Source organism: Hemiscyllium ocellatum, chromosome 6, assembly GCF_020745735.1.
Source record: "Hemiscyllium ocellatum isolate sHemOce1 chromosome 6, sHemOce1.pat.X.cur, whole genome shotgun sequence".
Taxonomy (NCBI): domain Eukaryota; kingdom Metazoa; phylum Chordata; class Chondrichthyes; order Orectolobiformes; family Hemiscylliidae; genus Hemiscyllium; species Hemiscyllium ocellatum.
Window position 1 is genome coordinate 118,399,963 of NC_083406.1, and position 144,179 is coordinate 118,544,141.

At 44.4% G+C, this 144,179-nt stretch overlaps 1 protein-coding gene across 1 annotated transcript; it reads left to right on the forward strand.

Moving 5' to 3' along the window:
* The first annotated feature begins 12,836 nt into the window (after positions 1–12,836).
* gucy2f (guanylate cyclase 2F, retinal) lies at positions 12,837–91,824 on the forward strand. The gene is made up of 17 exons (XM_060827000.1): positions 12,837–13,491; positions 23,358–23,659; positions 31,136–31,490; positions 40,318–40,402; positions 43,768–43,864; positions 48,195–48,329; positions 50,564–50,644; positions 55,350–55,526; positions 60,546–60,702; positions 61,654–61,803; positions 66,799–66,947; positions 73,429–73,592; positions 74,209–74,401; positions 79,636–79,810; positions 83,332–83,430; positions 85,701–85,795; positions 91,735–91,824. The coding sequence occupies exons 1-17, from the start codon at positions 12,837–12,839 to the stop codon at positions 91,822–91,824; spliced, it is 3,159 nt and encodes a 1,052-aa protein (XP_060682983.1).
* The last annotated feature ends 52,355 nt before the right edge of the window (positions 91,825–144,179 follow it).

Sequence of the window (144,179 nt, forward strand, 5' to 3'; positions counted from 1 at the left end):
TGACCAGTGATATTCCATAGGGATTGGTTCGGGGTCCTCTCTGTTTGTCATTTATATAAATGATTTGGATGAGAATGCAGAAGGCACGGTTAGTAAGTTTGTGGACAGGACAAAAATTGGTGGCACAGTAGACAGTGGAGAAGGTCACCATATCCATGTTCAATTAACCAGGCTGTAAGAGATGGAAATGTCAAGAGTTGAAGATGTCCATCATAGAAAAGTATAAGATTTGATCAACAACTGATGCCTGAACTCACCTGGCGTATTTGGTAAATGTTAGATTGTGTGATATGGAAATAGTAAAGAATATGTTGTGATGACATTAAGTTTACAAAGGGATTTGATTAAGTGGGATCAATGGACTGAAAAATAGCAGATGGACTTCAATCTGGATAAATGCAACATATTACATTTTGGTGCAACAAACAGGGGTTAGGCTTATACAATTAATGCTAGAACCTTGGGTAGTGTTGTAGAACAGAAGGACCTCGGGGTTCAGGTATATAATTCTTTGAAGTTTGCGTCAAATGTAGATGGGGAGGTTAAAAAGACATTTTGCATGCTTGTCTTCATTGCTCAGTGTTTTGAGTTAAGGAATTGGGACATCATGTTGAGTTTGCATAGGATATTGATAAGGCCTCTTCTGGAATACTGTGTCCAGTTCTGATTGTCCAGTTATAGGAAGGATATTACCAAGTTGGAGAGGGTTCAGAAGAGATTTGCCAGGATGTTGCTGGGTATGGAGGTTTGAGTTGGAAAGCAAGACTGGATGGGATGGGACTTTTTTCACTGGAGTCTAGAAGGTTGTGAGTGATCTGATAAAAGTTTATTAAAATAATGAGGGGTATGGACGGAGTTAATGGTAGTTGTTTCCCTAGGATGGGGGATTGCAAGACTGGAGGCACATGTTTAAGGTAAATGGAGAGAGATTTTAAAAAGACATGAGAGCTAATTTCTTTACACAGAGGGGAGTTCACATTCGAAATGAACTTACTGAGAAAGTGATGGAGGTGGGCACAATTCCAATGTTTAAAAGACCTTTGGACAGGTACATGAATAGAAAAGGTTTGTAGAGATATGGGCCGGACCAGGCACATGGGATGAGTTTAGTTTGGGATTATGGTCAGCATGGACTGGCTGAATTGAAGGGTCTATATTTGTGCTGTAAGACTCTATGACTCTTTTCAAAAATTTATTCCCCAAGTGCTGAGCTTCTTATTTGCTGACACAACTCGTTTTTGGCAAACAAAACAATTATTTACTCCCTTCTGAGTTCCAGAGCCAACTCATCTCTCTTGGAATTAATTAAGGGAACAAAAGAACAGTCTAATTGTCAATGATTCATCAGCAATGATATAGTGCTGGGAAATGTTTAATAACCCCCAGAGGAAATGAGGCCAGTGCTTACGGCTACAAATCTTTAAATGAACATTAAATATCCATGTTCAATTAACCAGTTCCCAAGGAGTTGACTGAGTTTGAGAATATTTACATCAGGGCTGTAAGAGATGGAAATGTCAAGAGTTGAAGATGCCCATCATAGAAAAGTATAAGATTTGACCAACAATTGTCATTTGGCTTATTTGGTAAAAGTTAGATTCTGTGATATGGAAATAGTAAAGAATATGTAGTGGTGACATTAATAAACAACAATATAAGGACTAAATATCTCTTCATCCATGGGCTGTGAGTCTGGAACCATTTCTAGGCCAGACCAGGTAAGGATGGCAGATTTTGTTTGTTAAAGGACATTTTTGAGTTTGATGAGTTTTTAGGAGAATCTATGACAGTTTCATGGTCACTGTTACTTAGACCAGTCTTTAATGCTGAGTTATTTTTCAATTGAATTTAAATTATACCATTAGCTGTGTTGGGATTTGAACCAGTGTTCACAGGTCTTTAGGCTGATCTTCTGGATTACTAATCACTAATCCAGAACTGGAATGCAGTCTCACCATCAGAATTGGATTCAGTTCATAAAGGATCTGGAAATAAAGACTTAATTAACATCTGGAAACTATCAGATTGCTATTGAAACTCAATTGGTTGATTAGTACCTCTTTAGGGAAGGAAGCCTCCCATTCTAACACAGTCAAGGTCTCCATTTGACTCCAGCCCAACAACCACAATAGTATCTTAACTATCTCTAGCACCCTTATGAGCAATTCAAACTGCTCTCTGTAAGAGTTCAAGAAGGAAGGTGTGCCCTTATGCTCCTCAGAGTGATTTGGAATGGGTAATAACTGGCAGACTTGCCCGCAACACCTGCTTTCCAGGAATTAGGATAAAGAAGTAGATTTTTTAAATTCTATGTTGGAGATTCAGAACTACCTCATAATCTTGTTAAAACAACATTTAAGGCTCTTCATGACTCTTCAGATAATAAAGCAGTCTGAGCCCAGATATACTAAAACCGATAGAACACTCAGGCTATTGTTGTACACGTCAGTGTAACTGATAAGTAGCATTCATACCATGCAAGTGTCAGTCAATGACTCCCTCCAACAAGAATCCCACTGCATCCCTTTTGTCATTCAATGGCATAACCATCACCAAATTCCCCCAGCATCAATATCCTGGGAGTTAACATTGATCAACTTAATCAGAGCAGTTGGATACATGAATCAGTTCGGAACACTCTTACCTTTAGTCACAATATTTGAATCCCACTCAAGGCCTTGAATGCAAAAACCAAAGCAGGCACACCAATGCAGGACTGAGAGAGGGCTGCACGGTCAAAGTTGCTGTCTTTCAAATAGGACATTAGACTGAGATCCCGTCTGCCTACTTGGGTAGGTGGAAAAATCCAATGCCACTAATTTGAAAGAGAGCTGCAGAATTATTAATGGTGTCCTAATCAATGTTTACTTCTCAATTAACATCACACAAGATTATTGCTATTTGTGGAAGTTTGTTTCCACAAATTAGCTGCAACATTTTCTACCTTGCAACAGTGACTGCACATCAACAGATACTTCACTGGCTCAAACTGCATCTCCAAATCCAGCTTTGTTCATTGAATTTAGTTCAATAGCTGCTGTGATGGTGTTTGAACCATGTTCCTAGACCATTCTCTGGATTACGAACCCAGTAACATTACTACAATATAACCAAGAGGTTTGTTTTATAACAAATCGTTGAAATGCCTTTGGACGAATTCCGATATTAGCTTTAAACATGTTATTATTCATTCGTGGGATGTGGGCACCGTTAGCTGGGCTGGCACTTATTGCCCATCCCTAGCTGACCATGAGAAAGTGATGGTGAGCTGCCTTCTTGAACCACAGAAGTCCATGTACTGTGAGTTGACCTACAATGCCCCTAGGGAGGGAATTCCAAGATTTAGACCCAGCAACAATGAAGGAATGGCAATATATTTCCAAGTTAGGATGGTGAGTGACTTGGGGTGGAACTTGCAGGTGGTGATGTTCCCATGTATCTGTTGCATTTGTCCTTCTAGATGGAAGTGGTTGTGGGTTTGCTAAGTGCTGTCTGAGGAGCCTTGGTGAATTTCTGCAGTGCATCTTGTAGAGACTACACATTACTGCTACTGAGACTCGGTGATGCCAAACACGCAGGCTGCTTCTTCCTGGATAGTGCCAAGTTTCTTTGTATTGTTGGAGCTGCACCCTTCCAGGCTAATGGGGTGAATTCCATCACACTCCTGACTTTTGCCTTGTAGGTGATGACAGGCTTTGAAAAGTCAGGAAGTGAGTTACTCATTGCAGCCATAGTACAATAGAGCGGAATACAGTGTAGTTTCTGGTCAGTGGCACTGCCAGAATATTGATCACTGGGGGAATTCAGTGATGGTTATACCATTGGATACCAAGGGAGTGAATCTCTTGGTTAGATGGTTAGATTCTCTTTTGTTGGAGATGATCATTGCCTGCACCCATCTGGTTCAATTGCTAATTGCTACTTGTCAGTTCAAACCTGAATATAATCCTGTAGCATTTGAACGTGGTCTGCCACTATAAGTGAAGAGTTGCGAATGGTGCTCAGCATTGTGCAATCATCAGCAACATCCCCACTTCTGAACTTATGATTGAGGGAAGGTCATTTATGAAGCAGCTGAAGATAGTTGGGCCTAGAACGCTATCCTGAGGAAAGCCTGCAGGGATATCCTAGAGCTGAGAAATCTGATCCCAACAATCAGCCATCTTTATTTGTGCCAAGTATAACTCAGTAGTTGTTCGAAAAATCAGCTCCCACCACCTTCTCAATGGGAATTAAACATGGGCATGAAACAATAGCCTTCATGGTGACACCAACATCACCTGAATAAATAAAGTTATCCTTTAACATTGCAAAAAGAGGACATCCCATCATTGCCATGTTGCCATTTATGGGATCTTGCTGTGCATACACTGGTTGGCCCATTTCTGACAATACAATGGTGCTCATGTTTCAAAAATTCTTATTTGGCTATAAACTGCTTTCGACATCCTAAATTTGTGAAATGCAAAGATTTTTCTTTGCACCCGATGCTGGGGAGGTGCTGGGGAGAGATGTGCTAGTTGTTCTCAGCTTCTATCCAGCATTTTTATCTGTCTGTAACTGGCTGCATTCACTGGGCACTGGGGGATTGGTAGAGACAAGCAAGATTAGAATCAGAGTGTGGGATTATACAAAGAGGGAATTATACTCAACTGAAACTGGGCAAGAGGAGATTGTAGGAAGAGGGGTTGGAGTTAATTAACAAGAGCTTGCAGCTAAAGTCATCCATATTATATACGCAAGGTCATAATGGAAAATTGACTTAACTTAATGTTTGTATCTTGGAAACCAGTTTAAATTATTAAAGTTAGCAGTTCGAGGGGAGGCTGGATGCCTTTCTCCTGTGCTGTGCAGCTGGAATTGCACTGAGGGCCTGCTGGGCACCCCGTGGGAGACATTGAGGTTGAGTAAGTTAGTGCCACCAGGATTATATCTCCTGCTACCACGTTAACATGTAGCTAATCAACATGCTTACTCTCCACGGTCCAGGGGCATAGTGAGACTGCTGCTGTTAGCGTGCAGTTTATTAGCTGGTGTGTATGAGACACATACCTGAGCCTGTTATTGTTGTGTGGGTAGATTGACAGGTCAGTTAGTAACCTGCAGAGCTTGTGATAACATTGAGTTAATGAGCTGCTTCCTGTCATACTGACTGTGCTTGATCAATAATATCGTCTGCACTTTGCAGAAGGTGCAGAAGAATTTGTGCATGACTATAAGAAATCCAAAATAGACCACGCTGATCCGGAAGAGGAGAGACGGAAACTTGGAATTGAAAATAAGGGACTTGCATTTCTATAGAATCTTTCATGACCTGGTAATTCGTAAAGTGCTTTGCAACACATTCAAAGACATTGCGATCACTGAATCCCCACTATCAACATTATGTGTGCTAACCATTGGCCAGAAATTCAACTGTTTCCACGATTTAAAGACAATAGCTGCAAGAGTTTGTCAGAGGCTATGAATAAAAACAGAAAGTTGGATAAACTCAGCATATTTGGCAGAAATGGTGACGAAAGAAACAGTTAATGTTTCAAGTCCAGTCTCTTCAGAATACAAAGGAACCTTGCAGCAAGTAACTCACCTCCTGATTCCTCAAAGCCTGTCCATCATCTATGAGGTACAAGTCAGAAGTGAATGTAATATTCCTCAGAATATTCCTTAGAATTCGTACAGTGTAGAAACAGGCCATTCGGCCCATCCCACCTAGACCAAATGCCCTACCCTGTAATCCCACATCTCTCATAGCTAGTCCACCTGGCCTTGGCAAGGCACCCCAGACACTGTGGGCACTTCCACATGGCTGATCAACCAAACCTACACAACTTTGGACTGTGGGAGGAAACCCACGCAGACACAGTGACAAACTCCACACAGTCACCTGAGGCTGGAATTGAGCCTGGGTCCCTAGTGTTGTGAGGTCGCATGCTAACCACTGAGCCACCTCTCCACTTCACTTGTCTGGGTGAGTGCAGCTCCAATAACATTCATTCCTAGAACCATGCAGGACAAAACAGCTGGATTGATAGATACCACATCTACTCCCTCCACGACCAATACTTAGTATCAGCAGTGTGTATTATCTATAGGATGCACTGCAGAATTTCACAAAGGCTCCTTAGACAGCAGTTTCAAAACACATTAGTGCTACTATCTAGAAAGACAAGGACAGCAGATACATTGAAACTCCACCCCCTGCAAATTCCCCTCCAAGCCACTCACCATCCTGACTTCGAAATATATCACCGTTCCTTCACTGCGCTGGGCCCAAATCCTGGAATTCCTTCCCTAAGGGCATGGTGGGATAACCTACAACATATGGAATGGAGCAGTTAAAAAAAAACAGCTCACTACCGCCTTCTCCAGGACAAATAAGGATGAGCAATAAATGCTGGTCCAGCCAGAAAATCATACATTCCATAAATGAATAAAAAAAGTGTTGTAATGTGGGGAACATTAGGAAGTTTCGGACAGTAAAGTCTTATGAACAACAAGAGGAAATAACTGCAGCAATGATTTAATGATGTTGATCGCGGGATGAATGTTCAGACCGCTCTTTGCTCTACTTCCAAATAGTATCATGGAATCTTGTACATCATCTAAAAAAGCTTGAGAGTTTCACTTTATCATCACATCTGAAAGATACAGCTCCAACATCGAGGCAGGTAGATGTTAATCCAGGTTATTTGTTTAAATCTGTGGTGTGAAACTTGATTGCATGACTTTCTGATTCAGTGCACTCAACTGAGCCACTGGCCAATTGCTCATTTATCTCCTTATCATTTGTCAGAGATTGTTGTACATAAATTGAATTGCCTGAAAAGCAGCAATCACTGCATTTTAAGAGTACTCATTTAGCTGTAAGGCTCTTTGAATATCGTGTGGTGAATCCTTTAGATTAGATTAGACTTACAGTGTGGAAACAGGCCCTTCGGCCCAACAAGTCCACACCGACCCGCCGAAGCAAAACCCACCCATACCCCTACCTAACACTACGGGCAATTTTGCATGGCCAATTCACCTGACCCGCACATCTTTGGACTGTGGGAGGAAACCGGAGCACCCGGAGGAAACCCATGCAGACACGGGGAGAACGTGCAAACTCCACACAGTCTGTCGCCTGAGTCGGGAATTGAACCCGGGTCTCAGGCGCTGTGAGGCAGCAGTGCTAACCACTGTGCCACCATGCTGCCCGTGTATTTGGTACAATTGAATCATAAAGAAGGACTAGTCGTCCCATGGTTTTTACATAATTAGCCCCATTAGTGCATTGCCTAAATATTGACTTCAGCACTGACTCAGTGGCAAAAAGTAAAGGGCTTTTTAAAAAAAGAGTATTTTGTGACTAGAGAGCTTTTTTCATGGAGGTTTTGTGGGGCTCAGTACTAGATCTCCTGGTTCTTGTGGTCTATCTCAATGATTTGGATGTAAAAGTGGGATATGATCGAGAGATCATCATATGGATGCCACAAGAAGTAGCCATGTGGTTGATAGGGTGAGGATACTTGTAGACTGCAGGAAGATCAATGGACTGGTCAGGTGGTAGAAAAGTGCAAACAGTATTCAACCTGGAGAAGAGTGAGGTGTTATATTTGGGGAGGTCAGACCAAGCAAAGCAATGCACAATAAATTGGAGAACATTATGAGGCATGGAGCTAACTTTGGAGTGAATATCCATAAGTCCCTGAAGGGAGATAACATAATTAAGTAGGCATTAGGAATCATTTCCTTGATCAGCCAAGGTATAGAACTTAAAGAGTGGGGGGGGGGGGGGGGATGCTGGAACTCAATAAATCATTAATTAAAACATAACTTGAAGACTGTGTGCAGTCCTGGTCACCTCATTACTGAAATGTTACAATTACACTAACAAGGGTGCAGAGGAGATTGATGAACATATTGATAGGGATGGAAAAATATGAAGAAAGATCAGGCAGTCTGGAGAAAGTCTCCAAAACTAGGTGGTGCTGAGGAGAGATTTGATAAAGGAATACAAACTTGTGTGCAAGGTCTGGATAGGGCCGATGGGAATTTACTCCATCTACTAAACCATAGTAGATGGTTGGACCTTCCCAACTTTATCAATTTGCCTTGGCAGAGACCTCAATGACTATGAGGCATATGTTTAAAGTAGTTGGTGGTAAGATTAGAGGGGAGAAGTATTTTCACCCAGAGGGTTTTGGAGTTTTGAACTGACTGTGTGAAAGGGTGAGGGAGGCTGCTCAACTCATTGCACCATAACCTGCAGAGCAATAGACCAAGTACTGGGGAATGGGATGAGGTCCAGTGGTTTCTTTTTTGACCAGTGTAGACATGATGGGCCAAGCAGCCCCTTCCTGTGCTGGAAACTTTCTATGATTCTGTAATGAGCAGGTAATCTGGTTTTGTAATATTAACTAAGGGATGAATATTTGCAAGCTAGCAGAAACTCCAGGTGGCACGACCTTTATGCTTAACAATTAATAATGAAACCTCTTCTCACCAGCATTTCGCCATCCCCTTGAATTTCCACCTGTTTTCCACCTCCTCCCACCCCCTCCCACCCCCTCCCATCCCCTCCCATCCCCTCCCACCTCCTCCCACCTCCTCCCACCCCCTCCCACCCCCTCCCATCCCCTCCCATCCCCTCCCATCCCCTCCCACCTCCTCCCATCCCCTCCCACTCCCTCCCACCCCCTCCCACCCCCTCCCACCCCCTCCCACCTCCTCCCACTCCCTCCCATTCCCTCCCATCCCCTCCCACCTCCTCCCATCCCCTCCCACCCCTTCCCATCCCCTCCCACCCTCTCCCAACCCCTCCCATCCCCTCCCACCCCTCCCACTCCTTCCCACCCTCTCCCATCCCCTCCCACCCCCTCCCACTCCCTCCCACCCTCTCCCATCACCTCCCACTCCCTCCCACCCCCCTCCCACTCCTTCCCATCCCCTCCCACCCTCTCCCACCCCCTCCCATCCCCTCCCACCCCTCCCACCCCCTTCCATCCCCTCCCACCCTCTCCCATCCCCTCCCACCCCTCCCACTCCCTCCCACCCTCTCCCATCCCCTCCCACCCCCTCCCACTCCCTCCCACCCTCTCCCATCACCTCCCACTCCCTCCCACTCCCTCCCACCCTCTCCCATCCCCTCCCATCCCCTCCCATCCCCTCCCATCCCCTCCCACCCCCTCCCATTCCCTTTTCTGCTGTAAATGAATAACCGACTGTCAGAAATAAACAGAGCCCTTGTCTCTGCAAGAGGCAACTTGGAGATTGAGATTAATCTTGGCTTTCCCGCGGTATTCGAGAGTGTCCGTTTTAAACACGGACGTTGTGTCTGACCGGATTTTGATGAGAGAACTGCGGAACATTCAGGAAGGAAAGGGGCCAGAGAAAATCAACAGTCTTTAAACCATCCAGTGGACTGTGGCGTCCCAGCCGGACCTCAGGCCAAGTGAAGCTTGAAGAATTTAATTATCCTTATCTAAACAATACTGTAAATATACTGCTCTTCATCCGTGCGATCTGCAATATCCCCACTTCAGTGCAATTAATCTAACAAAAATGTAGTCAGAATTAACATATTCATGCTTCTAAAAAAGCTGTGGGTACAATCAGAAACTTTCTTCATCTGAATCCTATCTGAAAATCATCTGAATTTTAAGCTGAAAGCAGACCAACGACTATTACTAAGGAACCATGCGGGAACCATCAATAGTATTTACTCCCAAGCAAACAGCAACTTTTCCTCCGAGTCTCTAGTTCAAATTCCACTCTTCCCTCACGATACCTGGCTACGTCTCCAACTCCTAACTAGCTTCACCCCTCTTTCTCTCTCTCTCTCTCTCTGTCCGAAATGGCACCGCAATCGGATTAGTAGCTATTTTTAAAAAATACATTATCTCTCCAGAGTGGAGATTAGATCCGTCTCAGAACGCGCACAGGTCACTTTCGGCAGGTAATCGCGGGAAGAATCTCCAAGTAGCAGAGAGTGAGACAGGGTGGTGAAGGATTGAAATGCTTTCAAGAACTTTAAACAAGCGACTACCCTAAACACCAATTCTTCAAGTCGATCCACACCTCCCGCGTGGATTGCTGCAAGAGGGGAACGCGCTCACGTTGACCACAAGGGCCATGCTGGGGACTGTCCATGGTGCTGAAACACATATGCCGCTGCCCGCGGTGCTGAAATCAGAAAAGCCGAACAACAGTCGCATTGGGAATGTACAATTCATTTCGACAGCTCATGGAAAATGCTCTCTCCGAATAAATAGCGTCGAAGCTGATGGATTAGCCTTGGAGGCAAAAAAGATGTTTCTTTTCCTCGCTTAGTGGAGGAACCAAATCTAAATAGAAGCAGAACATGTATCTTGTTCGTTAAGGTGACATCAGTCGAAGTTGCATCATAAGGGATAGAGTGATAACACATTAATGAGGCTGATGACATTTTTGTTATATTTCATTTAATGTTGACTTTTTTTAAACCCATGGTTAAAACTGGGAGAAAGTGGCAGTCCTGCGCAGCTGCAACAAAAGTGTGAGACTAAGAAACTAGACTCTGCGCAACAATCCATCTCCACGGATTGGTAAGTTAATCCTTTGATAAGTGTAGCTGGAGGCAGCTTTTCCTGGTCTTTGTAACACAATTTGGTAAGTTGGATTGTTCAGGTCTCATCCATTTGTCTTTGTAATATTTATGGATCATTAGTAAAACATCTTCTGAATCGTTCAATAAAGCTGAGCTGAGATGCCCGAAACGTCAAATTTCCTGTTCCTAGGATGCTGCCTAACCTGCTGTGCTTTAACCAGCAACACATTTTCAGCTGTGATCTCCAGCATCTGCAGACCTCATTTTTTACCCAAAGCTTTATTAGTAACCACATTTCACCAATAATTATATCTCCTCCGAATTAAGAGTTTTATTAGAGCCATAGAGATATACAACATAGAAACAGATTCTTTGGTCCAACTCATCCATGCCAACCAGATATCCTAGATTAATCTCGTCCCATTTGTCAGCATTGGTCCATATCCTCCTAAACTCTTCCCACTGATATACCCACCCAGAGGCCTTTTACATGTTGTAATTGTACCACTTTCTCTGGCAGTTCATTCCATGCACATATCACCTTCTGCATGAAATATTTGCCCCTTAGATCCTTTTAAAATCTTTTCCCTCTCACCTTAAACCTATGCCCTTTACTTCTGGCATCTCCCACCCTGGAGAATAGACTTGACTATTCACCCTATTCATTCATAGTTTTATAAACCTCTATCAGGTCACTCCTCAGTCTCTGCTGCTGCAGGGAAAATAGCCTCAGCTTATTATGCCTCTTCATATAGCTCAAACCCTCCAATCCTGGCAATATCCTTGTATATCCTTCCTGAATCCTTTCAGAGTTTGTTACATTTTTCAAAACACCAGTAATCTATTGGAGCACTTGGGCAAATGTCTGACAGCCCAGGATTGAACAAAAGTATGACTTTATTAAGAAGCTTTAAATATGGCACAACAATTTCATTTCAGAAACTGAAGCTTTTTGTATCAAAAACACTAGAGTTTCTACACAAGATTTAAATGTGAACGTTTTTGATATAATATTGATTTACAGATCAAAATATCTCTATTGAATAGACATTGATCTTTATTACCGCCTTGTTGACTGATGTAGGATGAGCTGTGCTGATAGATTTGACCGAGGTTAGAAGCAGGTCATCTATATTGGACCTAAGTATGCCCCAGTCTCCATTTACACCTCTCCCACGTCACATTATCAATTAGCCAAGTAATTTCAAAGTCTCTTGTCTTTATTTTTAAGTACATACATTCCTCTTGTTGAAAATCATAAAACATCATTTTTTGGGGATATTATATTACCAGCTGATTGCAATGTCTTCAAGGTGACTTAACAGCTATAAATACATATAATCCATACCTTTATTATCCACAGCAATGTGCCTTATGTCTTCGCTCACTGCTCTTAATTGATTTGCATGGAACAAGGTTATATTAATTAGTATTTGTCACCCTACTCTTTTGGATGTGCTGCTGTTTACTTTCCATCCATCTATTGTTCTGTATTGACTATTTGGCTAAAATTCAAACTTTAGTCGGATTAAACAGACATTGGATTTCTTCTCATTTTTTGGATATCTTGTAATCCATTGGCATCGCTGCAAATTTCCTCTGAATATCATGGTTGTTTGGAACAGAATTGGAGAATTTGGTGCCCTTATCCATTGATCAAACAGTGTGTTATATTGTCATCAGTTATCAAGTCAGCCAATGGTTGAAATTATGTTTAAACGAAGATCTGATAGTTCACATCTAGACATGATTGTATTTTGAAGGTCAAAGTTAGGTTTCAAAATTTGACCTAAGTTTCAAAATTTCAAAATCAGTCTCTTATATTGTAGTCCTAAAGCTCTCACCTAAAATGCCATTGAGGCTGATGGGTCAATTGAAGATTTCAAAACTGATTTTGGTAGATTATTGTGAGGTAAGTGTATTAAGAGATTTCCAGGACTTCACCCTCGACCCTTAAGCTCAGATCAGCTATGAACTAGTTGAATATTGGCACAATTTTGAGAAACTCTTGTTGCTATGTAATCACTGATCAATGGATTACAGTAACATCAGGTATAATGATATTAAATGCATCTTTTTTGATTCAAATATGTTACTCATTTCTTCAGGGGCAGAGGTCACTATTCTTCGTGAATGAATCCGCCTTGTTTACGATCCAGCTCTAAATGCTTCCAGGAAAATGCTGAGTCCCTGTTGGACAATAACAGGTTGTCTACTGGAGTTCATTAATTGTCCTCAATGCTACCACACACCAAAGCAAAGGTTCTTTATGAAGTTAAAGTTTTTTCCATCATTATGGTGGTTACTACTGGGCTCATTAGTGTTTCCTCACTGTGCGCACACTTTAGTTTTCAAAGTTGGTGTTGTTGGACCATGGAACTGTGACCCAATTTTTTCCAAGGCTCTTCCAGGTATGGCAGCCAAGCTGGCAGTTGATCGAATTAACAAACATAGTTCCTTACACAACAGGTATAAGCTCGAACATGTGGTGCTTCAGGATGATTGCCAGACTTCAAAGGCACTCAGTAACTTTGTGGAGTTTGAAGAATATGCGTCTATCTTTTTGGGTCCAGTGAACCCAGGCTATTGTGAGGCAGCTTCACTTTTGGGCAAGAACTGGAATAAGGGAATCTTTTCATGGGCCTGTGTTAACTTTCAACTCGATAATGCCAACAGCTACCCTACGTTTGTGAGGACCTTACAATCACCTGTCAGGGTTTTGTTTAGTGTGATGAAGCATTTTCTCTGGGCTCATATTGGTATCGTATCTTCAAATGAAAATATCTGGGTAGACACTGCCAACAAAGTATCCAACGCTCTCAGGTACAATGGACTTCCAATTGGAATTGTCACCTCGATGGGATTCACTGACGAAGATATGATGAAAACCTTAACAAAGATTAAAAATGTTCCTGACCTTCGAAGTAAGTTTCTGTTAAGGAGAAGTTCCTTGGCCATATGTAACTATGTGTATGTCTCTATTCATTGATGAATCAGGTAACACATGAAAAGAGTATAAGACATACTGCTTCAAATTTGCTTAATTTCTACTTAATAATAGACAGCTCATTGGTTCAAATCAAAGAATGCAAAATATACTCGCAAGTATAACACTATTAATTATTGCAGCGTTATTCATGTTTTTGATTGTGCAAAGGCATGTAGGTGTCAACTTTTACATACGCTCACACACATACATACAGACACAGACATAAAAACAGAAGTAGTCTTGAAACAATTTTCGTACAGATTGGAAAAGAGGCTCCAATATAATCACAAAGAATATCAATCTAAATATCCAAACACTTCTGAAGTAAAGAGCGTTCAAACCAAGCAAACATGTTCATGGTCCACAGCCCACAGTGTTCCCTGACTTGCTGTATGCATTTGGTAGAAGACCATAAGATCATAAGACATAGGAGCAGAAATTAGTCCATTTGGCCCATTGGGTCTGCTCTGCCATTTGATCATGGTTGAGAGGTTTTTCGATCCAATTTTCCACCTGCTCCCTGTAACCTTTGATCCCTTGGCAATCAAGAGCATATCTATCTCTGTTTTAAATATATTCAATGACCTACCCTTCACAGCCTTCTGTGGCAATGAATTCCACAGATTCCCCACTGTTTGGCTAAAGAAGTTTCTCCTTATCTTCATTCTAAAGGGTCTTCCTTTTACTCTAAGGCAGTGCCCTTGGTTCTCATCTCTCTTACTAACGGAAACATCTTCCCAACATCCACTCTGTCCAGGCCATTCAGTATTCTTTAAGTTTCAATCAGATCCCACTCATTCTTTCAAATTCCATTGAATACAGTTCCAGAGTCCTCAAACGTTACTGGACTATGTACAACACACACCTCAAGTCCTCGAACAAAATATCATCAGCAATAACTTTACAAAATCCTGCAAAATTCACTGGCAGGATAGATGCTCCAACATCCCCTACATTGGTTAATATCAAACAGATGTTATTGGGTGGTCTATTTTTTGTTTACATTCCTGACTGAACTCTCCTAAATCAAAGTCTCTGCTTTGAGCTTTACAAAGATATTGCAAAGATTGGAAGGTTTAAACTATAGGGAGAGGCTGAATAGACTGGGGCTGTTTTCCCTGGAGTGTCAGAGGTTAAGCAGTGACCTTATAGAGGTTTATAAAATCATGAAGGGCATGGATAGGTGAGTAGCCAAGCTTTTTTTTCCTGGGGTAAGGGAGTCCAAAACTAGAGGGCATAGGTTTAGGGTGAGAGGGGAAAGATTTAAAAGGGACTTAAGAGGCAACTTTTCCACACAGAGGGTGGTGCGTGTATGGAATGAACTGCCAGACGAAGTGGTGGAGGCTGGTACAGTTACAGCATTTAAAAGGCATCTGGATGGGTATATGATAGGAGGAGTTTAAGGGATATGGATGAAATGCTAGCAAATGAGACTAGATTAATTTAGGATATCTTGTAATTATGGATGAGTTGGACTGCAGAGACTATGCTATAAATCTTTATGACTCAGTTAGAGGATTTGAGCTACAGGGAGAGGCTGAACAGGCTGGGGCTGTATTCCCTGGAGCGTCAGAGGCTGAGTGGTGACCTTAGACTTAGACTTAGACTTAGACTTACAGTGTGGAAACAGGCCCTTCGGCCCAACAAGTCCACACCGACCCGCCGAAGCGCAACCCACCCATACCCCTACAATTACCCCTTACCTAACACTACGGGCAATTTAGCTTGGCCAATTCACCTGACCCGCACATCTTTGAACTGTGGGAGGAAACCGGAGCACCCGGAGGAAACCCACGCAGACACGGGGAGAACGTGCAAACTCCACACAGTCAGTCGCCTGAGTCGGGAATTGAACCCGGGTCTACAGGCGCTGTGAGGCAGCAGTGCTAACCACTGTGCCACCGTGCCACCTTATAGAGCTTTACAAAATTATGAGGATCATGGGTAGGGTAAATAGGCAAAATATTTGGGTAAATAGGTAAAATCATGAAGGGCATGGATAGATGAGTAGCTAAGCTTTTTTTTCCTGGAGTAGGGGAGTCCAGAACTAGAGGGCATAGGTTTAGGGTGAGAGGGGAAAGATATAAAAGAGACCTATGGGGCAATCTTTTCACACAGAGGGTGGTGTGTGTATGAAATGAGCTGCCAGAGGAAATGGTGGAGGCAGGTACAATTGCAACATTTAAGAGGCATTTTGATGGGTATATGAGTAGGAAGGGTTTGGAGGGATATGGGCCGGGTGCTGGCAGGTGGGACTAGACTGGGTTGGGATATCTGGTCAGCATGGACGGGTTGGACCGAATGGTCTGTTTCCATGCTGTACATCTCTATGACTCTATGACTGTATGACTCTGTATCTCTCTGGCAAGCACTTACTGGGAGTGCAGAGGAAACACTTGATGATGTCCTCAAAACCTCCCTGGTCAAATACAACATTTCCACTGAATTATGGAATTTCCTAGCCACGACTACTCATGAAGAAGTAGCTGTGAAGGTGCCAGCCATTCCAAGCAACTCCAAAAGGCCTAGCCCAGGCGGAGGCCAAATGCATGTGGAGGCTGAGCGCAGGTGGAGGCTGAGCGCAGGTGGAGGCTGAGTGTAGGTGGAGGCCGAGTGCAGTTGGAAGCCCAGGCCCATGTGGAGGCCCAGGTGCAGATGGAGGCCAGGTGCAGGTGGAGGCCGAGTGCAGGTGGAGGCCCAGGTGCAGGTGGAGGCCGAGTGCAGGTGGAGGCCAGGTGCAGGTGGAGGCCAGGTGCAGGTGGAGGCCGAGTGCAGGTGGAGTCCAGGTGCAGGTGGAGGCCAGGTGCAGGTGGAGGCCGAGTGCAGGTGGAGGCCCAGGTGCAGGTGAAGGCCCAGGTGCAGGTGGAGGCCAGTGCAGGTGGAGGCCGAGTGCAGGTGGAGGCCCAGGTGCAGGTGAATGCCCAGGTGCAGGTGAAGGCCCAGGTGCAGGTGGAGGCCAGGTGCAGGTAGAGGCCCAGGTGCAGGTGGAGGCCCAGGTGCAGGTGGAGGCCAGTGCAGGTGGAGACCCAGGTGCAGGTAGAGGCCGAGTGCAGGTGGAGGCCCAGGTGCGGGTGGAGGCTGAGTGCAGATGGAGGCCGGGTGCAGGTGGAGGCCCAGGTGCAGGTGGAGGCCCAGGTGCAGGTGAAGGCCCAGGTGCAGGTGAAGGCCCAGGTGCAGGTGGAGGCCAGGTGCAGGTAGAAGCCCAGGTGCAGGTGGAGGCCCAGGTGCAGGTGGAGGCCCAGGTGCGGGTGGAGGCTGAGTGCAGATGGAGGCCGGGTGCAGGTGGAGGCTGAGTGCAGGTGGAGACTCAGGCACAGGTGGAGGCCCAGGTGCAGGTGGAGGCTGAGTGCAGGTGGAGGCCCAGACCCAGGTGGAGGCCGAGTGCAGGTGGAGGCCCAGGTGCAGGTGAAGGCTGAGTGCAGGTGGAGGCCGAGTGCAGGCGGAGGCCCAGGTGCAGTTGGAGGTCCAGGTGCGGGTGGAGGCTGAGTGCAGGTGGAGGCCGAGTGCAGGCGGAGGCCCAGGTGCAGTTGGAGGTCCAGGTGCGTGTGGAGGCTGAGTGCAGGTGGAGACCCAGACCCAGGTGGAGGCCCAGGTGCAGGTGGAGGCTGAGTGCAGATGGAGGCCGAGTGCAGGTGGAGGCCGAGTGCAGGTGGAGGCCCAGGTGCAGGTGGAGGCCCAGGTGCAGGTGGAGGCTGAGTGCAGATGGAGGCCGAGTGCAGGTGGAGGCCCAGGTGCAGGTGGAGGCCCAGGTGCAGGTGGAGGCCCAGGTGCAGGTGGAGGCCCAGACCCAGGTGGAGGCCGAGTGCAGAAAACCGAAGGAGCCTATGAAAACGCAAATGGCTCTCACAACCAATAAAGGTAAAGCCATCACAGTATTAGTCTTTCATTACAGAGAGACAACTGGTTGTGCCGTGAGTTTAACCTGATTGTCACCACACCACGGGAAAGGGGCAAGGTTGAGAAGGTGAGATTGTTGTGGTGACCTCAACTAGTGTGTGCTTTTCCAGCACCACTCTAATCCTGACTCTAATCTCCAACATCTGCAGTACCCATTTCCGCCCATGCTTTTGAAGTCACTCTGCTGCAAATCAGCCAACTGAGCTAGGTGAGGCCCAGTGGGGAAACACAGTGGTGATGAAAGATGAGTAATACATAATTATTAATTTTGGAACTTGGATTTTTAAAATGCAATGGATTTTAGTTAGCTCTAATAGATAGTTGCTAAAGGTCAAATACATTAGCATATGACTTCAGCCAACTGCTGAGCAGACCCATATGTTGTTAATGGATAAAATGTCCCTCCGAGTAGAGAACCACTTTATCCCAGTTTGGGGGAATCAGTCACCACAGCAGAAGTTGCTTCTAGCCAGTGGAGTTTCTAAGCCAGGAGAGTCAGAAATTATGTGACATAAAAAAAGGTTCAGCAATTTCAGGGACTCCAGGGAAAGACATCAGGAAGCACCAGTTAAGTACAAATTAAAAAGCAGCGAGATGGTAATATTTGTCTGAGGTTGAGTCTCTGTAATAGATGGTGTTGGGCATCAGATCGAAGCTTTGTTTTAATTTTGTATTCAGCTCTTTCCAACGGCCTTCCACACACGTGTAGCTCTGTTCATTTATTTCTTCATTTGTGTAATAAACTTAGGTCCTGTTGTTAAGGGATGTTTGCAGGTTCATGTGAATATCTTTCAATAAGTATGTACTGTGTTAACCATCTGCAAAATATTAAGTATTTAATCTATGAACCAGACTGATTCCTGGGATGGCAGGGTTGACATATGAAGAGAGGTTGACTCAGTTAGGATTATATTCACTGGAAGAAAATGAATTTTTCAGGAAGGGCTTATGCCCGAAATGACAATTCTCTTTCTCCTTGGATGCTGCTGACCTGCTGTGCTTTTCCATTGCCACACTCTCTTATATTCATTGGAGTTCAGAAGAAACCTGTTAAATTCTAAAACAACTAAAGAGGCTAAATGCAGAAAGGATGTGCTTGAGGGTGGTGGAGTCTAGAACTAGGGGTCACGGCCAAAGGATACAGGGAAAATATTTTGGGACTGAGATGATGAGAAATTTCTTCCTCCAGAGAGTAAATTTGCTCCCACAGAAAGCAATTGAAGTCAAAACATTTTATGAATTCAAGAAAGAGTTGGGTATAACACTTGAGGATTAAGGGATTAAATGAAATGGGGAAAAGAGGGAACAGGCTAGTGGACTGGGCGATCAGACACGATCGTAATGAATGATGGAGATGCCTCAAAGGGCCGAATGGCCTACTCTTGCTCCTATTTTCTTTGTTTCTATGAAGAGTAAGTGAGGTCTGCAGATGCTGGAGATCAGGGCTGAAAATGTGTTGCTGGAAAAGCACAGCAGGTCAGGCAGCATCCAAGGAACAGGAAATTCGACGTTTTGGGCATAAATCCTGATGAAGAGCTTATGCCCGAAACGTCGAATTTCCTGTTCCTTGGATGCTGCCTGACCTGCTGTGCTTTTCCAGCAACACATTTTCAGCTTTGTTTCTATGAAGCCAGGTTTCATTCTGCAATCTGAATTAGATTAGATTAGACTAGATTACTTACAGTGTGGAAACAGGCCCTTTGGCCCAACAAGTCCACACCGACCCTTTGAAGAGGGACCCACCCAGACACATTCCCCTACATTTACTCCTTCACCTAACACTATGGGCAATTTAGCATGGCCAATTCACCTAATCTGCACATCTTTGGACTGTGGGAGGAAACCGGAGCACCTGGAGGAAACCCAAGCAGACATGGAGAGAATGTGCAAACTCCATACAGACAGTTGCCCGGGGAGGGAATTGAGCCTGGATCCCTGGTGCTGTGAGGCAGCTGTGCTAACTGCTGTGCCACTGTGCCTCCCCTTAATACATTAACGAATGTAATTTAAGAATGTAACCATTTTCTGACCGGGAATTGAACCCGGGTCGCGGCGGTAAAAGCGCCAAATCCGAACCACTAAACAATCAGGGGAATCTCAAGATCAACCCAAGTTATTTACTTCATAGTGTTGTAGTCCCAGACAATTACCTTTATGTGATATTATTGTTTGGAACCAGTAATAGTTTTGCTTATAGTGGACAAAGTTTGAAAACCCAGCTACATACTAAAAGAATAAAACCACAATATTCCTCAGTTTTGAACAAAAATGAAAATAAACTTTACTGCAATAAATTAGAAAAGTAGAACAATCGACAATATATGAGTACTCTAACACCCAGAATTAACTTGAGGTAAATATGGGTCCGTAGGCAAACTGTCGTTAGATGTGGTCAAGATTTCTCAGAAATCCACGTTAAGTGACACTGTGAATCAGCAAATCGTATTAAACTTGGCCTTCCTCACAAGGAATTTAAATTCTTCAAGGCAGGAATTGAACCCGGGTCTCTGGCATTGTGAGGTGGCAGTGCTAACCACTGTGCCACCCTAAATTATCCAGTGTTACCATTAATTGGGACCATAACAACAGTTCGAAGAAACAGTTTTTGAATTTCAAGATACAATTATGACATGAACCCTTGCCACTGAGTTATTTTTCCTCAGGAATGACATATATTTTTGTTTGATCATGCTAATTAGTAAAATTTCATTTGTTCTCCTTCTGACTCTCAACAGCTTTCTTGGTCCTGAAGAAGAATCTGGCTCTTGATGGATCTAGTTCAAAGAACGCCCCACTACTCTTTAGTAATGCTACCAATTACCTCTGTGTTGGCCAAGGCTTTTTTATTGAGGCAAGGGAGTGGGAAGGGTTAATCATTTGAGGCCTTCATCTGAGGGCCATCTGGGCTTCTCCAACCACGGTCATTGGAGACAAGTCAAGTTGTGATTCTGAGTGGAATTTTCCACTTTCCCAGTCTTGGAATGTCAAAGCTAACCCTTGCTGTTGTTTTAGATTAGATTATATTCCCTACAGTGTGGAAACAGGCTCTTCGGCCCAACCAGTCCACACTGACCCTCCGAAGAGTAACCCACCCAGCCCTATTTCCCTTCTGACTAATGCATGTAACATTATGGGCAATTTAGCATGGCCAATACACCTGACTTGTACATCTTTGTGACTCTGGGAGGAAACCAGAACACCCAGAGAAAACCCACACAGACATGGGGAGAATGTGCAAACTCCACAGAGACAGTGGCTCGAGGCTAGAATCGAAACTGGGACCCTGGTGCTGTGAGGCAGCAATGCTAACCACTGTGCCACTATTCTAATGCTAACCCATTAGAATAATTGGCATAGACTGAGAAATGAAACTCTTTTGCTTTGTAATGTTCACATTACAAAGCAAAAGAGTTTCACATTACCTGTTGAGGCACTGGGGACTGTTACACTTTTCTTAATTGGCATTTTTCAGGAAAGAATTAGGCCAATCAGCCCATCAAGCCTTGTTTGATCATGACTGATCATCTCCCTCAACAACATTTTCCCACACTATCTCCAAATCACAGAATCTACATCACAGAGGAGACCATTCAGTCTGTTGTGCCCATACTGACTCTTCAAATGATGATGGTTACATAGTCCTGCATGGTTACTTGGTGCCAATCTCCTGCTATTTCCCATATCCCTGCATACTATCTTCATCCAGATAATTAACCAATGCCTTAAGTGCCTCAATTAAACCGACCTCCAATGCATTTCCAGGCCATACCCCAATTACTTGCTGTGTGAACAAAGTTTTCTCTCACAACATTCTTGCTTAAATTGTGGATCAGTTGAAATCTATGCCCCCTTGATTTTGTTCCATTTACGAATGAAAACAGCATCTCTCTATCCACTCTACCCAGCCCACTCATCCTCTGATGTCATTAGCCAACAGAAATCTAATAAATTTTGTCTTGAGCCTGCTCAGTGATTGAGTTTTCACAGCCCTATGGGTTGCAGAGATTTGCTGCACTTTTGAGTGAACAAACCTCTCCTAGTTTCAGCCTGAAATTATCTAGCACGGGATTACATTTCTGGCTTTGAACTCTGTAGCCAAGGGGAACATTTTACTACTTCCACCCTGTCACTTCCTGTGAGAATTTTGTAAGTTTCAGTGAGGTCACCCCTATTCTGCAAAACTTTGAGAGAATAGAGATCCAGTTTTTTAATCTATCCTTGCGACAATCGCTCCATCGTAGTGATTAATCTGGTAAGCCTTTGGTGCACTATGGCCTATATTTCCTCACTTAGATACGGAAATTAAAACTGCACACAATACTCCAGGGTGAGGAGTCACCAAGGCTTAATTTTAAATTGATTCCTATGATATAAAAGCATAAGACATAAGAGCCAAAGTAGGCCTTTCAGCCCATTGGCTCTATTCCACCATTCAATGAGATCATGGTGGATCTAATAATCCCTAAATCCACTTTTTCCACATAACCCTTGATTCCCTTCCTGATTAAAAATCTGCCTTTCTCAGCCTAACTATTCTTAAAGGACCAGCATCAACAGCTCTCTGCTGTAAAGAATTCCAAACATTCTTCCTCATCTCTGTCTTAAATGTGTGACACTTAAACTGAAATGGTGCCCTTTGGTCCTCGACTCTCCCAAAAGGATTAAGGATCTCTCCTACCCTGTCAAATCCCCAAGAATCTTGTTTGTTTCAAAAATATCATTCTTCCATATTCCATGAGTACACATCCAACCTACTCGACCTCTCCTTTTAAGACAATCCCTCCATCATGAGGTATCAGCCTAATGAACCTGCTCTGGACTGCCTCCACAGCTGATATATATTTCCCTAGATAAGGGGCCAAAACTATTCATTGAAAAGGTTCAGAAAAGATTTACAAGGATATTGTCAGGGTTGAGGATTTTAGCTATAAGAAGAGGTTGAATAGGCTGGGGCTGTTTTCCTTGGAGGATCAGAGGCTGAGGGGTGACCTTATAGAAGTTTATAAAATCATGAGGAGCATGGGTAGAATAAATAGACAAAGTCTTTTCCCTGCGGTTGGGGAGTCCAGAACTAGAGGGCATAGGTTTAGGGTGAGAGGGGAAAGATATAAAAGGGACCTAAGGGGCAACTTTTTCACATAGAGAGTGGTACATGTATGGAATGAGCTGCCAGTGGAAGTGGTGGAGGCTGGTACAATTACAGCATTTAAAAGGCATCTAGATGGGTACATGAATAGGAAAGGTCAGGCAGCATCTGAGGAGCAGGAAAATCAATGTTTCGGGCAGGAATGAGGCTGGGACCCTCTGAGGTGGAGAGATAAATGGGAGGGGAGGTGGGGCTGGGGAGAAGGTACCTAAGATTGCAATAAGTGGATGGAGGTGGGGATGAAGATGATAGGTCAGAGAGGAGGGTGTAGTGGATAGGTGGGAAGGAAGATTGACAGATAGGACAGGTCATTCTCTCTTTTACTCATCACTAGCTAGGCCAATACTTGTTGTTAAGAGGGTGGTTGTGTGCCACCTTCTGAATTCAGAGCAGTCCATGTGGAGAAGGTCATCTCCCCCTTGTCCAGCGCTGGTGGTGAGGAGTTCCAGAACTTTGGTGTCAGTAATGATGAAGGAGAAACTGATATCTGTTGATGCAGGGATATTGTGTGATTCTCTGGGGCATTTTGGTGGGTGATTGTTTTAACAATCCACATTGTCTTTGTTATTCTATGTGGTAGAAGTCGTGGGTTTTGAAATGAAAAAGTCTTGACCAATGCATTCTGTAAATATGCCAGTGGTGGCAGGAGTGAATGTCCAAAGTGGTGTTCAGCACTGATAAACATGGATGTATTTCTATTGCTGTCTGTTCTGTTTATCTCTGTTAGGAAATGCTAATGTGGCCATTCTGTATTCCAGTTATTATCATGTGCATGCACTCAGTCCTCATTGGAGGTGAGGAGCAGGCAGTCTTCCTGCAGAAAGCCCATGACATGGGGCTGACCGATGGGAGGTTCGCTTTTGTACCATATGACACCTTACTTTACAGTCTTCCTCACAAGAATACATCTTACTCTGTGCTGAGGAACAACAGCAAGCTGCAAGAGGCTTATGATGCTGTTTTGACAATAACAATGGTGTCAGAAGAGATGAGTTTCCATGAGGCATTCTTAAAGGCACAAGAGAACGGTGAAATAGAGACATTCCAGCAACCAGAGCAGGTACGTCCAATTAGTCAATTGTTTCTAAGCAAATTTGTCAATGTCTGATAGCATTGCTGAAGGTTAGCAAGAGGGCACCATCTTGCTATTGGCCTCATTTCCGATAACATGCTGAACAAGCAGCAGTGGCACATTCTGCTGGAATTACTGCACATAAAGTCCTGCTGTTCCCATCGTCGCTATTCATGTCTTCATTTATTTGAGTGAAACCCCCGTTTCGCCCATTGTGATTTCAATGCCCACTTGGCTGCCATTTTCAGGGAAGATTATCAGAGTAGCCACAATCTCATTGGTGCAGCCTCAATGGGCCAAATGGCCAGCTTCTGCTCCTACATCTTGTGGTCTTAAGTAGACGCATGCTTGAAGAAAATGCAAACACGCCTAAATGACTGCAAAAAATATCCTAAGAAACAGAAAGCGTCCACAATTTATATCTTGGAATGGAAACAGCATACTGCATGTGCATTGTCTGCCATGCTTACTGGGCTATTAGCACATGGGAGCTCATTGTTATTAGTGCTTAATTTGTCATTTGATAATGGTAAGTGATGACTTGAATTCAGGAAGCAAGGATGTGCAAACGCTTTGGAGAAATGAGAAACGAGAAAAACAAGAAGTCCCTTGTAGGAATGATGTACAACCTCCGTAACAGTAACCACCTGATAAGGTGGAGTGTAAAGCAAAAAATAACAAGAGTTTGTCCGAAAGGTATGGCAATAATTATGAGAGATTTTAGTCGACAAATTGACTGGAGCTAACCAGGGACCAGACTATACTTGATCTGGTATTTCGCAATCAGATAGGATTTAGGTAGCAGCAATCATAAAATAATTGAATTTTACATTCAGTTTAGGGGCAAATGGAATGGGTCTGAGCACAGTTTTTAAAAATATAAGCAAGGGCAATTATAGAGATTGCAAAAGCAGAGTTGGCTAAAAGGCATTGGCAAATTGGATTAAAGGAGGTCAGAAGAGATATAGTGGCCGAAACTGAAGAGGATATTTCCAAAAATACTGAATAAATATCTTCCAAAGAGTAAGTAAAATTCCTTGAGTTGAACCCACCATCTAGGGTTAACTTGAAACATTAAAGAGCTAGTGTCAACATTAAAGAAAATCATTTAATTATGCAAAAATAGGTGGGATGTCTGAAAATTAGACAGTATATAAAAAGAAGCAACAAATTAATGAGGGAAATAATAGAGTGAGAGAAAGCTAGCCAGAAATATAAAAGTAATTGGTAAGAGTTTATATTATTATTAGAAGAAGAAAATAGTTATCAAAGTGAGCACTTATTCTATGAAATTCAAATTGGGGAACTAATCATGGAAAATGAGGAATTTACAGATGAATTGAACAAGTTTTTTTGCATCATTCTTCTAGAGGAGACAAGTAATATCCTAGAAACAAAGATAATTCAGAAAATGGAAGCAAGGTGGGAACTCATGAAGATCACCAGAGACATTTTACTGAGTAAATTGTTGGGACTGAGGGTCAGTAAGTGTTCAGGTCCTGTTGGACTTCATTCCTGAGTCTTAAAATAGGTCTTCAGTGAGATAGATTTTACATTGACTTTAATTTTCCAAATGCCTTTGATTCAGGAATGGTGTCATTATATTGGAAGATAAAGATGGGGATTGCAGAGTTCTGAGATGCAGACGGGTCTGGGGGTCCTCATGCATGAATTGCAAAAAGGTAGTGTGCAGTTCCAGGAATGAATTTCCCGCTGGGCAATTAGGAATGGGCAATACATGCTGGCCTAGTCAACAACATCCATGTTCCATGAACAAATAAAAAAATTCCTTTATTCAAAAAGTGAGAATGAGCAAGCAATTACAGATCTGGGTGGGTTGCGCTTCGGGGGTCGGTGTGGACTTTTGGGCCGAAGGGCCTGATTCCACACTGTAAGTAATCTAATCTAATCTAATTTGCTATCAGAAAAATGTTACAAGCAATCATTAAATGAGTTACAGCAGGGCAAATATATAACAGGGCAACACAGTGGCCCAATGGTTAGCACTGCTGCCTCACAACACCAGGGACCTGGGTTCAAGTCTAGCCTTGGGTGACCGTCTGTGTGAAACTTGCACATTCTTCCTGTGTCTGTGTGGGTTTCTTCCCACAGTCCAAAGGTGTGCAGGTCAGGTGGATTGGCATGGCCATGCTAAATTGCACTGTAATGTCTACGGATGTGCAGGCTAGGTGGATTGGCTATGGGAAATGCAGGGTTACAGGGATGGAGTGGGTCTGGGGCAGGTTGCTTTTCAGAGGGTTGGTGTAGACTCAGTGGACTGAATGGCCTGCTTCCACACTATAGAGATTCTAATGACGTTCAAGATAATCAGGCAGAGGCATCATGGTTTTGTGAAAGTGAAAGCATGCTTGGTCAATCCATTAGAGATCTTTGAGGATGTGACACAAACTGTAGGAGAAAGCAGAGAATAAACTGTAGGTAGATTTCCAGACATTTGATAAAGTGTCATATCTCAGGTTATTGTTGAAAATAAAAACTCATAATGTGGGGGTAGTATATTAGTATGAATATAATATTGACTGGCTAACAGAAGTAGACAATAGGCATAAATGGGTTTTTAATTGGTTGGCAATTTTTAATGAGTGGTGTACCACAGGGATTGTTGCTGGTTCCTTAACTGTTTATAACTTTTATAAATGTCTTAGATGATGGGACAAATTTGCTGATGACACAAAGATATGAACATAGAACATAGAACATAGAAAAGTACAGCACAGAACAAGCCTTTTGTCCCATGATGTTTTGCCGAGATTTAATCCTAATATAAAATATAGTAACTTAATCTACACACCCCTCAACTCACTGCTATCCATGTGCATGTCCTGCAGTCGCTTAAATGTCCCCAATGACTTCGCTTCCATTACCACCGCTGGCAACACATTCCATGCATTCACAACTCTCTGTGTAAAGAACCTACCTCTGATGTCTCCTTTATACCTTCCTCCTAATACCTTCAAACTATGACCCCTCGTCCCGGCCAATCCTGCCCTGGGGAAAAGTCTCTGGCTATTGAGTCTATCTATTCCTTTTATTATTTTGTAGACCTCAATCAGGAAAATAAGTTGTGAAGAAGACTGAAGGAGATTACAAGAATGTGAAAATAGATGCAACAATGTGGCAAATGGAGTTTAATGTGGGAAAAAATGAAATTTCCATTTTGGCAGGAAAAATACATATTAAATAATGAGAGATTGCTGAGCTCTTAGAGGCAGACGGATCTGGTACATGAATCACAAAAGATTAGTTTAAAGAGGTGGCAAGTAGAAAAGAAAACTAGAAAAGACTGTTAGGGTTATTGTGAGAGGAATTGAATACAAGAATAGAGAGGTGATCTTCATTTATACAACTGAGACCATATCTTGAGTAATATGTGAAGTATTGCTGTTCACTGCCTCCACATATATCTGGATAATGCTTCTCTCTAACTCACCTTCAATAGGGAGTCCCTCCCTTACACTCTATTTCACCCTCTTAAGTTGCAAACAGAGTTAACCTGCATATGCAGCAATTCCTACTTTAAAATATAACCTATAATTCCCAGAGCGGTATTATTTCATGTGCCAGGGGAGACGCAGAAATTGAGATTGTTCCCCAAAGAGTACAGGGAAAAAATAATCAAAGTGTTTCAAATTCTTTTGACAGAGTGGGTAGTGAGAAATTGATACCATTAACAGGGAGCACAATGATTTTAAGATAACTATAAAGAGCCAGTGGGGAGATAAAGAGAAATTATGATTTGGAGTTATTGTGATCTGGAATGCTCTGTCTGAAGAGGGCATGGAAGGAGATTAGACGGTAACTTTCAAAGGCTATTGGATAAATATTTGAAAACGAAAATAAAATACGGGCTAAAGGTAAAGGAGGAATGGGACTAAATAGTAACTGTACCATAAGAACTTCCACATGTAACATGGGCTGAGTGGTTGTTTTTTTCTGCTGAAAATTTACAAAATACAAGTTGAGGTAACCCATTCAGACCCTTGAGGTGGCTATGCTATTTCATAAAACCATAGCTGATTTGTTTATGTTTCAACTTTTCTAACTACTCTCTATAACCCTCCAGTCCCCTGCCTAACAAGAACCTATCTCTGTCCTCAAAATATTCAATAGCCCACCCCCACCAGCGTTTTTAGACAGAGCCCCAATTTCATTGATTTGGAACAGATTTCTAATCAGATGATGTGGCGATAAATTCTTGAGAATTATCTCCGGAAGCTTCAGAAAGCAAAACAACCAGAGTTTGCAGTAGCTCGTGACCAAGTGGAGTGAAATTGACCTGAGTGTGTAAATCAGGCAGGATCTGTGAAGGCTTCCACAGCTGAATAATCTGACAACATCGTTTCAGCCAAGTGTACTTATTGCTGCGGAGGAACTGATAAGCCTATAAATTTGATTTTTTTGTAACATGTACCTCAGTACAGTGAAAAGTTTTGTTTTGCATGCAGTACAGACAGATCATACCATACAAAGTGTGTTGGGTAATAGAACAGAGTGAGGAATACAATGTTACAGCTGCAGTGAAGGTGCATAAACAGTGAGATCAACATTAAATTTAAAATTGCAGAGTTCCTGTCAGAAGTCTAATAACAGCATGGAAGAAGCTGTTCTTGAATCTGTTTGTATGTGTATACAAACTTTTATATCTTCTTCCTCATGGAAGAGGGTGGAAGAGAGGATGACTGGGTTGGCGGGGATATTTGATGATGTTGCTTGCTTTCCCGCGGCAGCGGGAAGTGTAGATGGAGTCAATGGATGGAAGGTTGGTTTGTGTGATGGACTGGGCTGTGTTCACGACTCTCTGAAGTTTCTTATAGTCTTGGGAACAGCAGTTGCCAAACCACACCGTGATGCAGCCAGTTCTGAGGAAGGGTCACACGACTCGAAACATTAACTCCAATTTCACTCGACAGATGCTGCCACACCTGCTGGAGCTTGTCCAGTGATTTCTATTCTTGTCTCAATAGTAAAACTTAAACGGCTCGAGTAGGCTGGTATTTCCTTCCCTGTTGTACATCATTTGCCTAGTGAGGTTTTTACAATTCCACAACTTCCATGGACATTCTCCGGCAGTAATCCCTAGGATTCAATTTACTACCCATACAAAAAAAAAACACATGCCTTTTGAGCCAGAACTGCCATTCAGTTAGATTGTGTCTGGTTGGTATCTCCACTCCACTTCTGTCCTTTCCTTCCACATCATTGGTGAGCTTGTCTAATGAAAGCCCTTTGAACTCAATGCTGATATCGACAAAGGTTCCCAGTCTACGCAACCTTTTAGAGAACAGATTTTCATATAAAATAAAACAAAGAAATGTGGATACTGGAAATCCAAATCAAAACCAGATATCACTGAAGAAACACAGGGGCATGGATAGGGTAAATTGGCAAAGTCTTTTCCCTGGGGTCGGGGAATCCAGAACTAGAGGGCATAGGTTTAGGGTGAGAGGGGAAAATATAAAAGAGACCTAAGGGGCAACGTTGTCACACAGAGGGTGGTACATATATGGAATGAGCTGCCAGAGGAAGTGGTGGAGACTGGTACAATTGCAACATTGAAGAGGCATTTGGATGGGTATATGAATAGGAAGGGTTTGGAGGGATATGAGCCAGGTGTTGGCAGGTGGGACTAGATTGGATTGGGATATCTGTTCGACATGGATGGATTGGAGCAAAGGGTCTGTTTCCATGCTGTACATCTCTATGACTCTATGACTGTGTCTGTGAAGACAGAGACACAGAGTTAATGAGACAGACCAGAAAGCTTGACTGTCTCTTTTTCTCATATAGGTAGCAAAATTGAACTCTAGGGATTAATGCCGGAAAATATCCATGAAAGCTGCTGAACTGATGTGAAAGCTAAATGGGGAATAGATGTACGACAGGGTTGGAACCTCCAGCCTTCTTCACACAGCTTCCCTGAAATGACCGGAAGCTTCCTGACTTTCCCCATGCTTGGCCAGCTCTCATTTTAAGGTTTTGCCTCCTTGCTGAAGACCACTACCCTTCTGCCACCTCCCCAAACCGCAATTCCATGGCCAGAAAAAAATACTTTATCTGGTCTAAGAAAAATAAACAAACAGTGACATTCACAGCTGACCTTGGAGAAACCTGTGTGGGGGAGCTCACTGCATGGGTGCAGCTCAGTGGTTACTTTTAAAGTGTAACCTTATCTTTGTTGTAAATTTACGATAAACGTAGAGTGGGTCCTTCTTTGAAATTGGGAAGGGCTCAGAAATAATTTACAAGGATATTCCCCGGTTTGGAATGTTTGCAGTGAAAGGAGAGACTGAATAGGCTGGGGCTATTTTCCCTGGAGTGTTGGAGGCGGTAGGGTGACCTAATAGAGGTTTATGGAATCAAGAGGGGTAGGGATACGGTAAGTAGACAAGGTCTTTTTCCTGGGGTGGGGGAATCCAGAACTAGAGGGCATAGGTTTAAAGTGAGGTGGAAAAGTTTAAAAGGGATCTAAAGGGCAACCTTTTCACACAGAGGGTGGTGTGTATGGTTTGAGCTGCCAGAGGAACTGGTGGAGGCTGGTACAATTACAACATTTAAAAGGCATCTGGATGGGTATATGAATAGGAAAGGTTTGGAGGGTTAAGGGCCAAATGTTGGCAAATGGGATGAGATTAATTTAGGATATCTGGTTGGCATGGACATGTTGGATCAAAGGGTCTATTTCCATGCGATACATCGCTATGAGTCTATGACTCTCTACCCTATCAAAAACTTGTTGTACATCTTAATTGGATCTTTAATCTTCTTTATTTAATGGACTAGAATAGTGTCATAGATATGTACAGCTCAGAAACAGACCCTTTATTTCAAATCATCCATGCTGACTAGTTATCCTAAGCTGATCTAGTCCCATTTCCCAGCATTTGGCCCACATCCCTTCAAACCCTTCCCATTCATAGACCCATTGAGATGCCTTTTAAGTTTGCAATTGTACCAGCCTTCACCACTTCCTCTGGCAGCTCGTTCCACACATGCACTACATTCTATGTGAAAAAACTGCCCCCTAGGTCCCTTTTATATCTTTCACCTCTCCATTTTCCACATGATTTAACCCTTTTCACCTCAGTAACCTTCCATAACAGCCTCCAGCTCTGCATGTCAGTCCAATACATTAACCATTAGGATGCCAAACGTGACCCAAATAAGGCTGAAGCAGAGGATTAGAGACTTACTCCAGTTTGTAACACTATCTGTTAAGGTAAAGAGAAAGAGATATGGTCGTGCAGTGGCACCGCTGCTGGGCTCATAATCCAGTGAGTCAAGGCTAATACTCTGGGGAAGTGGGTTCAAACCCCACCATGGTCGGTGGTGGAACCTAATGGAGCAGACTCAATCGGCTGAATGGACTATTTCAATTCTCCTGTCTTACAGAAGCCAAACCATGGGCCCACCTTCGTACCTAAATTCAATCGGTTTCATTCACAGGTTTCACCTCTCTTTGGAACAATTTACAATGGCATGTACTTTATCGCCAAAGCCATGGAGAATGTTCAGCGAGCCGGGGCCCATGTTTCAGGAATGACTCTTGCCAACTCCACCAGGAACCTGAAATTCGCTGGATTTAATCAGCAGGTTGGAACTAACGGCCAAGGGGAAGGGGTAGTGAACTACGTCATCTTGGACACTGATGGAAGAAGTCACCATCTGGTGCCCACCTACACCATCAACATGGCGATGGAAATAGTACAAGGCAGCAGTAATACCATTCACTTCCCTGGGGGCTCACCTCCAGGCGCCGATTCCAGCTGTTGGTTTGATCCAGATGTCACTTGCACAGGAGGTAATCTTGCAAATTAGTTTGGTCTTTCATAAAAAGAAAACTGTCTTACAATTTGGTCTGGAAGGTGCTAACTATGGCCAAATCCATGCACTTAAGATGGCTCACACCACTGCGGCCCTTCGTTAAACATGAATGCTGATACTGTAGTCTCAGGATTGCCTTCAAGTCCATAATTTTGATTTGATTTGATGTAAATGCAAAGTTAAACCTGGCATTGAAGACAGACATAACAGATCAACTCAAGGAGTTTGGCAAGATAGACATATAGGTCACAGTCCATGAACAATCCCTTCAAGCTAAAATGGGCATTTAAGGGGAGGTGGTAGAATTGTGGCAAGGTCACTAGACAAGTAATCCAGATTAATGTACCCAGGAGCTGGGTTTGAAAACCACATTGCAGATAGTGAAATTTGAATTCAATAAAAAATTTGGACTAAAAAGCAGGTCTAACAATGACTGCTGTGCAATGTGTAAATCCTGTTTGGATAATTAATACCCTTTAGGAAAGGAAATCTTACCTAGTCTGCCCTGCATGTGACTCCAGACCCACAGCAATGTGGGTGAGTCTCCATTGACCTCTGGGTAACTCATGAAGGGAAATAAATGCTAGTCTAGCCACCTTCATCCACCAGCCAGCTCCATCCACTAGCCAGCTCCATCCACCAGCCAGCTCCATCCACCAGCCAGCTCCATCCACCAGCCAGCTCCATCCACCAGCCAGCTCCATCCACTAGCCAGCTCCACCCACTAGCCAGCTCTATCCACTAGCCAGCTCCATCCACCAGCCCAGCTCCTTCCACTAGCCAGCTCCATCCAGCAGCCAGCTCCATCCACCATCCAGCTCCATCCACTAGCCAGCTCCACCCACCAGCCAGCTCCATCCACCAGCCAGCTCCACCCACTAGCCAGCTCCATCCAGCAGCCAGCTCCATCCACCATCCAGCCCCATCCACTAGCCAGCTCCATACACTAGTCAGCTCCATCCACCAGCTAGCTCCATACACTAGCCAGCTCCATCCACCAGCCTGCCCCATCCACCAGCCATCTCCATCCACTAGCCAGCTTCATCCAACAGCCAGCTCCATCCACTAGCCAGCTCCATCCACCAGCCAGCTCCATCCACTAGCCAGCTCCGTCCACCAGCCAACTCCATCCAGCAGCCAGCTCTATCCACCAGCCAGCTCCATACACTAACCAGCTCCATCCACTAGTTGGCTCCATCCACCAGCCAGCTCCATCCACCTGCCCAGCTCCATCCACTAGTCGGTTCCATCCATCAGCCAGCTCCATCCATCAGCCAGCTCCATCCACTAGTCAGCTCCATCCACCAGCCAGTTCCATCCACCAGCCAGCTCCATTCACTAGCCATCTCCATCCATTAGCCATCTCCATCCACCAGCCAGCTCCATCCACTAGCCAGACCCATCCACCATCCAGCTCCATCCACCAGCCAGCTCCATCCACTAGCCAGCTCCATCCACCAGCCAGCCCCATCCACTAGCCAGCTCCATCCACCATCCAGCCCCATCCACTAGCCAGCTCCATACACTAGTCAGCTCCATCCACCAGCTAGCTCCATACACTAGTCAGCTCCATCCACCAGCCAGCTCCATACACTAGTCAGCTCCATCCACCAGCCAGCTCCATACACTAGTCAGCTCCATCCACCAGCCATCTCCATCCATTAGCCATCTCCATCCATTAGCCAGACCCATCCACCAGCCAGCTCCATCCACTAGCCAGCTCCATGCACCAGCCAGCTCCATCCACTAGCCAGCTCCATCCACCATCCAGCCCCATCCACTAGCCAGCTCCATCCACCAGCCTGCCCCATCCACCAGCCATCTCCATCCACTAGCCAGCCCCATTCACTAGCCAGCTCCATCCACCAGCCAGCTCCATCCACCAGCCAGCCCCATCCACTAGCCAGCTCCATCCACCATCCAGCTCCATCCACCATCTAGCTCCATCCACCATTCAACTCCATCCACCAGCCATCTCCATCCACTAGTTGGCTCCATCCACCAGCCAGCTCCATCCACTAGCCAGCTCCATCCACCATCCAGCTCCATCCACCAGCCAGCTCCATCCACCAGCCAGCTTCATCCACCATCCAGCTCCATCCACCATCCAGCTCCATCCACTAGCCAGCTCCATCCACTAGCCAGCTCCATCCACTAGTCAGCTCCATCCACTAGTCAGCTCCATCCACCAGCCAGCTCCATCCACTAGTCAGCTCCGTCCACCAGCCAGCTCCATCCACCAGCTAGCTCCATCCACCAGCCAGCTCCATCCACCAGCCAGCTCCATCCACCATCCAGCTCCATCCACCATCCAGCTCCATCCACTAGCCAGCTCCATCCACTAGCCAGCTCCATCCACTAGTCAGCTCCATCCACCAGCCAGCTCCATCCACTAGTCAGCTCCATCCACCAGCCAGCTCCATCCACCAGCCAGCTCCATCCACCAGCCAGCTCCATCCACTAGCCCAGCTCCATCCACTAGCCAGCTCCATCCACCCGCCCAACTCCATCCACCCGCCCAACTCCATCCACCAGCCAGCTCCATTCACTAGTCAGCTCCATCCACCAGCCAGCTCCATCCACTAGCCAGCTCCATCCACTAGCCAGCTCCATCCACTAGCCAGCTCCATCCACCAGCCAGCTCCATCCACCAGCTAGCTCCATCCACTAGTCGGTTCCATCCACTAGCCAGCTCCATCCACTAGCCAGCTCCATCCATCAGCCAGCTCCATCCACGAGTCAGCTCCATCCACCAGCCAGTTCCATCCACCAGCCAGCTCCATCCACTAGCCATCTCCATCCACCATCCAGCTCCATCCACCAGCCAGCTCCATCCACTAGCCAGTTCCATCCACCAGCCAGCCCCATCCACTAGCCAGCTCCATCCACCATCCAGCTCCATCCACCATCTAGCTCCATCCACCATTCAGCTCCATCCACCAGCCATCTCCATCCACTAGTTGGCTCCATCCACCAGCCAGCTCCATCCACCATCCAGCTTCATCCACCAGCCAGCTCCATCCACCATCCAGCTCCATCCACCAGCCAGCTCCATCCCCCAGCCAGCTCCATCCACCAGCCCACTCCATCCCCCAGCCAGCTCCATCCACCAGCCAGCTCCATCCACCATCCAGCTCCAGCCACTAAACAGCTCCATCCACCAGCCAGCTCCATCCACCATCTAGCTCCATCCACCATTCAGCTCCATCCACCAGCCAGCTCCATCCACTAGCCAGCCCCATCCACCAGCCCTGCTCCATCCACCAGCCAGCTCCATCCACCAGCCAGCTCCATCCACCAGCCCTGCTCCATCCACTAGTTGGCTCCATCCACCAGCCAGCTCCATCCACTAGTTGGCTCCATCCACCAGCCAGCTCCATCCACTAGTTGGCTCCATCCACCAGCCAGCTCCATCCACTAGCCAGCTGCATTCATTAGCCATCTCCATCCACCAGCCAGCTCCATCCACTAGCCAGCTGCATTCATTAGCCATCTCCATCCACCAGCCAGCTCCATCCACTAGTTGGCTCCATCCACCAGCCAGCTCCATCCACTAGCCAGCTCCATCCACCAGCCAGCTCCATCCACTAGCCAGACCCATCCACTAGCCAGCTCCATCCACTAGTTGGCTCCATCCACCAGCCAGCTCCATCCACCATCCAGCTTCATCCACCAGCCAGCTCCATCCCCCAGCCAGCTCCATCCACCAGCCCACTCCATCCCCCAGCCAGCTCCATCCACCAGCCAGCTCCATCCACCAGCCAGCTCCAGCCACTAAACAGCTCCATCCACCAGCCAGCTCCATCCACCATCTAGCTCCATCCACCATTCAGCTCCATCCACCAGCCAGCCCCATCCACTAGCCAGCCCCATCCACCAGCCCTGCTCCATCCACCAGCCAGCTCCATCCACCAGCCAGCTCCATCCACCAGCCCTGCTCCATCCACTAGTTGGCTCCATCCACCAGCCAGCTCCATCCACTAGTTGGCTCCATCCACCAGCCAGCTCCATCCACTAGCCAGCTGCATTCATTAGCCATCTCCATCCACCAGCCAGCTCCATCCACTAGTTGGCTCCATCCACCAGCCAGCTCCATCCACTAGCCAGCTCCATCCACCAGCCAGCTCCATCCACGAGCCAGACCCATCCACTAGCCAGCTCCATCCACTAGCCAGCTCCATCCACCAGCCCACTCCATCCACCAGCCTGCTCCATCCCCCAGCCAGCTCCATCCACTAGTCAGCTCCATCCACCTGCCCGCTCCATCCACCAGCCATCTCCATCCACTAGCCAGCCCCATTCACTAGCCAGCTCCATCCACCAGCCAGCTCCATCCACCAGCCAGCCCCATCCACTAGCCAGCTCCATCCACCATCCAGCTCCATCCACCATCTAGCTCCATCCACCATTCAACTCCATCCACTAGCCAGCTCCATCTACCAGCCCAGCTCCATCCACCAGCCAGCTCCATCCACCATCCAGCCCCATCCACTAGCCAGCTCCATCCACTAGCCAGCTCCATCCACCATCCAGCTCCATCCACTAGCCAGCTCCATCCACTAGCCCAGCTCCATCCACCATCCAGCTCCATCCACCAGCCAGCTCCATCCACTAGCCAGCTGCATCCACCAGCCAGCTCCATCCACTAACCAGCTCCATCCACCAGCCAGCTCCATCCACTAGCCAGCTCCATCCACCAGCCAGCTGCATCCACCAGCCAGCTCCATCCACTAACCAGTGACACCTACACTCCATGAATGAGTGAATCCTATGGTCCCTCCAAGGAACCCTGCAAGTCCAGAATGGAGGCCTCTCGACTTGTCCTACATCAGCTTCCTACATGGTGTGCACCTCCTCCCACTGCAAGTAAAATACCAGCAGCAGTGAGATCAGGCCCTTATGTGACCAGGAGGAAACATGAAGTTCAGTTTAAGGAGGAGATGCATTTATTGTGGGGACACCACAACCATGGGATTCACAAATAGAGTCAATAAGAATTCAGGAGAAATATCTTCTCTCAGTCTGGTTCGTTAAGTTATAAGTCAAATTAAGTGCACCAATTGTTTCAATATTGTGTGTGCTGAGAGACTGGGAATGCTGTGGTGAGTAACTCACTTCCTGACTACAAGGCACAGATCAGGAGTGTAACTGTCTTCACTTGTCTGAATGAGTGCAGCTCCAAACAGCACTCATTGAGCCATAGAGATGTACAACACGGAAACAGACCCTTCGGTCCAACGCATCCATGCCGACAAGGTATCCTAGATAAATCTAGTCCCATTTGCCAGCATTTGGCCCACATCCCTCTAAACCCTTCCTATTCATATACCCATCCAGATCTCTTTTAAATGTTGTAATTGTACCAGCCTCCACCACTTCCTCTCTAGCAGCTCAATTCATACGTGCACCACCCTCTGCATTAAAATGTTGCCTCTTAGGTCTCTTTTAAATCTTTTTCCTTTCACCTTACACCTATACCCTCTAGTTTTGGATTCCCTCACTCAGGAAACTCAACACAGTGTTACGTGGTGATTTCAATGGACTGATACTCTAGAGGCCCAAACTAATTCTCTGGGGTCATGGGCTCAAATCCTACGATAACGGCTCGTATGAATAAAAATTCAATGAATAAATCTAGAATTGATAGCTAGTCTTAGAGAGAATGGAACAAACACCATTTTTATTAAAGAACAGGGTAAAAAACATCCATCAATCAGCCCAAGTAGGAGCAAATACTGCAGATGGTGGAGTCTGCACCGAAAACAAGAAATGCCAGAGATTACCGTGGGTCAGGCAGCATCCGTGGAGAGACAGCAATCTAACATTTCGTGTTTAGATGACTCGTCATTAGGGCTGTTTTCAGACAGCTTAATTGAAACATATAAGACCCTTCAAAGGCTTGGCCTGGTGGATGTTTCCTCTTGTGAGAGGGTCAAGAGTTCAGGGGTCACTGTCCACTTAAAAGAGATAGGAGGGGAGATTTATTTTGACAGAGGGTCCCGAGTCTTTGAAACTCTCTTCCTCAATATGCAATAGAAGCAGAGTCTGTATATTTTTAAGGCAGTGGTAGATAGATTTTTGTTAAACAAGGGAGTGAAAGTTTATCAGAAGTAGATAAGCAAGTGGAATAATCAAATCAGACATGATTTTGTTCAATGGAGGAATAAGGGACTGATTAGAATATTCCTGTTCCTAAGCTGTGTTTGACTGCTTGTAATTATTTTCCAAGTCCTTCAGAATGTTCCTGTCAAAGAGCAAAGCAAGAAATATATGAGAATTGCAATGGCCACAATATACTCACTCTTACCTTAGGACCACCAAATTCAGTTAACAACAATATTCAAGCCCCATATATTTTAAGATTGGATATTTACTCGAATTAGAATAAGGAATGGGCCAGGGGAGTGGCATTAATTGGTAGCTTTTTCAGAGGCTGGATAGTTACTCTTTGCTTCTGTGCTCAATGATTCAACACTGTGCTGGCTGCACTTTGAACAAAGGAATTGGGAACTCGAAGAGGCAAGCAGTGGAAAAGAGAGACAGAAATTCAAAATCCTTAGATGGATGCATTCTTGAGATTCCTTGGAGACAAATAGTAAAGCTGAGAACAAGTGTCCTGAATGTGTGCAGTGAAAGACAGGCAGAATGTAGCTCCTACTGTTAACATGGATTCATCATTCATTGGCCATCCCAGTGCATTCGACTCTGGACCCAGGAAGACAGTCATGTCTTCTCAGTTACCGCTAATGACTTTTGAAGAATGGAATGTGCCATCCTTACCCTGTCTGACCTTCTTAGAATCACAGAGTCATACAGCCTGGAAACAGGTCCAACCAGTCCATGCCAACCATAATCCCAAACTAGACCAGTCCCACTTGCCTGCTCTTGGCCCATATGCCTCCAAACCTTCCCTGTTCATCCAGATGTCTTTTAAATGTTGTAACTTTACCTGCATCCACCAGGTTCTCTGGGAATGCACGCCACACTCAAACTGCTTGGTGTAAAAACATTGCCCCTCGTCCTTTTTAAATATTTCTGCTCTCATCTTAAAAATATGCCCCTGGTTTTGAACATACCCAATTCCTGATGAAGGGGTTATCTCCAAAATGTTGATTCTTCTGCTCCTTGGATGCTGCCTGACCTGCTGTCTTTTTCCAGCACCACATTCTCAACTCTGATGTCCAGTACCTGCAGTCCTCACTTTCTCCTAGTTTGAACACCTGTACCTAAGAAAAAGACCCTTCTCATTCTACCTATCCATGCCCCTCATGATTTTATAAATCTCAATGAGGTCACCCCTCAACCTCTTATGCTCCAGTGAAAAAAGTCCCAGTCTTTAAACGTTAGTCCTATAGCAATGTGGTTGACCCCTATCCACCCTCTGAAATGGCCCAGGCTAGTTACTTAGTTCAAAGGCAATTAGGAATGGACAAGAAATGCTGGCTTTTCTAGTGATGTCCAATGGGACATAATTCTTGACTTCCTTTATGCTCAGTGTTCATTACGTTGAGTCAAGCCTTTGCATGCCACCTGACTGATTATTACCTCTGAGTTAAAAAGTCAAGGGTTCAAGTCCCACCCCTTAGACCTGAGCCAAGAAATCCAGGCTGAAGCCACCAGTGGGGTACTGAGGGTCAGCCCAACTGCCATTTGGACGAGGGATTAATAGGAGTTTGCACAGGATCCAAAGCAGTTCTCGACAAAGAGCAGGCAGCTCCCTCCATTCTCCAGACCATTATTTATCCAAGGGCAGCATGGTGGCTCAGTGGTTAGCACTGTTGCCTCACAGCACCAGAGTCCCAGGTTCGATTCCAGCCTCGGGTGACTACCTGTGTGGAATTTGCACATTCTCCCTGTGTCTGCGTGAGTTTCCTCTGGGTGCTCCGGTTTCCTCCCACAGTCCAAAGATGTGCAGTTCAGGTGAATTGGCCATGCTAAATTGCCCGTAGTGTTAGGTATATTAGTCAGAGGGAAATGGGTCTGGGTGGTTAACTCTTCAGAGGTCCAGTGTGGAGTTGTTGGGCTGAAGGGCCTGTTTCCACACTGTAGGGAATCTAATCTAATCTAAAAAAACGATATAACTAAGGTGGATTATTGGTCATTTATCACAGTTCTGTATGCGGGAGGAAGTTCGGTGCCATATCTTGCCACGGTGCATCAGAACTGACACTCCAAAAAATCATTAACACTGAAGCACTTGGGTGTTCTGAACTGGTGAAAGGTGCGACAGCAATGCAAGTTCTTCCTCTTAACCTCCTGATGTTTCTCTTGTCACCTCATCATGATGCTGTGCCTTCACCTTAATTAGCCCTCAAACAGAAGAGTGTATTTCCACAGAATCCCCACAGTGTGGATGCAGGCTGTTCAGCCCATCAAGACCACACTTTCATCCAAAGAGCATCCCACCCAGACTCGCCCTCCTAAACTATCCCTGTAACTCTGCAGTTGCCATGGCTAATCCATCCAGCCTGCACATTTCGGGACTGTAGGAGGCAATTGCAGCAGCCAGAACATTCCTGGGCAGAAAGAAGGAGAACATGCAAACTCCACATAGACAGTCGCGTGAGGGTGGAATTGAACTTGGGTCCCCGATGCTGTGAGGCAGCAGTGCTAACCACTGAGCTACTGTGCCATCACAAATTCTGTTTACATGTTGACTTGAGACTCTCTCTGACTGTAGAGGAATCAGTGTTAGATGTGTCAGTGATGAAGACTATGTGGTGAATTAGTGGTCCTGCCCTGGAATTACAATTTCCTGTGTATTCATGTTTGTCGTGATCTATCTCTCCTCTCTCTCTCTTCAGGTATTGAGTTAACAACTGTCATACTGGTTTTTGGATTAATCTGTGCTCTTGTATTATGTGGACTTAGCCTGACCTACATCATCAGGTAAGATATTTTCAACATTTTTAGTACTGGCTGGATATACAATTATGAAGGGAGGTTGTTTCCACTGATGGGTGAAACTAGAATGAGGGGACAGAGCCTCCAAATAAAGGGGGAGCAGATTCAGGACTGAGTTGAGGAGGAACTTCTTCATCCAAAGGGTTGTGAATCCCTGGAATCCCCTGTCCAGTGAAGCAGTTGAGGCTTCCTCATTGAATGTTTTTTAAGGCCAAGATAGATAGATTTTTGAACAGTAAAGGAGTTAAGGGTTATGGTGAATGGGCAGGTCAGTGGAGCTGAGTCCACGGAAAGATCAGCCATGACCTTATTGAATCATGGAGCAGGCTCGAGGGTCCAGATGGCCTACTTCTGGCCCTGGTTCTTATGCTGTTGTGTTTCTCACTAACTCACTCACCACTGAGTCGGGGCAGTGACTTTAAATGCGACCTATATTCTAGAGATTGCAGCAAATTCCAACATATAGACTAGGAGCTGGAGTAGATCACTCATCCACTTTAGACTGTTCAGCCATTCATAAGATCATGACAGGTCCTAATTACTCCCCATTCCCACCTACCCCGATCGCCTTTCATCCCCTGGCTTATCAACAATCTATCTCCCACAACCCTGAAAATATTCAAAGACTCTCCTTTCTCTTCCTTTTGAAGAAGAGAGTTCCAAAGACTCACAGGCCTCCCCTCTCCTCACAGGAGACTGAGGAGGGACATGATTGAGATGTATAAAACTGTGAGGGCGCAGATCGGGTAGATGGGAAGACATTTTACTTTTGGTGGAGGGATCAATGACCAGGTGCCGAGATTTAAGGTAAGGGGGCAGGGATTTAGCGAAGATCTGAGGAAAATCCTTTTCCTGAGAGGGTGGTGTGAATCTGGAACTCATTGCCTGTAAGGGTTGGAGAAGTAGAAACCCTCATCACTTTGAAGTAATATATAGATGTGCTTTTGTGATGCCAAGGCATTCAAGGCTATAGGCCAAGAACTGGAAAGTGGCATTGGAATAGTTGGTTTTGGACTGGTGCAGCCTCAATGGGCTGAAGGGCCCATTTCTGGGCTGTAGACCTCTATCACTCTATGATTTTGTGAGCAAAAAGAATGTCCTCAGCTCTGTCTTTTGAAACCGTGTCCTCCAGTTCAATATTTTCCCATAAGACCATAAGAAATAGAAGCAGGAGTAGGCCATTCGGCCCCTCGAGCCTGCTCCACCATTCAATAGGATCATGACTGAGAGGAAATATCTTTTCTACATATACACTGTCAGATCCTGTCTGAGGCTTATGTGTTTCAATCAAGTCATCTCTTACTCTAAACTCTGCAAGTTTAGCCTGTCCAATCTTTCCTCATAAAGTAACTCATCCATTCCAGGGATTAGTATAGGAAACATGCTCTGAACTGCTTCCAATGCATGTACATCCTTCCTTAACTAAGGAATCCTGCTGGACTACACACTACACTAAATGTGGTCCAACTCCTAGAGTTATTGCTTTCAGATTTCTAGTTACTCAGGACAAAAGGAATATGAGGAAATGTCACAAAATCCCTACAGTGTGGAAGCAAGCCATTTGGCCCATTTAGTCCATACTGACCCTCCAAAGAGCATCCCAATTAGACCCACCAACATCCCTGTAACCCTATGTTTTCCCATGACTAACCCATCTGGCCTGCAGATGGATGCTATAGGCAGTTTAGCATGGCCAAACCACCTCACCTGTAAATGGCCTGTTCTAATCTGATTCATTCCCATGTTCCAATGCTATGTAGTCTACACCCTGAGGCATATCCCCTTATCTTTGCATTCAGTTCTGCACATGAAAGACAGTAATATTTGTTGTGCTTGCAATGGAACTTTCAGCAATCCATGGACCAGGGCAACCAGATCCTGTTCTACCTCAGAGCTCTGCATTCTCTCACAATTTAGAGAACGTGCTTCCTTTCATTCTTCCTGACAAAATGATAAATTTCTCTTTTTTTAACATTGTGCTCTGGTCTTTGTACTTTGGAATATTGCAAGCAGTTTGAGCCCTGTATCTAAGGACGGATATGCTGGCTTTGGAGGGGGTACTCGATGGTGTTTAGAAGGATGAGGGGGGAATCTCATTGAAACTTACAGAATACTGAGAGGCCTGGAAAGAGTGGCTGTGGAGAAGTTGCTTTCCCTAGTAGCAGAGACCTGGACCCAAGGGCACTGCCTCAGAATGACGGGACAGCCATTTAAAACTGAGCTGACGAGAAATTTCTTTGGCCAGAGAGTGGCGAATCTGTGGATCTCATTGCCACAGGGGGCAGTGGAGGCCAAGTCATTGAGTGTATTTAAGACAGAGGCAGTTTCTTGATGTCAAGGGGGTGAAGGGTTACAGGGAGAAGGAAGAAGAATGGGGTTGAGAAACATATCAGCCATGACTGCATGGTGGAGCAGACTCAAGGCATGAATGTCCTGATTCTGCTTCCATATCTTATGGTCAATTTGCCAGATATTTACCCAGTCATTCAACCTATCTGCATACCCTTTTGTGGCCTCTTCAAAACTTATTTTCTTCTAGCTATTTGGGTTTTCCGTGAATTTTGCACCAATACCTTCTGTCCCTTCAACTTAGTCACAGAGTCATAGATCCATAGAGATGTACAGCACAGAAACAGACCCTTCAGTCCAACTTGTCCATGCCTACTAGGTACCCCAATCTAATCTAGTCCCATTTGCCAGCACTTGGCCCATAACCCTCTAAACCTTTCCTCTTCATGTACCCATCCAGATGCTTTTTAAATGTTGTAATTGTACCAGCCTCCACCACTTCCTGTGGCAGCTCATTCCATATATGTACCACCCTCTGCATGAAAAATTTGCCCCTTAGGTTCCTTTTATATCTTTCCCCTCTCACCCTAAACCTGTGCCGTCTAGTTCTGGACTCCCCCACCCCAGGGAAAAGACCTAGGTTATTTATCCTATCCATGCCCCTCATGATTTTATAAACCTCTATAAGGTCACCCTAGTCCTTTACATAAATAGTTAAAAATTGAGGTGCTGGTACTGGTCCCTGTGGATCACCACTTGCTACCTCTTTAACATCCTGAAAATGACCCAGTTACTCTCTGCATTCTGTTAGCCAGGCCATCTTCCATCCATGCCAACATTTACCCCCATGCCATGAGCTTTGATTTTCGGTAATAACCTTTGGTTGGTACCTTATCAAATGTCTTCTGGAAATCTAAGTGTTGTACATCTGCTGGTTCCCTCTTATTCACAACATAAGGAAGTTTCTCAAAGAGCTACAGTCAATGGTTCAGCATGATACTCCTTTCACAAAGTCAAGGTTTGCAGTGCAGTAATACAGACGGAAACTCTTCTCACTCCAGACGCCGAATCCAGATGATCCAGATGGTGAAAGGGCCAAACAAGATCATAATGACCCTTGAAGATCTCACCTTCATCAATCCACAGCTCAGCAAGAAGGTTGGTGTATTGCGTTGGTTCTGACTCCTGATGTTGCTTTGCAGTCTGGTGCTGGAAAGAATATGAACATTTCTATCCATTGTATGGAAACAGGCCATTTGGCCTAACTGATCAATACTTGTGCTGATACTCCACACGCTGGGTTTGTTGTAGGGTGAAGATACCCATTGGAATTAGCAAATTCAACTTTTGTTTTTTTTTGAGTTAATAAAAATCAGGGTCAATCCCTCTCTGGCACAGTGGCTCAGTGGTTAGCACTGCTGCCTCACAGTACCAGGGAACTGGGTTCGGTTCCAATTTTGGGCGACTTTCTGTGGAGTTTGCACGTTCTCCCTGTGTCTGTGTGGGTACCCTCTGGGTGCTCCAGTTTCCTCCCACAATCCAAAGATGTGCAGGTTAGGTGAATTGGCCGTGCTAAATTGCCCATAGTGTTCAGACATGTGTAGGTTAGGTGCATTTGTCAGGGGTAAATGTACAGTAATAGGGTAAGAGGTTGGTCTGGCTGGGTTACTCTTCAGAGGGTCAGTGTGAACTTGTTCGGCCAAAATGGTCTGTTTCCATACTGTAGGGATTCTCTGATTCTCCATGGTCATGTCTTGACCAATCAGATTCAACTTGCCAACTAACTAGATCCATCTCTCACAGAATATAGATTGTTGTTACTTTCGAAATTTGGCATTCTTGCATTTGTCCTGATGAGTACAAGACGAAAATCTCCAACAAACAGTCTGTCTCCTGTTTCAACAATACTTATTTTTCTTTCGTTGATCTTGCAATATGAGCATCACTGGCAATAGTAACATTTAATGTTGAGTGTGGTGCTGGAAAAGCACAGCAGATCAGGCAGCATCTGAGGAGCAGGAGAATCGACGTTTCGGGCAAAAAGCCCTTCATCAGGAATGCTCACCTGCTCCTCGAAACCCGCCTGACAGGCTCTGATTTTCCAGCACCACCTTCTCGAATCTAATCTCCAGCATCTGCAGTCCTCACTTTTGCATAGTAACATTTAATGTTCACCCATGATTGCCTTTGAGCTGCCTTCTTTACCCATTGCCATCCATGTGCAGTATGTACACCCAGGAAGGTGACCCAGCAGTATTGAAGGGACTGTGACATACATCCAAATTAGGAAGCTAGGTGGTTTGGAGATGGTGGTGCTCCCATGTATTGGCTGCCCTTGTCCTTCCAAATGGTAGAGGTTGCAGGTTTGGGGGGGTGAAGTCAAAGGATCCTTGGTGAGTTACTGCAGCGTATTGTTTGAATGGTACACACTGCTGTAACTGTGCATTGGCATTAGAGAGAGAATAAGATGGTGGGAGAGGTGCCAATTCTTGAACCCATCCAGCTATCAATTTTTGCTGAAAATTGTACATTTCCATCCCATGCCCCAGAACCCATTTTATTAGCTTCTGAATGTAATAAAGGGGCAAGGTCCACATGGCTGAAGAAAGATCTCAGATGTTGAGTCCATTCATTGCTTCAATGATTCAAAGCTTAGGTTTAAGGGGAGTTTGAGGGAAGGTGAGGTAAGAATGTGATGACAATCATAAGGATGGCAGGAGAATGCTGATGGGTTGAGATAGAGGGGGTTTGGAGAAGGTACCGTGCAGTTGGGCCAATTGGCTGGTTTCTATGGAAAGGTCCATAATCCTCTATTCTTTCTGGTGGCGAGATTGAAGGCAGGAAGGGGATTTAATCATTGGGAGGGCGGATGATGATAATCCTACCCAAACCCTGATCAAGCTGAGACCCTGGAGTAGATAATTAGTGACCATGTACAGACATCATTGCCACTGCAGCTCCAGGCAGGCTTATATCCACTGCAAGCTTAGAAATGTTCAGAACGAAAGAGGGGAATGAAGGTGAAGGAAAGTTTGAGATTTCCAGCTGTTTGGGCTCCAGAGAATGAATGAGTTGGAGTAGGAGGTAGTGGAATGGATGTTTAGATGAAAGTTAAGGGAAGGTGGAATAGCCTTTCCTCCTTTGTGCTGTTATCCTTTTCTGGTTGGTTATTCTGCAACTTATTAACATCGGAATGCAAATCTCAGTAAGCCCTCACTCTTTAATGAACCATCTGCCACTATTTGGGTCAATTTTGTCCATCCTTTCCGAAGAATGATGTTAGTGAACCAGATGGGTTTCACTGCAATCTGATAGCTTCCCATTATTCCAGATGTATTGAATGAACTGCATTTAAATTCCAGACGGGTGGTGATGTCCAAGTTTGGAGTTCAGTCAATATGGGCAAACCAGACGGCCAATTGTTAGATTACTCAACTGGAAATTCAGCAGCAAAAGAACAGGAAGGAGAAAGAAGGGATTTTTTTTCATGCTGCAAGTTATGATTATTTGCAAAGTACTTCCTGAAAGTCTGGTGGAAACAGATGAGAAAGGAATCAGATATATAACCCAAAAGAGGAAAGAGAAACATCACAGGGCTTTGGGGAAAGTGGATTAACTGGAACCATAAACAGAAATTGCTGTAAACACTCAGCAGGTCTGACAGCAGCTGTGGGGAGAAAGCAAAGTTAACATTTCAGGTCGAGTGACCCTTCTTCAGAACTGGACTGAAAACATTCATTCTGCTTTCTCTCCACAGATGTTGCCAGACCTGCTGAGCATTTCCTGCAATTTCTATATTTGCTTCTGATTTCCAGCATCCACAATTCTTTGAGGATTTTTTGGATTTATTAAAAAGCTCTTCTAAAGCGCACTGTGAAGTGTATGGCCTCCTAATAGAGTCATAGAGATGTACAGCACGGAAACAGACCCTTTGGTCCAATCATCCATGCTGACCAGATATCCCAATCTAGTCCCACCTGCCAGCACCCGGCCCATATCCCTCCAAACCCTTCCTATTCATATACCAGATGCTTTTTAAATGTTGTAATTGTACCAGCCTCCACTACTTCCTCTGGCAGCTCATTCCATACACGTACCACCTTCTGCATGAAAAAGTTGCCCTTTAGGTCTCTTTTACATCTTTCCCCTCTCACCCAAAACCTATGCCCTTTAGTTCTGGACTCCCCCATCCCAAGAAAAAGACCTTGTCTATTTACCCTTTCCATGCCTTTCATGATTTTATAAACCTCTATAAGGTCACCCCTCAGCCTCTGACGCTCCAGGGAAATGGGCTTTTTCATTGTATTTTGGACCTTAATGTCCACTTTCTGAAGTGAATGTATTAGTCTGACTGTGAAAATGTGTCACACCAACATGGTTCATGGTTAAAGTCAACACAGTGCTTAATGAAAGCTGACTGACTGATCAGTGGTAGCTGCAGTCAGTCACAGTCTTCAGGTGATGCTTTGATCTTTTATTGTGAACATGGACCTTCTGCAAGATCAGGAGGATTAGACTTTGGACACAAGGAGGTTGTTGATGCGGAAATGAGAACGGATCTTCTGGAGATTTTGTTTTGTTCTTTTCTTTGTTCCTGTCAAGTCACAGACAAAGCCATTCCCCATCCAGCCCACGCATAGAATCCCTACACTGTGGAAGCAGGCCATCGTGTCCACACCAACTCTCTGAAGAAATTCCCACCCAATCCCTGTAACACTGCATTTCCCATGGTTAATCCACCTAGCCGGCACATCTTTGGACTGTGGGAGGAAACCAGAGGAAACTCACACAGACATGGAGTGAATGTGCAACTCCATGCAGACAGTCACCCAAAGTTGGAATCAAATCCACGTCCCTGGCGGTGTGTGGCAGCAGTGCTAACCACTGATCCATCATGCCGCCCTCCGACACCCGCACAGGGTAGACACTATGTGGTCAACCACTAACCACCCTACTGGTGCACAGCAACACAACAGCAATTTTAAATCTCCATAATTGTCTGGGATTGTCAAGAACCTAAAGATTTAATTTCTGGGATGCTGCTAGGAGTCACACACCATCCCAACATAGGGACTTATTGGCTGGGGCAGAATCCTGGAACTCCTACAGCACTATTGGTGTGTACCTTCATTACAAAGTCACAATGGTTCAAGAAGTTTAAACTCACACGACACCAGTTTATAGACCAACAGGTTTAATTGGAAGCACTAGCTTTCGGAGCGCTGATCCTTTATCAGGTAGTTGCGCCGAAAGGTTATGCTTCCAATTAAACCGGTTGGACTATAACCTGGTGTTGTGTGATTTTTAACTTTGTCCACCCCAGTCCAACACCGGTATCTCCAAATTATGGTTCAGGGAGGCAGCTCACCACCACCTTCTCAAGGGGCAACCGGGAAAGTGCAGCAAATGTCAACCTTGCCAGTAACAACCCCCACCTGAAAAACTACTTTTTATGAAAAATCATGTATCTTTTTATATCTCAATCTAGAAAATAAACCTGGAAGAGTTGAGTGATGGAAGAAGTGTATCTGAAAGGAAAAGTCTCATATCTGGAGCTCACTCATTTTCGGACAAAAGCCTCAGTACAGTTAACCATGAGAATTCTAATGTAGCACTGTATGAGGTAAATTCCTTCTGCTCTCAGGCTGTTGGTTTGCAGAATGTTACAAATATGTTTATGAATATGTATTTCACTCTGGAATGCCCTATTGGTGATAATCTTTTGATATTAGCTTGAATTTTGCAACAGGAACTGGGCTGAGGCTTTCAATACCCATTATTATTAAGGTGTAAATCAGATGGTAATCTCCCATATCCACATACATCTGATTAAAATGGGCAAAAAATCTGCATTTTCTATTTCAGTTTCCGTGCCCCTCCATAAGCCTCATCATAACTGCATGTCTCGGAGAAGCTCAGCACTCAAATACTTTGCTGGCCAATGAGTTATCATACCTGTTTATCAGTGAGATGGCTGTATCTGCTTCTCTCTGCAGTGTTTGAGAGAAGAGATAAGCTGGACCTGCTTTCCTTAGAGCACAGAAGGCTGAGGGAGGGTCTGATTGAGATGTACACATTAAACATTAGAAGAAGAGGAACACCTGTCCACTGTGGGGTTAACTCTAAGGAAGGGTCACTGCACCCAAAATGTTATCGCTAATTTCTTTCCACAGATGCTGCTGAGCTTTTCCAGCAATTTCTATAATTGTTGTTGTAGTGTAAGTCATTTTCAATAACATGATAAGTCTTAATTATTGCCAAACCATGTCTCTCCTGAAAACTAACTTTACAATGTGGAGTTTCATTCCTTTACCCACATCTCAGATTCCCTGTCGTGTGCTGCATTGTAAAAACTCTCAAATGATTCCAACTTCCTCTGATTGAACCCACAAACCCAGCAAGTACAGTTGTAATGAATAGCAGATCCTGAACTCCATTCTCACGTTAACTTCAAGCGATATTTTGTGCCACCTTTTCCTGAGCCCTTAGCAATCTAGCATAATATCTTCCAAACTTCAGGCCATAAATCACCGGGATGTATCAATACATGAAAAAATAATCCTTGTTGAGCAGGGTTGGCCTTCCAGATAGATGACTGACCCTGCTGAGGGAAGCAGATATATATACAGCCTCTGATATACCTTTTCTCTTGAAAAGAAAAACATCAGAACTGTGCAGCACATTCATATGGTGAGAATTATATAATATTAAAATTTAATTGGAGTTGATGGGAGGATGTGATTACTAATCCATTTTTAAATGGTTCACTTCAACCAATGATGTTTGAGAAGCACTGACTAAATGTTGTGCTGAAGGTGACGTCTTGGTCATCTCAAGGCAGATTTTGGCTTTGTCCAATTATGTAAAATGGATGAGAAAGGGACATTTTATCCCACAACTCTCAAAAAGCTTTCAGTGCTTAAGTGTCTCTCTTGCTTCTTAGTAACCAGAACTGGATGTAGTAGTCAAGGTGAAGCCTTACTAGATGCCAGGTATGATATACAAGTATTATTAGATATACAGGTATGATAACTTATTCTACACCACTGACTACTTAGCCCAGCGTTTGAACATACAATAAATAAATTAGGAACAGTATTGTTCATTTGGCCGTCAAGCCCATCATTCAATGCGATTAAGGATGATCTGTTTGTGTTTTGAATTCTATGTTTTTACCTATCCCTAATAGTCATTGAGCCGCCTGCCTGACAAGACTCTACCCACCTTTGCTTCATAAACAGTCAATGATCCAATAGCCGAGGAAGGGAGTTCTAAAGTTGCACAACCCTCTGAGAGAAAAACATTTCTCATCACCTCTGCCCTAACAGGGTGTCCCCTGGTTCTGGACTGAGTCAAGATCTTATACACTTCAATCAAGTCAATCTTCACTCTTCTAAGCAGACACAAGCCCCATCTGCCCAAACTTTGCTCATAAGAAAACCCACTCATCACAGACACCAGTTTAGTGAATGTTCTCTGAACCTAACATCCTATGATTCTGTCTATTGCTGCTCTGTAATTGATGGTATGTGCTTAGATTAACATCTGTAAGATTGTTGGTTCTTGTTTTGCTTTCTGTTTGAATTATTTACCATTTCTTTTTCAGCTTTGTCTCAGTGTATTTCATTTCCATTCTCAGATGCATTAGAGGGAATCAGCAATTCTGGGATGAATACAGAAAAGTGGAGTTGAGGGTTATCAGATCAGCCATCATCTCATTGAATGGCAGAATGGACTCAATGGGCCGAATGGCCTGCTTCTGCTCCCATGTCTTTTGGACTTTTGTTAATTTCAGTTCAAGTTTTCATTTGAAAGATGGTTTGCACTGTGTGAAATGTATGTTTCTTGTTTGAACAGGGGGATTGGGTCTGGCTAAAGAAATTTGCATCTGGAAGTCTCTGCGAGGTACAGAAATCTACAACAAACATACTGAGAAAGGTAAATCCATGGACATAGGGACACATGCCCTGTAACTGAGCCTACACAGATATTTTAAAATTCTCATTTCTTTAATCAGTTCTCTTCTTGGCATTATCAGTCCCTGTTTCTGAAATCCTTCTCCAAGCCTATAACCATCCATGGTTCTCCAATAATGGTCTTTGGTCCATCTCTCACTTGCTTCTGTTTATGACTATGCCTGGCTGGAAGTCCTGCAATTCCCTCACTTCATCTCTCCACCTCTTCCTCCTCCTTTAAGGAGCTTCTCAAAACCTGCTCTTTGATCAGTTCTCTTCCGCTAACCAAAGAAAAAGTTTCTGTGTGCCGATTCAGTAAGGTTACTCATTTTTTTCAATAGTCTCTGAGGGAATTCAGTACAGTGGGAATGGATGTAGTGCAGTTGCCTGCTCCTCCTGTAGGATGTGGAAGGTAAGGGTCGCCATCTCGGAGAAGTGCACCCAACTCCAGCTTCTCGGAAACCACGTTAGGGAACTGGAGCTGGAATTGTATGAAGTTCGGATCATTCGGGAGGCAGAGGGGGGTAATAGAAAGGAATTACAGGGAGGTAGTCTCACCTCAGGGACAGGAAAAAGGTAGATGGGTTACAGTTGAGTGTGCTGCTGGAATGCACAGCAGGTCAGGCAGCATCCGAGGAGCAGGAGAATCAACGTTTCAGGCCAGAGCCCTTCATCAGGAATGAGGCTGGGAGTCTGGGGAGTGGAGAGATAAATGGGAGGGGATGGGGTCTGGGACTCTCAGCTACCTTCTCCCCAGCCCAATAGCAGCAGAGGGATAGAAGGACTGATTGGACACAGATCTTAGAAAGATGCAGATGTAACAGTTGTTTTTATGGTTGACTTCAACTTCCCCAATATTGATTGGAGCCTCCTTAGTGCAGATGGTCTGGATGGAGCGATTTTGTCAGGTGTGTCCAGGAGGGATTCCTGACTCAATATGTAGATAGGCTGACTTGGGGTGAAGCCATATTGGATTTGGTGCTTGACAATGAGCCAGGCCAGGTGTCAGAACTCTGAATGGGGGAACATTTTGGTGACAGTGACCGCACCTGTCTCATAATCATGGAAAGGGATAGGAACTGACAGTTTGAGAAGGTATTTAATTGGGGGAGGGTAAATTTTACTGCTATTAGGCAGTGGCTGTGGAGATTAAGTAGGAACAATTGTTCTATGGGAAATGCACAACAGAAATGTAGAGGCTGTTTAAGGCACACTTGTTGCAAGTCATAGAGTCATAGAGATGTACAGCATGGAAACAGACCCTACAGTCCAACCAGATATGCCAATCTAGTCCCACCTGCCAGCACCCAGCCCATATCTCTCCAAACACTTCCTATTCATATACCCGTCCAAATGCCTCTTAAATGTTGAATTGTACCAGCCTCCACCACTTCCTCTAGCACCTAATTCCATACATGTACCACCCTCTGCGTGAAAAAGTTGCCCCTTAGGTCTCTTTTATAACTTTCCCCTCTCACCCTAAACCTATGCCCTCTATTTCTGGACTCCCAGACCCCAGTGAAAAGACTTTGCCTATTTACCCTATCCATGCCCCTCATAATTTTGTAAACCTTTATAAGGTCACCCCTCAGCTTCCGACGCTCCAGAGAAAACAGCCCCAGCCTGTTCACCCTCTCCCTAGAGCTCAAATCCTCCAACCCTGGCAACATCCCTGTAAATCTTTTCTGAACCCTCTCAAGTTTCACAACATCTTCCTGCTAGGAGGGAGACCAGAATTGCAAGCAATATTCCAACAGCGGCCTAACCAATGTCCTGTACAGTTGCAACATGACCTCCCAACTCCTGTACTCAATACTCTGACCAATAAAGGAAAGCATACCAAAAGCCTTCTTCATTATCCTATCTACCTGCGACTCCACTTTCAAGGAGCTGTGAACCTGCACTCCAAGGTCTCTTTGTTCAGCAAAACTCCATAGGACCTTACCATTAAGTGTATAAATCCTGTTAAGATTTGCTTTCCCAAAATGCAGCACCTCAAATTTATCTGAATTAAACTCCATCTGCCACTTCTCAGCCCATTGACCCATCTGGTCAAGATCCTGTTGTAGTCTGCGGAAACTCTCTTTGCTGTCCACTACATTTCCAATTTTGGTGTCATCTGCAAACTTATTAACTGTACCTCTTAGGCTCGCATCCAAATCATTTATGTAAACGACTAAAATTAGAGGACCCAGCACCGATCCCTGTGGCACTCCACTGGCAAGGCCTCCAGTCTGAAAAACAATCCTCTACCACCACCATCTATCTTCTACCTTTGAGCCAGTTCTGTACCCAAATGGCTAGTTCTCCCTGTATTCCGTGAGATTTAACCTTGCTAACCAGCCTCCTATGGGGAACCGTGTCGAATGCCTTACTGAAGTCCATATGGATCACATCTACTGCTCTGCCCTCATCAATCCTCTTTGTTACTTCTTCAAAACACTCAATCAAGTTTGTGAGACATGATTTCTTACATTGGATAACTTTGTCCCACTGAGTCAGGCAAAGAATAGTGAGGTGAAGGAGCCTTGGATGACAAGAGAAAAGAAGCTTCTCATCTAGTTACGAAGGAACCTTGCTTAAGGTTGAGGAAGCAAGGATCTGGCACAGCTTTAGAGGATTACAGGGTAGCTAGGAAAGAACTCAAAAATGGACTGAGGTAAGTTAGGAGAGGGCATGAAAAAGCCTTGGTGGGAAGAATTAGGAAAAACCCAAAGGCATTCTACACAAACGTGTGGAATAAGAAAATGATCAGAGAGAGGGTAGAGCTGATCAGGGATAGTGAAGGGAACTTGCACCTGGAGTCTGAAGAGGTAGGGGAGGCCCTAAATGTTTTTTTTGCTTCAGTATTCACTAGAGAGAGGGAGGTTTTGATAGTGAGACCACTGTGGACCAGGTTAACAGATTGATATTAAGAAAGTGGATTGCTGGAAATTCTGGGAAGCATCAAGGTAGATAGGTCCCCAGGGCCTGAACAGATACATCCAAGGTTACCACGGGAAGTGAGGAATGAGATTGCTGCACCTCTGGTGATGAAGTTGGCATCTTCACTCTCCACGGGAGTAGTACTGGATTATTGAAGGGAGGCGAATGTTGTTCTTCTGTTCAAGAAAGGGAATAGGGAAATCCCTGGGGCTTACACACCAGTCAGTCTTACGTCTGTGGTAAGCAAGGTACTGGAAAGGATTCTGAGAGGATAGGATGTATGACTATTTGGAAAAACATAGTTTAATTAAAGGTAGTCAGCGTGGCTTTGTGAGGGGCAGGTCATGCCTCACAAAACTTATTGAGTTCTTTGAGGAAGTGACGAGACAAGTTGATGAAGATCACGCAGTGGGAGCGGTGTTATGGATTTCAGTAAAGCATTAGGTACGGTTCCCTATGGCTGGTTCATTCAGAAAGTTAGGTGGTATGAGATACAAGGACTTTTGGCTGTCTGGATACAGAATTGGCTGACTGAAAGAAGACAGTGAATGATAGTGGGTTAGAAAGTATTCCATCTGGAAGTCGGTGACCAGTAGTGTCTCGCAGGGATCTGTTCTTGGCCCTTTGCTCTTTGTAGTTTTTATAAATGACTTGGATGAAAAAGTGGAAGGTGGGTTAGTAAGGTTGTCGATGACACAAAGGTCAGTGGTGTTGTAGTTCGTGTCGAGGGCTGTTGCAGGCTACATGACATTGATAGGATGAGGAGCTGGGCTGAGAAGTAGCAGATGGAGTTCAACCTTGAAAAATGCAAAGTGATTCATTTTGGAAGATTGAATTTGAATGCTGAATGCAGAGTTAAAAACAGGTTTCTTGGCAATGTGGAGGAACAGCAAGACCTTGGGCTTCCACGTGCAAAGGTCTTCAACGTTGCGTCCCTAGTTGATAGGGTTGTTAAGAAGGCATATGGCCTGTTGGCTTTCATTAACAGGAGGATTGTGTTTAAGAGTGTGAGGTTTAGCTGCAGTTCTATAAAACCCTGGTTAGACCACACTTGGAATATTGTGTTCAGTTCTGATCGCCTCATTATAGGAAGGGTATAAATGCTTTAGAGAGGGTGCAGAGGAAATTTACTAGGATGCTGCCTGGATTGAAGGGCTTGTTTTATGAAGAGAGGTTGAGTGAGTTCAGGCTTTTCACACTGGAGAAAAGAAGGATGTGAGGTGACTTGATAGAGGTGTACAAGGTAATGAGAGGCATAGATAGAGTAGATAGCGAGAGACTTTTCCCCAGGGCAGAAATGGCTGTCATGATCGGAGGAAGGTAGAGGGGAGATGCCAGAGGCAGGTTCTATACGCAGAGAGTGGTGGGTGCGTGGAGTGCACTGCCAATGATGGTAGTAGAGTCAGAGACATTAGGGACATTTAAGCGACTGCTGGACAAGCACAATGACGGCAGTAAATTGAGGGGTATGTAGGTTTAGTTGATCTTAGATTAAGATAAATGCTCGGCACAACATCATGGGCTGAAGAGCCTGTACTGTGTGTACTGTTCCATGTTCTATGTTCTAAATGTATGCTACAGATGCCTGCAACCCAATTGTACACACATGCTAACAAATGTATAGTGGACAAATGTACAGCCATCCCTCTGCACACCCAGAGACAGATGTGCTCCAGTATAGGTGCTTTGAACCAGTGAGCTGTTTGCAGTTCCGGATCATCCGTATTCAATTCTAATGCACGTTGTTCACCTTGTTTTTGAAGATGAGAGACTTGCGTAATGAGAATGTGAACCCTTTTCTGGGCTTCCTCTGTGACAGCGGAATGTTGGCCATTGCGAGTGAGCACTGCTCCCGGGGAAGTCTTCACGATCTCCTCAGAAATGATGATGTGAAGCTTGACTGGATGTTCAAGTCCTCCCTCCTAATGGATTTAATTAAGGTAATTTCTCAGGGAGCTGCATTGAGGGAAAATCGAGAGGGAAACCGTCAGTGAATGACCATTTGTGGAACAATCTGATAGAGGAATTGCCCTGGTCTTGATTAAAAAGTTTTTGTTGCAATATTCTTTTGAAATTTCTAGCTTGATCATTTATGCTGGTACTAGATCAGAAAAGAGGATGTAAAATAAGAGAGGAGTGACAGAAAAATAATGTAAGACCTTCCTTGGTAGCCCAAAGTGCTTCACCAACAGTAAAGTGATGGCAAATGAATCACAGTTATATACAGGGAGAAATGTGATAACTAATTTGCAAGCACCCCAAAACAGTAAGTGATAATTTGGCCTCATTCTTGATGAAGGGCTTTTGCCCGAAACATCAATTTTCCTGTTCCTCGGTGTCTCAGAGGTCTCTGGTCTCAGAGAACATTGACCAGAATGATTCCAGAGCTAAGAACCTTGGAGAAAGGAAATTGAGGGAAAGTTTGACTTCGGTGCACATTATTATTGCAGGTTTGGATAAGAAGGACAAAAAGAAAGTAGTTGTGGCTAAGTGGTTAAGGTGATGGATTAGAAATCCACTAGACTCGCTCCTGCATAGGTTCAAATCCTGCTGCTGATGATCTGCAGTGCTGCTGCTTTGTGGGCGGCACGCTGGCTCAGTGGTTAGCACTGTTGCCTCACAGTGCCAGGAACTGGGTTCGATTCCAACCTCGGGTGACTGTCTGTGTGGAGTTTGCACATTCTCCCTGTGTCTGCGTGGGTTTCCTCCAGGTGCTCCGGTTTCCTCCCACAGTCCAAAGATGTGCAGGTTAGGGTGGATTATTCTGCCAAATTGCCCATAGTGCCCAGGGATGTTCAGGCTGGGTGGATTAGCTGTGGGAAATGCAGGGTGGTGAGCCTGGATGGAATGCTCTTTGAAGGATCAGTGTGGACGCGTTGGACCAAATGGCCTGTTTCCACGCTGCAGGGATCCTATGAAATCACTGTTCCTCTGAGTTGATGGCACAAGGATTTAAGATTTGAATGAATGATTTAATTGTCACATGTATCTGGGAAAATAGAGTGTAAAGTAGCTTGTCGCTACAGTTGGGCGCTATTTTGGATTTCAAAATGAATAAAACGAAATTGTGAGTGTGCTACAGCCAGGATCCCCACTCCGCTATCATTGCAGCCAAAACCCCTCTGCCATTCCTGGAGACCAGCCATTGGGGTCTATACACCAGGGGTCACGGCTGACACTGCTCCAGCCTCCCCGCAATGTCAGGGGGGTGGAGAAATGAAAAAGACAAAGAGAAAAGATGAAAAGAAGAGAGAGAAAAAGAATGCAGCCAGCCTGGGGTGGATCGACCTGAACACTGCTTCCCGTGCAGGCACCCACCATCCCGGCGACAACAGCATGTCAGAAACTGGGAATTCTCCAACCTTCCACAAACCAGCCCTTCATCTACAAGACACAAGTCAGATATTTGATGGGCTTCGACTTGCCTGGATGGGTGCAGCTCCAACAACACTGAAGAAGCTCAAATCCATTCAGAACAAGGGACCCCACTTGATTGGCCCCACATCCACAAATATCCACTCCCTCTGTCACTGACGCTCAGTAGCAGCAGTGTATACCATCGACAAGATGCCCTGCAGCAATTCAATAATGAGCCTCGACAGCAGCTTCCAAAACCACAGGTATCAGATCTTGTGGTGGGAGAGCATTTTGGTGATAGTGACCACAACTGTCTCACATTCTACATAGCTGTGGAGAAAGAGAGGATTAGGCAAAATGGGAGGATATCTAATTGAGCAAGAGGAAACTATGATGTGATTAGACATGAGTTAGGAAGCAGGGACTGGGAGCAGTTGTTCCTTGGTAAAGGCACTATAGACATGTGGAGACTGTTTAAGGAACAGTTGTTGTGAGTGATGAATAAATATGTCCCTCTGAGACAGGCAAGAAGGGGTAAGATAAAGGAACCTTGGATGATGAGAGCGGTGGAGCTTCTCGTCAAAAGGAGGAAGGTAGCTTACATAAGATGGAGGAAGCTAGATTCAAGCTCAGCTCTAGAGGATTACAGGCAGGTGAGGAAGGAGTTCAAAAATGGTCTGAGGAGAGCCAGGAGGGGGCACGAGAAAGGCTTGGCACAAACAGGTTAGGGAGAACACAAAGGCATTTTACACTTACGTGAGGAATAAGAGAATGGTCAAAGAAAGAGTAGGGCCGATCAGGGATAGCAGAGGGAACTTGTGTGTGGGGTCTGAGGAGGTAGGGGAAGCCCTAAATGAGTTTTTTGCTTCTGTCTTTATGAAAGAAACGAACTTTGTAGTGAATGAAACCTTTGAAGAGCAGGTGTGCATGCTGGAATGGATAGAGATAGAGGAAGCTGATGTGCTGAAAATTTTGTCAAACATTAAGATTGACAAGTCTCCAGGCCCGGACCAGATTTGTCCTCAGCTGCTTTGGGAAACGAGAAATGCAATTGCTTCGCCACTTGCCAAGATCTTTGCATCCTCGCTCTCCACTGGAGTCGTACCTGAGGACTGGAGACAGGCAAATGTAATTCCTCTCTTCAAGAAAGGAAATAGGGAAATCTCCGGCAATTACAGACCAGTAAGTCTTACGTCTAAGGGATTCTAAGGGATAGGATTTATGACCACCTGGAAGAGCATGGCTTGATTAAATGCAGTCAACACGGCTTTGTGAGGGGCAGGTCATGCCTCACAAATCTTATCGAGTTCTTTGAGGATGTGACTAGAAAAGTTGATGAGCTGTGGATGTGGTGTATATGGACTTCAGCAAGGCATTTGATAAAGTTCCCCATGGTAAGCTCATTCAGAAGGTCAGGAGGAATGGGATACAGGGGAACTTAGCTGTCTGGATACAGAATTGGCTGGCCAACAGAAGACAGTGAGTGGTAGTAGAAGGAAAATATCCTGCCTGGAAGTCAGTGATGAGTGGTGTTCCACAGGGCTCTGTCCTTGGGCCTCTACTGTTTGTAATTTTTATTAATGACTTGGATGAGGGGATTGAAGGATGGGTCAGCAAGTTTGCAGACGACACAAAGGTTGGAGGTGTCGTTGACAGTATAGAGGGCTGTTGTAGGCTGCAGCGGGACATTGACAGGATGCAGAGAGGTGGCAGATGAAGTTCAACCTGGATAAGTGCGAGGTGATGCATTTTGGAAGGTCGAATCTGAAAGCTGAGTACAGGATTAAGGATAGGATTCTTGGCAGTGTGGAGGAACAGAGGGATCTTGATGTGCAGGTACATTGATCCCTTAAAATGGCCACTCAAATGGACAGGGTTGTTAAGAAAGCATATGGTGTTTTGGCTTTCATTAACAGGAGGATTGAGTTTAAGAGTCATGAGATCTTGTTGCAGTTCTATAAAACTTTGGTTAGACCGCACTTGGAATACTGCATCCAGTTCTGGTCGCCCTATTATAGGAAAGATGTGGATGCTTTGGAGAGGGTTCAGAGGAGGTTTACCAGGATGCTGCCTGGACTGGAGGGCTTATCTTATGCAGAGAGGTTGACTGAGCTCGGACTTTTCTCATTGGAGAAAAGGAGGAGGAGAGAGGACCTAATTGAGGTATACAAGATATTGAGAGGCATAGATAGAGTCGATAGCAAGAGACTATTTCCCAGGGCAGAAATGGCTAACACGGGGTGTCATAGTTTTAAGCTAGTTGGAGGAAAGTATAGAGGGGATGTCAGAGGCGGGTTCTTTACACAGACAGTTGTGAGAGCATGGAATGTGTTGCCAGCAGCAGTTGTGGAAGCAAGGTCATTGGGGACATTTAAGAGACTGCTGGACATGCATATGGTCACAGAAATTTGAGGGTACATACATGAGGATCAATGGACGGCACAACATTGTGGGCTGAAGGGCCTGTTCTGTGCTGTACTGTTCTATGTTCTCTATGTTCTAAACTCTTCCATCTAAGGACAAGGACAGCAGATACATGGGAACACCAACCCCTATAAGTTCCCCTCTAAGCCATTCACCGTTCTGACTTGTAAATATATCACCATTTCTTCATTGTCACTGGGTCAAAATCCTGGAATTCCCTCCCCAAGAGCATTGTGGGTCTACCTACAGCACATGGACTGCAGCGGCTCATGAAGGCAGCACACCCCCACCTTCCCAAGGGGCAATGAGGGATGGGCAATAAGTATCAGCCCAGCCAATGTTGCTCACACCCTATGAGTTAAGACTGCCATAATAGTAGCATTTGTTTATTATGCCTTTAGTGTAATAAAATATCTCAAGGTGATTGACAGGGTCATAATCGGATAAAATTGGACCGTTATCCACCTTATAAGTGGTGATGGTGGAGGTAGCTCAGTTCATTCACGAAGCCTGGTTTGCTGTTGGAGCATGAACATTATAGCCCGAGGCTATAGAGAGTGACAGTAGAGATTTCCAATGTGGTTCCCTTCACTTGGTGCATCAGGAATCTTTCTCACCCTTACTGCCTGCCATTGATATGTGCTGGAAGGAGCTGAAGAATTATTCACAGTGTTTGGCTGTGTTATCAAAGCACCTTGTTTGGTCATTGAGTCCTCAGGTAGCAGTTAAACCTAGCACTTCTTTCCTGTAGGAACATAGCAGCGAGAGTCTACCAATCAGACCCTTGACCAGGCTACACCATTCTAGATCATGCTTAATCTTCTAGCTCAAAGCCATATCTTCATACAAATCCCATATCCCATGTTGTCATTAGCAACTAGACATCTATCAATCTCTGTCTTGAACAAGTTAATGACCGAGCATCCTTGAAGGTAGGACACTACTTGCTACGATGAAGACCCCCATATTTTAGTGCAGGTAATCAACAGTTGGGACAAACTGGTAGTCTTTGAGGAATATCTTAAAAGAGGAGGAAGAGGCAGTGAGGTATTCAGGATGAAATTCCAGAGGGGAAGGCCAGGCACAAAAGGTTGGGCAATGAAAAGGGACAATGCAGAAGGCAGACTGTTGTCGCTGGGCTGTCTGATCTCACAATGCCCGTGTTTATTCATGGACAGGGAATGAAGTATCTACACCACCGGGAATTTCCCCACGGACGCTTGAAATCGCAAAACTGCCTGGTGGACGGAAGGTTTGTGCTGAAGATTGCTGACTACGGTTACTTGGAGTTGTTGGAGACACAGAAAGTTCCACAAGAGAAACAGCCAGCAGAAGGTGAGCTAAGGAACATGGGAAGCACCTTTAATACCAGTCACTTCGAGAAAAGGCTACAGGCTGTTGTAGGGGTGAGACAGCGCGGGTAAAAAAATGACACTATCGTCACATCTAATTGGTCAACACCCCAACCACCCACCCTAACCCTTGACATCTTGCAAATTATTCTTTTAATTAGAAACAAAGGTGATTTGGAGCGTTGGAAAACAAGTGCTCAGAGGCCTGTAATAGCCTCTTTGAATAGAAAACAACGTCAATCTCCCACCAGTGGCTTGCAGTGTCTCCTCTCAGTCAAAAGACTGAGGGGTCAAGCCTCATTTTGGAAATCTAACTGGACCATTGATGTCCTTAGGAAACCTCTGTCTGTGCTGGCTGACACATCTATACCTCTTGGTTTGCTCTTCATATCCTCTGAATTGACACCACACGGTCACTTCGCTGGAAAGACAGACAGAATGAACTGCCTCTTAACCGAGAGCAATTTTCAGAACAGAACGTTGAGGTCCTTCAGTTTTATAGTTATGTTTGCTGCTTTCTCTCAGTCCCATTCACCTCTCAGTCCTTTGCTTTCTGATCTACTTTGGCTCCTTCTCTGGAAACACCACATTTAATCATTCTCACCTTTGATTCAAATCCCTCACCCTCCCTATCTCTGTAACCTTGTCTAGGCCAGGGTTCAGACCATAAGATACACGAGCAGAATTAGACTACTTAGCCCATTGAGTCTGCACCACCATTTGATAAAGGCTGATATGTTTCTCAGTCCCATTATTCTGCTTCCCTCCCCCCCCCCGTACGAATCAAGAACCTATCTATCTCTTTGTTAAAGTTACTACATTAATGCAGTTTGTTGTTGTTTGCCTCTGAGCAACTGAATGTCTAGCATGCTTTGCAGTTTGGTAGATCTATTGAAATAAAGAAAATACACTGTCCACTTTTTTCTATTCTCAGAATTATTCTGGACAGCTCCTGAGTTCCTGAGAGATCCCGAGTTATCCAAGAAGGCAACGCTGAAAGGAGACTCTTACAGTTTTGCCATCATTTTACAGGAAGTCGTGGTGCGGGGGTCTCCTTATTGCATGTTAGGCCTTAGCCCTGAAGGTGGGTTCAGTGTTATACTCCAGCATTCCTTCACAGTGATAAGGAATCTGTGTAAATATTGATGGGTTACCTGTTTCCATTTACAAGTAACTATCCAGGGATGGGGGTTTTGAGCTATAGGGAAAGGCTGAATAGACTGTGGCTGATTTCCTTGGAGCGTCGGAGGCTGTGGGGTGATCATATGGAGGTTTATATAATCATGAGGGGTAAGAATAGGGTGAATAGACAAGGTCTTTTTCTTAGGATAGGGTATTTCAAAGCTAGAGGGCAAAGGTTTAAGATGAGAAGGGAAAAATTCAAAAAGGATCTAAGGGGCAACTTTTTCGTGTAGAAGGTTGTGTGTGTATGGAATGTGCTGCCAGAGGAAATGCTGGAGGCTGGTACAATAACAACATTTAAAAGGCATCTGGATGGGGACATGAATAGGAAGGGTTTGGAGGAATATGTACCAAACACATGCAAATGGGACAAGTTTAGTTTGGGAAACTTGCTCAGCGTAGACGAGCTGGACTGAAGCATCTGTTTCCATGCTGTATGACTCTGTGACTTAAAAAAGTAAATATGAAAATGAAAAGTGTATATTAGATAGAGATTTCAAGGGAAGTTTAGGCTCTGGAGTTGTGTTGGTCACTTATGAGGTTTAATGTTTCAAATTCAGTGCCAGGTTTACATTCTTGAGATGGTTAGCAGGAGTTGGGAACATTCCTAGCCAAGCTTCAGTGTAATGTCATGGCTGATAGCCCAGATAACCATTAGAGTGTTTATGGTTAAACACTCTAATATATTCCTGCCTGATTGACAGCTCTGTCTGTCTGATTTCTCTCAATTTCACAATGCTTGTTGTTTAAAAGTTTAGGTGGTTTCAGATCCCAAAATTTTAAAGTGCATTGATGATTGATATTTCTGTGGCACTGTTATAGACAGGATTTGGTTTGCAAAATAGTGAAAAGTTATGAATGAATCATTTCTGTTTTTTAAAGATTTATTTTTATACAATCAACTGTCACCATAGTGCTCACTACCTCTGCACAGCAGGTAGTAGGTGAGTTGGCATGAAAGAATCATACCTTTACAGGATAGGGCATGACCTACAAGACCATAAGACTTTGGAGCAGAAATTAGGCCATTTAGCCCATCGTGCCTACTCCACCATTCGATCATGACTGATAAATTAAAGCTTGAGATATATTTCCCTCCCCACCCCTATCCGCTTTCCATAAAGACTGTTCCCTCTGCGACTACCTGGTCAGGTCCACGCCCCCCCCACCAACTCACCCTCCCCTCCTGGCATCTTCCCCTGCAACCACAGGAATTGCAAAACCTGTGCCCACATCTCCCCCACTCACCTCCGTCCAAGGCCCCAAAGGAGTATTCCACATCGATCAAAGTTTCACCTGAACCTCCACATGTCATTTATTGTATCCATTGCTCCCGAAGTGGTCTCCTCTACATTGGGAGACAGGACACCTACTTGCAGAGCACTTCAGAGAACATCTCTGGGACACCAGCACAACCAACCTTACTACCCCATGGCTGAACACTTCAACTCCTCCTCCCACTCTGCCAAGGACATGCAGGTCCTGGACCTCCTCCATCACCACTCCCTTACCATCTGATGCCTGGAGGAAGGCCTCACCTTCCACCTCGGGAACCTCTAACCCCATGACATCAACGTGGATTTCACCAGTTTCCTCGTTTCCCTTCCTCCCCACCTTATCCCAGTTTCAACTTTCCAGCTCAGCACTGCCCTCATGGCCTGTCCGACCTGTCCATCTTCCTTCCTACCTATCCTCTCCACCCTCCCCTCCGACCTATCACCTTTGCCCCCACCTCCATCCACCAATTGCACTCTCAGCTACCTTCCCAGCAGCCCCACCTCCCTCCCATTTATCTCTCCACCCCTGAGGCTCCCAGCCTCATTCCTGATGAAAGGCTTTTGCCTGAAACGTTGATTTTCCTGCTCCTCGGATGCTACCTGACCCTGATTTTTCCAGTACAAAATTGCCCGTAGTGTTAGGTGAAGAGGTAAATGTAGGGGAATGGGTCTGGGTGGGTTGCTCTTTGGAGGGTCGGTGTGTACTTGTTGGGCTGAAGGGCCTGTTTCCACACTGTAAGTAAGCTAATTAAAAAAAACACACATAACTGTAATCTCCAGCATCTGCAGTCCTCACTTTCGCTTACCTGATAAATTTCTCAACCTCATTCTCCCACCTTCTCCCCATAATCCTTGATCCCCCGGACAAACAAGAACCTATCTATCTCCGTCTTAAATATACCCAGTGACCTGGCCTCCACAGCCTTCATTAGCAGTGAATTCCATAGATTCACCACCCTCTGGCTGTCTTCCCTTTATTCTAAGGCTGTGCCCTTGGGTCCCAGTCTTTCTTACCAATGGAAACATCTTCCTAACATCTACTCTGTCCAGGCCATTCAGTATTCTCTAAGTTTCAATTAGATCCCCCCTTATCCTTCTAAGCTCCAACGAGTATAGGCCCCGAGTCCTCAAACGATCCTCATATGTTAAGCATGTCTGTCGACGAGTCATGTGGATTGTTGATTGTAGCATTATACACTGACATCGGAAGTGCAATTGGGTCATGGAATGGGAAAGTGACATCTTTGGTACATGGGTGGGGGGGGATAACAGGCCTTGAGGGGTCACATACTTTGGCATAGCATGGATAGCTGGCCAAGGAGGGTTAGAATGGGATACACCTTGGTATGGGGGTCAAGAGAGATGCTTCAGGTATTTGAAGCTGCATATGTACTGATTGTAGCAAGGTCAGCCAGGTGGACCTCAGAGAATGTGAATCCAATCAGGGAGCCCTGGCTGACAGATAAGAACAGGAGTGCCAGGGAGCTGGATCAGTGTCAAGGACTCTCCAAGTGTAAATAAAGGGTAACTTGATGATAGGATACTGGCCTTAGTGGAGTTATTTTACATGGCTTGACACAGAAAGGATGGGGAGCTACGATTCCCTCATGTAGGCATTGATTCATGTTGGACAGTGTGGTGCTGGACAAGTGTAGCAGGTCAGGCAGCATCTGAGGGACAGTTGACATTTAGGGCATGCGCCCATCATTAGGCATATCATGTGGCATCTGTGATGTCATGAATACAGCCTCTTAAAAACTTGGGCATGATGATAGAAAAATAGGAGTAGGAGGAGGCCATTTGGCCTTTCAAGCCTGCTCCACCATTCAATATGATCACAACTGATCATCCTGTTTTCTCCCCATACTCTTTCATCTCTTTAGCCCTCAGAACTATATCTAATTCTTTCTTGAAAATATTTAATATTTTGGCCTCAACCGCTTTCTGTGGCAGAGAATTGCTGGGTTGGGAAACTTGCTGAATGATTGCTGAGGTTTAGGGTACAGAATGGTCAGGAATGGCCATGGAATTCTATCTGAAAATTGGAAATGTCAGGAATGTGATTGGGAATAGGGTCCCAGTCTCCACTGTTGACATGTTCCTGTCTCAACCTGACTTGAGGACAGTCTAGCTGTTGGACTACATTATAAATTCTGTGACCAGCCAGGTTTCTCTGGATGACAGCAAACCTGGCAGTTAAAGGGAGGTGATGACTGCTGGATCTAGTGTGAAAGGATCTAGCGCAGGATCTCCCCCAGACTCCCTCCCAGTCACCATCAAACATCCCCTCCAGCCTCATTCTCTAATTAACTGACCCTGGTGATCTCTAACCTCAACATATCCCTCCCAATGACTCCTCCAGTACTGTCTGTGGTCGTTATGATGGAGACCGCCGACCCCCTCCAGGTGCCTCTGAGCTCTGTCCATCCTTTCTTTTCCCTCCCTCAGTCAGAGACTCAGACATGTTTCCATCCGCTCATTAGCCCCAACCCCTGAGGTCTCTATTCCTTTCATAATGAGCTCTGCTGCGTAGTAAAATTCTATATGTCCCCTCAGTTGGTTTTTGTCCAGTGAATGCGACCTGAGTCGAGGGAGAACTCAATGAATGGCAGGACATGAGGAAGCTCAAAGGGACAGAGGGATCTTGAGTCGCTTGTCCTCAGATCCCTGAAGGTGGCCGGACTGGTTAATAGGATAACTAAAGCATTTGGAATGCTTGCCTTTATTAGTTGTGGCATAGATTCTAAGAGCAGGGAGGTTATGTTAGAATTGAACAGGACTTTGGTGAGGCCACAGCTGGAGTGCTATGCAGTTCTGGTCATTACACAATAGGAAGGAGGTGATTGTATTGGAGAGGGTACAGAGGACACTTGTCAGGATATGTTGCTTGGAATGGAACAGTTTAGCGGCTGGATAAGCTCAGATTGTTTTTTTTAGAGCAGAGAAGGTTGAAGGGGCACCTGATTGAGATATATAAGGTGAGAAACGGCTTGGAGAGGGTGGATAGAATAGAAAGCAATTAAATAAAACAAGTAACTGCAGATGCTAGAAATCTGAAACAAAAGCAGAAATTGCATGAGGAACTCAGCAGATCTGGCAGCACTTGTGCAGAGAAAGCAAAGTGAGTCCAGTCAACCTTCTTTAGAAGGGATTTGTTCCGAAGAAAGATCACCGGGCTCAAAATGTTAATTCAGCTTTCTCTCCAAAAATGCTGCCAGACCTGCTGAGTTCCCCCAGCAATCTCTGGATAGAAAGCAGCTGTTCCCCTGAGTTGGAGGGTCAGTAATAAGGGGGGGGGGGGGGTCACACTTTGAAAGGCAAGATGGTTGGAGAGGATTTGAGGAAAACGATCTTCACCTGGAGGGTGGTGGGATTCTGGAACGCACTGCCAGGGACGGGAAACCTCACAACCTTTAAAAAAGTGCTTGGATGAGCTCTTCAAATGTCATAATAATCAAGGCTATGGGCCAAGTGCAGGAAAGTAAACTCATGTAGATTGAAAGTAGTTTTGGTAGTACAGGCTTAATGGACCAAAGGATCTCTTCTGTACTGTATGATTCAATGATTGAGTCATTTGATACTTTCCAGTTACTAATGACTAGTTGTTGGTTTCTTTGTAGAGATTATTAGGAAGGTGAAGAAGCCACCCCCTATGTGTCGACCCACTGTCTCTCCGGACCAAGCCCCATTGGAGTGCATTCAATTGATGAAACAGTGCTGGAGTGAACTACCTGAGAGGAGACCTACCTTTAACGAGATCTTTGACCGAGTGAGTAGATCACACCCGAGCCCTGAACACAGAAGAAGTGCTGAGTGTGAGATTTCTGAAGGTTTGCTTGAGGCATGAGATGTGGGCCATGACTTCCTCCTTCTCAGGCTAACGTGGGCTGTGTTAGGTGTCAACTAACTACTGCCCACATTGGCGACAAAGCAACCAATCGGTGTGCTGAGAGTTGGATGTCTCGGTGAATCACTTACCTCAAAAATGGCATCATGGCTCACCAGAATCAGCCAGCCAATCAGAGGTTGGCAGCTTCTGGGTCTTAAAGGCCTTGGGTCGAGGATCCACTGGTGGGAAGGCCAGTCCTTTTCTTTTGCTGCTCAGAGGGACAGGATCAGGAAAGGGGGAAAGGTCGAACATAGCAGAGGAAGGTTGAGGGCATGAGCAGGGTGTGGAATTCAGAGGCCTCCAATATGCACCTCTGATTAGCCCCAGAATGCATACAGTTCTGGTCACCACACTACCAGAAGGATGTGGATGCTTTAGAGAGGGTACAGAATAGGTTTACCAGGGTTTTGCCTGGTACGGGGGATTTTAGCTATGAAGAAAGGTTGGATAGCCGGGGTTTGTTTTCACTGGTACGCAGGAAGTTGAGGGGCGGCCTGCTAGAAGCTTATAAGATTGTGAATGGCATGGGCAGAGTGGAAAATATGAGGCCTTTTTCCAGGAAGGAGGGGTCAATTTCTAGGGAACACAGGTTCAAGGTGCAGGGAGGAGGGAAGTTTAAAAGACATGAGCGAGCCACGTTTTTCACACAAAGATTGGGGAGTGTCTGGAAGGTGCTGCCAGAGGAGGCACTGAAACAAGACACAATAGCAGCATTCAAGAAACATCCGGATGGATACATGAATAGGAAGGGAATAGAGGGATACGGATCCTGTCAGTGAAGGCAGTTTTAGTATGAAGGGCAAAATGTGTCAGCGTAGGCTTGGATGGCTGAAGGGTCTGTTCCTGTGCTGTAGGGTTCTTTGTACTGAGGCAAATGAAGGCATCGAGAGTGTGGTGCTGGAAAAGCACAGCAGGTCAGGCAGCATTCGAGGCAAGAGCAAAAGCAGAAACATCGATTCTCCTGCGCCTCAAATGCTGCCTGACCTGCTGTGATTTTCCATACACTTGACTCAGATCTCCAGCATCTGCAGTCCTCACTTTTGCAAATGAAGGTACGCCTCTCCAACCTGGTTGAATTGAATTGAATTTATTGTCACACGTACTGAGGCACAGTAAAAACCTTTGTCTTGCAAGCAAAATAGGCAGATCACAGAGTTAAGTAGCGTAGATAAGTAAATAATAGGTAAATAGCAGCAAAAACCAAAACACAGGTACAGACAAATGTTAAGAGTTTGTGAGTCCATTCAGTATACTAACAACAGTAGGGTAGAAACTGTTACAAAACCGGCTGGTGTGTGTGTCCAGGCTTCTGTACCTTCTCCTCGATGGTAGAGGTTGTAGACAAACATTGCCAGGGTGGGATGGATCTTTGAGAATGCTGGCGGCCTTTCCCTGACAGCGGGCCTGGTAGATGGATTCTATAGATGGGAGGTTGGCCTTTGTGATTGTCCAGGCCGAGTTCACCACTCTCTGTAACTGTCTCCAATCTTGAACGGTACAGTTGCTATACCAGGTAGTGATACATCCAGACAGAATGCTCTCGATGGCGTACCAATGAAAGTTGGCAAGGTTATTCGTCGTCATGCCAAATTTTCTCAGCTGCCTGAGGAAGAAGGGACATTGTTGGGCCTTTGTAACCAGTGCATCCACATGAAGAGTCCAAGAAAGCTTGTTGTGGATGACCACTCCCAGGAACTTGACACTCTCCACTCGTTCCATCTCTCTGCTGTTAATGTGTAGGGGGGCATGAGTAACATCCTGGTGAAAGTCAGTAATGAGTTCCTTGGTTTTAGCCGGCATTGAGAGCTAGGTTGTTCTCAGTGCACCATTTTTCCAGGTCTTCTATCTCCTGCCTGTAGTCTTTTTCATTGTCATCTGAGATTCGACCGACTATGGTGGTGTCATCAGCGAACTTGTAAATGGCATTAGTCTGGTATTTGGTGACATAGTCATTGGTACACAGTGAGTACAGTAGGGGGCTGAGTACACACCCCTGGGGACTCCAGTGTTGAGTGTTAGTGAGGATGAAATATTGTCCCCAATCTTCACTGATTGTGGCCTGTGGGTCAGGAAACTGAGGATCAAGTTGCAGAGAATGGAGCTTAGTCCGAGATCACTAAGTTTAGTAATCAGTCTCGAGAGGATAATAGTGTTGAAGGCGGGTAAACTGACCATTTTCCACTTGCTTTCAGTTTTCACTTTTCTTGCCCATTGGGAGGGCAAGTAGATGGTCATTAGGTTGGCTGAGGTCCTTCAGTAGCTGTTAATGGACCATTTAAGGGCTTTAGTTACTGGTGAGTTGGAATTGCCCCCAATGCTGCTGTTAAACAACACTTAATTGATGAGATAATGGGAAGTGGGTGAGTATCTCACCAATTAAGCCAACTCACCCAATTATTTCACCATTTCCCCATTTCTCCAGGGAGTGGAAAACCATGTCCTTGATCTCCAGAGTTATTCCTGGGATTCGAATGATGAAAGTTCAAGTAGATTGAGCCGATAGAAGGCTTTATGGCATAGTGGTTGTGTCCCTTCCTCTGAGTCTGGGTTCAAGTCCCACCTGCTTCAGAGGTGCATAATAACGTCTCTGATCAGGTTAAAGACCGGGCCTATAGCCTCTCAAGTTTATAAGAGTGATCATGCTGAAATGTGTAAGATTCTAAGGGAACTTGATGGGGCTAGGCTGTTTCCCAAGACTGGAGAATCTAGTACTAAATGCTATTGTCTCGCGATAAACATTTTGGATGGTAAAGTCAAGCTTTGCAGGGTGCAGACTCAATGGGCCAAATGGCCTGATGAAGGAATTGATTAGCCCATCTTTTAAGGTAGAGAACAGTATAAGATGCTCTGTAGGTCTGATTCAAGTATTTCCCCAAGACGTGGGCGGCACGGTGGCACAGTGGTTAGCACTGCTGCCTCACAGCACCTGAGACCCGGGTTCAATTCCCGACTCAGGCGACTGACTGTGTGGAGTTTGCACGTTCTCCCCGTGTCTGCGTGGGTTTCCTCCGGGTGCTCCGGTTTCCTCCCACAGTCCAAAGATGTGCAGGTCAGGTGAATTGGCCATGCTAAATTGCCTGTAGTGTTAGGTAAGGGGTATGGGTGGGTTGTGCTTCGGCGGGTCGGTGTGGACTTGTTGGGCCGAAGGGCCTGTTTCCACACTGTAAGTAATCTAATCTAAAAAAAAACGTTAGAGATAAAAATTAATAGTGATTTTGGTTTAAATCATTTTAATGGCATCAGTTGACCCTCTCTTGAAATGTGGCGACTGTCCTTTGATGTTAATCATTAGATCTAACAGAAAAATATGGCCCTTATTTAGAATGACTGCATTAATCTCTTCGTATAAATGTCTTAGTGTTACAGAGGAAGCCCTGGTCCCCACTCCTCCATTATCTTTGCCTTTCAGCAGACCGTGTGACATCTAACTGTCTATTCAGACCCTGGCTAACTATAGAATACTGATTAGATTGTGGCTCAGCATTATTATGCAGGGATAGAAATAAGCTATTTAACCCCTTGAGCTTGTTCTGTGACTCAATTCTGCTACTCATGTTTGACCTGTATCTAAATCCCTGGTCTCCATGTCCTCAGTCTCTTTACTGAACAAAAATCCATCAATCTTGGTATTGGCACCTCAACAGTTTTTAAGGAGAGAAAAAGAGTCCTCGATTTCCACTTCCTTTTGTGTGCCTGATGTCAACAACCTGGCTACATTTTTACATTATGCCTGTTGTTCTAGAACTCGTGCAACAGAGGAATTGGTTTCTCCTTTGAATGAATTCTGAAATCATTTAAAACACAGGTCATTCTGCTTTAACCCATGTTTTGTTAATGCAAACTCACTATAAAGTGAATTGGGGACAATGTTTCTTTAGTGCAAACCTCTAAAGCTTCTATTGATTACAATGTGATTCCAGCCCCATTAGTTTAAATGGTGCTGTTATTATGCGATTTTTTTTATAACACAGGATTGCATAAGAATGGAACTACCACATTATAGCAGAACTGACTGCACCTCAACAGGGGCAGCACAGTGGCCCAGTGGTTAGCACTGCTGCCTCACAGCACCAGGGACCCAGGTTCAATACCAGCCTCGGGAAACTGTCTGCGTGGAGTTTGCACGTTCTCCCTGTGACTGCGTGGGTTTCCTCCAGGTGCTCTGGTTTCCTCCCACAATCACAAAGATAGCATAGGTGAATTGGTATAGCTAAATTGCTCATTGTATTAGGTGCATTAGGTAGGGGTAAATATAGGGTCTGGGTGGTTTACTCTTCGGAGTCCAGTGTGGACTGGTTGGGCCGAAGGGCCTGTTTCCACAATGTAGGGAATCCAAACTTACAGAATACAAATTTAATCGGCACAAACTATTCTTATCATTTAATCCCTTTAGCCCCATTCAAGTGAATCTGTACTCCCTGGGGTGACACATCCAGAACATAGGCCTTATCATGTGGCAGACCAGACTCTCTTAAAAATGTAGCCTAAACCCTAACTTTTCTTCTTTTGAAGAGAAATGTAAAGTGTCTATCCAAGATGCAATGTGACTGATCAAACTACTCAATGTTAAACAAAACACAATTTATTTAAACACTGTAGTTAAAATACGATCAAAGGAAGAGGAATTTATAATAAGTTAAATCTACTGGAAACTTAACAGAATAATAGATACTGTAATTATTCTTAATTAATTGTTCCAATATAGTAACATCCCATAAACACACCCCCTTGGCAAAAAAGTAAAATTCAGACATAGATTCTCACATGCAGTTCTCCAATCCAGGAGGAAACAACATCAAGAGGAAGTTCAAACACAGTAGCAGCCAGGAGACATTCAAATTGAAGCCTCCAACTCCTTTGAGAGTCCAATAACTTCAGGTGCTACTCAGAGATCCTGATCTGAGAGAGCTGGTTGCACCCATTAAAGCTGTTCAACAAAAACCCAAGACCTCCCAAGCTGTTTAGCCCAGACTGCTCAGCAACTCTGCCTTACAACCTCTCTTCAACAAAACCAGGACAAAATAACCTCTAAAAGCCACAGCATTGTCACAGACTCCGGAAGGGAACCTGAATGAGGGACCCAAAATTATCTTGGTGACATACTGCAGGTTGCTCAGGGAGCCTGTGTTGCTGTGGTCATGTGTATGTTTTACATTGAAGTTGTAGCAGTTAGTTAGTGGACAGTGACAGTAGAGTGCTCCATACTCTTTCTAACACATGGCTGTGACCAGGACTCTAACTTGTTCCCAATGTCTGCCATTGGAGTATGTTGGAAGGATTTATAAGGAGGGTCTGTTTGGGTGCATGTCCCTTAACCATCAAGCATTGGATGGGTTTCAAACCCAGGGCATCTGGATCAAATGAAGGGATGCTACCCCACTGCACTATAAGAACAACCAAGAAAGTTAAATTCAATAGATGTGTCATAAAAAGAGAGTATGAATGGCGGCAATCCATGAAACTAACAGATTGTAATTAAAAATCCATCTGATTGACTAATGTCCTTTAGAGAATTATCTGCCATAATGACTTAGTGGTTAGCATTGCTGTCTCACATCACCAGGGACCTGGGTTCAATTCTACCCTTGAATAACTGCCTGTGTGGCATGTATATGTTCTCCCTGTGTCTGGGTGCTCTGGTTTCCTCCCACAGTCTGAAGATGTGCAGGTTAAACGGATTGGCCATGCTAAATTATCCATAGTGTGCAGGCTAGGATAGGTTGAGGTGGGATGTTCTATGGAGGGTCAGTGTGAATTTGATGGGCTGAATGGCCTGCTTCCACACTGTAGCGATTCTTTGATTACCTGTTGTATCTCCAAACCCACAGCAATGTGTCTGACTCCAACTGCCCTCTGAAATAGGCTTGCACACTACTCAGCTAGCTCACTGTCATATTCTCAAGGGAAATTTGAGATTCATTTTGACAAAAATGTTTAAATAACTGAAGAATTACTTCTGGCTTTTTGTATCCAGCAACTCTTGAGAGAATCATAAAGTTCCACTGGACCTGAGTATTCGTGTGTTCCTGCTTTTCACCAACAGTGAGCAATGGTTGCTGACTTAGCCCCAGGAACCACACAACAAATGTATCAAAGAAACTAGTTGCTTCTATTTGCCTGTTCCTATTGGCAGATGACTCGATCCCATTACTGTTTGAGGGAGCTTCGTCTGCACAAACCAAACTACTACATTGTCTGACATTGTAACAGGGTCTACACTTTAAGAAGCATGCCATTGGGTGTAATGAGTTTAAGCTTATCCTGAGGGTGTGAAGGGAGCCAGATAAATGCAAGTCTTGCCTTTCTAATGATGATCCTGGAGAATGGATATTTGATGGACTCCTTGTTGTCTCTCCCACAGTTCAAAACCATAAACAAGGGGAAAAAGACAAATATCATTGACTCAATGCTTCGAATGCTTGAACAGTACTCCAGCAACCTCGAGGATTTAATCCGTGAACGTACTGAAGAACTAGAAGTCGAGAAACAGAAAACTGAGAAACTTCTGTCGCAGATGTTACCTCCGTGAGTAAATTACATACTAAACAATCGCTCGAGCTGGACTTTGCCAGTGCTGAAGGTGCAAGAACGTGCACTCTTACTGTCAATGCTTCTATGAAGGTTCAGGGAATGCTCATGATAATAGAAGGATGTGCTGAAGAAACTCAACAGGTCTGGCAGCATTTGTGAAAAGTAGAGAAATAGAGTTAATGTTTCCAATCTGGGATGTCTATTCCTTTCTCCGCCCCCGACCTGATTTTTTTAAGCAAGTTTCCCAGTTCATTTTAGAGTAGGTAAGAAACTTTTGGGCTGAAGGGCCTGTTTCCACACTGTAAGTAATCTAATCTGACATATGCTTGTGTTTAGTACAATGATAAAGTTGGTTTCATCATCCAACTGTGTAAGCATCAGAAAACCAGCATAAAACAAAGAACTGGAGATCTGAAGCCAAAGCAGAAAATGCTGGAGAAACTCAGCAGGTCTGGCAGCATTTGTAGAGAGAGGGAACAGAGTCAACGTCTTGAATCCAACGAATCCAAGAAGCCAAACTAGCAATTTAATTTCCGATCGCAAAATCTAAAGGTTGTAGTTGTCTATCATCATGTTACTTTTCATTTCTCCCACCTTCTTTCTCTTCCAGATCTGTTGCTGAAGCTTTGAAAACAGGTGGGAATGTGGAACCTGAATATTTTGACCAGGTGACCATCTACTTTAGTGACATTGTTGGCTTCACAACCATATCGGCATTGAGTGAGCCTATACAGGTCATTGACCTCTTGAACGACCTCTACACATTGTTCGATGCTGTTTTAGGTAATCACGATGTTTACAAGGTAAGAAATCCTCTGGCAACATTTGAGACAGGAATGTCAATGTGGTTAGGGATCAAAGAAGAGCGCGTCCCATTGGTGCTGCCTCTGAGACTGTCTTCAGTGTTGCTCAGTGGTTAGCAATCTTGTGTTTGATGTTAGAAGGTGCAAGTGCTAGGTAACGATGTACATTGAATGAGCTGCTGAAGGCTCAATGGGCCAAATAGCCTCCTGTGCCGTTACAATTGAGATTGCTAATATGCTTCATCTGGTTTTCCAAATGTTTAGGTGAGGACAGAACTTAAGGTAATCATTAAAAAGAAAAATAAGAAAAAAATCTTCACAAGGTGTTTCAAATGGAGAAATGGAGAGAGAATATGGTATACATTGAGCTCCCTGGCAGTGAGGGGAGGTGATGGTCTAGTGGTACTATCACTAGTAATCTAGAAACCCAGGCAATGTTTTGGGGACCTGGCTTCAAATCCCTACCATAGCAGATGGTGGAATTGGAATTAAAAATTCTGGAATTCAGAGACAAATGATGTCCATGCCAACCTGCTGGGGTGGGAAAATCCATCGAGTTCATTTCCAGCCTTTTAGGGAAGGATGACTCCAAACCTAAGTGGTAGATTCCTAGTTTGGGTTCAGGCATTACATTTTTAAATAAAGAATGGAGGAAGTGTGGCACTGTCACAGCTGCCACCTTCTGGATGACACATTCAGTTAAGGCCAATCCACACAAACACACACACTCACACTCACACTTACAAACACGAACACCCACCCATACACTCTCACATACGTTAAAAAAAAATCCCCAGCTACTATTTTGGAAAAGCAGGGGAATTCTCTCTGGTTTACTGACCTAATAACCACGAAGATCAAATAGTTTACTCTATGATCACAAAACCCTGAATGGTGCACTGATTGGCTGCTGTGTTTCTTATATTACATCAATGATGCAATTCCAATGTGCTTCATTAACCTTTTCATTGGACCATCTTGTGGCACAGTGGTAGTGTTCTTATCACTGATCCAGGATCAAGTGCCACTGCTCCAGAGGTGCGTAATAACATTTCTGAACAGATTGATCAGAAAAACAGGTTAAATAAAAAGACATTGTGCACTTTGGGACATCTTTAGGTTATGAAATGTGTTCTCTAATCTTGGTTCTTTCAAGCAACACTCAAATTCTCTCCAAACTTGCACATTTCCATTTTAATCATCCCGTGAAGTTTTTTTGCTGTAATTCTTTTTCATAATTATCTTAAATTTTGGCTTCACATGAACATTTGGAAAACTAATGGAAACAAGTTAGTAATAACAATTGTTATGCTACAGAAGGAGGCCATTTGGCCCATTGCGCTTATTCAATGAACATCATTAACAATTGCTAATCTCCTGCCTCTTCCCCACACCTTTGCACGCTATTTCCATTGAAATAAGTAACCAATAATCCCTCAGTTTGAACATCACCCTTAAACTTCCTGGTCTTCAATGAGGAAAACAAAACTCTGACTGCTTAAGTCTCTCTTCATAATTCTAACTTCTTAGTCTCTGAGAATACTACTTTGAAGGTAGTGCTTTGAAGTTCTTCCTGAATGTATTGGCTCCTTACTGAAATATTGTTTCAGGGAACATAAAAATCCCTTGCTCATTTTTTATGTGTGACCCATAACATTCCAACAAACAAAGACATGAACATGATTGAGGAGCAGGAGTGGGTATCTGTTCCCTCATTTAGTATGATCTTGGCAGATTCACTTGTTGCCTCAACTATTCATTCCCATTTCCATCAATAATATTTTAGCCTCTTGCTGACCGGGCATCTATCCATTTCTTACTTAAAAAAATTCAAACGTTCTGCATTTGAGGAAGAGAATTCCAGACACACAACCCTCTGAGAGAAAAGCATTTGCCTCATCTCTGTCTAATTGGTTCAATTCAATTCCTCTCCACATCCGCTCTGTGAAGACTCCCCTCACTATTTCAGATGGTTCAATCAAGTTGCCCATTACTCTTCTGAACTCCAGTAAATAGAAGCCTAGTCTGTCCAAACATTCCTCATAAGACAATCCATCCAACTTTGACAGCAAGTGTCAGGGGGTTGATGGATCATGGTGAATGTCACACTGAGTTTGAACCTGCCTTTAGTTGAAGATCAACAAGGGTTACTGGTATAACGTGATCAGGAATTGGAAACATTTCCCCATATTTTGCTTTCCCCTGGCCTCAAGGTTACTTTAGCCAATGAAGGTCATATGCCCGAAATGTCGAATTTCCTATCCCTTGGATGCTGCCTAACCTGCTGTGCTTTAACCAGCAACACATTTTCAGCTGTGATCTCCAGCATCTGCAGACCTCATTTTTTACTTTAGCCAATATTAGAGACTAGATAATGCATGAAAGATCTGAGATATAACCTTAGCTTGTGAAATAAAACAGATAAATAATAGCAAGGAGACCATTTAGCCCATTGAGTCCATGCCAGCCAAAAATAAACAATCCAGCCTAACCTCACATTTCAAATGTTGGTCTTTAACACTGTAGATTACAGCACCTCAAGCTCACATCTTGTGCATTTTAAAAATGTAATGAGGGTATAAGATGCAAATTGCTCAGTGGTTGTGGTTTGATTATCACTTTCTGGAGCTCTCTTTGGGTAATTTGTAGCCTGCTTTAATCAGGACGTTTTTCCTCGATTTATGAGAGACCAGGGTCTGACTCTGGTAGGTTCCATCTCTCTGCTGCACAGACTATTCTCTCTTCTTCTCAGACTCTTGCTTGTCATTGGTTTAGTCACTGTTACATCATCATAAGACCACAAAACACAGGAGCGGAAGTAGGCCATTCAGCCCATCAAGTCTGCTCCAGCATTAAGTGAGATTGCAGCTGATCTGACAATCCTCAACTCTACTTTCCTGCCTTTTCCCCATGACCTTTGACTCCCTTCCTGATTAAAAAATCAGCCTTGCATATATTAATGACTCAGCCTCGAAACCCTTTCTGTGGTAAAGAAAATTCATAGATTCACTACTGTCCGAGTGAAAAAAAATTTTCTGTTACTCCATCTTAAATGTGTGACACCTTATTCTGAGATTGTACCCTCTGGTCCTAAACCCTCCCACAAGGGGAAACAATCTTTTCACATCTAACTTGTCAAATGATCTAAGAACCTTGTATGTTTCAATAATTTTACCTCTTATTCCTCTATACTGCAAAGAATACAGGGTCTAGATTAGAGTGGTGCTGGAACAGCACAGCAGTTCAGGCAGCATCCGAGGAGCAGGAAAATCGACGTTTCGGGCAAAAGCCCTTCATCAGGAATACAGGCAGAGAGCCTGAAGGGTGGATGGACTCTGGTTTCCAGCATCTGCAGTCATTGATTTTACCCAGCAATGAATACAGGCCCAATCTAGTCACTCTCTCCTCATAAGACAGTCCTTCCATTCTTGGTATCAGCTTGGTGAAAATTGTGTGGACTGCCTCCAGTGCTATTGTATCATGCAAATGACTATTTCATTATCATTACCATTCACTCATTCGGTATGACACACACACACACTGTCTCCCTCTCTCTCTCTAATTATTACATCCTTCTAATTCTTCCACTGAACAACTGAATCCAGTGGGGGCTGGTTAGCTCAGGTGGTTGGCTGGCTAGGTTGTAATGCAGTGTGACATGTAAAGTGTGGGTCCAATTTCCTCACTGACGGAGATTACAATGAAGGGTGTGCCTTATGTCTAAGGTGTGCTAACTCTTAGGTTAAAGCACCACTGGTCATCTCCGTTGAATGAGAGAAAAGCTCCATGGCAGCTCTACATTTTAATTTAATTCTAAGCTCCCGAGTTATTGGCCTTTCCATAAAGGGGTGCACATTTTCCCATCCACTCTGTCTATGTGTATCATCACTTGCCATCCCTCAGTTGTTGCTAGCTCCCGGTTAGAAACTGGCTGCTGATTGAGTCTTTAGCCAGGGTTTGAGCTGTGCTGACTCTCTACACTGACAAAGTGCGGCACCATCAGAGGTGACGTTCTCTTGAGTAAGGCTGCATTGTAGTGATATCTCCAAAATACATTGAAATGAAGAACGATGGAAACCCAACAAACCCTTAAACATGAAGAGAATGAAAACCTTTAATGGATGGTGTCAGCTAATACTCTCTTCACAGATGACAATGGTCTTTTATTTCCATTTGCTGAGAGAAGGTTATTGGACAAGATACAAACCGATTATCAAATACGAAGGTGGGTTCTTTCACACCTCACTGACCTCCCTTAATAACCAAACATTCAATGATAAATTCTGACTGGGCGTGCTCACCTCTGATTTCCTCAAACCACACACTTACATAATCATACAATCCCTACAGAGTGGAAGCAGGCCATTCAGCCCATCAAGTCCACACTGACCCTCCAAACAGCATTCCCCACACCCCCACCCTAACCCTACATTCCCCATGGCCAATCCACCTGACCTGCACGTCTTTGGACTGTGGGAGGAAACTGGAGCACCTGGATGAGACCCACACAGACTCGGGGAGAATGTGCAAACTCCACACAGACAGTCGCCCAAGGCGGGAATCAAACTTGGGTCCTCAGTGCTGGGAGGCAGCAGTGCTAACCACTGTGCTCAGATGATGTTGTAAAAAACGCTTTAAAAACTATTATTTTTTAAAAAGCTTTTACTTCTTTTTTCCCTGTTTGTTCATTTTAAAGGCTTGAAAGGTTTTTATTATGCTTTATTTCAATTTATTTTCCAGACGTTCAAGATGGCAGCCCCCCAGCACAACTTTAGACAGGAGAGACAGAGAAAGAGATGGAGAGAGACGGAGAGATGGAGAGAGAGAGAGAGAGAGAGAGAGAGATGGGGAGAGAGAGAGAGAGAGAGAGAGAGAGATGGGGAGAGAGAGAGAGAGAGAGAGAGAGAGATGGGGAGAGAGAGAGAGAGAGAGAGAGAGAGAGACAGGGAGACAGACAGGGAGACAGACAAACAGAGAGAGAGAGAAAGACAGAGAGAGAGAGAGACAGAGACAGACAGAGAGAAACACAGAGACAGACAAACAGAGAGAGGGAGAGACACAGAGAGAGAGACAGAGACATGGTGGTTGGGATGGAGAGTCAGTGAAATTCTAGAGCTTAGATGCACAATGTAGGTGAAATCATGGCTGCTGATGGTAATAACAGGGATAATTGTGTCATTTGCGACGTGCTGGAGCATTAGATAAATTCTGGCATATCCTTCGATTGTTTGCAGGTCGAAACTATTGGTGATGCTTACATGGTGGCATCAGGTCTCCCGAAGAGAAACGGCAATAAGCACGCTGCTGAGATAGCCAATATGTCCCTGGACATCCTCAGCTCAGTGGGTACCTTCAAAATGAGACACATGCCTGATGTTCCCATCAAGATAAGGATAGGGATGCATTCAGGTGAGGGCGTTGGCTCAGAGCTGTTTGTGAATGGGATTCCTGAGTAATCACTGTTTTGAAATGAGTGAGGACCTGGGAGAGATTTTCTCATGATCAAATTTTGGGATCCAACAGCGTGGACTAGGACATCGATATTAATTTGTGATAGATAAAGTTAATTATTAATAACTTTCTCAAAATGAAATACAAGAGGGCATTCGATGTTCCTGTTCAATACTCGATGTTCAGAGTTTTGGGGAAAAGATCAGAGAACAATGTTAAGTCGTAACGGTCATTTAAAGAGCTGGTGCAGACAAGATGGGCTGAATGGCCTCGTTCTACATCATAATAAGTCTGTGATTCCGCGGACGTTGATTTTGTTTCCCCTATCCACCTTCTCTGCAACCAACCTGCCCCTAGTTTCCACCAGGAGTGGTGGGGGTGAGCCTTACCCACTTCTTTTAAGCCCAATTCTGCCTCACGACACGTTCCCCTGAACCATTGGGCACTCCTTCAAACAGTGAATCAAAACCCTATCATTTATTGGAGCCTGACATCAGGCAACAGGAGTGGACCTTGCAGCTTGTCAAGCTTGATCTGCAATCCAACGAGATCATGACATATTCCCCCACCTGAGCTCCATCTTCCTGCATTATCCCAATATCCACGCATCCTCTCCATACCTCTCTGCATCAGTCTCTATTGTATGTACTCAAAAACTGAGGATTCACAACCCTCTGAGGTAGAGGTGGTCAGAACTGGGAGATAACAGGGACAGCATCACAACAAACAGACTCTCTGGAAATTCTCATCTATTTATGGGAGCTTGCTGTGTACAAATTGGCCACTGGGTATCTTGCAGTTCAGAAGTATTCCATGCAAGGGGCTTTGTGAAATATGTTTGAACAGCATTCCATATCAACAGGCTTGTGTGGTAATGCCCTTATAAAACCATCAGACATCGAAGCAGAAATTAGGCCATTCAGCCCATCGAATCTGCTCCGCCATTCAACCATGACTCTCCCTCTTTCTTCCAGTAACCCTTGATCCTCAAGAATCCATCTGTGTCCGTCATAAATATACTCAGTGACCTGGCCTCCACAGCCTTCTGTAGCAGTGAATTCCATAGATTCACCACTCTCTGGCTGAAGAAGTTTCTCCTTATCTCTGTTCTAAAGGGTCTTCCCTTTACTCAAAGGCTGTGCCCTCGGGTCCTAGTCTCTCCTACCAATGGAAACATCTTCCCAACATCCACTCTGTCCAGACCATTCATATTCTGTATGTTTCAATTAGATTCACCCCCATCCTTCTAACCTCGATCGAGTATAAACCCAGAGTGTTCACATGTTCCTCATATGTTAACCTTTGCATTCCTGGGATTATTCCCATGAACCTCCTCTGAACACGCTCCAGGTCCAGTACATCCTTCCTGAGATATGGGGCCCAAAACTGCGCATGATACTCCAAATGAGGTCTGAGCAGAGCATTACAGAGCTTCAGAAGCACATCCCTGCTTTTATATTCAAGTCTTCTCTAAATAATTGCCAACATTGCATATGCCTTCCTAACTACGGACTCAACCTTGAGAAAATCCTGGACTAGACTCTCAAGTCTCTTTGCATTTCAGACTTCTGAATTTTCTCCCCATTTAGAAATTAGTCCATGCTTCTATTCTTCTGACCTTACAATTTCTCACGTTCTACTCCATCTGCCACTTTGTCCATTCTCCAAATCCTCCTGCAGCCTCCCCACCTCATCAATGCTACCTGTCCCTCTACTTATCTTTGTATCATCTACAAACTCAGCCAGAATGCCCTCAGTTCCTTCATTGAGATTGTTAATGTATAAAGTGAAAAGTTGTGTTCCCAACACGGAGTCTTGCGGAACACCACTTGTCACCAGCTGCCATCCTGAGACGATCCAGAAGGGGGCATATTTTCTTCTCCAAACTTCACAAGGAAACTTTGCACCCTTCCACGGCTGCAATCCAATCACAACTATCTCTGGGCTATCTGTCCTTCCCTGCTTGCCATTTATTGGACCTACGGGTCCCCTGTCCCTTGGAATCACGATACTGTCTGAATTTTCACTCCCATCGTCCGGTCATTCCCTGATCTATGGTGAGGGGGTGTGGGACTGGGTATAGAATGGAGGGCTGCAAGTTAAAAATCTCTCCCTGGCCTCACCATGACTCTACCCTACACCATATATGGAATAATCCCACTCCGAGGTAAAATGGAGGCAAAGAATTGTCAGTTTATGTATAGGATGGGTTAAGCATCAAGTGAAAAACTAGTTCCTATAAGACTCAAAATTAAATGTCATTTATAGAGGCCAAGTGTCAGACAGCATGGAAACAGACCCTTTGGTCCAACTCTTGCATGCTGACCAAGTTTTCCAAAGTAAACTAGCCCCATTTGCCTGCATTTGGCTCATATCCCTTAAACCATTCCTTCACTCAGAGCTCTGTTGGGTAGGATTCTGGTCTCTGAGTTTAAACTTCATGCGTTCAGGTCCCACTTTGGAAACATGAATATAGAATCTGGGCTGCAAGTGCCAGCACTGAGGGAGGACTGCATTATCATGAAAACAGAAAGTGCTGGAGAAACTCAGCAGGACTGACAGTAAAGTGAAAAAAAAGAGTTATATGTTTCAGACTTGAAATGTTAACTCCATTTCTCTCTCCACTGCCAGAGCAGCTGAGTTGCCCCAGCATTTTGTTTTTATGAGTCTGCTTTTTGGCCAGTGCCAATGTCTCATTACTGTACATTGAAGTTCCATGTGCCCTCTCAGGAGGATGTAAAATACCCCACCATACAATCTTGAAGACCAGGTGAGCTCGGCTGGTGTCCTCATCAATCTTTACCCTCCAAAGAGCATGCCAAAAAAAGCAGATTCCAAATTCCTAGCATTTTGCTGTTTGTGGAGCCATCCTGTGTACTAATTGGCGACTGGGTTTCCTACACTTCAGCAGTGATGACACTTCATATTGGCTACAAAGGGTGGCGCAGCGGTTAGCATTGCTGCCTCACAGTGCCAAGGACCCAAGTTCGATTCTAACCTCAGGCGACTGTCTGTGTGGAGTTTGCACATTCTCCCTGTGTTTCCTCCCACAAACCAACGATGTGGAGGTTAGGGGAATTGGCCATGCTAAATTGCCTTTAGTGTTCAGGGATGTGTAGGTGAAGTGCATTAATCAGGGGAAAATGTAGGGGAATGGGTCTGGATGGCTTACCCTTCAGAGGGTTGGTGTGGACTTGCTGGGCCGAAGGATCACACTGTAGGAATTCTAATTCTAAAAAAACTTTGTGACATCCTGAGTGTTGAAAGGGGTTACAAAAAATAATGGAGGTCCCTATCTTTTTTCACATGCCTTAGATAAAATTCCACAGTTGCCTCTTTTAACAAAAACATGGAGTGGGAAACATGTTCTTTAGTGCCACCAGATCTGGACGTTGTGGTATTACCCTCACTCGCTCAGAGGGCAGTCTTTACAAAGATGATGAAAGCTTTCAATCTTTCCTCTCTTGCCTCCCTCACAGGGCCATGTGTGGCAGGAGTTGTGGGACTCACCATGCCCAGATACTGCCTCTTTGGAGATACAATTAACACAGCTTCACGCATGGAATCCACAGGCCTGCGTAAGTACTGTCCAGTCAGAATAACATCTTAGGCTTCTCATATTGATTAGCTGAGGTTCCAAACAAAGACTGAGATGGGGAGGATTTATTCCGATTATTGTTCTAACTTTAAACATGCCTTCACCCACTCCATCAGACACGGCCTTACCTTCTCACTTGTACTGGCTATTTCATACCTGTAGGAGGAGGCCATTCAGCCAATTATACCTGTACTGGCTTTGTGAGACAGCTGTCTAATCACTCTTATTCCTCCATTTCTAGCTCACAGGTCAGGTGTTCAAGTAGATAGCACCTTCCAAAACTGTGTTCACTACCATTTTAGAGGGACAGGAACAACAAACATGTAAATGCCACTATCTGCAAGTTTCCCCCCAAACTATTCCCCATCCTGAGTTGGAAATATAGTTGGGTCAAAATCCTGGAATTTCTCTGTTGAGGGTCAATGTACACCAAGTATTATTTAAATCTGTTGTCAAACTTAGTCTGGTATTTCATGTTTAAACAGCAGAGGATTTAAAACACTTCTTCGATCATGGCAACTGAGTAGACCTCATCTAACCGTCAAAATATTTATGTCTAATCCATCGATTGATAACTCCCACACTGCCGGTTAGGACCTTTGGAGGAACCAAAATGGGGCGAGTTTGAACTCAGTGCTAAGTTCAAGTGGCCCTGCAGAGTTAAGGTTTCTGTTCTGTGTGAATTATGCCATCATTCAAATTCCCCTGAGCAAAGGTTGGATCAGCCAGAAATGGGACAGGAGTTCTGCATCAGCATCCCGATGCCATTTTTTAATGGGTCACAAAGTTTTCCCAGATCTCTGAAAATATCTGCCCCTTAAAGAGAGGTGAGCACTTGTGTCTCCCAGTGACTGGGGAGTGAATAGAAGCCACTGAGAACAAAAGAGGAACATTGAAAATGAGTGGGAGCCATTGAGAATGAATGGTAATCATTGGGAATGGGTAGGGGCTATTGAGAGTGGGTGGGGGTCATTGGGAATGACTGGAAATCGTTGGGAATGGGTGGGGGCTATTGAGAGTGGGTGGGGGTCATTGGGAATGACTGGAAATCGTTGGGAATGGGTGGGGGCTATTGGAAATGAGTGAGAATTGTTGGGACTGAATGGGGGCTATTGAGAGTGGGTAGGGGGCATTTGGAATGAATGAGGCTATTGGGAATGAATGGGAACTATTGCTAGTGAGTGGAGGCCATTATGAATGTCTGGGGACATCTTGAAAATAATTGGGAACTCTTGGAAATGGAAATAGGCTATTAGAAATGAATGGGAGTCATTCGGAATGAGTGAAGACCATGGGAATATGTGGGGATCATTGGGAATGAGTAGGCTCTACTGAAAATGCATGAGGGTAATTGGGCTTGGATGTGGGCCATACAGAATGAGTGGGGGGAGCCATTGTGAATGAGTGGGCTCTGTTGGAAATGTGTGGAAATCATTGTTTATGCGTGGGGTTTATTGGGAGTGGATGGGCACCATTGGGAGTGCATTGAAATTGCTTCATATTGGGGGGGGTGGGGGTGGGGAATAACTACACAATCAGAACATAAGGACATGAGCTAAGATTAGTCACCATCCATTCAGAAAAACTTTTATAAAGAGGGTTATCTGGGAGAAGACTGCTCCATCACGAGCGAGCTAAAATAGCGTTGTGGCCATATTACTCAATAAACATTCCAGAGAATGTGAATTCCAAACCCATTCCAAAGAAATTCGAGATGTAAACAAAAAATCAGTAAAACCCAGCCATGAATTGGACAGTCTATCACAAAAACCCAACTGGTACATTCTTACTTTTAGAGAAGGGGGGTCAGCAGTCCTTGCAAAGTCTGGTTTATTTCACAGGGGAGATATTAAACAGACCCCCTGCCTGCCTGATCAGGGATACGTAAAAGATCCTGTGACACTATTTCAGATCAGAGTCGGTGGGGAAGGGTGGGAGAAGGTGACCTGTAGGTCAATATTTATCGCTCACCAGACATCAGTAAAACAAACTGCTCTTTAATCTAATCTCACTCCGTGTTCTACATAAACTGGTTGCCACGTGACAACAGTGACTACCTTGCACACAGTACCCCTTTGTGGCTACGATGTGCTTTGGGTTGGCCTGAGTTCCCACAAAAAGGTGCTACACAAATGCAGGCTTTTTTTTCCCCCCCAAGCAACCTGACAAGAGCCTTGTAAGAAGGAAGAAAAGTATTCCTTACCGTCCATGTAATAGCTGTGGCCAAAGACTCCTATTTCTGTGTTGCAGCTTATCGAATTCACGTCAACCAGAGCACAGTGAGGATTCTCCGGAGTTTGAATGAAGGTTATCGAATACAGGTCCGAGGGAAAACCGAGTTGAAGGTGAGGGAGATCATTTCTCCACAATTTGTGAACATTGCATCTTTGTGAGCCCTTTGTTTCTTCTTCAGGAATTACCCCACGTACAGCACACTCCACTTTGTCAAAATGGGGGATATACACGTTGGGGATTGAACCATTTTCTGCTACCTGCAGCATTAAGATACCTGGTACAGTCCTTGCTCAGCACAACAAAACCCTCAGCTGTGCTCCACAAGTGGACTCCTCCCTCAGAGTAATGACATTTCAATGCCCCCTGTCTGCTTATTAGAGATAAACACCCAATAAACACCATAAATTCCCAGACCCTTGGGAATATTAATGGCCCATAAACCAGTCAATACCTTTCACCAGCTTCTCAGAAATGTTAAAGACCCGACACCCACATCCGACAGGATAAACATTATCTGCAAGATACCCTGCAAAGATTGTGAAAAAAACACTACATCAGGCAAACATTCTTTCCCAGATGATTATAAATCCTATCTCTTATAAAATTTTCCAACATCTTACCCACAACCGAAGTTAGGCTCACTGGCCTATAATTACCAGGGTTGCTCCTGCTCCCCTTCTTGAACAAGGGAACAACATTTGCTATCCTCTGGTCTTCTGGCACTACTTCAGTCGACAATGATGACGTAAAGATGAAAGCCAAAGGCTCTGCAATCTCCTCCCCAGCTTCCGAGAAAATCCTCGGATTAATCCCATCCAGCGCAGAGGACTTATCTATTTTCACACTTTCCCGAATTGCTAACACCTCCTACTTGTGCACCTCAATCCCATCTAGTCTAGTAGCCTGTATCTCAGTATTCTCCTTGACACCACTGTCTTTTGTTAGTGTGGAAAATTCAACTGGGACAATGTAGCCATCCTAGCACAGGCAAAACAGAGACTTGCCAGAGAATTCCTTGAAGCCTGGCACTTCAACCGGAACTCAGTCAATAGGCACTTTCAACCTGACCCTGTAAACAAACCACTCAGTGACCGAACTGCAAGTACCAAACTTTATCAAAGATGTGCTGATGATGTCACCTAGTGAGGCAATGAAACAATTAGAGAAAAACACACTGACCCAACAAACAAATCCACAACTCGAGCTACAAATCTTCTCAAGAACTCTAAGGAAAGTTATTTTAGATTTAGATTTTACTGTCATGTGCATCGAGGGAATGAATACAAAAGCTCAGTGAAACAATGTCACCATTTTCTGGGTCCACCTTTGCATATAAAAGATGGGATTAAAAACAAAAAAACAGAAGTAAAGGAAACAGACAAAAGAAAAGGAAACAGCCAGGTCACTCTCCCCTGCCTCCACCGTGAGTCCTCACTCTCAGAGGAACAAAGCTATAAAGTCCATCTCTTGATCTGCAAACTCTCAGGTCCCAAATCCTTGCAGGTGGAACCCCACTCCCTCTGCCGTCAGGTACCTAGGCCCAGTCACAGTCTGGAGCCACACCTCTGGAACTGTGTCAACATTCATTGGCGCCATCTTGCCACCACCGACGTCATTGCCACCATGAGTCTGTGCTGATCAAGTCTTGGTAACACAGTCGCCGGGTATGGAACTCGGCACAATCTCAACGCTGGACCCACCACATCGAAGCAACTGGTGCCTCACTCTGGCTTACGGTGTTGGCACCACCACCTCCTGGGACCGCCAGTTCAGCAAAGAAACCAACCGCTGCCAACCCCCCAGGAAGGAACCGCTCCCACTAATCCCGACACGCTGAGGGAACACTCCCGATACTCCTGACATTCTGAGGGAATGCTCCCAATACGCTCTGAGGGACCACTCCCACCCCCTTGAGCAGGCATTAGCAACAGTCCAGAGAAGTTGCACTCAATTGAAAGCAGGAAACGAGGGACTGTCTTATGAGGAGAATAAATGTTTATTTGTTTTCCTCCGAAAAGACATGAGCTGTGGTGTATTTTGACAATGTGCACCAATAAAACCTCTGGAGATTTTAAACCAGTGAAGGAAAACAAAGCTAACATTACCACTTGATGTGAAAGAAAGATCATGTGACATTACATCACTTCCTGTGAAGATGTATGCTGTTTCATGGTCTGAGTCGATTGGGCATGTACTTGTTGGAATGTAAAATAATTAGAAGCAAGCTTTTTGAAACATACAAGATTCTTAGGGACTTGACAGGATAGGTGAGGAGAGGTTGTTTTCCCTTTGTGGGAGAGTCTAGGACTCAGAGGACATCATCACAGAATAACAGGGCTACACATTTAAGACAGAGATAAGGAGGAATTTCTTCTTTTAGAGGGTTGTGAATCTGTGGAATTCTTTCCCACAGAAGGCATAAGAGGCTGGGCATTTAAGTATTTTCAAGGTGCAATACTCCGATTTTTAAGCAGAAAGGGATCAAGGGTTTTGGTGTTAAAGCAGGAAAGTAGATTTGAGGATTATCAGATCGATGGTGACCTCATTGAGTCTGCTCTGCCATTCAATAGGCTGAATGGACTACTTCTGCTCATATGTATTATGATCTTAGGTCGTTTGGCTCCTTAGTGTCTGTGGATCACAGGATCCCTGACAGGAGATCTTGTACCCAACAACCCATTTGGGAACATTGCAGGTAACAACCTGGAATGGATTCACACAAGTCTAAATTAGAAAGGAGGCTACAGTCATGTAAAAGCCACGTTACTTCACTAAATATCCAGAGAATGAGCTCAAAACTCACTGTGCATCAAAAAAAAAATCAGGCAGCCAAATCAGGAATTGGTAAAGCCAGCCATCATTTGGCAGATTGTCACAAAACCACCTGGTTTGCTCCTATCCTTAAAGATGGAAGTTGATATCCTCGCAAAATCTGGTTTGGATATCGCTCTAGCCCTCGTGGTTATCTCTTACTCAGCTCACTGAGGTGCCTTGTCAAGTATATAGTTGCTTCAAACCAAAACCAGAGATTCCAAAAGAAAGCCACTCCCAGCTCAGGGCAGGATAGTAAACACCAGGGTGAATTGTGAAAATTGAAGGTAATCAGCATCAGGTTAGTCGAGTTAATTCATTTGGAATTGGACATGATGTAAAAAGAGGTCAGCACCTTCAATGAGCAGCAGGTATCTTAGATCCAGTCTGATATCTTAGAATTCCAAATAGACATTTGTCCCTTTCAGTGAGTGCCATTGTAGCAGGGTCTATTGATAAGGGTGTTCTTTCATTCTTTGTTGTAGGCAGAATACAGACCATACGCAACCATCCCACACTTACTAGATTGGGTTGGGATATCTGGTTGGCATGGACGGGTTGGACCGAAGGGTCTGTTTCCATGCTGTATGACTCTATGACTCTATCTACTGTTTGATCTTATTCTGTAACTAGGTAATACTTTCTGAACCACCCGGAGTGTGCTATTATCAATACTAACAATCAATGAAAGATAACCCATTGAGCACACTCCATGACTCACATACATCTGCTAAAACTGACATCCATTCAAAAATAGGAATTGTACTCTACAAACAAATGGGATATGTTCAAGCATTGCACTTTAAAAAAAATAATGGGGTTTGAGGGGCTAAATGGCCTGTTGATCTCTTCATGCCTCAACTAATCTGCATGCTTTTTCTCGTAGTATAAATTGTGATTATTTGAAATTTGGCATTCTTGCATTTATCCTGATGGATATAAAGTCATAGAGTTGTACAGCATGAAACAGACCTTTCGGTCCAACTTGTCCATGCCGACCAGATATCCCAACACAATCTTGTCCCACCTGCCAGCACCCGGCCCAGATCCCTCTAAACCCTTCCTATTCATATACTCATCCAGATGCCTTTAAAATGTTGCAATTGTACCAGCCTCCACCACTTCCTCTGGCAGCTCATTCCATACATGAACCACCCTCTGTGTGAAAACGTTGCCCCTTAGGTCTCTTTTATATCTTTCCCCTCTCATCCTAAACCTATGCTCTCTAGTTCTGGACTCCCCCACCCCAGGGAGAAGACTTTGTCTATTTACCCCATCCATGCCCTGCATAATTTTATAAATTTCTATAAGGTCACCCCTCAGCCTCTGACGCTCCAGGGAAAACAACCCCAGCCTATTCAACCTCTTTGTGCAGCTCAAATCCTCCAACCCTGGCAACATCCTTGTAAGTCTTTTCTGAACCCTTTCAGGTTTCACAACATCTTTCTACCAAAGTATTTATTTGATCACTAATACTGGCTATGTCCGATGTTCCTTTGAGACCACTAACTCATAAGTGGCATGGGAGAAAAGCAAGAAAATGAAGCACCTAATAAACTGTTAAACACTTATATTTCCACTTAACCAGCACAATTGTCAAAAAACAAAATCATAGCCTCTTCAGCCCATTGTACCTGTACACGTTCTAGCTCCTCAAATGGAACAGTGTGGATTAGTTATGTTCTTCAATGCCTTTTACTCTCTCTGTGGTTCTGAGAATACTACATTTACAGATTGTAGAATTAGCAAAACGACATTCACACTTTACACTGAGTTGCAACAGAGTACTGATCATACAGTACATTCACTGATTAAACACATCTACAGATTAGACCAGCGCTTGGATCTGGATGGGATGAGACCAAGAACATAGCATGTTGAAAGCTTGAATCACTAACTCTGTTTCTCTGCACAGACATGACTTGAACTCCTCAGTATTTCTGGCTCCTTTCGTTTATGTTTCAGAATGTTACAGCCCATCTTGTTTATACCTGCTGTTTACTGCAGCAGCCTAAAACCACCCTTCTATCTGCATTTACCTCTCCCTCAAATGTTTATTCACTTACTCCTAAAAGATACAAACTGTGACGTTTTTCAACAATTTGCAGCAATAACAAATCATGGAGATTGGAAACCCACAAAGGAAAACAAAGTTAATATTACAAGTTGGTGTGAGGGAAAGATCATGTGACATTGCATCACTTCCTGTGATAATGTATGCAGTCTCATTAGCATATCACATGGTCTGACTTAATCCTTTACACTACAGTTATCATATCATTAATGGCTGTGTCTTCAATCCTCTAATTCCTTTGTTCTCTTACAAAACCTTTCTTAAGATCATAGAATCCCTTCAGTGTGGAAACAGGCGGTCTATCAAGTCCACATTCCACCCAGGCTCACCCCCTATTCCAGTAATCCTGCCTAATTCTCCTAACTTGTACATCTTGGACACTAGAAGGCAGTTTAGCATGGCCAGTCAACCTAACCTGCATATCTGTGAGGAAACCCACCCAGGCGCAGGGAGAATGTGCAAACTCCACACAGCCAGTCACCTGAGGGTGGAATTGAACCCAGGTTCCTAGCACTGTGAGGTAGCAGTGCTAACCACTGAGCCACTGTGCAAACCCATGACTCATCTTTAAAGGACTGGTTAACATCAACTTCTTTGACTAAGTGGTTGATCACATCTTCTAACAGGGGCAATGATGGCCGAATCTGATTATTGTGAGGCTATTAATCAAGAGAACCAGGTAATGTTCTGGGACCTGGGTTTGAATTCCACCAAGGTGAAATAAAAGCCAAGTCTCCAGGGCCTAATGATGACTATGGAAGCATTGTTTGTTGCAGTTAAAAACCCTTTAGGGAGGAAACTGTTACCCTTACTGGTCTGGCCTACAAGAGACTCCAGACCCAAAGCAATATGGGTGACTTTTAATTGCTCTCTGGGATGAACAATAAGTGCTGGTCCATCCAGCAACTTCCACATCCTGTGAATGAATTTTTTAAAAGGTCTCATTCTCTGACTCAGTCAATGCACTCCTCTGAAATACCTTGGAGTATTCTTTTTTTAAAAAATTGAAGTTGCTATTCAAATGCAAGTCCTGTTGTTGGAGCAGTGTCAGCTTATGGAAAGATCCATGACTGATATCTGCTTGACTCTTTGTGCATGTCAACTTTCTAAGGTCTGTTCTTGTGCTAAGTCAATGGAAAACCTGAACATTTGTTCTTATTTCAGGGCAAAGGTATAGAAGAAACCTACTGGCTTGTCGGAAAGGATGACTTTACTGCCCCTTTACCTGAGCCTCCAGTAATCAAACCAGGGTAAGGAGATCTCAACAGTGGATTCGGAGGTACCTCTCTGTGTTCAAAGCTGTTGCAAAAAGTCAAGTGGCACATTGTTGCAATATGAACTGGGCAGATTACTGCTGACTGGGGTTTCTGACAAAGGATCCCAACAGAATCTTTCAGACTTATGAACCCCCCTCAACCATCCAGAGGCTGTCAGATCAGATCCCCAACTCAACGTCCTATGTAGCGTTTGCTTTCGTTGATGTTTATAAAAGTCGGGATGCCCTGGAATTTATTGAGTGCCACAGAGAAACATTTCTATCCACACCAATCACTCTTCTGCCATCACGGACTCCTTTGGCAGGTGAAGGAATCATAGAATCCCTACAGTGTGGAAGCAAGCCATTTGGTCCATAACAACCCTCCAACGAGCATCCCACCCAGACCTACCCCATCCCTGTAACCCCACATTCCCCATGGCTAATGCATCTAGCCTGCAAATCCCTGGACACTGGCCAATCCACCTAACCTGCACGTTTTTGGACAGTGGGAGGAAACCCACATAGACACAGGGAGAATGAGGAAACTCCACACAGACAGTCACCTGAGGATGGAACAGAACCCAAGTGTCTGATGTTGTGAGGCAGCAATGCTAACCTCTGAGCCACTGTGCTGCCCCAAGTGCAGAGTGGAGTGAAAATCTCTTGCCCTGTTAGCACCCAAGAGTTAGGAAAAGAATAATACTGTTCTGTTAGCCATTGTTTTGGGTTCCGGTTGGAAGGAATCCTGGAGACATTTAGATCCGTTCCTGAAAGGATGTAGTGTGAATTCAGATGGAGGTGGTTCATCTCTGGAATGGTTTCTGCTTAATTGGGCCCATTGCCTTTTACAGTAGCACAAAATGCTCTTACATTGTCATCAAGAGTCAGACAAGGTCAGAGCTGATAAGGCAACATAAAGGAGCAGTTACAAAGAATGTAACCATCTTGTCATAAAACAGCAAGATCTCTGAGGTCAGAGACAAGCTGAGTGTATCTGATAGTTTGGAAATGTGACATAGGCTTTGAATGTTAATTCAGGTTAAGCAGAGGAATAATAAATCAAAGCAAATCACTGGTGGAGATGAGAAGTTCTGAAGAACATAGCGAAAGGTGGAAAGATTAAGCAAGATGGGCTGAATGGCCTACTGTTCCTGCGTCTTATGATGGTTGAGGCTGAGGTGAAGTTGCCTTTGATCATCATTGATGCAGTTTAGAAAAGACTGTGAATGAATAGCTGCTTTCACTGGGAATATTTAGCATTGAGAAATTGTGGTTGGTGTGGTGCCCATCTGGATTCTAAACATGAATCACAAAAAGCCATTCAACCCATTGTGTCTGCTTTTCACACAAACATCGCTGCTTAGTACCAAACCCCTGCCTTTTGTACACTATTTCTAACCAAGTAACCATCCGATGGCTTGGATCAATGTTTCTGGCACCACATTCATGATAACTCCATCTTCTCCCTGTGACAGAAACAGAGTGCAGCAGGAAGATAGTCAAATCTACAGCACAAAGCAAAGACATTTTTCATCAGAATTTAAACAAAGGTAGATGTATAAGTGATTCAGCCTGTTACTTTCCAACACACTGGAGTAGTGGGTGACCCCGTGATTTCAAACTTCTGAGAAGGAACCTACACTTATGTGCTGTCACCCCAAGTCTCTGAATTGAGATTGTGTAGTTGTGGTTAACTGCTGGAAGTGTTATATCCCACAATTAAATTCTCTAGGTTTATCGCCTTTGAATTTTTAAATTCAATTTTCCATTCACAGGGGTGGGGTGTCAATGGTTTAGGCCAATGTTGGTCAACATTACCATAACTGTCCAGGATTATTACTGATCCATAACTGCCCAGCGTTTATTACTGATTCCTAACTGCCCAGTGTTTATTATTGATTCCTAACTGCCCAGCATTTATTGCTGATCCCTAACTGCCCAGCGTTTATTACTAATCCCTAAGTGCCCAGCATTTATTACTGATCCCTAACTGCCCAGTGTTTATTATTGATTCCTAACTGCCCACCGTTTGTTTCTGATCCCTAACTGCCCAGCGTTTATTACTGATTCCTAACTGCCCAGCGTTTATTACTGATTCCTGACTGCCCAACATTTATTGCTGATCCCTAACTGCCCAACGTTTATTATTGTTTCCTAACTGCCCAGCATTTATTACTGACCCCTAACTGCCCAACATTTGTTACTGACCCCTAACTAACCAGCCTTTATTACTGACCCTAAACTTCCCAGCGTTTATTACTGAACCCTAACTTCCCAGCATTTATTACTGATCCCTAACTGCCCAGTGTTTATTACTGATCCCTAACTGCCCAGGGTTTATTACTGATTCTGAACTGCCCAGCATTTATTGCTAATCCCTCACTGCCCAGCGTTTATTACTGATTCCGAACTGCCCAGCTTCTTTTACTGATCCCTAATTACCCAGCGTTTATTCTTGATTCCTAACTGCCCAGCATTTATTGCTGATCCCGAACTGTCTAGCTTTTATTACTGATTTCTAAATGCCTAGAATTATTGCTGATCCCTAACTGCCCAGCATTTACTACTGATCCCTAACTGCCTAGCATTTATTGCGGGTCCCTAACTACCCAGCGTTTATTGCTGATCCCTAACTGCCCAGTATGTATTGCTGATCCCTAACTGCCCAGCATTTATTACTGACCCCTAACTGTCCAGTCTTTATTACTGACCCCTAACTGCCCAGCAAATTGCTGATCCCTAACTGCCCAGCATTTATTGCTGATCCCTAACTGCCCAGCATTTATTACTGATCGCTAACTGCCTAGCGTTTATTACTGATCCCTAACTGACCAACGTTTATTGCTGATCCCTAACTGCCTAGCATTTATTGCGGGTCCCTAACTACCCAGCGTTTATTGCTGATCCCTAACTGCCCAGTATGTATTGCTGATCCCTAACTGCCCAGCATTTATTACTGACCCCTAACTGTCCAGTCTTTATTACTGACCCCTAACTGCCCAGCAAATTGCTGATCCCTAACTGCCCAGCATTTATTGCTGATCCCTAACTGCCCAGCATTTATTACTGATCGCTAACTGCCTAGCGTTTATTACTGATCCCTAACTGACCAACGTTTATTGCTGATCCCTAACTGCCCAGCGTTTATTGCTGATCCCTAACTGCCCAGCGTTTATTTCAGATCCTTAACTGACCAGCATTTATTATTGACCCTGAACTGTCCAGCACTTTTTGCTGATCCCAAACTGCCCAGCATTTATTACTGACCCCTAACTGCCCAGCGTTTATTAATGATCTCTAACTGCCCTGCATTTATTACTGATCCCTAACTGCCCAGCATTTATTGCTGATCCCGAACTGCCCAGCATTTATTACTGATCACTACCTGTCCAGCATTTATTACTGATCTCTAACTGCCTGCATTTATTACTGATCCTTAACTGCCCATCACTTATTGCTGGTCCCGAACTGCCCAGCATTTATTGCTGATCCCGAACTGCCCAGCATTTATTACTGATCCCGAAATGACCAGCATTTATTACTGCCACCCTAACTGCCCAGCCTTTATTACTGATCCCTAACTGCCAGCATTTATAACTGATTCCTACCTGCCCAGCGTTTATTACTGATCCCTAACTGCCCAGCATTTATTGCTGATCCCGAACTGCCTAGCATTTATTACTGATCCCTACCTGCCCAGCATTTATTACTGATCCCTAACTGCCCAGCATTTATTGCTGATCCCGAACTGCCCAGAATTTATTGCTGATCCCTAACTGCCCAGCATTTATTACTGATTCCTAACTGCCCAGCTTTTATTACTGATCCTTAATGCTAGCATTGCTGCCTCACAGTACCTGAGACCCGGGTTCAATTCCCGACTCAGGCGACAGACTGTGTGGAGTTTGCATGTTCTCCCCGTGTCTGCGTGGGTTTCCTCCGGGTGCTCCAGTTTCCTCCTACAGTCCAAAGATGTGCGGGTCAGGTGAATAAGCCATGCTAAATTGCCCGTAGTGTTAGGTAAGGGGTAAATGTAGGGGTATGGGTGGGTTGCGCTTCGGCGGGTCGGAGTGGACTTGTTGGGCCGAAGGGCCTGTTTCCACACTGTAAGTAATCTAATCTAATTACCCAGTGTTTATTACTGATTCCTAACTGTCCAGCATTTATTGCTGATCCCAAATTGCCTAGCATTTATTCCTCATCCCTAACTGCCCAGCATTTATTACTGATCCCTAACTGCCCAGCGTTTATTACTTATCCCTAACTACCGAGCGTTTATTACTGATTCCTTACTGCCCAGTATTTATTGCTGATCCCTAACTGCCCAGCATTTATTACTGACCCCTAACTGTCCAGTCTTTATTACTGACCCCTAACTGCCCAGCAAATTGCTGATCCCTAACTGCCCAGCGTTTATTGCGGATCCCTAACTGTCCAGCGTCATTGCTGATCCCTAACTGCCCAGCGTTTATTGCTGACCCCTAACTGCCCAGCGTTTATTGCTGACCCCTAACTGCCCAGCGTCATTGCTGACCCCTAACTGCCCAGCGTTTATTGCTGACCCCTAACTGCCCAGCGTTTATTGCTGACCCCTAACTGCCCAGCGTTTATTACTGATCCCTAACCGCCCAGCGTTTATCCATGACCCCTAACTGCCCAGCATTTATTACTGACACCCTAAGTGCCCAGCGTTTATTACAGACCCAAAACTGCCCAGTATTTTTTGCTGATTCCTAACTGCTGAGCATTTATTTCTGATCACTAACTGCGAGCCTTTATTACTGATTCCTAACTGCTCTGCATTTATTGCTGATCACTAACTGCCCAGCATTTATTTCTGATCCCTATCTACCCGGCATTTATTACTGACTCCCAACTGCCCAGTATTTTTTACTGATCCCGAACTGACCAGTATTTATAACTGATTCATAACTGCCCAGCGTTTATTGCTGATCCCTAACTGCACAGCGTTTATTGCAGATCCCTAACTGACCAGTGTTTATTACTGATCCATAACTGCCCAGCATTTATTACTGATTCCTAACTGCCCAGCTTTTATTACTGATCGCTAATTACCCAGCGTTTATTACTGATTCCTAACTGCCCTGCATTTATTGCTGATCCATAACTGCCCAGCGTTTATTACTGATTCCTAACTGCCCAGCATTTATTGCCGATCACTAACTGCCCAGCATTTATTGCGGATCCCTAACTACCCAGCGTTTATTACTGATCCCTAACTACCCAGCGTTTATTACTGATCCCTAACTGTCCAGCATTTATTGCTGATTCCTAACTGCCCAGTGTTTATTACGGATTCCTAACTGCCCCGCACTTATTGCTGATCCCTAACTGCCCAGAATTTATTGCTGATCCCTAACTGTCCAGCGTTATTGCTGATCTCTAACTGCCCAGCGTTTAGTACTGACCTCTAACTGCCCAGCATTTATTACTGCTCCCTAACTGACCAGGATTTATTGCTGATCCATAACTGCCCAGCGTTTATTGCTGATGCCTAATTGCCCAGCATTTATTACTGATCGCTAACTGTCCAGCGTTTATTACTGATCCCTAACAGCCCAGTGTTTATTACTGCCAACAAACTGCCCAGCATTTCTTGCTGATCCCTCATTGCCCAGCGTTTATTACTGATCCCTCACTGCCCAGCATTTATTACTGATTCCTAACTGCCCAACATTTATTGTTGATTCCTAACTGCCCAGCATTTATTACTGATCCCTAACTGCCCAGCATTTATTACTGACCCCTACCAGACCAGCATCTATTACTGATCCCTAACTGCCCAGCACTTTTTGCTGATCCCTAACTGCCCAGCATTTATTGCTGATCCCTAACTGCCCAGCATTTATTGCTGATCCCTAGCTGCCCTGCATTTGTTACTGATCCCTAAATCCCCAGCCTTTATTACTGATCCCAAATGGCCCAGCATGTATTACTGATCCCTTACTGACCAGCGTTTATTTCTGATTCCTAACTGCCCAGCATTTTTTACTGGTCCCAAACATCTCAGCGTTTATTACTGTCCCCTAACTGACCATCACTTACTGCTGATCCCAAACTGCCCAGCATTTATAACTGATCCCTAACTATCCAGCATTTATTACTGATCTGTAACTGCCCAGCCTTTATTACTGATGCCGAACTGACCAGCATTAATTACTGATCCCGAACTATCCAGCATTTATTACTGATGCCGAACGGACCAGCATTTATTACTGATCCCTAACTGCCCAGAACTTATTGCTGATCCCTAACTGCCCAGCGTTTATTACTGATCCCTAACTGAACAGCATTTATTGCTGATCCCTAACTGCCCAGCGTTTAGTACTGACCCCTAACTGCCCAGCATTTTTTTTACTGATCCCTAATTGCCCAGTATTTATTACTGATTCCTAACTGCCCAGCATTTATTGCTGATCCCGAGCTGCCCCGCATTTATTACTGACCCCTAACTGCCCAGCGTTTATTACTGATCCCTAAATCCCCAGCCTTTATTACTGATCCCTAATTGCCCAGCATTTATTACTGATCCCAAAATGCCCAGCGCATATTCCTGACCCCTAACTAACCAGCATTTATTGCTGACCCCTAATTAACTGGCATTAATTGCTGATCCCAATCTGCCCAGCATTTATTGCTGATCCCTAGCTGCCCAGCATTTATTACTGACCCCTAAGTGCCCAGCATTTACTACTGGTCCCTAACTGCCCAGCGTTTATTACTGACCCCTACCGGACCAGCATCTATCACTGATCCCTAACTGTCCAGCATTTATTGCTGATCCCCAGCTGCCCAGCATTTATTACTGATCCCTAACTGCCCTGCGTTCATTACTGACCCCTAACGGACCACCAATTATTACTGATCCCTAACTGCCCAGCACTTTTTGCTGATCCCTAATTGCCCGGCATTTATTACTGATCCCTAAATCCCCAGCATTTATTACTGATCACTAACTGTCCAGCGTTTATTACTGATCCCTAACTGCCCAGCGTTTATTACTGCCAACAAACTGCCCAGCATTTATTGCTGAACCCTCACTGCCCAGCATTTATTACTGATTCCTAACTGCCCAGCATCTATTACTGACCCCTAACTGCCCTGCATTTATTACTGATCCCTAAATCCCCGTCCTCTATTACTGATCCCTCATCGCCCAGCACATATTACTGATCCCTAACTGCCCAGCATTTATTGCTGATCCCTAACTGCCCAGCCTTTATTACTGATCACTAACTGCCCAGCATTTATTACTGATTCCTAACTGCCCAACATTTATTACTGATCCCCAAACTGCCACGTGTTTATGACTGACCCCTAACGGACCATCATTTATTACTGATCCCTAACTGCTCAGCACTTTTTGCTGATCCCTAACTGCCCAGCATTTATTACTGATCCCTAACTGCCCAGCATTTATTACTGCCAACAAAGTGCCCAGCATTTATTGCTGATCCCTCATTGCCCAGTGTTTATTACTGATCCTTATCTGCCCAGCGCTTATTACTGATCCCTAACTGCTCAGCATTTATTACTGATTCCTAACTGCCCAACATTTCGTGTTGATTCCTAACTGCCCAGCATTTATTACTGATCCCAAAATGCCCAGCGTATATTACTGACCCCTAACTAACCAGCACTTTTTGCTGATCCCTAACTGCCCAGCATTTATTGCTGATCCCTCGCTGCCCAGTATTTATTACTGACCTCTAACTAACCAGCATTTATTGCGGATTCTGATCTGCCCAGCATTTATTACTGACCTCTAACTAACCAGCATTTATTACTGACCACTAACTGCCCTGCATTTATTACTGATCCCTAACTGCCCAGCGTTTATTACTGACCCCTACCGGACCAGCACCTTTTGCTGATCCCTAACTGCCCAGCACTTTTTGCTGATCCCTAACTGCCCAGCATTTATTGCTGATCCCGAGCTGCCCAGCATTTATTACTGACCCCTAACTGCCCCGCGTTTATTACTGATCCCTAAATCCCCAGCCTTTATTACTGATCCCTAATTGCCCAGCACATATTACTGATCCCTTACTGACCAGCATTTATTTCTGATCCCTAAGTGCCCCGCATTTATTACTGGTCCCAAACATCACAGCGTTTATTACTGTCCCCTAACTGACCAGCATTTATTGCTGATCCCAAAATGCCCAGCATTTATTACTGATCCCTAACTGCCCAGCGTTTATTACTGACCCCTAACGGACCACCAATTATTACTGATCCCTAACTGCCCAGCACTTTTTGCTGATCCCTAATTGCCCGGCATTTATTACTGATCCCTAAATCCCCAGCCTTTATTACTGATCCCTAACTGCCCAGCGTTTATTACTGACCCCTATCTGCCCTGCATTTATTACTGATCCCTAAGTGCCCAGCATTTATTGCTGATCCCTAGCTGCCCAGCATTTATTACTGATCCCTAACTGCCCAGCACTTTTTGCTGATCCCCAACTGCCCAATATTTATTCCCGCCCCCCAAACTGCCCAGCATTTATTACTGATCCTTAACTGCCCTGTGTTTATGACTGACCCCTAATGGACCAGCATTTATTACTGATCCCTAACTGCCCTGCATTTATTACTGATCCCTAAATCCCCAGCTTTTATTACTGATCCCTAACTGCCCAGCGTTTATTACTGACCCCAACCGGACCAGCATCTATTACCTATCACTAAGTGCACAGCATTTATTGCTGATCCCTAACTGCCCAGCACTTTTTGCTGATCCCGAACTGCCCAGCATTTATTACTGATCTCTAACTGCCCAGCTTTTATTACTGATTCCTAACTGCCCAGCGTTTATTACTGATCCCTAACTGCCCAGCATTTATTGCTGATCCCTAACTGCCCACAGTTTATAAATGACCCCTAACTGCCGAGCGTATATTAATGATCCCTAACTGCCCAGCATTTATTACCGCCCCCGAACTGCCCAACATTTATTACTGATTCCTAACTGCCCAGCATTTATTACTGATCCCTAACTGCCCCGCGTTTATGACTGACCACTAACGGACCAGCATTTATTACTGATCCCTAACTGCTCAGCACTTTTTGCTGATCCCTCACTGCCCAGCATTTATTACTGATCCCAAAATGTCCAGCGTATATTCCTGACCCCTAACTAACCAGCATTTATTGCTGACCCCTAACTAACCGGCATGAATTGCTGATCCTGATCTGCCCAGCATTTATTGCTGATCCCTAGCTGCCCAGCATTTATTACTGACCCCTAAGTGCCCAGCATTTACTACTGATCCCTAACTGCCCAGCGTTTATTACTGACCCCTACCGGACCAGCATCTATTACTGATCCCTAACTGCCACGCACTTTTTGCTGATCCCTAACTGTCCAGCATTTATTGCTGATCCCCAGCTGCCCAACATTTATTACTGACCCCTAACTGCCCTGCATTTATTACTGATCCCTAAATCCCCAGCCTTTATTACTGAGCCCTCATCGCCCAGCACGTATTACTGATCCCTAACTGCCCAGCGTTTATTACTGGTCCCAAACAGACCAGCATTTATTGCTGATTCCTAACTAACTAACGGCACTTATTGCTAATCCCTAACTGTCCAGCATTTATTACTGATCCCCAACTGCCCAGTGTTTATGACTGACCCTAAACTGCTCAGCGTTTATTACCTAACCGTAACTGCCCAGCATTTATTGCTGATCCCTAACTGCTCAGTGCTTATTACTGATCCCTAACTGCCCTGCATTTATTGCTGATCCCTAACTGCCCAGCCTTTATTACTGATCACTAACTGCCCAGCATTTATTACTGATTCCTAACTGCCCAACATTTATTACTGATCCCCAACTGCCGCGCGTTTATGACTGACCCCTAATGGACCAGCATTTATTACTGATCCCTAACTGCTCAGCACTTTTTGCTGATCCCTAACTGCCCAGCATTTATTACTGATCCCTAACTGCCCAGCGTTTATTACTGCCAACAAACTGCCCAGCATCTATTGCTGATCCCTCATTGCCCAGTGTTTATTGCTGATCCTTAACTGCCCAGCGATTATTACTGATCCCTAACTGCTCAGCATTTATTACTGATTCCTAACTGCCCAACATTTAGTGTTGATTCCTAACTGTCCAGCATTTATTACTGATCCCAAAATGCCCAGCATATATTACTGACCCCTAACTAACCACCACTTTTTGCTGATCCCTAACTGCCCAGCATTTATTGCTGATCCCTCGCTGCCCAGTATTTATTACTGACCTCTAACTAACCAGCATTTATTGCGGATTCTGATCTGCCCAGCATTTATTACTGACCTCTAACTAACCAGCATTTATTACTGACCCCTAACTGCCCTGCATTTATTACTGATCCCTAATTGCCCAGCGTTTATTACTGACCCCTACCGGACCAGCACTTTTTGCTGATCCCTAACTGCCCAGCATTTATTGCTAATCCCTAACTGCCCAGCATTTATTGCTGATCCCAAGCTGCCCAGCATTTATTACTGACCCCTAACTGCCCAGCGTTTATTTCTGATCCCAAAATCCCCAGCCTTTATTACTGATCCCTAATCTCCCAGCACGTATTACTGATCCCTTACTGACCAGCGTTTATTTCTGATCCCTAACTGCCCCGCATTTATTACTGATCCTAAACATCTCAGCATTTATTGCTGTCCCCTAACTGACCAGCACTTATTGCTGATCCCAAACTACCCAGCATTTATTACTGATCCCTAACTGCCCAGCGTTTATTACTGACCCCTAACGGACCACCAATTATTACTGATCCCTAACTGTCCAGCACTTTTTGCTGATCCCTAATTGCCCGGCATTTATTACTGATCCCTAAATCCCCAGCCTTTATTACTGATACCTAACTGCCCAGCGTTTATTACTGACCCATAACTGCCCTGCATTTATTACTGATTCCTAAATCCCCAGCCTTTACTACTGATCCCTAACTGCCCAGCATTTATTGCTGATCCCTAGCTGCCCAGCATTTATTGCTGATCCCTAACTGCCCAGTGTTTATGACTGAACCTAAACTGCTCAGCGTTTATTACCTAACCGTAACTGCCCAGCATTTATTGCTGATCCGTAACTGCTCAGCGCTTATTACTGATCCCTAACTGCCCTGCATTTATTGCTGATCCCTAACTGCCCAGCCTTTATTACTGATCACTAACTGCCCAGCATTTATTACTGATTCCTAACTGCCCAGCATTTATTACTGATCCCCAACTGCCGCGCGTTTATGACTGACCCCTAACGGACCAGCATTTATTACTGATCCCTAACTGCTCAGCACTTTTTGCTGATCCCTAACTGCCCAGCATTTATTACTGATCCCTAACTGCCCAGCGTTTATTACTGCCAACAAACTGCCCAGCATCTATTGCTGATCCCTCATTGCCCAGTGTTTATTACTGATCCATAACTGCCCAGCGATTATTACTGATCCCTAACTGCTCAGCATTTATTACTGATTCCTAACTGCCCAACATTTAGTGTTGATTCCTAACTGCCCAGCATTTATTACTGATCCCAAAATACCCAGCGTATATTACTGACCCCTAACTAACCAGCACTTTTTGCTGATCCCTAACTGCCCAGCATTTATTGCTGATCCCTCGCTGCCCAGCATTTATTACTGACCTCTAACGAACCAGCATTTATTGCGGATCCCGATCTGCCCAGCATTTATTACTGACCGCTACCTGCCTTGCATTTATTACTGATTCCTAACTGCCCAGCATTTATTACTGACCCCTACCGGACCAGCACTTTTTGCTGATCCCTAACTGCCCAGCATTTATTGCTGATCCCTAACTGCCCAGCATTTATTGCTGATCCCGAGCTGCCCAGCATTTATTACTGACCCCTAACTGCCCAGCGTTTATTACTGACCCCTAACTGCCCAGCGTTTATTACTGATCCCTAAATCCCCAGCCTTTATTACTGATCCCTAATCTCCCAGCACGTATTACTGATCCCTTACTGACCAGCGTTAATTTCTGATCCATTACTGCCCCGCATTTATTACTGGTCCCAAACATCTTAGCATTTATTACTGTCCCCTAACTGACCAGCACTTATTGCTGATCCCAAACTGCCCAGCATTTATTACTGATCCCTCACTGCCCCGCGTTTATTACTGACCCCAACCGTACCCGCATCTAACACTTATCCCTAAGTGCCCAGCATTTATTGCTGATCCCTAGCTGCCCAGCATTTATTACTGATCCCTAACTGCCCAGTGTTTATGACTGACCCTAAACTGCTCAGCGTTTATTACCTAACCGTAACTGCCCAGCATTTATTGCTGATCCCTAATTTCGCAGCGCTTATTACTGATCCCTAACTGACCTGCATTTATTGCTGATCCAAACTGCCCAGCATTTATTACTGATCCCTAACTGCCCCGCGGTTATTACTGACCTCTAACGGACCACCAATTATCACTGATCCCTAACTGCCCAGCACTTTTTGCTGATCCCTAATTGCCCGGCATTTATTACTGATCCCTAAATCCCCAGCCTTTATTACTGTTACCTAACTGCCCAGCGTTTATTACTGACCCATAACTGCCCTGCATTTATTACTGATTCCTAAATCCCCAGCCTTTATTACTGATCCCTAACTGCCCAGCGTTTATTACTGACCCCAACCGAACCTGCATCTATTACTTATCCCTAAGTGCCCAGCATTTATTGCTGATCCCTAGCTGCCCAACATTTATTACTGATCCCTAACTGCCCAGCACTTTTTGCTGATCCCCAACTGCCCAACATTTATTACCGCCCCCAAACTGCCCAACATTTATTACTGATTCCTAACTGCCCAGCATTTATTACTGATCCCAAACTGCCCTGTGTTTATGACTGACCCCTAACGGACCAGCATTTATTACTGATCCCTAACTGCCCTGCATTTATTACTGCTCCCTAAATCCCCAGCCTTTATTACTGATCCCTAACTGCCCAGCGTTTATTACTGACCCCAACCGGACCAGCATCTATTACCTATCCCTAAGTGCACAGCATTTATTGCTGATCCCTAACTGCCCAGCATTTATTACTGATCCCTAACTGCACAGCATTTATTAATGATCTCTAAATGCCGAGCATTTATTGCTAATCCCTAACTGCCGAGCGTATATTAATGATCCCTAACTGCCCAGCACATTTTGCTGATCCCCAACTGCCCGGCATTTATTACTGATCCCTAAATCCCCAGCATTTATTACTGATCACTAACTGTCCAGCATTTATTACTGATCCCTAACTGCCCAGCGTTTATTACTGCCAAGAAACTGCCCAGCATTTATTGCTGAACCCTCATTGCCCAGCGTTTATTACTGATCCCTAACTGCCTAGCATCTATTACTGACCCCTAACTGCCCTGCATTTATTACTGATCCCTAAATCCCCAGCCTCTATTACAGATCCCTCATCGCCCAGCACGTATTACTGATCCCTAACTGCCCAGCCTTTATTACTGATCACTAACTGCCCAGCCTTTATTACTGATCACTAACTGCCCAGCATTTATTACTGATTCCTAACTGCCCAGCATTTATTACTGATCCCCAACTGCCACGCGTTTATGACTGACCCCTAATGGACCAGCATTTATTACTGATCCCTAACTGCTCAGCACTTTTTGCTGATCCCTAACTGTCTAGCGTTTATTACTGATCCCTAACTGCCCAGCATTTATTACTGCCAACAAAGTGCCCAGCATTTATTGCTGATCCCTCATTGCCCCGTGTTTATTACTATTCCCTAACTGCTCAGCATTTATTACTGATTCCTAACTGCCCAACATTTTGTGTTGATTCCTAACTGCCCAGCATTTATTACTGATCCCCAAATGCCCAGCGTATATTACTGACCTCTAACTAACCAGCACGTTTTGCTGATCTCTACCTGCCCAGCATTTATTGCTGATCCCTCGCTGCCCAGCATTTATTACTGACCTCTAACTAACCAGCATTTATTACTGACCCCTAACTGCCCTGCATTTATTACTGATCCCTAACTGCCCAGCGTTTATTACTGACCCCTACCGGACCAACACTTTTTGCTGATCCCTAACTGCCCAGCACTTTTTGTCGATCCCTAACTGCCCAGCGTTTATTACTGCCAACAAACTGCCCAGCATCTATTGCTGATCCCTCGTTGCCCAGTGTTTATTGCTGATCCTTAACTGCCCAGCGATTATTACTGATCCCTAACTGCTCAGCATTTATTACTGATTCCTAACTGCCCAACATTTTGTGTTGATTCCTAACTGCCCAGCATTTATTACTGATCCCCAAATGCCCAGCGTATGTTACTGACCCCTAACTAACCAGCACTTTTTGCTGATCCCTACCTGCCCAGCATTTATTGCTGATCCCTCGCTGCCCAGCATTTATTACTGACCTCTAACTAACCAGCATTTATTACTGACCCCTAACTGCCCTGCATTTATTACTGATCCCTAACTGCCCAGCGTTTATTACTGATCCCTACCGGACCAGCACTTTTTGCTGATCCCTAACTGCCCAGCACTTTTTGTTGATCCCTAATTGCCCAGCATTTATTGCTGATCCCTAAATCCCCAGCCTTTATTACTGATCCCTAATCGCCCAGCACGTATTACTGATCCCTTACTGACCAGCATTTATTTCTGATCCCTCACTGCACAGCATTTATTACTGGTCCCAAACATCTCAGCGTTTATTACTGTCCCCTAATTGACCAGCACTTATTGCTGATCCCTAATTTTTCAGCGCTTATTACTGATCCCTAACTGCCCTGCATTTATTGCTGATCCCTAACTGCCCAGCCTTTATTACTGATCACTAACTGCCCAGCATTTATTACTGATTCCTAACTGCTCAGCATTTATTACTGATCCCCAACTGCCGCGCGTTTATGACTGACCCCTAACGGACCAGCATTTATTACTGATCCCTAACTGCCCAGCGTTTATTACTGCCAACAAACTGCCCAGCATCTATTGCTGATCCCTCATTGCCCAGTGTTTATTACTGATCCCTAACTGCCCAGCGATTATTACTGATCCCTAACTGCTCAGCATTTATTACTGATTCCTAACTGCCCAACATTTAGTGTTGATTCCTAACTGCCTAGCATTTATTACTGATCCCAAAATACCCAGCGTATATTACTGACCCCTAACTAACCAGCACTTTTTGCTGATCCCTAACTGCCCAGCATTTATTGCTGATCCCTCGCTGCCCAGTATTTATTACTGACCTCTAACGAACCAGCATTTATTGCGGATCCCGATCTGCCCAGCATTTATTACTGACGACTACCTGCCTTGCATCTATTACTGATTCCTAACTGCCCAGCATTTATTACTGACCCCTACCGGACCAGCACTTTTTGCTGATCCCTAACTGCCCAGCATTTATTGCTGATCCCGAGCTGCCCAGCATTTATTACTGACCCCTAACTGCCCAGCGTTTATTACTGATCCCTAAATCCCCAGCCTTTATTACTGATCCCTAATCTCCCAGCACGTATTACTGATCCCTTACTGACCAGCGTTAATTTCTGATCCATTACTGCCCCGCATTTATTACTGGTCCCAAACATCTTAGCGTTTATTACTGTCCCCTAACTGACCAGCACTTATTGCTGATCCCAAACTGCCCAGCATTTATTACTGATCCCGAACTGCCCCGTGTTTATTACTGACCCCAACCGTACCCGCATCTATTACTTATCCCTAAGTGCCCAGCATTTATTGCTGATCCCTAGCTGCCCAGCATTTATTACTGATCCCTAACTGCCCAGTGTTTAAGACTGACCCTAAACTGCTCAGCGTTTATTACCTAACCGTAACTGCCCAGCATTTATTGCTGATCCCTAATTTCGCAGCGCTTATTACTGATCCCTAACTGACCTGCATTTATTGCTGATCCAAACTGCCCAGCATTTATTACTGATCCCTAACTGCCCCGCGTTTATTACTGACCCCTAACGGACCACCAATTATCACTGATCCCAAACTGCCCAGCACTTTTTGCTGATCCCTAATTGCCCGGCATTTATTACTGATCGCTAAATCCCCAGCCTTTATTACTGATACCTAACTGCCCAGCGTTTATTACTGACCCATAACTGCCCTGCATTTATTACTGATTCCTAAATCCCCAACCTTTATTACTGATCCCTCATCGCCCAGCATGTATTACTGATCCCTAAGTGCCCAGCGTTTATTACTGATCCCTAACTGCCCAGCGTTTATTACTGACCCCAACCGAACCTGCATTTATTACTTATCCCTAAGTGCCCAGCATTTATTGCTGATCCCTAGCTGCCCAGCACTTTTTGCTGATCCCCAACTGCCCAACATTTATTACCGCCCCCAAACTGCCCAACATTTATTACTGATTCCTAACTGCCCAGCATTTATTACTGATCCCAAACTGCCCTGTGTTTATGACTGACCCCTAACGGACCAGCATTTATTACTGATCCCTAACTGCCCTGCATTTATTACTGCTCCCTAAATCCCCAGCCTTTATTACTGATCCCTAACTGCCCAGCGTTTATTACTGACCCCAACCGGACCAGCATCTATTACCTATCCCTAAGTGCACAGCATTTATTGCTGATCCCTAACTGCCCAGCATTTATTACTGATCCCGAACTGCCCAGCATTTATTAATGATCTCTAAATGCCGAGCATTTATTGCTAATCCCTAACTGCCGAGCGTATATTAATGATCCCTAACTGCCCAGCACATTTTGCTGATCCCCAACTGCCCGGCATTTATTACTGATCCCTAAATCCCCAGCATTTATTACTGATCACTAACTGTCCAGCATTTATTACTGATCCCTAACTGCCCAGCGTTTATTACTGCCAAGAAACTGCCCAGCATTTATTGCTGAACCCTCATTGCCCAGCGCTTATTACTGATCCCTAACTGCCCAGCATCTATTACTGACCCCTAACTGCCCTGCATTTATTACTGATCCCTAAATCCCCAGCCTCTATTACAGATCCCTCATCGCCCAGCACGTATTACTGATCCCTAACTGCCCAGCCTTTATTACTGATCACTAACTGCCCAGCATTTATTACTGATTCCTAACTGCCCAGCATTTATTACTGATCCCCAACTGCCACGCGTTTATGACTGACCCCTAATGGACCAGCATTTATTACTGATCCCTAACTGCTCAGCACTTTTTGCTGATCCCTAACTGTCTAGCGTTTATTACTGATCCCTAACTGCCCAGCATTTATTACTGCCAACAAAGTGCCCAGCATTTATTGCTGATCCCTCATTGCCCCGTGTTTATTACTGATCCCTAACTGCTCAGCATTTATTACTGATTCCTAACTGCCCAACATTTTGTGTTGATTCCTAACTGCCCAGCATTTATTACTGATCCCCAAATGCCCAGCGTATATTACTGACCCCTAACTAACCAGCACTTTTTGCTGATCCCTACCTGCCCAGCATTTATTGCTGATCCCTCGCTGCCCAGCATTTATTACTGACCTCTAACTGCCCTGCATTTATTACTGATCCCTAACTGCCCAGCGTTTATTACTGACCCCTACCGGACCAGCACTTTTTGCTGATCCCTAACTGCCCAGCACTTTTTGTTGATCCCTAACTGCCCAGCATTTATTGCTGATCCCTAAATCCCCAGCCTTTATTACTGATCCCTAATCGCCCAGCACGTATTACTGATCCCTTACTGACCAGCATTTATTTCTGATCCCTAACTGCACAGCATTTATTACTGGTCCCAAACATCTCAGCGTTTATTACTGTCCCCTAACTGACCAGCACTTATTGCTGATCCCAAACTGCCCAGCATTTATTACTGATCCCTAACTGCCCCGCGGTTATTACTGACCCCTAACGGACCACCAATTATTACTGATCCCTAACTGTCCAGCACTTTTTGCTGATCCCTAATTGCCCGGCATTTATTACTGATCCCTAAATCCCCAGCCTTTATTACTGATCCCTAACTGCCTAGTGTTTATTACTGACCCATAACTGCCTTGCATTTATTACTGATTCCTAAATCCCCAGCCTTTATTACTGATCCCTAACTGCCCAGCGTTTATTACTGACCCCAACCGGACCCGCATCTATTACTTATCCCTAAGTGCCCAGCATTAATTGCTGATCCCTAGCTGCCCAGCATTTATTACTGATCCCTAACTGCCCAGCACTTTTTGCTGATCCCCAACTGCCCAACATTTATTACCGCCCCCAAACTGCCCAACATTTATTACTGATTCCAAACTGCCCTGTGTTTATGACTGATCCCTAACGGACCCGCATTTATTACTGATCCCTAACTGCCCTGCATTTATTACTGATCCCTAAATCCCAAGCATTTATTACTGATCCCTAACTGCCCAGCGTTTATTACTGACCCCAACCGGACCAGCATCTATTACCTATCCCTAAGTGCACAGCATTTATTGCTGATCCCTAAATGCCCAGCATTTATTAATGATCTCTAACTGCCGAGCATTTATTGCTGATCTCTAACTGCTGAGCGTATATTAATGATCCCTAACTGCCCAGCACATTTTGCTGATCCCCAATTGCCCAGCATTTATTACTGATCCTTAATTGCCCAGAATTTATTACTGATCCCAAAATGCCCAGCGTATATTCCTGACCCCTAACTAACCAGCATTTATTGCTGACCCCTAACTAACTGTCATTAATTGCTGATCCCAATCTGCCCAGCATTTATTGCTGATCCCTAGCTGCCCAGCATTTATTACTGACCCCTAAGTGCCCAGCATTTACTACTGATCCCTAACTGCCCAGCGTTTATTACTGACCCCTACCGGACCAGCATCTATTACTGATCCCTAACTGCCACGCACTTTTTGCTGATCCCTAACTGTCCAGCATTTATTGCTGATCCCCAGCTGCCCAGCATTTATTACTGATCTCTAACTGCCCCACGTTTATTACTGACCCCTAACGGACCACCAATTATTACTGATCCCTAACTGCCCAGCACTTTTTGTTGATCCCTAATTGCCCGGCATTTATTACTGATCCCTAAATCCCCAGCGTTTATTACTGATCCCTAACTGCCCAGCATTTATTACTGCCAAGAAACTGCCCAGCATTTATTGCTGAACCCTCATTGCCCAGCGTTTATTACTGATCCCTAACTGCCCAGCATCTATTACTGACCCCCTAACTGCCCTGCATTTATTACTGATCCCTAAATCCCCAACCTTTATTACTGATCCCTCATCGCCCAGCATGTATTACTGATCCCTAAGTGCCCAGCGTTTATTACTGGTCCCAAACTGACCAGCATTTATTGCTGATTCCTAATTGCCCAGCATTTATTACTAATCCCAAAATGCCCAGCGTATATTCCTGACCCCTAACTAACCAGCATTTATTGCTGACCCTAACTAACCGGCATTAATTGCTGATCCCGATCTGCCCAGCATTAATTGCTGATCCCGATCTGCACAGCATTTATTGCTAATCCCTAGCTGCCCAGCATTTACTACTGACCCCTAAGTGCCCAGCATTTACTACTTATCCCTAACTGCCCAGCGTTTATTACTGACACGTAACAGACCACCAATTATTACTGATCCCTAACTGCCCAGCACTTTTTGTTGATCCCTAATTGCCCGGCATTTATTACTGATCCCTAAATCCCCAGCATTTATTACTGATCACTACCTGTCCAGCATTTATTACTGATCCCTAACTGCCCAGCATTTATTACTGGTCCCAAACTGACCCACATTTATTGCTGATTCCTATCTGCCCAGCACTTATTGCTGATCCCTAACTGTCCAGCATTTATTACTGATCCCTAACTGCCCAGTGTTTATGACTGACCCTAAACTGCTCAGCGTTTATTACCTAACCGTAACTGCCCAGCATTTATTGCTGATCCCTAACTGCCCTGCGCTTATTACTGATCCCTAACTGCCCAGCATTTATTGCTGATCCCTAACTGCCGAGCGTATATTAATGATCCCTAACTGCCCAGCACGTTTTGCTGATCCCCAACTGCCCAACATTTATTACCGCCCCCAAACTGCCCAGCATTTATTACTGATCCCTAATTGCCCAGCATTTATTACTGATCTCAAAATGCCCAGCATATATTCCTGACCCCTAACTAACCAGCATTTATTGCTGACCCCTAACTAACCGGCATTAATTGCTGATCCCGATCTGCCCAGCATTTATTGCTGATCCCTAGCTGCCCATCATCTATTACTGACCCCTTACTGCCCTGCATTTATTACTGATCCCTAAATCCCCATCATTTATTACTGAGCCCTCATCGCCCAGCACGTATTACTGATCCCTAACTGCCCAGCGTTTATTACTGGTCCCAAACTGACCAGCATTTATAGCTGATTCCTATCTGCCCGACACTTATTGCTGATCCCTAACTGTCCAGCATTTATTACTGATCCCTAACTGCCCAGTGTTTATGACTGACCCTAAACTGCTCAGCGTTTATTACCTAACTGTAACTGCCCAGCATTTATTGCTGATCCCTAACTGCCCAGCGCTTATTACTGATCCCTAACTGCTCAGCATTTATTGCTGATCCCTAACTGCCCAGCATTTATTACTGATCCCTAACTGCCAAGCGTATATTAATAATCCCTAACTGCCCAGCACGTTTTGCTGATCCCCAACTGCCCAACATTTATTACCGCCCCCAAACTGCCCAGCATTTATTACTGATCCCTAACTGGCCAGTGTTTATGACTGACCCTAAACTGCTCAGCGTTTATTACCTAACCGTAACTGCCCAGCATTTATTGCTGATCCCTAACTGCTCAGCGCTTATTACTGATCCCTAACTGCCCAGCATTTATTACTGATCCCTAACTGCCCAGCCTTTATTACTGATCACTAACTGCCCAGCATTTATTACTGATTCCTAACTGCCCAGCATTTATTACTGATCCCCAACTGCCGCGCGTTTATTACCGCCCCCAAACTACCCAGCATTTATTAATGATCCCTAACCGGCCAGTGTTTATGACTGACCCTAAACTGCTCAGCGTTTATTACCTAACCGTAACTGCCCAGCATTTATTGCTGATCCCTAACTGCCCAGCATTTATTGCTGATCCTTAACTGCACAGCCTTTATTACCGATCACTAACTGCCCAGCATTTATTACTGATTCCTAACTGCCCAGCATTTATTACTGATCCCCAACTGCCGCGCGTTTATGACTGACCCCTAACGGACCAGCATTTATTACTGATCCCTAACTGCTCAGTACTTTTTGCTGATCCCTAACTGCCCAGCATTTTTTACTGACCCCCTAACTGCCCAGCGTTTATTACTGCCAAAAAACTGCCCAGCATCTATTGCTAATCCCTCATTGCCCAGTGTTTATTACTGATCCCTAACTGCCCAGCGCATATTACTGATCCCAAAATGCCCAGCGTATATTACTGACCCCTAACTAACCAGCACATTTTGCTGATCCCTCGCTGCCCAGCATTTATTACTGACCTCTAACTAACCAGCATTTATTGCTGATCCCTAACTGCCCAGCATTTATTGCTGATCCCCAACTCCCCAACATTTATTACCGCCCCAAACTGCCCAGCATTTATTACTGAGCCCTAATTGCCCAGCATTTATTACTGATCCCAAAATGCCCAGCGTATATTCCTGACCCCTAACTAACCAGCATTTATTGCTGACCCCTAACTAACCGGCATTAATTGCTGACCCCGATCTGCCCAGCATTTATTACTGACCCCTAAGTGCCCAGCATTTACTACTGATCCCTAACTGCCCAGCGTTTATTACTGACCCCTACCAGACCAGCATCTATTACTGATCCCTAACTGCCCGCACTTTTTGCTGATCCCTAACTGCTCAGCACTTTTTGCTGATACCTAACTGCCCAGCATTTATTACTGATCACTAACTGTCCAGCGTTTATTACTGATTCCTAACTGCCCAGCATTTATTACTGCCAACAAACTGCCCTGCATTTATTGCTGATCCCTCATTGCCCAGTGTTTATTACTGACCCCTACCGGACCAGCATTTATTACTGATCCCTAACTGCTCAGCACTTTTTGCTGATACCTAACTGCCCAGCATTTATTACTGATTCCTAACTGCCCAGCATTTATTACTGATCCCCAACTGCCGCGCGTTTATGACTGACCCCTAACGGACCAGCATTTATTACTGATCCCTAACTGCTCAGCACTTTTTGCTGATCCCTAACTGCCCAGCATTTTTTACTGACCCCTAACTGCCCAGCGTTTATTACTGCCAAAAAACTGCCCAGCATCTATTGCTAATCCCTCATTGCCCAGTGTTTATTACTGATCCCTAACTGCCCAGCGCATATTACTGATCCCAAAATGCCCAGCGTATATTACTGACCCCTAACTAACCAGCACATTTTGCTGATCCCTACCTGCCCAGCATTTATTGCTGATCCCTCGCTGCCCAGCATTTATTACTGACCTCTAACTAACCAGCATTTATTGCTGATCCCTAACTGCCCAGCATTTATTGCTGATCCCCAACTCCCCAACATTTATTACCGCCCCAAACTGCCCAGCATTTATTACTGAGCCCTAATTGCCCAGCATTTATTACTGATCCCAAAATGCCCAGCGTATATTCCTGACCCCTAACTAACCAGCATTTATTGCTGACCCCTAACTAACCGGCATTAATTGCTGACCCCGATCTGCCCAGCATTTATTACTGACCCCTAAGTGCCCAGCATTTACTACTGATCCCTAACTGCCCAGCGTTTATTACTGACCCCTACCAGACCAGCATCTATTACTGATCCCTAACTGCCCGCACTTTTTGCTGATCCCTAACTGCTCAGCACTTTTTGCTGATACCTAACTGCCCAGCATTTATTACTGATCACTAACTGTCCAGCGTTTATTACTGATCCTTAACTGCCCAACGTTTATTACTGCCAACAAACTGCCCAGCATTTATTGCTGATCCCTCATTGCCCAGTGTTTATTACTGACCCCTACCGGACCAGCATTTATTACTGATCCCTAACTGCTCAGCACTTTTTGCTGATACCTAACTGCCCAGCATTTATTACTGATCACTAACTGTCCAGCGTTTATTACTGATCCTTAACTGCCCAACGTTTATTACTGCCAACCAGCTGCCCAGCATTTATTGCTGATCCCTCATTGCCCAGTGTTTATTACTGATCCCTAACTGCCCAGCGCTTATTACTGATCCCTAACTGCTCAGCATTTATTACTGATTCCTAACTGCCCAACATTTAGTGTTGATTCCTAACTGCCCAGCATTTATTACTGTTCCCAAAATGTCCAGTGTATATTACTGACCCCTAACTAACCAGCACTTTTTGCTGATCCCTAACTGCCCAGCATTTATTACTGACCTCAACTAACTAGCATTTATAGCTGATCCCTTGCTGCCCAGCATTTATTACTGATCCCTAACTGCCCAGCGTTTATTACTGACCCCTACCAGACCAGCACTTTTTACTGATCCCTAACTGCCCAGCACTTTTTGCTGATCCCTAACTGCCCAGCATTTATTACTGACCCCTAACTGCCCATCATTTATTACTGATCCCTAAATCCCCAGTCTTTATTACTGATCCCTAATCGCCCAGCACGTATTACTGATCCCTTACTGACCAGCGTTTATTTCTGATCCATAACTGCCCCACATTTATTACCGGTCCCAAACATTTCAGTGTTTATTACTGTCCCCTAACTGACCAGCACTTATTGCTTATCCCTAAATCCCCAGCCTTTATTACTGATTCCTAACTGCCCAGCGTTTATTATTGACCCCAACCGGACCAGCATCTATTACTTATCCCTAAGTGCCGAGCATTTATTGCTGACCCCTAACTGCCCAGCGTTTATTACTGCCAAAAAACTGCCCAGCATCTATTGCTAATCCCTCATTGCCCAGTGTTTATTACTGATCCCTAACTGCCCAGCGCATATTACTGATCCCAAAATGCCCAGCGTATATTACTGACCCCTAACTAACCAGCACATTTTGCTGATCCCTACCTGCCCAGCATTTATTGCTGATCCCTCGCTGCCCAGCATTTATTACTGACCTCTAACTAACCAGCATTTATTGCTGATCCCTAACTGCCCAGCATTTATTGCTGATCCCCAACTCCCCAACATTTATTACCGCCCCAAACTGCCCAGCATTTATTACTGAGCCCTAATTGCCCAGCATTTATTACTGATCCCAAAATGCCCAGCGTATATTCCTGACCCCTAACTAACCAGCATTTATTGCTGACCCCTAACTAACCGGCATTAATTGCTGACCCCGATCTGCCCAGCATTTATTACTGACCCCTAAGTGCCCAGCATTTACTACTGATCCCTAACTGCCCAGCGTTTATTACTGACCCCTACCAGACCAGCATCTATTACTGATCCCTAACTGCCCGCACTTTTTGCTGATCCCTAACTGCTCAGCACTTTTTGCTGATACCTAACTGCCCAGCATTTATTACTGATCACTAACTGTCCAGCGTTTATTACTGATTCCTAACTGCCCAGCGTTTATTACTGCCAACAAACTGCCCAGCATTTATTGCTGATCCCTCATTGCCCAGTGTTTATTACTGACCCCTACCGGACCAGCATTTATTACTGATCCCTAACTGCTCAGCACTTTTTGCTGATACCTAACTGCCCAGCATTTATTACTGATCACTAACTGTCCAGCGTTTATTACTGATCCTTAACTGCCCAACGTTTATTACTGCCAACCAGCTGCCCAGCATTTATTGCTGATCCCTCATTGCCCAGTGTTTATTACTGATCCCTAACTGCCCAGCGCTTATTACTGATCCCTAACTGCTCAGCATTTATTACTGATTCCTAACTGCCCAACATTTAGTGTTGATTCCTAACTGCCCAGCATTTATTACTGTTCCCAAAATGTCCAGTGTATATTACTGACCCCTAACTAACCAGCACTTTTTGCTGATCCCTAACTGCCCAGCATTTATTACTGACCTCAACTAACTAGCATTTATAGCTGATCCCTTGCTGCCCAGCATTTATTACTGATCCCTAACTGCCCAGCGTTTATTACTGACCCCTACCAGACCAGCACTTTTTACTGATCCCTAACTGCCCAGCACTTTTTGCTGATCCCTAACTGCCAAGCATTTATTACTGACCCCTAACTGCCCATCATTTATTACTGATCCCTAAATCCCCAGTCTTTATTACTGATCCCTAATCGCCCAGCACGTATTACTGATCCCTTACTGACCAGCGTTTATTTCTGATCCATAACTGCCCCACATTTATTACCGGTCCCAAACATTTCAGTGTTTATTACTGTCCCCTAACTGACCAGCACTTATTGCTTATCCCTAAATCCCCAGCCTTTATTACTGATTCCTAACTGCCCAGCGTTTATTATTGACCCCAACCGGACCAGCATCTATTACTTATCCCTAAGTGCCGAGCATTTATTGCTGATCCCTAACTGCCCAGCATTTTTTACTGACCCCTAACTGCCCAGCGTTTATTACTGCCAAAAAACTGCCCAGCATCTATTGCTAATCCCTCATTGCCCAGTGTTTATTACTGATCCCTAACTGCCCAGCGCATATTACTGATCCCAAAATGCCCAGCGTATATTACTGACCCCTAACTAACCAGCACATTTTGCTGATCCCTACCTGCCCAGCATTTATTGCTGATCCCTCGCTGCCCAGCATTTATTACTGACCTCTAACTAACCAGCATTTATTGCTGATCCCTAACTGCCCAGCATTTATTGCTGATCCCCAACTCCCCAACATTTATTACCGCCCCAAACTGCCCAGCATTTATTACTGAGCCCTAATTGCCCAGCATTTATTACTGATCCCAAAATGCCCAGCGTATATTCCTGACCCCTAACTAACCAGCATTTATTGCTGACCCCTAACTAACCGGCATTAATTGCTGACCCCGATCTGCCCAGCATTTATTACTGACCCCTAAGTGCCCAGCATTTACTACTGATCCCTAACTGCCCAGCGTTTATTACTGACCCCTACCAGACCAGCATCTATTACTGATCCCTAACTGCCCGCACTTTTTGCTGATTCCTAACTGCTCAGCACTTTTTGCTGATACCTAACTGCCCAGCATTTATTACTGATCACTAACTGTCCAGCGTTTATTACTGATTCCTAACTGCCCAGCATTTATTACTGCCAACAAACTGCCCAGCATTTATTGCTGATCCCTCATTGCCCAGTGTTTATTACTGACCCCTACCGGACCAGCATTTATTACTGATCCCTAACTGCTCAGCACTTTTTGCTGATACCTAACTGCCCAGCATTTATTACTGATCACTAACTGTCCAGCGTTTATTACTGATCCCTAACTGCCCAACGTTTATTACTGCCAACCAGCTGCCCAGCATTTATTGCTGATCCCTCATTGCCCAGTGTTTATTACTGATCCCTAACTGCCCAGCGCTTATTACTGATCCCTAACTGCTCAGCATTTATTACTGATTCCTAACTGCCCAACATTTAGTGTTGATTCCTAACTGCCCAGCATATATTACTGTTCCCAAAATGTCCAGTGTATATTACTGACCCCTAACTAACCAGCACCTTTTGCTGATCCCTAACTGCCCAGCATTTATTACTGACCTCAACTAACTAGCATTTATAGCTGATCCCTTGCTGCCCAGCATTTATTACTGATCCCTAACTGCCCAGCGTTTATTACTGACCCCTACCAGACCAGCACTTTTTGCTGATCCCTAACTGCCCAGCACTTTTTGCTGATCCCTAACTGCCCAGCATTTATTACTGACCCCTAACTGCCCATCATTTATTACTGATCCCTAAATCCCCAGTCTTTATTACTGATCCCTAATCGCCCAGCACGTATTACTGATCCCTTACTGACCAGCGTTTATTTCTGATCCATAACTGCCCCACATTTATTACCGGTCCCAAACATTTCAGTGTTTATTACTGTCCCCTAACTGACCAGCACTTATTGCTTATCCCTAAATCCCCAGCCTTTATTACTGATTCCTAACTGCCCAGCGTTTATTATTGACCCCAACCGGACCAGCATCTATTACTTATCCCTAAGTGCCGAGCATTTATTGCTGATCCCTAACTGCCGAGCATTTATAAATGACCCCTAACTGCCGAGAGTATATTAATGATCCCTAACTGCCCAGCGCTTTTTGCTGATCCCCAACTGCCCAACATTTATTAAACCCCCAAACTGCCCAACATTTATTACTGATTCCTAACTGCCCAGCATTTATTACTGATCCCTAACTGCCCTGCATTTATGACTGACCCCTAACGGACCAGCATTTATTACTGATCCCTAACTGCTCAGCACTTTTTGCTGATCCCTAATTGCCCAACATTTATTACTGATCACTAACTGTCCAGTGTTTATTCTTGATCCCTAACTGCCCAGCGTTTATTACTGATCCCAAAATGCCCAGCGTATATTCCTGACCCCTAACTAACCAGCATTTATTGCTGACCCCTAACTAACCGGCATTAATTGCTGACCCCGATCTGCCCAGCATTTATTACTGACCCCTAAGTGCCCAGCATTTACTATTGATCCCTAACTGCCCCGCACTTTTTGCTGATCCCTAACTGTCCTGCATTTATTACTGATCCCTAAATCCCCAGCCTTTATTACTGATCCCTCATTGCCCAGCACGTATTACTGATCACTAACTGACCAGCGTTTATTTCTGATGCCGAACTGCCCAGCGTTTATTACTGGTACCAAACATCCCAGCGTTTATTACTGCCCCCGAACTGACCAGCACTTATTGCTGATTCCTAACTGCCCGGCACTTATTACTGATCCCTAACTGTCCAGCATTTATTGCTGATCCCTAATTGCACAGCGCTCATTACTGATCCCTAACTGCCCAGCATTTATTGCTGAACCCTGACTGCCCAGCCTATATTACTGATTCCTAACTGCCCAGCATTTATTACTGATCCCTAACCGCCCAGCACGTTTATTATTGACCCCTAACGGACCAGCAATTATTACTGGTCCCTAACTGCCCAGTACTTTTTGCTGATCCCTAATTGCCCAGCATTTATTACTGATCACTAACTGTCCAGCGTTTATTACTGATCCCTAACTGCCCAGCGTTTATTACTGCCCAGCATTTATTGCTGATCCCTCATTGCCCAGCATTTATTACTGATCCCTAACTGCCCAGTGCTTATTACTGATCCCTAACTGCCCAGCGCTTTTTGCTGATCCCTAACTGCCCAGCATTCATTGCTGATCACTAATTTCCCAGCGTTTATTACTGATCCTTAAATGCCCAGCATGTCTGGCTTGTCCCTAACTGCCCAGCATTTATTGCTGATCCCTAACTGCCTACCATTTTTTCTGACCGTTAACTGCCCAGCACTTATTGATGATCACTAACTGCCCAGCATTTATTCTTGATCCCTAAATGCTCAGCATTTCTGGCTTGTCCCTAAATGCCCAGCATTTATTACTGATCCCTAACTGCCTAGCATTTATTACTGATTCCTAACTGCCCAACATTTATTGTTGATTCCTAACTGCCCAGCATTTATTACTGATCCCAAAATGCCCAGCGTACATTACTGACCCCTAACTAACCAGCATTTATTGCTGATCCCGATCTGCCCAGCATTTATTACTGACCACTAACTGACCAGCATTTATTACTGAGCTCTACCTGCCCAGCATTTATTACTGATCCCTAACTGCCCGACATTTATTAATGATCCCTAAATCCCCAGCCTTTATTACTGATCCCTAAAGCCCAGCACGTATTACTGATCCCTAACTGCCCAGCACTTTTTGCTGATCCCTAACTGCCCAGCATTCATTGCTGATCACTAACTTCCCAGCGTTTATTACTGATCCTTAAATGCCCAGCATGTCTGGCTTGTCCCTAACTGCCCAGCATTTATTGCTGATCCCTAACTGCCTACCATTTTTTCTGACCGTTAACTGCCCAGCACTTATTGATGATCACTAACTGCCCAGCATTTATTCTTGATCCCTAAATGCTCAGCATTTCTGGCTTGTCCCTAAATGCCCAGCATTTATTACTGATCCCTAAATGCCCAGCATTTATTACTGATCCCTAACTGCCCCGCATTTATTGCTGATCCATACCTGCCCAGTTTTTATTACTGAATCCTAATTGCCCAGCATTTATTACTGAACCGTAAGTGCCCAGCATTTATGGCTGATCCCTAACTGCCTAGCATTTATTATTGAACCCAAACTGGCCAGCATATTTTCTGATCCCTAACTGCCTAGCATTTATTACTGACCCCTAATTGCTCAACATTTATTGCTGATCCCTAACTGTCCAGCATTTATTATGGATTCCTAACTGCCCGGCATTTATTACTGACCCTTAAGTGCCCAGCGTTTATTACTGTCCACTATCTGACCAGCACTTATTGCTGATCCCTAACTGCCCAGCATTTATTGCTGATCCCTCATTGCCCAGTGTGTATTACTGATCCCTAACTGCCCAGCGCTTATTACTGATCCCGAACTGCCCAGCATTTATTGCTGATCCCTAACTGCCCAGCATTTTTTACTGACCCCTAACTGCCCTGCATTTATTACTGATCCCTAAATCCCCAGCCTTTATTACTGATCCCTAACCACCCAGCGCGTATTACTGATCCCTTACTGACCAGCATTTATTACTGACCCCTAACTGACCCGCACTTATTACTGATCCCTAACTGCCCAGCATTTATTGCTGATCCCTTACTGCACAGTTTTTATTACTGAACCCTATTTGCCCAGTACTTATAGCTGATCCCTAACTGACCAGCATTTATTACTGATCCCTAACTGCCCTGCATTTATTGCTGATCCCTAACTCCCCAGTTTTTATTACTGAATCCTAATTGCCCAGCATTTATTACTGAACCGTAAGTGCCCAGCATATTTTTCTGATCCCTAACTGTCTAGCATTTATCACTGACCCCTAATTGCTCAACATTTATTGCTGATCCCTAACTGCCCAGCATTTATTATTGATTCCTAACTGCCCGGCATTTATTACTGATCCCAAAGTGTCCAGTGTTCATTACTGTCCCCTATCTGACCAGCACTTATTGCTGATCCCTCATTGCCCAGTGTGTATTACTGATCCCTAACTGCCCAGCGCTTATTACTGATCCCGAACTGTCCAGCATTTATTGCTGATCCCTAACTGCCCAGCATTTATTGCTGATCCCTAACTGCCCAGCATTTATAACAGATGCCTAAGTGCCCAGCATTTATTGCTGGTCCCTAACTGCCCAGCATTTATTGTGGTCCCTAACTGCCCAGTTTTTATTACTGAATCCTAATTGCCCAGCATTTATTACTGAACCGTAAGTGCCCAGCATATTTTCTGATCCCTAACTGCCTAGCATTTATTACTGACTCCTAATTGCTCTACATTTCTTGCTGATCCCTAACTGCCCAGCATTTATTATGGATTCCTAACTGCCCGGCATTTATTACTGATCCCTGAGTGCCCAGCGTTTATTATTGTCCCCTATCTGACCAGCACTTATTGCTGATCCCTAACTGCCCAGCATTTATTGCTGATCCCTCATTGCCCAGTGTGTATTACTGATCCCTAACTGCCCAGCGCTTATTACTGATCCCGAACTGCCCAGCATTTATTGCTGATCCCTAACTGCCCAGCATTTATTGCTGATCCCTAGCTGCCCAGCATTTATTACTGACCCCTAACTGCCCATCATTTATTACTGATCCCTAAATCCCCAGCCTTTATTACTGATCCCTAACCGCCCAGCGCGTATTACTGATCCTTTACTGACCAGCATTTATTACTGACCCCTAGCTGACCTGCACTTATTGCTGATCCCTAACTGCCCAGCATTTATTGCTGATCCCTAGCTGCCCAGTTTTTATTACTGAACCCTAATTGCCCAGTACGTATTGCTGATCCCTAACTGACCAGCATTTATTACTGATCCCTAACTGCCCAGTGTTTATTACTGACCCTAAAGTGCCCAGCGTTTATTACTTATCCGTAACAGCCCAGCATTTATTGCTGATCCCTAACTGCCCAGCACTTATTACTGACCCCAAACTGCCCTGCATTTATTAATGATCCCTAAATCCCCAGCCTTTATTACTGATCCCTAACCGCCCAGCATTTATTACTGATCCCTAAATGCCCAGTGTTTATTACTGACCACTAACTGACCAGCATTTATTACTGAGCTCTACCTGCCCAGCATTTATTACTGATCCCTAACTGCCCGACATTTATTAATGATCCCTAAATCCCCAGCCTTTATTACTGATCCCTAAAGCCCAGCACGTATTACTGATCCTTAACTGCCCAGCACTTTTTGCTGATCCCTAACTGCCCAGCATTCATTGCTGATCACTAACTTCCCAGCGTTTATTACTGATCCTTAAATGCCCAGCATGTCTGGCTTGTCCCTAACTGCCCAGCATTTATTGCTGATCCCTAACTGCCTACCATTTTTTCTGACCGTTAACTGCCCAGCACTTATTGATGATCACTAACTGCCCAGCATTTATTACAGATCCCTAAATGCCCAGCATTTATTGCTGGTCCCTAACTGCCCAGCATTTATTGCTGGTCCCTAACTGCACATTTTTTATTACTGAATCCTAATTGCCCAGCATTTATTACTGAACTGTAAGTGCCCAGCATATATTTCTGATCCCTAACTGCCCAGCATTTATTATTGATTCCTAACTGCCCGGCATTTATTACTGATCCCAAAGTGCCCAGTGTTCATTACTGTCCCCTATCTGACCAGCACTTATTGCTGATCCCTCATTGCCCAGTGTGTATTACTGATCCCTAACTGCCCAGCGCTTATTACTGATCCCGAACTGCCCAGCATTTATTGCTGATCCCTAACTGCCCAGCATATTTTCTGATCCCTAACTGCCTAGCATTTATTACTGACCCCTAATTGCTCTACATTTATTGCTGATCCCTAACTGCCCAGCATTTATTATGGATTCCTAACTGCCCGGCATTTATTACTGATCCCTAAGTGCCCAGCGTTTATTATTGTCCCCTATCTGACCAGCACTTATTGCTGATCCCTAACTGCCCAGCATTTATTGCTGATCCCTCATTGCCCAGTGTGTATTACTGATCCCTAGCTGCCCAGCGCTTATTACTGATCCCGAACTGCCCAGCATTTATTGCTGATCCCTAGCTGCCGAGCATTTATTACTGACCCCAAACTGCCCTGCATTTATTAATGATCCCTAAATCCCCAGCCTTTATTACTGATCCCTAACCGCATAGCGCGTATTACTGATCCCTTACTGACGAGCATTTATTACTGACCCCTAGCTGACCTGCACTTATTGCTGATCCCTAACTGCCCAGCATTTATTGCTGATCCCTAGCTGCCCAGTTTTTATTACCGAACCCTAATTGCCCAGTACGTATTGCTGATCCCTAACTGACTAGCATTTATTACTGATCCCTAACTGCCCAGTGTTTATTACTGACCCTAAAGTGCCCAGCGTTTATTACTTATCCGTAACAGCCCAGCATTTATTGCTGATCCCTAACTGCCCAGCACTTATTACTGACCCCAAACTGCCCTGCATTTATTAATGATCCCTAAATCCCCAGCCTTTATTACTGATCCCTAACCGCCCAGCATTTATTAATGATCCCTAAATCCCCAGCATTTATTACTGATCCCTAACTGCCCAGCGTTTATTAATGATCCATAACTGCCCAGCACTTTTTGCTGATCGCTAACTGCCCAGCATTTATTACTGATCTCTAACTGCCCAGCCTTTATTACTGATCCCTAACTGCCCAGTGTTTATTACTAATACCTAACTGCCCAGCCTTTATTGCTGATTCCTTACTGCCCAGCATTTATTGCTGATCCCTAACTGCCCAGCATGTGTTACTGATCCCTAACTGCCCAGCGTTTATAAATGACCCCGAACTGCTGAGCGTTTAGTACTGATCCCGAACTGCCCAGCACTTTTTGCTGATCCCTAACTGCCCAGCATTCATTGCTGATCACTAACTTCCCAGCGTTTATTACTGATCCTTAAATGCCCAGCATGTCTGGCTTGTCCCTAACTGCCCAGCATTTATTGCTGATCCCTAACTGCCTACCATTTTTTCTGACCGTTAACTGCCCAGCACATATTGATGATCACTAACTGCCCAGCATTTATTACAGATCCCTAAATGCCCAGCATTTATTGCTGGTCCCTAACTGCCCAGCATTTATTGCTGGTCCCTAACTGCACATTTTTTATTACTGAATCCTAATTGCCCAGCATTTATTACTGAACTGTAAGTGCCCAGCATATATTTATTTTCCCTAACAGCCTAGCATTTATTACTGATCCCTAATTGCTCAACATTTATTGCTGATCCCTAACTGCCCAGCATTTATTATTGATTCCTAACTGCTCAGCATTTATTACTGATCCCTAAGTGCCCAGCGTTTATTACTGTCCCCTACCTGACCAGCACTTATTGCTGATCCCTAACTGCCCAACATTTATTGCTGATCCCTCATTGTCCAGTGTGTATTACTGATCCCTAACTGCCCAGCGCTTATTACTGATCCCGAACTGCCCAGCATTTATTGCTGATCCCTAACTGTCCAGCATTTATTGCTGATCCCTAGCTGGCCAGCATTTATTACTGACCCCTAACTGCCCTGCATTTATTACTGATCCCTAAATCCCCAGCCTTTATTACTCATCCCTAACCGTCCAGCGCATGTTACTGATCCCTTACTGACCAGCATTTATTACTGACCCCTAACTGACCCGCACTTATTGCTGATCCCTAACTGCCCAGCATTTATTGCTGATCCCTAACTGACCAGCATTTATTACTAATCCGTAACTGCCCAGCATTTATTGCTGATACCTAACTGCCGAGCATTTATTACTGATCCCTAAATCCCCAGCATTTATTACTGATCCCTAACCGCCCAGCATTTATCACTGATCCCTGACTGCCCAGCCTTTATTACTGATCCCTCACTGCCTAGCATTTATTACTGATCTCTAACTGCCCAGCCTTTATTACTGATCCCTAACTTCCCAACGTGTATTACTGATCCCTAACTGCCTAGCATTTATTGCTGATCCCGAACTGCCCAGCGTTTATAAATGACCCTAACTGCCGAGCGTATATTACTGATCCCTAACTGCCAAGCCCTTTTTGCTGATCCTAAACTGCCCATTCATTTCTTACCGACCCCTAAATGCCCAGCATTAATTACTGATCCCTAACTGCACAGCGTTTATTGCTGATCCCTAACTACCCAACCTTTATTACTGATCCCTAACCACCCAGCACTTATTGCTGATCCCTAACTGCCCAGCACTTATTGCTGATCCCTAACTGCCCAGCATTTATTGCTGATCCTTAACTGACCAGCACTTTTTGTTGATCACTAACTGCCCAACGTTTATTACTGATCCCTAAATGCCCAGCATTTCTGGCTTGACCCTAACTGCCTAGTTTTTATTATTGAACCCTAATTGCCCAACATTTATTACTGAACTGTAACTGCCCAGCATTTATTTCTGATCCCTGACTGCCCAGCATTTATTCCTGACCCTTGATTACTCAACATGTATTACTGATCTCTAATTGCCCAGCATTTATTACTGATCCCGAACTGCTCAGCCTTTATTACTGATCCTTAACTGCCCAGTATTTATTGCTGATCCGTAACTGCCGAGCATTTATTGCTGACACCTAACTGACCAGCGTTTATTACCGATCGGTAACTGCCCAGCATTTATTACTGACCCCTAACTGCCCAGCATTTATTGCTGATCCCTCATTGCCCAGCGTTTATTACTGATCCCTAACTGCCCAGTGCTTATTACTGATCCCTAACTGCCCAACACGTATTGCTGATCCCTAGCTGCCCAGCATTTATTACTGACCCCTAACTGCCCTGCATTTATTACTGATCCCTAAAACCCCAGCCTTTATTACTGATCCCTAACCGCACAGCACGTATTACTGATCCTTTACTGACCAGCATTTATTACTGACCCCTAACTGCCCAATATTTATTACTGATCCCTAACTGCCCAGCGTTTATTACTGACCCCCACCAGACCAACATCTATTACTGATCCCTAACTGCCCAGCACTTTTTGCTGATCCCTAACTGCCCAGCACTTATTGCTGATCGCTAGCTGAACAGCATTTATTACTGACCCCTAACTGCCATGCATTTAGTACTGATCCCTAAATCCCCAGCCTTTATTACTGATCCCTCATCGCCCAGTATGTATTACTGATCCCTTACTGACCAGCGTTTATTTCTGATCCCTAACTGCCCAGCGTTTATTACTGGTCCCAAACATCTCAGCGTTTATTACTGCCCCCTAACTGACCATCACTTATTGCTGATCCCTAACTGCCCAGCATTTATTACTGATCCCTCATTGCCCAGTGTGTATTACTGATCCCTAACTGCCCAGCGCTTATTGCTGATCCATAACTGCCCAGCATTTATTGCTGATCCCTAACTGCCCAGCACTTATTACTAATCCCTAACTGCTCAGCATTTATTGCTGATCCCTAACTGCCGCGTATTTATTGCTGATCCCTAGCTGCCCAGCATTTATTACTGACACCTAACTGCCCAGCATTTATAACTGATTCCTAAATCCCCAGCCTTTATTACTGATCCCTAACCGCCCAGCACGTATTACTGATCCCTTACTGACCAGCATTTATTACTGATCCCCAACTGCCCGGCATTTATTAATGATCCCTAACTGCCCAGCACTTTTTGCTGATCCTTAACTGCCCAGCATTTATTACTGTTTCCTAACTGCCCAGCATTTATTACTGATCCCTAACTGCTCAGCCTTTATTACTGAACCCTAACTGCCGAGCATTTATTACTGATCCCTAACTGCGCAGCGTTTATAAATGACCCCTAACTGCCGCGCGCATATTATTGACACCAAACTACCCAGCACTTTTTGCTGATCCCTAACTGCCCAGCATTTATTACCGACTCCTAACTGCCCAGCATTTATTACTGACCCTAACTGCACAGCGTTTATTTCTGATCCATAACTGCACTGCATTTATTACTGATCCCTAACTAGCCTGTATTTATTATTGATCCCTAACTGCCCCGCGTTTATTGCTGATCCCTAACTCACCAATATGTATTAATGAATCCTAACTGCCCAGCATTTATTACTGACCCTGGACTGCCCAGCATTTATTGCTGATCCCTAACTGTCCAGCGTTATTGCTGATCTCTAACTGCCCAGCACTTTTTGCTGATCGCTAACTGCCCAGCATTTATTGCTGATCCGTAACTGCCCAGCATTTATTACTGATCCCTAACTGCCCAGTGTTTATTCCTGACATCAAACTGCCCACCATTTATTGCTGATCCCTAACTGGCCAGCATTTATTACTGATTCCTAACTGCCCAGCGTTTATTACTGACCCCTAACTGCCCAAAGTTTATTATTGACCCCAAACGGACCAGCATTTATTACTGATCCCGAACAGCCCAGCACTTATTGCTGATCCTGAACTGACCAGCATTTATTACTGATCCCTAACTGCCCAGCGCTTATTACTGATTCCTAACTGCCCAGTATTTATTGCTGATCCCTAACCGCCGATCATTTATTGCTGACCCCTAACGGACCAGCATTTATTACTGATCCCTAACTGCCCAGCACGTTTTGCTGATCCCTAACTGCCCAGCCTTTATTACTGATCCCTAACTGCCCAGCATTTTTTTACTGATTCCTAACTGCCCAGTATTTATTGCTGATCCCTAACTGCCGATCATTTATTGCTGACCCCTAACTGACCAGCATTTATTATTGATACGTAACTGCCCAGCATTTAGTACTGACCCCTAACTGCCCAGCGCTTATTACTGATCCCTAACTGCCCAGCATTTATTGCTGATCCCTAACTGCCTAGCCTTTATTACTGATCGCTAACTGCCCACCATTTATTACTGATTCCTAACTGCCCAGCATTTATTACTGATCCCTAACTGCCACGCGTTTATGACTGATCTCTAATTGCCAATCATTTATTACTGATCACTAACTGTCCAGCATTTATTACTGATCCCTGACTGGCCAGCATTTATTACTGCCAACAAACTGCCCAGCATTTATTGCTGATCCCTCATTGCCCAGCATTTATTCCTGATCCCTAACTGCCCAGCACTTATTACTGATCCCTAACTGCCCAGCATTTATTACTGAGTCCTAACTGCCCAACATTTATTGTTGATTCCTAACTGCCCAGCATTTATTACTGATCCCAAAATGCCCAGCATATATTACTGATCCCCTAACTAACCAGCTTTTGTTACTGATCCCTAACTGCCCAGCACGTATTGCTTATCCCTAACTGAACAGCATTTATTGCTGATCCCTAGCTGCCCAGCATTTATTACTGACCCCTAACTGCCCTGCATTTATTACAGATCCCTAACTGCCCAGCTTTTATTACTGACCACTACTGGGCCAGCATCTATTACTGATCCCTAACTGCCCAGTACATTTTGCTGATCCCTAACTGCCCAGCATTTATTACTGATCCCTAGTTGCCCAGCATTTATTACTGACCCCTAACTGCCCTGCATTTATTACTGATCCCTAAATCCCCAGCCTTTATTACTGATCCCTAATCGCCCTGCACATATTACTGCCCCCTAACTGCCCAGCATTTATTACTGATCCCTAACTGCCCAGTGTTTATTACTGATCCCTAACTGGCCAGCATTTATTGCTGATCCCTAACTGCCCAGCCTTTATTACTGATCCCCAACTGCCCAGCGTTTATTACTGATCCCTAACTGCCCAGCGTTTATTACTGACCCCTAACGGACCAGCATTTATTACTGATCCCTAACTGCCCAGTGTTTTTTACTGACCTTAAACTGCCAGGTGTTTATTACTGATCCCTAACTGGCCAGCATTTATTGCTGATCCCTAACTGCCCAGCCTTTATTACTGATCCCCAACTGCCCAGCGTTTATTACTGATCCCTAACTGCCCAGCGTTTATTACTGACCCCTAACGGACCAGCATTTAAACCTGATCCCGAAGAGCCCAGCGTTCATTAATGATCCCTAACTCCCCAGCACTTTTTGATGATCCCTAACTGCCCAGCGTTTATTACTGATCCCTTACTGCCCAGCGTTTATAAATGACCCCTAACTGCCGAGCGTATATTACTGATCCCAAACAGCCCAGCATTTATTACTGACCCCTGACTGACCCACACTTATTGCTGATCCCTAACTGCCCAGCACTTATTGCTGATCGTAACTGACCAGCATTTTTTCTGATCCATAACTGCCCAGCGTTTATTACTGACCCTGAACAGCCCAGAATTTATTGCTGATCCCTAACTGCCCAGCATTTATTGTTGATACCGAACTGATCAACATTTTTTTTGATCCCTAACTGCCCAGCGTTTATTACTGACCCTGAACTGCCCAGCATTTATTGCTGATCCCTAACTGCCCAGCATCTATTGTTGATACCGAACTGACCAACATTTTTTCTGATCCCTAACTGCCAAGCGTTTATTACTGATCCCTAACTGCCTAGCATTTATTACTGATCTCTAACTGTCCAACCTTTATTACTGATCCCTAACTACCCAGCATTTCTTGCTGATCTCTAACTGCCCAGTGTTTGTTACTGATCCCTAACTGCCCAGCATTTATTACTGATCCCTCACTGCCCAGCATTTTTTCTGATCCCTAACTGCCCAGTGTTTATTACTGATATCTAACTGCCCAGCAATTATTGGTGATCCCTAACTGTCCAGCATTATTGCTGATCCCTAACTGTCCAGTGTTATTGCTGATCCCTCACTGCGCAGCATTTATTACTGATTCCTCACTGCCCCGCATTTATTACTGATCCCTAACAGTCCAGCATTAGGGCTGATTCCTAACTGCCCAGCTTTTATTTCTGATCCCTAACTGCCATGCATTTATTACTGATCCCTAACTGCCATGCATCTATTACTGATTCCTAACTGCCCAGCATTTATTGCTGATCCCTAACTGCACAGCATTTATTACTGATCCCCAACTACCCAGCATTTAATATTGAACCCTAACTGACCAGCATTTATTACTAATCCCTAACTCACCAACATGTTTTCCTGATTCCTAACTGCCCAGTGTTTATTACTGATTCCTAACTGATTAGCATTTATTGTTGATCCCTAACTGCCCAGTGTTTATTACTGATCCCTAACTGCCCAGTGTTTCTTGCTGATCCCTAACTGACCGGCATTTATTACTGATCCCTAACTGCCCAGTGTTTATTACTGACTCTGAACGGCCCAGCATTTATTACTAAACCCTAAATCCCCAGCTTTTATTACTGATTCCTAACTGTCCAGCATTTATTCCTGATCCCTCACTGCCCAGCATTTATTACTGATCCCTAAATGTCCAGCGTTAGTGCTGATCCCGAACTGCCCAGCCTTTATTTCTGATCCCTAACTGCCATGCATTTATTACTGATCCTTAACTGCCCAGTGTTTATTACTGACCCTGAATGGCCCAGCATTTATTACTGATCCCTAACTGTCCAGCCTTTATTACTGATCCCTAACCGCCCAGCACGTATTACCGATCCCTAACTACCCAGCGTTTATTACTGATCCGTAACTGTCATGCATTTATTACTGATTCCTAACTGCCCAGCATTTATTGCTGATCCCTAACTGTCCGGCCTTTATTTCTGATCCTTAACTGTCTAGCATTTATTACTGATGTCTAAATGCCCAGCATTTATTGCTGATCCCTAACTGCCCAGCATTTATTACTGATCCCTAACTGCCCAGCATTTATTGCTGATCCCTAACTGTCCGGCCTTTATTTCTGATCCCTAAATTTCTAGCATTTATCACTGATCCCTAACTGTCCAGTGTTTATTACTGTTTTCTAACTGCCCAGTGTTTATTACTGATCCCTAACTGACCAGCATTTATTACTGACCCCTAACTGCCCAGTGTTTATTACTGATCCCTAACTGCCCAGCATTTATTGCTGATCCCTAACTCACTAACATGTATTACTGATTTCTAACTGCCCAGTGTTTATTACTGATCCCTAACTGACCAGCATTTATTACTGATCCCTCACTGCCCAGCATTTATTACTGATCCCTAACTGCCCAGTGTTTATTACTGACCCTGAACGGCCCAGCATTTGTTACTGAACCCTAAATCCTAACTGACTAGCATTTATTACTGATCCCTAACTGCCCAGCATTTATTACTGATCCCTCACTGCCCAGAGTTACTGCTGATTCCTAACTGCCCAGCCTTTATTTCTGATCCCTAACTGCCGAGCATTTATTACTGATCACTAACTGCCATGCATTTATTACCGATCCCTAACTGCTATGCATTTATTGCTGATCACTAACTGCCCAGCATTTATTTCTGATCCCTCACTGCCCAGCATTTATTACTGATCCCTAACTCACTAACATGTATTACTGATTTCTAACTGCCCAGTGTTTATTACTGATCCCTAACTGACCAGCATTTATTACTGATCCCTCACTGCCCAGCATTTATTACTGATCCCTAACTGCCCAGTGTTTATTACTGACCCTGAACGGCCCAGCATTTGTTACTGAACCCTAAATCCTAACTGACTAGCATTTATTACTGATCCCTAACTGCCCAGCATTTATTACTGATCCCTCACTGCCCAGAGTTACTGCTGATTCCTAACTGCCCAGCCTTTATTTCTGATCCCTAACTGCCGAGCATTTATTACTGATCACTAACTGCCATGCATTTATTACCGATCCCTAACTGCTATGCATTTATTGCTGATCACTAACTGCCCAGCATTTATTTCTGATCCCTCACTGCCCAGCATTTATTACTGATCCCTAACTGTCCAGTGTTAGTGCTGATCCCTAACTGACCAGCCTTTATTACTCATCTCTAACTGCTATGGATTTATTACTGATCCCTAACTGCCATGCATTTATTGCTGATCCCTAACTACCCAGCATTTATTATTGAACCCTAACTGACCAGCATTTATCATTGATCCCTAACTGTCCAGGGTTTATTGCTGATCCTGAACTGCCCAGCGTTTATTACTGATCCCTGACTGACCAGCATTTATGCTGATCCATAACTCACCAACATGTTTTACTGATTCCTAACTGCCCAGCATTTATTACTAACCCCTAACTGCCCAGTGTTTATTACTGATCCCTAACTGCCCAGCATTTATTGCTGATCCCTAACTGCCCAGCGTTTATTACTGATCCCTAACTGACCAGCATTTATGCTGATCCATAACTCACCAACATGTTTTACTGATTCCTAACTGCCCAGCATTTATTACTGACCTCTAACTGCCCAGTGTTTATTACTGATTCCTAACTGTCCAGCGTTACTGCTGATCCCTAACTGCCCAGCCTTTATTTCTGATCCCTAACTGACCAGCATTTATTACTGATCACGAACTGCCATGCATTTATTGCTGATCCCTAACTGTTCAGCTTTTATTTCTGATCCCTAACTGCCTGGCATTTATTACTGATTCCTAACTGTCCAGCATTTATTGCTGATCCCTAACTGTCCAGCCATTATTTCTGCTCCCTAACTGCCCTGCATTTATTACTGATCCCAAAACCCCCAGCCTTTATTACTGATCCCTAACCGCCCAGCGTTTATTACTGACCCCTAACTGACCAGCATTTATTGCTGATCTCTTACTGCCCAGCACGTATTGCTGATCACTAACTGACCAGCATTTATTATTGATCCCTAACTGCCCAGTGTTTATTACTGACCCTAAACTGCACAGCCTTTATTACTTATCCGTAACTGCCCAGCATTTATTGTTGATCCCTAACTGCCCAGCATTTATTACTTATCCGTAACTGCCCAGCATTTATTGCTGATCGCTAACTGCCCAGCATTTATTACTGACCCCTAACTGCCCAGCATTTATTACTGATTCCTAACTGCCCAGTGCTTATTATTGATCCCGAACTGCCCGGCATTTATTGCTGATCCCTAACTGCCCAGCATTTATTGCTGATCCCTAGCTGCCCAGCATTTATTACTGATCCCTAAATCCCCTGCCTTTATTACTGATCCTTAAGTGCCCAGCATTTATTACTGACCTGCACTTATTACTGATCCCTCCCTGCCCAGCATTTATTACTGATCCCTCACTGCCCAGCATTTATTACTGATCCCTAACTGTCCAGTGTTTATTACTGTTTTCTAACTGCCCAGTGTTTATTACTGATCCCTAACTGACCAGCATTTATTACTGATCCCTCACTGCCCAGCATTTATTCCTGATCCCTAACTGTCCAGCGTCAGTGCTGATCCCGAACTGCTGAGCATTTATTGCTGATCCCTAACTGCTATGCATTTATTACTGATCCCTAACTGCCCAGTGTTTATTACTGACCCTGAACGGCCCAGCATTCATTACTGAACCCTAAATCCTAACTGACTAGCATTTATTACTGATCCCTAACTGCCCAGCATTTATTACTGATCCCTAACTGCCCAGCGTTACCGCTGATCCCTAACTGCCCAGCCTTTATTACAGATCCCTAACTGCCTAGCATTTATTACTGATCACTAACTGCCATGCATATATTACTGATCCCTAACAGCTATGCATTTATTGCTGATCACTAACTGCCCAGCATTTATTTCTGATCCCTCACTGCCTAGCATTTATTGCTGATCCCTAACTGTCCCGCCTTTATTTCTGATCCCTAACTGCCCAGCATTTCTTACTGATGTCTAAATGCCCAGCATTTATTCCTGATCCCTAACTACCCAGCATTTATTATTGAACCCTAACTGACCAGCATTTATCATTGATCCCTAACTGTCCAGGGTTTATTGCTGATCCTGAACTGCCCAGCCTTTATTACTGATCCCTAACTGCCATGCATTTATTACTGATCCCTAACTGCCATGCATTTATTACTGATTCCTAACTGTCCAGCGTTACTGCTGATCCCTAACTGCCCAGCCTTTATTTCTGATCCCTAACTGCCTAGCATTTATTAATGATCACTAACTGCCATGCATTTATTACTGATTCATAACTGTCCAGCATTTATTGCTGATCCCTAACTGTCCAGCCATTATTTCTGCTCCCGAACTGCCTAGCATTGATTACTGATTCTAACTGCCCAGCCTTTATTACTGATCCCTAACTGTCCAGCGTTTATTACTGATCACTAACTGCCATGCATTTATTGCTGATCCCTAACTGTTCAGCTTTTATTTCTGATCCCTAACTGCCTGGCATTTATTACTGATTCCTAACTGTCCCGCCTTTATTTCTGATCCCTAACTGCCCAGCGTTTATTACTGATATCTAAATGCCCAGCATTTATTGCTGATCCCTAACTACCCAGCATTTATTATTGAACCCTAACTGACCAGCATTTATCATTGATCCCTAACTGTCCAGGGTTTATTGCTGATCCTGAACTGCCCAGCGTTTATTACTGATCCCTAACTGCCATGCATTTATTAATGATTCCTAACTGCCATGCATTTATTAATGATTCCTACCTGCCTAGCATTTATTGCTGATCCCGAACTGTCTGGCCTTTATTTCTGATCCCTAACTGCCCAGCATTTATTACTGATGTCTAAATGCCCAGCATTAATCGCTGATCCCTAACTACCCAGCATTTATTATTGAACCCTAACTGACCAGCATTTATCATTGATCCCTAACTGTCCAGGGTTTATTGCTGATCCTGAACTGCCCAGTGTTTATTACTGATCCCTAACTGACCAGCATTTATGCTGATCCATAACTCACCAACATGTTTTACTGATTCCTAACTGCCCAGCATTTATTACTGACCCCTAACTGCCCAGTGTTTATTACTGATCCCTAACTGCCCAGCATTTATTGCTGATCCCTAACTGCCCAGCGTTTATTACTGATCCCTAACTGACCAGCATTTATGCTGATCCATAACTCACCAACATGTTTTACTGATTCCTAACTGCCCAGCATTTATTACTGACCTCTAACTGCCCAGTGTTTATTACTGATCCCTAACTGCCTAGCATTTATTGCTGATCCCTAACTGCCCAGCATTTATTGCTGATCCCTAACTCACTAACATGTATTACTGATTTCTAACTGTCCAGCATTTATGACTGATTCTAACTGCCCAGCATTTATTACTGATCCCTAACTGTCCAGCGTTACTGCTGATCCCTAACTGCCCAGCATTTATTGCTGATCGCTAACTGCCCAGCATTTATTACTGACCCCTAACTGCCCAGCATTTATTACTGATTCCTAACTGCCCAGTGCTTATTATTGATCCCGAACTGCCAAGCATTTATTGCTGATCCCTAACTGCCCAGCATTTATTGCTGATCCCTAACTGCCCAGCATTTATTACTGATCCCTAAATCCCCTGTCTTTATTACTGATCCTTAAGTGCCCAGCATTTATTACTGACCCCTAACTGAACTGCACTTATTACTGATCCCTCCCTGCCCAGCATTTATTACTGATCCCTCACTGCCCAGCATTTAATTCTGATCCCTAACTGTCCAGTGTTTATTACTGTTTTCTAACTGCCCAGTGTTTATTACTGATCCCTAACTGACCAGAATTTATTACTGATCCCTCACTGCCCAGCATTTATTACTGATCCCTAACTGTCCAGCGTCAGTGCTGATCCCGAACTGCTGAGCATTTATTGCTGATCCCTAACTGCTATGCATTTATTACTGATCCCTAACTGCCCAGTGTTTATTACTGACCCTGAACGGCCCAGCATTTATTACTGAACCCTAAATCCTAACTGACTAGCATTTATTGCTGATCCCTCACTGCCCAGCGTTACTGCTGATCCCTAACTGCCCAGCCTTTATTACAGATCCCTAACTGCCCAGCATTTATTACTGATCCCTCACTGCCCAGCGTTACTGCTGATTCCAAACTGCCCAGCCTTTATTTCTGATCCCTAACTGCCTAGCATTTATTACTGATCACTAACTGCCATGCATTTATTACCGATCCCTAACTGCTATGCATTTATTGCTGATCACTAACTGCCCAGCGTTTATTTCTGATCCCACACTGCCTAGCATTTATTGCTGATCCCTAACTGTCCCGTCTTTATTTCTGATCCCTAACTGCCCAGCGTTTCTTACTGATGTCTAAATGCCCAGCATTTATTCCTGATCCCTAACTACCCAGCATTTATTATTGAACCCTAACTGACCAGCATTTATCATTGATCCCTAACTGTCCAGGGTTTATTGCTGATCCTGAACTGCCCAGAGTTTATTACTGATCCCTAACTGCCATGCATTTATTACTGATCCCTAACTGCCATGCATTTATTACTGATTCCTAACTGTCCAGCGTTACTGCTGATCCCTAACTGCCCAGCCTTTATTTCTGATCCCTAACTGCCCAGCATTTATTACTGATTCCTAACTGCCCAGTGCTTATTATTGATCCCGAACTGCCCAGCATTTATTGCTGATCCCTATCTGCCCAGCATTTATTGCTAATCCCTAGCTGCCCAGCATTTATTACTGATCCCTAAATCCCCTGCCTTTATTACTGATCCTTAAGTGCCCAGCATTTATTACTGACCCCTAACTGAACTGCACTTATTACTGATCCCTAACTGCCCAGCATTTATTACTGATCCCTCACTGCCCAGCATTTATTACTGATCCCTAACTGTCCAGCGTTAGTGCTGATCCTGAACTGCCCAGCCTTTATTTCTGATCCCTAACTGCCATGCATTTATTACTGATCCCACACTGCCCTGCGTTTATTACTGATTCCTAACTGCCTAGCCTTTATTACTGATCCCTAACTGTCCAGACTTTATTACTGATCCCTAACCGCGCAGCACGTATTACCGATCCCTAACTGCCCAGCATTTATTACTGATCCCTAACTGCCCAGCATTTATTGCTGATCCCTAACTGTCCGGCCTTTATTTCTGATCCCTAAATGTCTAGCATTTATTACTGATCTCTAAATGCCCAGCATTTATCACTGATCCCTAACTGTCCAGTGTTTATTACTGTTTTCTAACTGCCCAGTGTTTATTACTGATCCCTAACTGACCAGCATTTATTACTGATCCCTAACTGCCCAGCGTTACTGCTGATCCCTAACTGCCCAGCCTTTATTACTGATCCCTAACTGCCATGCATTTATTACTGATCCCTCACTGCCCAGCGTTTATTACTGATCCCTCACTGCCCAGCGTTACTGCTGATCCCTAACTGCCCAGCCTTTATTTCTGATCCCTAACTGCCTAGCATTTATTAATGATCACTAACTGCCATGCATTTATTACTGATTCATAACTGTCCAGCATTTATTGCTGATCCCTAACTGTCCAGCCATTATTTCTGCTCCCGAACTGCCTAGCATTGATTACTGATTCTAACTGCCCAGCCTTTATTACTGATCCCTAACTGTCCAGCGTTTATTACTGATCACTAACTGCCATGCATTTATTGCTGATCCCTAACTGTTCAGCTTTTATTTCTGATCCCTAACTGCCTGGCATTTATTACTGATTCCTAACTGTCCAGCATTTATTGCTGATCCCTAACTGTCCAGCCATTATTTCTGCTCCCTAACTGCCCTGCATTTATTACTGATCCCAAAACCCCCAGCCTTTATTACTGATTCCTAACCACCCAGCGTTTGTTACTGACCCCTAACTGACCAGCATTTATTGCTGATCTCTTACTGCCCAGCACGTATTGCTGATCCCTAACTGACCAGCATTTATTATTGATCCCTAACTGCCCAGTGTTTATTACTGACCCTAAACTGCACAGCCTTTATTACTTATCCGTAACTGCTCAGCATTTATTGTTGATCCCTAACTGCCCAGCATTTATTACTTATCCGTAACTGCCCAGCATTTATTGCTGATCGCTAACTGCCCAGCATTTATTACTGACCCCTAACTGCCCAGCATTTATTACTGATTCCTAACTGCCCAGTGCTTATTATTGATCCCGAACTGCCCAGCATTTATTGCTGATCCCTAACTGCCCAGCATTTATTGCTAATCCCTAGCTGCCCAGCATTTATTACTGATCGCTAAATCCCCTGCCTTTATTACTGATCCTTAAGTGCCCAGCATTTATTACTGACCCCTAACTGAACTGCACTTATTACTGATCCCTAACTGCCCAGCATTTATTACTGATCCCTCATTGCCCAGCATTTATTACTGATCCCTAACTGTCCAGCGTTAGTGCTGATCCCGAACTGCCCAGCCTTTATTTCTGATCCCTAACTGCCATGCATTTATTACTGATCCCACACTGCCCTGCGTTTATTACTGATTCCTAACTGCCTAGCCTTTATTACTGATCCCTAACTGTCCAGACTTTATTACTGATCCCTAACCGCGCAGCACGTATTACCGATCCCTAACTGCCCAGCATTTATTACTGATCCCTAACTGCCCAGCATTTATTGCTGATCCCTAACTGTCCGGCCTTTATTTCTGATCCCTAAATGTCTAGCATTTATTACTGATCTCTAAATGCCCAGCATTTATCACTGATCTCTAACTGTCCAGTGTTTATTACTGTTTTCTAACTGCCCAGTGTTTATTACTGATCCCTAACTGACCAGCATTTATTACTGATCCCTAACTGCCCAGCGTTACTGCTGATCCCTAACTGCCCAGCCTTTATTACTGATCCCTAACTGCCCAGCATTTATTACTGATCCCTCACTGCCCAGCGTTTATTACTGATCCCTCACTGCCCAGCGTTACTGCTGATTCCTAACTGCCCAGCCTTTATTTCTGATCCCTAACTGCCCAGCATTTATTACTGATCACTGACTGCCATGCATTTATTACTGATCCGTAACTGCTATGCATTTATTGCTGATCACTAACTGCCCAGCGTTTATTTCTGATCCCTCACTGCCCAGCATTTATTACTGATCCCTAACTGTCCAGTGTTAGTGCTGATCCCTAACTGACCAGCCTTTATTACTCATCCCTAACTGCCATGCATTTATTACTCATCCCTAACTGCCATGCATTTATTACTGATCCCTAACTGCCCAGCGTTTATTACTGATGTCTAAATGCCCAGCATTTATTGCTGATCCCTAACTACACAGCATTTATTATTGAACCCTAACTGACCAGCATTTATCATTGTTCCCTAACTGTCCAGGGTTTATTGCTGATCCTGAACTGCCCAGCGTTTATTACTGATCCCTAGCTGCCATGCATTTATTACTGATTCCTAACTGCCTAGTATTTATTGCTGATCCCTAACTGTCCGGCCTTTATTTCTGATCCCTAACTGCCCAGCATTTATTACTGATGTCTAAATGCCCAGCATTTATTGGTGATCCCTAACTACCCAGCATTTATTACTGATCACTAACTGACCAGCATTTATGCTGATCCATAACTCACCAACATATTTTACTGATTCCTAACTGCCCAGCATTTATTACTGACCTCTAACTTCCCAGTGTTTATTACTGATCCCTAACTGCCCAGCATTTATTGCTGATCCCTAACTGCCCAGCGTTTATTACTGATCCCTAACTGACCAGCATTTATGCTGATCCATAACTCACCAACATGTTTTACTGATTCCTAACTGCCCAGCATTTATTACTGACCTCTAACTGCCCAGTTTTTATTACTGATCCCTAACTACCCAGCATTTATTGCTGATCCCTAACTGCCCAGCATTTATTGCTGATCCCTAACTCACTAACATGTATTACTGATTTCTAACCGCCCAGTGTTTATTACTGACCCCTAACTGACCAGCATTTATTGCTGATCTCTGATTGTCCAGCATTATTGATGATCCCTAACTGCCCAGCATTTATTGTTGATCCCTAACTGTCCAGCACTTAATACTGATTCCTAACTGTCCAGCGTTACTGCTGATCCCTAACTGCCCAGCCTTTATTTCTGATCCCTAACTGCCTAGCATTTATTAATGATCACTAACTGCCATGCATTTATTACTGATTCATAACTGTCCAGCATTTATTGCTGATCCCTAACTGTCCAGCCATTATTTCTGCTCCCTAACTGCCTAGCATTGATTACTGATTCTAACTGCCCAGCATTTATTACTGATCCCTAACTGTCCAGCGTTACTGCTGATCCCTAACTGCCCAGCCTTTATTTCTGATCCCTAACTGACCAGCATTTATTACTAGTAAAAAATGAGGTCTGCAGATGCTGGAGATCACAGCTGCAAATGTGTTGCTGGTCAAAGCACAGCAGGTTAGGCAGCATCTCAGGAATAGAGAATTCAACGTTTCGAGCATAAGCCCTTCATCATGATCACTAACTGCCATGCATTTATTGCTGGTCCCTAACTGTTCAGCTTTTATTTCAGATCCCTAACTGCCTGGCATTTATTACTGATTCCTAACTGTCCAGCATTTATTGCTGATCCCTAACTGTCCAGCATTTATTACTGATCCCTAAATCCCCTGCCTTTATTACTGATCCTTAAGTGCCCAGCATTTATTACTGACCCCTAACTGAACTGCACTTATTATTGATCCCAAACTGCCCAGCGTTTATTGTTGATCCCTAACTCACCAACATGTATTACTGATTCCTAACTGCCCAGCATTTATTACTGACCCCTCACTGCCCAGCATTTATTACTGATCCCTAACTGCCTAGCACTTATTGCTGATCCCTAACTGCCAAGCATTTATTACTGATCCCTAACTGTCCAGCATTTATTGCTGATCCCTAACTCAGCAACATGTATTACTGACCCCTAACTGCCCAGCATTTATTCCTGACCCCTCACTGCCAAGCATTTAATACTGATCCCTAACTACCCAGCGTTTACTACTGATATCTAACTGCCCAGCCTTTATTTCTGATCCCTAACCGCCCAGCATTTATTACTGATCCTTAACTGCCATGCATTTATTACTGATTCCTAACTGCCTAGCATTTATTGCTGATCCCTAACTGTCCGGCCTTTATTACTGATTCCTAACTGCCCAGCATTTATTACTGACCCTAATTGTGCAGCATTTATTACTGATCCCTAACTGTCCAGCATTTATTGCTGATCTCTTACTGCCCAGCACGTATTGCTGATCCCTAACTGACCAGCATTTATTATTGATCCCTAACTGCCCAGTGTTTATTACTGACCCTAAACTGCACAGCCTTTATAACTTATCCGTAACTTCCCAGCATTTATTGTTGATCCCTAACTGCCCAGCATTTACTACTTATCCGTAACTGCCCAGCATTTATCGCTGATCGCTAACTGCCCAGCATTTATTACTGACCCCTAACTGCCCAGCATTTATTACTGATTCCTAACTGCCCAGTGCTTATTATTGATCCCGAACTGCCAAGCATTTATTGCTGATCCCTAACTGCCCAGCATTTATTGCTGATCCCTAGCTGCCCAGCATTTATTACTGATCCCTAAATCCCCTGCCTTTATTACTGATCCTTAAGTGCCCAGCATTTATTACTGACCCCTAACTGAACTGCACTTATTACTGATCCCTCCCTGCCCAGCATTTATTACTGATCCCTCACTGCCCAGCATTTATTACTGATCCCTAACTGTCCAGTGTTTATTACTGTTTTCTAACTGCCCAGTGTTTATTACTGATCCCTAACTGACCAGCATTTATTACTGATCCCTCACTGCCCAGCATTTATTACTGATCCCTAACTGTCCAGCGTCAGTGCTGATCCCGAACTGCTGAGCATTTATTGCTGATCCCTAACTGCTATGCATTTATTACTGATCCCTAACTGCCCAGTGTTTATTACTGACCCTGAACGGCCCAGCATTTATTACTGAACCCTAAATCCTAACTGACTAGCATGTATTACTGATCCCTAACTGCCCAGCATTTATTACTGATCCCTAACTGCCCAGCATTTATTGCTGATCCCTAACTGCCCAGCGTTACTGCTGATCCCTCACTGCCCAGCCTTTATTACAGATCCCTAACTGCCCAGCATTTATTACTGATCCCTAAATCCCCTGCCTTTATTACTGATCCTTAAGTGCCCAGCATTTATTACTGACCCCTAACTGAACTGCACTTATTACTGATCCCTCCCTGCCCAGCATTTATTACTGATCCCTAACTGTCGAGTGTTTATTACTGTTTTCTAACTGCCCAGTGTTTATTACTGATCCCTAACTGACCAGCATTTATTACTGTTCCCTCACTGCCCAGCATTTATTACTGATCCCTAACTGTCCAGCGTCAGTGCTGATCCCTAACTGCTATGCATTTATTACTGATCCCTAACTGCCCAGTGTTTATTACTGACCCTGAACGGCCCAGCATTTATTACTGAACCCTAAATCCTAACTGACTAGCATTTATTACTGATCCCTAACTGCCCAGCATTTATTACTGATCCCTAACTGCCCAGCATTTATTGCTGATCCCTAACTGCCCAGCGTTACTGCTGATCCCTAACTGCCCAGCCTTTATTACAGATCCCTAACTGTCCAGCATTTATTACTGATCCCTAACTACCCAGCAGTTATTGCTGATCCCTAACTGCCCAGCATTTATTGCTGATCCCTAACTCACTAACATGTATTACTGATTTCTAACCGCCCAGTGTTTATTACTGACCCCTAACTGACCAGCATTTATTGCTGATCTCTGATTGTCCAGCAATATTGATGATCCCTAACTGCCCAGCATTTATTGTTGATCCCTAACTGTCCAGCACTTAATACTGATTCCTAACTGTCCAGCGTTACTGCTGATCCCTAACTGCCCAGCCTTTATTTCTGATCCCTAACTGCCTAGCATTTATTAATGATCACTAACTGCCATGCATTTATTACTGATTCATAACTGTCCAGCATTTATTGCTGATCCCTAACTGTCCAGCCATTATTTCTGCTCCCTAACTGCCTAGCATTGATTACTGATTCTAACTGCCCAGCATTTATTACTGATCCCTAACTGTCCAGCGTTACTGCTGATCCCTAACTGCCCAGCCTTTATTTCTGATCCCTAACTGACCAGCATTTATTACTGATCACTAACTGCCATGCATTTATTGCTGGTCCCTAACTGTTCAGCTTTTATTTCAGATCCCTAACTGCCTGGCATTTATTACTGATTCCTAACTGTCCAGCATTTATTG

Excerpts from the sequence above, each read along its gene's own strand:
- gucy2f (XM_060827000.1), top strand. The coding sequence starts at position 12,837 with ATGAAGTTAAAGTTTTTTCCATCATTATGGTGGTTACTACTGGGCTCA. Across the intron at positions 50,645-55,349 it reads CAACAAACATACTGAGAAAG|ATGAGAGACTTGCGTAATGA; the intron begins GTAAATCCATGG and ends TTGTTTTTGAAG. Across the intron at positions 79,811-83,331 it reads AAGGATAGGGATGCATTCAG|GGCCATGTGTGGCAGGAGTT; the intron begins GTGAGGGCGTTG and ends CCTCCCTCACAG.